Source organism: Mytilus californianus, unplaced genomic scaffold, assembly GCF_021869535.1.
Source record: "Mytilus californianus isolate M0D057914Y unplaced genomic scaffold, xbMytCali1.0.p SCAF_15, whole genome shotgun sequence".
NCBI lineage: Eukaryota > Metazoa > Mollusca > Bivalvia > Mytilida > Mytilidae > Mytilus > Mytilus californianus.
Genome location: NW_026262637.1, coordinates 22460437 through 22604615, shown reverse-complemented (window position 1 = coordinate 22604615; position 144179 = coordinate 22460437). Strand labels below are relative to the sequence as shown.

At 32.3% G+C, this 144179-nt stretch overlaps 2 protein-coding genes across 3 annotated transcripts; both read right to left on the bottom strand.

Annotated features, from left to right (window-relative positions):
* Positions 1-27214: 27214 nt before the first annotated feature.
* On the bottom strand, positions 27215-47792 carry LOC127725682 (basic phospholipase A2 4-like). Of its 2 annotated transcripts, XM_052232829.1 has the most exons (5): positions 47766-47792; positions 47383-47467; positions 43642-43804; positions 41807-41925; positions 27215-27793 (listed from the first exon to the last, which is right to left on the bottom strand). In XM_052232829.1, exons 2-5 carry the CDS (start codon positions 47456-47458, stop codon positions 27675-27677), a joined length of 477 nt encoding a protein of 158 aa, XP_052088789.1. In that variant the 5' UTR covers positions 47459-47467; positions 47766-47792; the 3' UTR covers positions 27215-27674. The 2 variants fall into 2 exon arrangements, with proteins under 2 accessions (XP_052088789.1, XP_052088790.1); XM_052232830.1 differs by lacking the exons at positions 47383-47467; positions 47766-47792 and adding an exon at positions 45698-45768.
* Positions 47793-54413: 6621 nt separating this feature from the next.
* Positions 54414-132263, bottom strand: LOC127725675 (cGMP-inhibited 3',5'-cyclic phosphodiesterase 3A-like). Its single transcript, XM_052232826.1, has 13 exons — positions 130503-132263; positions 112392-112652; positions 106998-107603; positions 96640-96912; positions 93851-93962; positions 89879-90007; positions 77963-78153; positions 69541-69744; positions 68068-68229; positions 65700-65880; positions 62414-62494; positions 61146-61297; positions 54414-60448 (listed from the first exon to the last, which is right to left on the bottom strand). Exons 1-13 carry the CDS (start codon positions 130569-130571, stop codon positions 60341-60343), a joined length of 2529 nt encoding a protein of 842 aa, XP_052088786.1. The 5' UTR covers positions 130572-132263; the 3' UTR covers positions 54414-60340.
* Positions 132264-144179: the final 11916 nt, after the last annotated feature.

The following is a 144179-nucleotide window of genomic DNA, read 5'->3' as shown; positions in this document are numbered from 1 at the left end:
TAGATAGACACATTGAAGTTAAACTGGAACTGTCCGAACTCGAAAAGTCTGATGGCTGCAGTAGCCAATTCAAATTTAAATTTGCAGACTTATCTTTGGAAAACTCCGTTAACTTACTTGACATATATTTCAATTATCAGTGATTATGATGAAGATTTGATCAGACCATTTAACATGCTTTTTCAGACCAGAAACTTCTGTAATACTAGCAAATTAAGTTATTTTATGACTGATATAAAAATAAAAAAGATACACGGATCAGCTAGCACAAAAAATATTTTTTTAAATATTTTACAAAACGTCACAGAAATATCTTAAAAAAATCATGATTTCGCCGAGGTTAATTGTATGGCTGTACGAATGTACATTTTTATTGAAATTTTTAATCGACATAATTAAGAAGATGTTTATTAATGTTCGTTGAAAACATCCGGACAATATATTATAAACGTTTTCATATATTTGTTTTCAATGTCACCAAAATGATTTACAGATATTATCAAAATAATCTAAAAAAAATTTTAGGCATGATCTAGCAACATTTCGGAAGAATGTGAACTAAATATATAAGTTATTTTATAGGTATGAAATATATCGTGATAAAATATTTTGCCAAAATTTATTTGTCCAGTGTATTAATTTTGTTCTAAAATAAGCGTCTCTTCTGGTGATGCCATTATTCAACCTGTCCAGTCACTAAAATGTGTTACAATTGATACTTCACGCAACACAAAACTTGTAACCAGAGAGGTTCAGCCTTTGAATTCTTTGCAGGGAAAATGCTGAAATGAAAAATAAACAAATAAACAAATAACAAAAAACATGGACACTGCTATAGGAATAATATACTTTTTGATGTTTTCTTACCAGTTATGAACACAAACATACACAATTAAAACAAACTGCCTTCCTCTTCAAAGAATTTCGGTAGACAAAACGTATAAAAATGTTTAAACAAAGGGCGAAATGATGTATCCAATACAAGTCTGTGCCCTCTGTTGATCAAATTCTTTGTAAAAAAAATACCAACATGTCTTCTGAATATATTGTCATAACATCTATTAAGTATTAGCAGTTGATATCTTTTAAACTTGAAGAGAGAAATACCATTTAAAATGTTATATTGGGACACAATGTAACTGGAGTTGTATGGTTATACAGGCGCAATAAAGACATTAGAAGATATAATTATTCTGTTGTTTTTGTTCCATCATTCCGTCATTTTTTGTGGGAATAAACATCCAAAGAAAACAGAAGTGTGCGATAAAAACAATTCTGCATTAAAATTCTATCCCATTTGGTTAGAATAGACATTTAAAGTAAACCTCACTATTAGGACATAATGTGGTGGAGTTTTAAATTTTTAAAATAGTTCATTCATATGGGGATAAAATCTATTAAGAAGATACAAATCAAGGAGCAAGACCAGGTCCATCGACTAAATGGAACATCATTTTTTTTATTGATTTTGTTTTGTCTTTTCGTCCGCTTGCAAATATTTCGTACCTATTCATGACGAGAATACATGATTATTTTCAATAAAAAGTAAAATAACAAAAATAACGAACTAAAGTCAACATTGTGTTGTAATCTTAATCACCATAAAAACCATTAACAATTTCAACCAAGTAAAACAAAATGGCATATAGACACTCTATAGACAGAAGTTATACTGCAAAGGGGATGACCAGGGTGAAGGATGAAAGGTGAGAATTTAGATTGTCATTTGAAACTGATGGTATGTTGGATCGGGCAGACATCTTGTCTTGTATTAGGTCACTTATAATTGATTCCTCAAAGTATTGTTGAAATAATTCCCTAACGTGCAAAGAACGACACTACACCTATATCAGGGATCGGATATAACGTTGCTATTCCGACTGGAAGTGTCTACGTATTTATACATCCCATTTTTCCATAGAATGTTTTTGATAGTTACTAAATTTAAATTTATCGAAATTGAGGGCCAATATTGACACTTCGTTAATCTACGTAGTTTGAAGCATAAGTCACCTTACCTTAACTGGTTTGGGCTTAAATATCTTTTATTCAAATATATTTTAGGGGTTGGGATAACATAAACGGTATCAATGGAAGGAAACAATTGACAATAAATCAGATGAGAAAATAAATATTATATGAAGGCTTAGATTTTGAAACTTGCAAATTCTATAATTAACATAATCAGCAGATGTAAGTCACAATAAAGGTGAACATATATAGAAAACTCCTTCAAAATACCAACTCTATAACAACAAACCCGAATAGAAGTTAATAAGCGCTCTTGCAAATGCCCCCTCGCCTCCTTTCCATGTGCTACAGAAACTGATACTGATCCCAGTTTCTCCGTCTAAGTGGTACGAACCAAACAAGGGTCGTCCGTTTGACTTTGCGGGATATATAAATACGCATCCACGTCAAGTTGAACGGGAACATATTCTCGTGTGTGTAAGTTATAGAAAGTGTTGCAACCAACTCTAAGAGGGTATGTAGATTGTTGTCGTTAAAAAAGAATCTGCCACCGTCCAAAAATAGCAGTCGATGAATTTTCCATCCTCATTTCGGTCGACCTACTTCGCAGAGCCTACTTGTCACACCAGATCTTTAAAAGAACACCATGATTATAGTAATATATCTAAAATAGACATTTTGATTTCAACCAATTGATAGCCGAGATGTTTCGTTGGTGTGTTTGTTACCAGTATAACAAAAAAAAAAGACTTCAAATTGGCAGTTAGATTCCCAATTCATTATACACTAAACGAATGTTACCCATATAGCCTATAAAAAAAAACCATTCAAAACGCAGAGCAGAGCAGAATAATTCAAAGGATAGTGTCGAAGACAAAGATGAACTAAAAATCGGAATCTGAAGTCTTAATAGGAATCCGAGATTTTCAGAAATATCGCCGGTCATAGTCCAAGCACCTTGTCTTACACCACTGTCAATAAGTACGGAGAGGTAGAAAAAGTGTTGAGGACAATGAAGTGAGGGTTTATGTAACTCCATTTCAGTCAGAGTTAATTCGCAGGCATGATCACAACTTTCACTGGAAGAAGGATGTGCATTCAATATAAACACATAACATTTATTTTACCTCTAATTTCAAATTACAAAGTGATGTCTATAAGTCATTCAAAAATACATTTCGTTTCTCCGTTGCATCGTTGTCAATATAATGGAATTTGATGCGACTGTCATACAAGTGAGAGGTTTAGCGCTATAAAACCAGGTTCAATTCACCATTTTCTACATAAGAAAATGCCTGTACCAAGTCAGGAATGTGACAGTTGTTGTCCATTCGTTTGATGTGTTTGTGGTTTTAATTTTGCCATTTGATTAGGGACTTTCCGTTTTGGATTTTCCTCGGAGTTCAGTATTTTTGTGATTTAACTTTTTGCATAAATAGCATTTAGATTAAATACAATTAACGGTGTTATCAGTAAAAGTAATTGATCATTAAATTACAGCAAAAAGAAAGGAGACAGTGCATGTAACAAAGATATTATGAAATCAATGCAAATTAGCGATTCGCGACGTTCCAACACGATTAAATCGAAATATAATTGAAATGTTCATAATATTAAAGTTCGAATTCCACTTCAGAAAATACTTGATCAACATTGATGTCGGAAGCAGTAGTCCAGGTAAATGTTAGAACAAGGTTTGGTGTTTTTGTTCAAACATCGCTAAAGTCTGTTCCTGTTTTAGTATTTTCTTCTTTTTTTTATAATTGATTTTCTTTATTGTAACAAATAGACTAGCACAACATGTATGAACAAAGGTATACAGAATGACATATTCACACAAAGGAAGTATTAAATAATTAAACAACAATTGAATATATGATGGTGCAACAATAGGTTGAAAATAAATAATTTTCTTATAACATTGGAATCTTATTTGTTCTTGCAATATCTATTATTGGTGTTTCAATCAAAATTCGACATTTATTATTTATTCTATAAAAGGGGCCCAGGGACTCCAGTTTTTGTTATATTCATCTACATAGAGGTTTTTAAATGAAATGTATTTTTCTAAGTTCAAGTGTTCCTTTAAATAGTTTTTTAAAGCATTTAAATTTGGCAAAACTTCTTGTAATTTTGTTCGGTAAATATAGTATTTTGAAAGCAGAATAATCTTATTTTTAACAAAATTCAATTTAACATTTTCGTAGATACCAAATAGAATAATCATTATATTCAAAGGCAGTTCAATATTTGTCATTTCAAAAATACAGATGTTTAGTGCATGCCAGAGACTGGCGACCATCGGACAGCTCCAAAAAACATGTTCTATGGTATCTTGTCCTTCTTTGCAAAATGTACATATGTTGCTACTATTTATTTTCATCTTGTAAAGTAGTGAATTAGTTCCTAAAATTCCTAAAATTTAGTATTTTCTTTATCCTCACTGATTATTCTCCCATTTTCTTCTATTTTCAGCAACTTGTTTCGGAATTTTGTGAATGGAACTCAAATGTTTGAAACGATATTCTTTACGTATAAATCTAGCATTACATCCACCATCTGTAGGAGGTCCATGTCTATTTAGGGAGCAACCATTTAACTTCAAAATTCAATACTATAAGGTATGGGGAAAATCTGGATTCAGAAGATTTGTTTTTTTCATCTGCTTGACCTCAATATTTTTTTTCATCAAATTGGGGATCCGAATATTTTTTTAGAAAACAAACCATAACCCCACCCCACCCCTTTGAAGTTAGATGGTCGTTCCCTTACAAGAACTCGTTACCATCTACAAATGTGCGAACTAACACGTATTCCAAAATTTTGCTGTTAAGCAGTATATTTATTATTAGATTTTAAAATATGCAAGATACTTATAATAAGATTTTTATAAATTTCAACATTTCTTTGTCATCTTTTTTAAATCTTATTAGTGATCACTTCTCAAATGTTAAATTTTTATCCTGGATATATATGTTTTATTGTATATACTTGTATAGATCTGTGCAATACTTTTATATTGTAAAGCGCTTAGGGTAATATTAATATTATATAATGCGCTATTAGAAATTTTTTAGAAACAGTTTTTATAAATAGTTTGTATCACATGGACATCTCTCATCTGGCAGTAAAAGCCGTGATAAGGAAAGGAGTCGAGATCATGCCTGCGAATTAACTCTGACCTAGATGCACGGAGTTACATAAACCCTAACTTCATATCCTGAACATTTTTTCTTCCTCTCCGTAGTTATTGACAGTGGTGTAAGACAAGGTGCTCAACTAGGACCAGCGATATTTTTGAAAATTTCAGATTCCTATGAAGACATAAATTCCGATGTTTTAATTCATCTTTCTCCTCGACAGTATCCTTTGATTTATTCTGCTCTGCTCTGCGTTTTGTATTTTTTTTTTTACTTTATGGGTAACATCATATATATGATTGGTGTGTAATGAATTACCTCTGATAACCCTGCTTTATTTTTCCACAACTTTGAGATCCTCTCCACTATTGACTGGCCACTATTCCACTGTAAAAACAATGCCTTAGTCAGAATTCAAGTTACACCACTGTGTTGACGTCATTCATTAACAGTGGTTTCTTTTTCTAGAATCAAGCCTCTTAAATTGGTCGCTGAAATTATGTGAAAAAAATGCCGGTATTGTGAATCGAACTTCCGCATTAAAGTATTTAGTGTTACTCGTATCAAACACATCAACGAAACATCTTGCCTATAAATTGGTTGAAATCATAATGCCTATTTTATATATATATATTAATATGATCATGGTGTTCCTTGTAAAGATCCGATGTAACAAGTATACTCTGCGAAGTGGTTCGACCGGGATGAAGATGGAAAATTTCTCGACTGCTAACGTGCCCACACGAGAAAATGGATTTAACGATCCCATTCCACTTGACGTGGCTGCGTATTTATATATTCCGTAAAGTCAAAAGGACGACCCTTGTTCGGATTTCGTATCCCTCATACGGAGAAACTGGGATCAGTTTCTATACCACATGGGAGGCGAGGGGAGTTTGCAAGAGCGCTTATTATCTTCTATTGGGTTTAGTTGTTATAGCATTGCTATTTTGAGGAATCTCTCTTATTATGTTCACCTTTTTAAAGACTCACATTTCCTGGTTATGTTAAATATAGAATTTGCAAGCTTCAAAATCTAAGTATCATAACCACACAGCCTTTCTTAATTCCTAATTAAATTGCAATGGATTCTTCATGTGTAAGATTTATTTTACTCATCTGATTTATTGTCAATTCTTTCCTCTCTGCCGTTTATGTTATCCCATCCACTGAAATTAACAAGACATTTAAAATTTTTCCTAAAAGATATTGAAGCAAAATTAGTTCAGGTAAGGTACTGCATGCTTCAAAGTGAGTATGTAAACAAAGGGTCAATATTGGCCCTCAAATTCGATGAAATTTATATTTAGTAGTTATAAACATTCTAAGGAAAAAATGGGATGTATAAATACACAGCCACTTCAAGTCAGAATAGGGAAAATAAAACCCACCCCTAGGTATAGTGTAGCTCTGCAAGTTAAGGAATCATTTCAACAATTACTTTGAGAATCCATAGGTAGCCTGTTGCAAGGCAAAATGTTTGTCCTATCCAACAAACCTTCAGTTTCAAGTGACAGTCGAAATTCCGACCTTTCATCCAGGTCGTACCTTTTTACAGTCTACCTATTGAAAATAAGCATTTATTATCGTCATGAATAGGCACAAAATATTTGAAAGCAGAGGAAATGACGAATAAAAATCAATAAATGACATTGTTTTGGTAACGGTTACCTCAACCGAACGAAACAACGAGCATACCCTTTTTTAGGATATATGGTTTTCGTTAACTTTTGCTCTTTTAAAGGATATTTTCTTAATGTAAGTATACATTAAATGATAAGATCACTTTATTTACCATTCCACAGAGATATATTTATGTTTCATTTAGTCGACGCACCTGAATTTGCTCCTTTTGAATTCATGCAACTTCCCAGTTTCCCCCTTGATTTATATCTAAATGGATATATTCCGAAATGAATGAGCTCTTTAAAAGAGGTAGAACTCTCCACATTGTGTCCAATTAGTGAGTGCCGCTTTTTAATGCTTTTTCTGTTGGCCAAATATTAAAGACTTTTAATGCAGAATTGTTTTTTTTAATTCACACTGTTTTGTTTTCTTTCAAGTTATTAATGAGCAATTGATGTTCATAACAAAAAATAGAAGGAATGATGGAAGAAAAACCACAGAATAATAATAACCTTTATCGGTCTTCCTTGTGCCTGTTTAACCATACGAATCCATCACACTGTCCAAATATGATGGCCCCCTAAATTGCTTATTCTTCATGGAACTACTGTTAAAATTCAAGATGGACGTATTTGAAAAGGAATTATTTTAGATACAAAGTTTTTGTAACGCAAATACACGGTGTATATTCAGAACGTTTGCTCCCCGATTAAATCCCCGGTAAAATTAACTTTCCAATTAAATTAACGATAACGCTATTTTCCGATATTTGGGTAAACAATGATACGTCTGTACCGGTACATTAGTCAATCGTTGTACCGATGCTGTCGGATTGCTCACTGGTTTCAGTTGAGCGTGTGCTTCTAATTTGCCATGATTCCAAAGAGAGCATTTTGGGTAAGGCTGGAAGTTGGTCCTCCGATCGCTTTACAAAATGTCTACCGGCTACTCTGATGAAGAAGCAGGAGTTAAGGATGGTTGATGCTTCGATCGGGTATTTTGTGGTGTTGTCATTTATATATCACGGAACAATTAAACGCAACATTCTAAACGATTGATCAAAATAGTCCTTACCTTTTGTATGAAGTAAAATAACAAAAATACCGAACTCCAAGGAAAATTCAAAACGGAAAGTCCTTTATCAAATGGCAAAATCAAAAGCTCAAACACATCATACGAATGGAAAACAACTGTCATATTCCTGACTTGGTACAGGCATTTCCTTATGTAGAAAATGGTTGATTAAACACGGTTTTATAGCTAGCTAAACCTCTCACTTGTATGACAGTCGCATAAAATTCCATTATATTGAAAATAATGTGTGAACAAAACAAAAAAACATACTAGTAATAGGTAAAAATGTCAAAAATAGGGGTACAGCAGTCAACATTGTGTTATAATCTTAATTACTATAAAAACAAACTAATATGTCAACAAAGGAAAACAAAATGGCATAGAGACAAAGCACATAAACAAAATTGAAAGACAAGAATACAAAAAATGAACATAGCACAATAACACAATGGCGGGATGTATAAGTACCGAACCACGCCAAAAGGATATTACCAAAAATTGACTAAACAGTAAAGGTTAATAATTTACAAAGCCAAATTAAAGAACACTATAACACGTAATTAAGATGATAAACAACGTCAGTACCTAGAATCTATACTTCAAGACCATCATGTATTATTTGTGAAGTTGATACGTAATATTTATCAACAAAGGTCTTGGTATCTTCCGATGATTTTTTTTTTTAGAAAAAGGACGAGACGTTCTTTGACATAAACCTCTTTCATCAGCTTTCTGCTCAGACACTGGTGACGTTTTATAAAGTCTGAGTAGCAGCTGCAAGCTCTTGAATACCGAATGAGTTGGAAAATGTATATTCCATATGCAGGTGAAGTTGGTATATTGCTAATAAGGTGGGGGAAATTGATAATTTCAAAATTAAAATCGTCTCGTTTGTCATAGATTCTGGTACTGAGATGACCGCGTATGTCAAATTCGAGGTATAAGTCTACAAATGAGGCGGAGGAAGCCAATTTCTAGATCTGGAGGATATATTAATGGAACTCAATCAGAAAAGTTTGGATTGTTAATGGAAAGAACATTATCAATATATCTGAATGTGAAATTAAATGATCTGGCTTCTTTGATGTTCTTGTTTTTTGACATGTGTCTGAAAGAACTCCGACTCATATGAAAATAAAAGGGGTCGGCAAGGAGAGGCGCACAGTTCGTTCCCATAGGAATGCCGACAATTTGTTGAAAAATCTACCTCCAAATTCAACAAACATGTTGTCAATAAGAAACTCCAGCATACTGATCACTTGTTCCTCTGAGTAGCATGTTTTACCTTTTTGTTCACTATTAACAAAATATGCCGTATGGTATCAAAAATAATAAATTTATAACGTATGCTACTATATTTATATTGAAAAGCATTGTGGATTATTTCTTTTAGACGATTTTTCAATTTCACATGGGGAATGGTGGCATACAGTGTTGAAAAAATCCAAAGTTTTGATAGAATTAATTTCAGAAAAAGATCGAGATTTAAAATTATCCAGAAGTTCTTTAGAGTTTTTTAGAAACTGTTTAAAAAAAAATGAATTAAATCAGTTATCAAATCATATATCGAATTTCCTTTCATTATACTGTTCCTTATATCCAAATGCCCGTTGACAAAATCATTAGATAGTTAAGTTTTTGTGTTGTTTGAGGAAAGATCGCTTCAGAAAACATCTTTGTTCAGATGGAACGATTTGCTTATCATCGGACCACAAGCAGACTATAAATTATATTTTTTGTGATTATTATTTAAAACCCTATGACACAGCGGACGTGACAAGTCGAATTTTAGAATTAACTGCAGCGTTTCATAACATAAAAATAATTAATACTTGTACTATATATTTTTCGAATCTCGGAATGGTCGTAGGCTACACAAGTTTCCTCTTCGTCCAGTTATTTTGATGTTTTTGTTGGATAGTATTTGTTATACCCTCTGTTGAGTTTCCATTTTTCTATGTACATGTAGTATAATTTAGTACAAATTATGATTATGTATGTCATACAAATTGTTTACTAGCAATCAATGTTTAATACCGTTAGACGATCTCTATTTAACTTGTGGATGAATTTGTATTTTCATAGACTTGTCCAGTATCTTTCTATTTTGTCAAACCCCAAGAGTTGACTAGGATATATAAAACAGTGTATTGTTATCTCTGGAAATCTCTCATCCGGTATAACGTTTCGTCTACAAAAGACTCATCATTGCCACTCGAAGCAAAAAAGTTAAAAAGGCCAAATCAAGTACGAAGTTGAAGAGTATTGAGGACCCATAATTCCTAAAAGTTTTGCTAATTTTAACTAAATAAAATACTTATTCAAAAACTGAAAATAAAAAAAAATTGGACGTCCGTTTAGCTTTGTGGGATGTACAAATACGCAGGGCGAATGCATTGTTCTAATCACATTACAGAACCATGAGGACTCCGTATTTCTATGCCTATTCAATATACCCTCATTTTCCAAACAATCCACCTTTGATCCTGGTCGACCGACCTTTTTTATTTATTGTTAATTTGTTCTCCTCCTGAACATGCATGAAATATTTGCCAATGAGCAAACAAAAATCAGTCAATCAATCTATTTTATAATTTATGCAAGTAAAAAAATAGAGCATATGTGGTCTTTCTGACATTCAAACAATCATTCTTCCAAGATTCATGCATAAACAATAGGACGATCATACCTTTCGTTTCAACTGACAGGCCAACAGAAATTCCTATTTGTCCGATTTTTTACCATGAATTTTAAGTACTATGTTCAGGTTATTTAATGAACGGAAAATAATTTCTGAAAAATAGGGACTCAAATCCTCCTCTCCTGCTGTAAATTCAGTACTGTTCAGACCACTCGCTTGCAGTAATTTCGGACACGTTTAGACTGTATATTAGTTGTTATATACCTGCACAGATCAACAACATACTGAATTGTCTGAAAATCTAATGAACAGTACTGAATTGACTGTTAGCGAATTGTCTGAAAATCTAATTAACAGTACTGAATTGACTGCTAGCGAGTTGTCTGAACAGTACTGAAATTACCACAGTCAATTTATCTGAAAATTGACTGAAAGATTGAACATGACTTAATCATTTTTGTTCAGTCCTTTCGGACCGTTTAAGACTGAAATTAGTTTACTAGGGGATTCCAGCCGCAAGGACGTCTGTTTGCATTTGCGGATATATATAGCCAAACATGTCCAGTCGGAATATTGACGTTAAATCAGATGTCTCATGTCGAGAAAGTGCTACTCTCTTTGCTCGTTAAGGAACCCTGTCAACAACAGTTTAAGGGTATGTAAGGCAAAATATGTGTCCCTATCCAACATGCCCTCATTTTACAGTGAAAGTCTTGATTCATCCTGGTCGACTCGCTTTGCAGAACCAGTGTATTAGATTCATTGTAGATATGTTCTCGTGGCGAGTATTCGTGAAATAATTGCCACTGGACACAAGGCAAAAATCTTTCAATCAACTAATTTTGAAGTTCTTAAAAGAAAAATGCTCAGCAAGCCTTGCTGGATAAAGACATTAATCAACGGAAAATTGTGATACAAATATTGATAATAAGCATCGAGTGTGCTATGACATTTCACCGATCCAGACGGTTCTATTATAAGAAGCATTCAGAACAAGAGTAATAAATATTTCTTGACATTCGTGAAAATGTTTTTCGGTCACGCGGTAAATAATTTTCGATACTTTTATTTTTGGATTACTAGTAATTATTCTATAATTATAAAGTTGCTTGCAATGAAATACCATGATTAACCAATCAAATGAAAACAGATAGTTTCTAATCTTAAAAATATCTAGTAAGTTCACTCCTCTGACGTCTTTGCTATCAAAACGTTGCATCCAAACAAAGAAAAAGGCGTAGAAAAGATATAGTTCCGAACTTTTCTATATGTTTCGATTTATGTAATAAGGAGAATGGCTATACAAAAGATTCAAATATCGAAAAAATATTAAACACATGACCGAACAACAATACGCGAATTATATGATTAAGTGTTGTTTGGTCACTTGTATATTTTTTCGATATTTGAATTCTTGTATAAGTTATTCTTAATGCAGGCATCACACTGTCCCGAAATTGACACCAGATGACCATACGAATATGGAATTTTGAATTTCGCGCGAAGATTGCCCCGAACTTGTTCAACAGCCAATCATCACCCGAAGCAAGTACGATGCCTACAGAAGGTCACACGATGGCAACCGAAACACACACACGAAGGCAACACAAAGACGTGAATTTTTAATAAGATATTTACCCACAGGACACGTGAAGGCCACATAATGGCTACACAACGAAGTATTGAGAATACTAGGTCACGAAGGCGTCACGAGACCTCCAGATGGCATAAAACCTTCGGTCAACCGTTGGAAACTTAGTTTAATTATTTTTTTTTGTCCTTTATCCTTACTTTACAAGTAATTTTCATTTTGATATTAAAGTAATTTTCAATCAAAATTTCAAGACAAAATTTATTACTCCATACACATTTTGCTTAAAGTTACAATGCAATGTGTGAAAATAATTTGTTCATGATCTCAATATTAGTGTCATTACTGTCACTGCTTTGTGGGAATAATTACAGGATCATCCTGCCCTGCCATGGCACCGACCCAACCTTTGTAGTAAAGTATTGACCCAGTTATTTTCTTATTTCCATCCCCTCCTGGGATCCAGTGCTCTGCTGTGCCTTTCATAGTAAACAAGAAGAATTACTTTGTCCTTTCTCCATCCCCCTGTGATGACATTCTGGTTCTGGTCCTCTTAGTCCATCAGATTGTTGTGAGTGACGCGATATCTGAGGCTGATGAGATTGTGAAGGGTCACATACGTTGTGATGATTTTCCTGCATGTATCTTGCCTCTGGTTCATGGTCCTCAGCAAAACTCGGAACTTGTGTGCCAGAATACCAAAGGCATTCTCCACTACACACCTGGCTCAGGAGAGTCTGTAGTTAAATATTCTCTCACTCTAAGTGCTCCATGTTTCTAATGGAAAACGGGTTCATGAGGGACTTGTTGATCCCAAAAGCATTGGCCCCTACAATGTAGTATGGGGCAGGAACGTCATTACCAGGTAGAGACTTTTCTACAGGGAGATTAAACATGTTGTTCGGACTTTCCAGGCTTTCCTTCAGTTCTAACTCATTGTATATACTGGCATCGTTGCTGGAACCATCGAGGCCGACATCAATCCAGAGAAACTTCTTCGACCAGGGCAATAAGAACAATGGAGAAGAAGTCCGTGTAGTTTCTGTACACAGAGCCAGTATTCAAAGGACAGGTGACCGCCACATGATTGCCATCCAGATCACCAAAGCAGTGTGTAAATTGTCATCTCTTCTCTGCTCAGTAATGGCGGTCCACACCTCAGTTATAGTAGGACACTGAATCACCTTAGCAGCAAACTGGGCTTTGATGGCATTGGAGAATCCATTGATGATATGTTATTCGTGTATGGAGAGACGTTCTATACCATGTATCCTTCTCTATTATGCCTTCTACCTTTTGCAGTACCTCATTGTAGAGGCCTCTGTGAAGTCTTGTGTAGTTGTAGAGTGCCTTCTCATCTTCTGTCATCAGCTCCTTTAGTAGAGTGCTAAAGTGGCTATAGCGATCTTTTAATTTGTTAGACATTCATTTCCTTACCCACATTGACAAGGGTTTCCTTCTTTGCCTTGGTTTGCCCCTGCCTAGGTAAATAAAAAGCAAAACAAGATAAGTTAATTGTCGAATGTTGGAAAGGCAAATAGCAAGAAATGACAAAGTTAAAAAAGACAACTTTTACCTGTAAGAGGAGGTGCTGGGCCTGTAAGAGTTGCGCATCATGTTCTCTGAGATGCATCAAATAAGCAATGCTGTTGCTTTCTTATTCCTGGTTGTCTCATCATCAATGTATGCCATTCTGCGTGAATTAAATTGCGATTGAAGCTTTGGGAGTTACACACTTCTCTGTTCTGTAGAGTTGCTCAGGACTGTTTGAGGAAGATGCTCTGAGGCTGACTTTTTATATGTCCACGTTACCATGACACATGTGAAAACATTGAGCTACACAAATTTGGCTGTCTTCGCCGATACCATGGTCCCATCTTAATGTCATTGTATCATAATACGATGGCTACATGACGGCATTGCGAGGGCTTACCGTAGTCGTGTTGCCTTCCTAAGACAGCCGGGAAGCTTCTTGTTTCCTTCGCATTGTCTTCGTGAGGCGAAAAATGCCCGGTCACACGAAGTAAATGACAAGATTTGACAAGATGCCCTCACGATGGCCTTACGAAGGACAAAAGGGACATACGATTTAAACACGAAAATGAACCTTCGCAAGGTCTTTTGGAAAAACTCAACCGGTGGTCAGAATTACTTAGAAACACATGTCTATGAAAAATATGCTGAAGACATATTGCCCAATCCATCTACAAAACAATTGTTATCCTGTTCAAGTTCAACAATCTGTTTGCTACATACATCGCTCAATTATTATAACGGATGGATTGCATATTTTCTTTCGGTATATCATCAGATATTAATGTTTTCGCTTTGTGCTCTTTGGCACTACGGTCTGTCGTGAAGGATTTAAACTTAAACAATATTATTGTTAGTTTCTGTCGTTTCTTGTATGTCATTTGAAAATTTTATTAGTACATGATACCTATGTAGCAGATTTTGTCACCAGTCGAAAACTCTAAACCCACAAAATGTCTACCCTTTTTTGTTGTAGTGTCTCTTTGCATCGTTATGTTGTCTAACGGAGCAAGCTCTTCCTTCACCTGATTCCTTGCCACCCACTATTCCTAACTCTGAAGTTGGCTTTGCTGCAGTAGATATGCTTGGTAGAGTCATCTGTTGATATGCTAATGTCAGCAAGAGACAGAAATGATTTTATGAGTGGTGCGATATGTTCTAAACAGATCTTTCGGCTACGAAAGCAGTAATACACCTGCCTTAATTTATCAGTAACGGTTTTACCTTATTTATTCTCCCTTAAATTTAGCTCCCTTTTTTCTTGGTTCACTTTTCTGTCTTTTCATGTGCCATGTCTATTTGACAGTCTAGTCTATATTTGACTTCAATTGCGATATAATCAGTTTCATAGCGTTGCACTGAGAGCTTTTATCGACAAGTACTGGTTTTCAAGATATGTTATTCTTGATAATATGTTTTGATTAATGTAGTTTCAAATCATTTATATATTTTCGCTGAGGTTTTACTTGCAGGTTACATTTTAAAACATTTATATGTCTTACTTTATTCTGTAATTGCTTAACCTTCATTGATAAATGCTGAATAGTTGCAGTACATTAATCACAGCACATACATTTCTTTTTTTTCGATGGATTTTTGTTAGAGATCACCACATCCCGGAATTCTCTTTTCTGCTCCTACTGTGTATAAAGCACTACGTCAATACAAAGCTTATCACGTACCGACTTTCTTTCTTTTTTTTGTCTGCTTGAGTACTGTATATAACTTATTAAATCTATCCTCAATTTCGTTGGGAAAATTTTTCTCGAATTCCAAATTAGTTCATTTTAAGACGGTAGGAGAATTTTATCACAAGCTCTAAGTCTCGCCTTGCAATAAATCTTGCAATGGTTGGGCTATGTCCACTTCTATCTTTCTTTGCAAATCTGTGGACATTCCCAAATTGAATCGGAGTTTGAGTCACGGCACTTGAGCATAGAATCGCCATCTCATTGATACCCAAAACACGTGAAGATAAAATTATTTTTCATTGATCGCCACTTTATTTCGGTCATATCCCCTTCCAAAGCGCACAACTTTTTGTCAAATTTTGGTTGTTCAACGCCTATCGATTTGATAGTGTTTTCTAGCGCATCTTTATGAGATTTGTGTCCGAATATTTATTGATAACGGTGTCAACGATCTGATCGATATCTTCTGCGTTTTAGGATGTTGTTCGTCTCTATATATCCTTTTAGTGTTTATAAGATAATTCGTTCGAAAAGATTTGCTACTACAATTGTTAAACTTGTTGATCTTAAGGCAGATGGTAAATTGTTGTTAGATTCTTTTAATTTCTTTGTATATTTTAAGTTTCCTCGTTTTCAAATTAGCGGTATGATTTCCTCGTCTTTCCAAGTTTTGTTGATTATTTTTAATAGCTTTGATTTTAATTTTTTCTCCGCCATTTATAAAAGGTTCTGTGTAGAAAAATCTGGACCTTGAGCTGAATCTTTTCATAATTTGATTGATTGTTGGTTGCTTAACGTTCAGTGCCAATATTTCGTGCATGTTCAGGACGATTTCGTAATTTGAAGATGAATTCCTATAACTTTTCTTCTTGATTTGAAAAGCAGGTATCTTCTGTGATGTTGTCATGCAACTTGCAAATGGGTGTATGTATTTTTTTTATTTCTTTTTGGTTAGTTTTTTCTTTAAGTTTTGCCATGTATTTCTAACAGACTTTGCATATCCAATTTGTTCGCATAATTTGTCTGGTCATTTAATTGAGCTTCTATTTTTATAAATCATTCTTTGCTTCCATAATTTTTTCAAAGTTTTCTGGTGTACTTTCGATTTTGAATTTTCTTTGAGACTTATAGAGTTTTGTTTTCATATCTCTGACCTGATGATTCCGTCTTGGCGGATGTTGTATAATTGATGACTTTCTTTAATTTTACTGCTAGAATATGTTTTTTTTTCTTGCAGCATCTCAATGTATATTCAGACTTGCTATGGTTTTCAATACTTGCATTTTCCGGAAATGAAAGTCTGCAAGTCTCTTTTGTTTCTTCTTCCCATGCAATACAGTTGCATTTCGAGGTATCCCAATGTTCTTTTTCAATTATGTTGTTTTCTCCCTGTTTAATTCCAGCATAATGATTGATGTCTATAAAGACTTCAATTTAATCTCCTTATACTCTTATGTATAAGTGATACATACATGTACGAAATGTATAATATAACGTCATAAAACAATCAATAAATCTATCACGTTATTTCTTTGTCTTGTAGCCTGTTCATCATTTACGGTGAAACCCGCTTCTGGCGTACAAAATATGAAGCCTGGTATCTATGATGATTTTATTTAAACAAATGAATTTACATGATGACATACCCTGTTCTTGTATTTCTTCGTGTTTCTTTTCTGTGATATTGTTTTAGCATTACAACTACCAATTCAAACAAGATTGTTAAATTGTTTTGTTCAACATGGGTGCCAAGTTTTTTTTTTCATAAGGTCTTGTTTATCTAGTAGGGGAGGTGTATGGTACCTAAAGATATAGGGAAAATATGGCAATAGGAAGACGGAACCTAAATAAAGTGGAAGTTATGAAAAATGCTTACCAAAATTACTGCAAAAATGCCAAACTAAAAGTGTTTTTTTTTTTTTTTTTTGAGACAGCCTCTTATATTTAACCGGAAGAAGAGGTAAATGCTTTTCTTAAACTTTATAGGTTCTAACGCTCTTGAAAATAAAAACTTACCTTTTCAAATTATTGTTTTATGCTCAAAAGGTATCAAGCATCCAATCGTGTGAAAAACAATAACGGGGACATTTACAATTGGTCTTTGTTATGTAAGCTAACTTAAATACATTTGGATGCCAGTTTTCTGTTTTAAATATTTGACATTGAGTGTTTTAACCTCATTCAAAATTTTAAGATTCTATCTTGAATAGTTTTTGAATACCAGTGAGATTAGTGGTTCAAAAATAGTCATTTTCAGACGTTATGCGATTGCATTTACAAACTTTACATTATTTTTATCTTTAAAATCTGTTATCATTTACAGATTATTAAATGGCGATTAAAATGATTCCAACATTACAAAAATCTGAGCTAATTTAAAAATTTAACATGCAGAATTGTAAAAGTAGTGCTTCGTTATACATTTTTCAATTGATTAAGTGTTGATCATTTATGGCCCTTAAAATAAAACTAATTGCAAGATTATTCATTAAATATGTATGTCAACATACTCGCATATAATAATACTAAAATAAAATACAGTTATATAAATGATATGATTCATAAAGAATATTTTTGAAATTTTCAAAGTAGAAAAAAATATTTTTCAAAAAAGTGTAGTGTCCGTAACCAGTTTATTATTCTCCTAGAAAGAATAGCTACAGTAAACAATAAGCTATTTTTCTTTATAGATTTGACACTTAACACTATTATAATAACAAATTTAGCACCTTCTTATTAGAATTTAGTCAGAATAACTGAAAATATGGCTACGCACACTACAAAAATGATGTAGTATCCGTAACCATGATATTATAAATATTTTTATTTCATCAAAATAGGTTTAATTTCTAGGATCTATGATGTCTACTTTGCTGCATCATCATTGTTTTTTGATTAAAAATTAGAATAAATTATGAAAACAGATAACTGTTAAATATATTTGAGCTGATAGTAATCCTTGACTTACTAATTTGAAACCAGAAAATCATATTGTAAAACCCCCATTTTGGTATCAGTTTGTCATAAACTCAAAAGATGAGTTCTTTTGTAATGTTAGGCTTAGAAAATTCATCTTCATGATTAATTTTATGGTTTTTATATCTTCAGATTATTTTTGTAGTGTCCGTAACCCAGGAATTTTTTATTTCTGAGTCCAAAAAAATTAATATATTTTTCATTTTTCAAAATATCTTGTTTTTTCTTCATCCAACTGATTTATACCATGTATACTAGCATGTAGATTTGTTAAAGATCTGCACTTGACATTAGTATAAGACATTTTATAACATACACTAAAAAGTTAATTTAATGAACTAAAGTATATTTGAAGGTAAAGTATGCTTTATTTTAGTTTTTATCTACAATTCTGGTAGTGTCTTATGATAGAAAAACAAAACATTTATTTCATGAAGTTCTGTAGAAATGACTACCCTTTAATCCACAAAAAGTATGTTACTTTTAGAAAATTGTTGGAAAAAGTAGCCAGTGTGTAGTGTCCGTAACCATCAATATTTCTTTTTTTCTGATTAACAAATGTAATTCTAAGGATTTTCTTTTCAGAAATATATTTTTTTTATCATTCCTTTAAGTGAATAGCACCTACTTTGTTTAGATATGTCTAAGGTTTTACTTCAGATTTGAAATGATAAACATGTCATGTATGTTTACATGTAAATAACTTTAATAACATATATTTATTTACAATCATTGGTCATTCTGTTGTTAAAAAATGTAAACAATAAAAAGAAAATACACAAACTTAATATTTTACCCATGAAAAGTTATTCATATTGAGTAAATTATAAACATAAGATCAATGTAGTGTCCGTAAATCAAATAACTTACTGAGTTTATTTTAGATACCATTTATGTAAGGAATACATTTTCTGCTGTGATTTATATTCCCATGAATAGAAGGTGAACTCTTAATGATTTTGATGGGCTACATGTATATAGTCTTTCATTTTAAAGAGATGTGCTGATCTTACAATAATCCTTTTTTACTTATTAAGAACGGGGGTATAATATTGCAGAATGCTAAAGTTAAACTTTATTCCTGTAATTTTTTTGGTTGATATTCTGTTAATAAATTGCATTCGAATTATAACTATGCAAAAAGACTTGGGATAGTTCATTAAAGACATAAATTTCTAGAGGTTAATTTTACAAGTAGTGTCCGTAACCAGCACTTACCTTACCTCATACAAAATAGAAAATAAAACACTTCTCATTGTTTTTTCCACTAACCAAATGAGTTTTACAAATAACAAGCATTACTTATTCAAGATCACAACTTTTTTTTTCTATTGTGTTGACCTTTTTTTTTTTTTACCTCAAGTGCAACCTTACTGTTCCCTTTATTGTTTTCCCCGAATGCATACGACAAAGCTTTGGCTTCTTTGTCTTTTTAATGTTCACGCCTGCGTATTTCCTCCATTTTAAATCGTTTTTTCATTATGCCAAAATCTAACTTGACGCAATTAGAAAATACATAATCACAATGTTAGTTACATACCAACTCATCATAGGTACCAGAATTAAAATTGTGTACGCCAGACGCGCGTTCCGTCTTCAAAAGACTCATCAGTGAAGCTGAAAGTTAAAAAGGCTAAATAAAGAACGAAGTTGAAGAGCATGTTAGAAGATTACAATCGAATCGATAGTCAAAATGGCCGATTTTTTCCTTGACAACATTACTGGGGCTTGCATTGTACATGTGCATCGATTGTTATTTAAACCTCAATTTTCGGGTACACTGGTCATACAGCAATCATCGTGATTAATTTTAACTTCGGTGGACCGGTATACTTTAAACTACACAGACAACTAAACTATTACGATTTTATTTTCGTTGCTTGTCAAGTAAAATCCTGCAAATAGCTTTAATACCTTTCCAACCCGTTCGTGTTGCTCAATCTATTTTTTTATACTGTTGTTTGTCTTTTGGTCTTTTTCTTTATTTGCCATGGCGTTGTCAGCTTATATTTTTGACTTATTATTTTGAACGTCCCTTGGGTATCTTTAGCCTCTCTTTTACACATACTACTATACTACAATCGTCCAACAGTTTTCACACAAAATATTCATTCAATCTTACTTCTTTTTCAAATTCTTTGCGCAATATTTGCTGACTGCATTTCGTGACTTATGTGATTTAAAAAAAAGTCAGACTGAATGAATACTTTGTTTAGCAAGCTGTCATCAGTAGATATATAAATATAAATCCAAATTCCAGAAACTGACTAACTGTCAACGGATTTATTTACGGTATAACCCAACATAACTGGAATCAACGAACACGGTGCTCGTGAATGGAAACAAAACCTTGATGTTAAAGAAAAATGATGTTGTATTTCAAGAACTCAAACAAATAAGTCTGTCAAATAGAGGCCTTGTGGCATGTATAGATACGCAGCCACGTCCGATTTGATTGTGGACGTTCATCAAATACATGTCTTGGAGTATGCAGTAATCAACGGTACCAATTTTACTGCACAACATGCGAATTTCGACAGTTAATGTCTCTTCAGTGGTGATAAATGCTAAAATATTTGACAATCCAAAACCTAACACAAACGTTGAAAGAACTGATCAAGCGATAAGGATTTAAAGTGTAGCAAGGCTCCTGGACCTAAACCCTGTGGCTACTTGGATGTGCGGGATGAATAATACACCGCCACGATCTTTTGGATAAATGAATATATACACAGCCATGCCCCATAAAGAACTATGACAGTCAATCGTCTATGTTCCAATAAAACAGTTTGAAGAGATTTCAACAAAATAAGCAGTTTTTTGGATGATATATTGGCTCTCAATAATGACGTCTTCAGTATGTATACTAAAGAAATTTATCCTGTTGAACTTACTTTAAATAAAGCTAATACTAACAATGACCACTGTCCTTTCCTCGATCTTGATATCTATATCATTAACGGGAAGCTTAATACAAAAATTTATGATAAAAGAGATGATTTTTCATTTCCTATCGTTAATTATCCATTTTTAGATGGTGACGTTCCCTTGTCACCATCTTATGGTGTTTATATATCTCAACTTGTACGATTCGCTCGTGTATGTAACAACGTATTAGATTTTAGCGAGAGAAATTTATGTATTACTGAAAAATTATTACACCAGGGTTTTCGATATCATAAACTAGTCAAAACATTTACTAAATTTTATCATCGGTATAAGGACATCATTCGTAAATATAACTCAACATGCAGATATCTTATACGTTCGGGTATTTCACATCCAATCTTTTATGGTAATATTCTTTACAAAGCACAAAAATGTCAGTATTCACCTCAAAAGCTAACAAAACCTTTAAACAGACTTACTAAGAAGGGATATAGTTACGATACTGTTGTCAGGTCATTAAAGATTGCATATTTTGGTTTAATTAATTCACTTATATGGTCTTTGCATCGGAATTAAACACATTTCTTCTAAAACCAGTTGTTGGCATGACACGGGTAATGTTCTTCTCATATAATTTATGACGGTATAATACTAAACCCCTAACAGGAGGGATTGTGCCTGATATTCATATGATGAAGACATAATCTTTTAATCAGTTAAATTGAGGTCTAGAGCTGGCATGTCAGTAACTGCTAGTAGTCTGTTGTTATTTATGTATTATTGTCATTTTGTTTATTTTCTTTTGTTTCCTATTCTGACATCGGACTCGGACTTCTCTTATACTAAGTTTTACTGTACGTACTGTTGTGCGTTTGTTTTTTCTACATTGGCTAGAGGTATAGGGGGAGGGTTGAGATCTCAAAAAACATGTTTAACCCCGCCGCAATTTTGCGCCTGTCCCAAGTCAGGAGCCTCTGGCCTTTGTTAGTCTTGTATCATTTTTAATTTTAGTTTCCTGTGTATAATTTGGAGTTTAGTATGACGTCCATTATCACTGAACTAGTATACATATTTGTTTAGGGGCCAGCTGAAGGACGCCTTCGGGTGCGGGAGTTCCTCGCTGCATTGAAGACCCATTGGTGGCCTTCGGCTGTTGTCTGCTCTATAGTCGGGTTGTTGTCTCTTTGACACATTCCCATTTCCATTCTCAATTTTAGTATAATTTTTTTTTTATATGCCGTGAAGGCTCTATATTTTTAATTCCCGTGTCTGTCGAATTAGTGCAACATTATGTTTCCTAAAACGACAAGTTCACCGTTATTACAAAATGATGAATGCACACATGTATGTACATTACATAATTAAATAATTGATTAATGGCCATGGCTGTTAAACACCTCATCAGCTCAAATTGCTATATCGCAGAGAGACATCATATAAATATTGATAATGATGATAAAAAAATGTTATTTACCAAGACAAAGAAAATCCAAACTTTGATGGATGTACTTATTTCAAGAAAACTCAAGATTCTGCAACAGTCTTGGTGAAAAGTATTAACGAAATAAATAACCTCAAAGTTTTACATTTCTCTTTACCTCGTCAAAATGATGATTTATTGAGAATAAAGATATATATAACAATGCTTACATCCTTATTTTATATAGATTACCTCTTAACATTATGCGTGTATACATAATGTCTGATTGTGTGTGTCTTTTTCCACTTAAAAATATCTTTAATTCTCTTACACAACCCCATACAAATTTAGCTTAAAAGTTTATAACAAAGATCCCCTATTTTTTCAAGTTAAAGTATGAAGCAAAGCTTACACGAGGATCTGGAGATATGACTCTTTCCTTTACAATCACCCTCATTGATGAAAATTTTGAAAAGGTCTATATTTTTGCCATTTTCCGGACCTAGACACCACTGTCTTATCTGATAAAATAATCTTTTCTGTTCTGTATTTAGGTGGTATAATTGTTGAATGTTTTGTCTGTTTAATTTTACAATCGTCTTTTCTTTTTGTGGCTGCTTTAAAACATTTTAAACTACTGCTCATGTCAAATACATTTCTTTAAGGTTTTTAATTTGAGTGGTTTTAACTGGTCGTCCATCATATGAGGTAAAACAGCTGTAGAGTTGAGTTATAATATAACTCAGGTTTTTATTCTTCGAAAATCTTGTATATGCTACAACGGCTGACTCTGTTCGAGAATGTTTTTTTGTAGTTATTTGTTTTTATAGTGATGAAGATTATATTAATGTTGACTGATGTACCCCAATTTTTGACATTTTTACCTTTTATGTCTGTTTGTTTTGCTCTCACATTGTTGTCAATATAGTGAAATTCTTTACGACTGTCATACAAGTGAGAGGTTTAGCTAGCTATAAAACCATTTTCTACATAAGGAAATGCCTATACCAAGTCAGGAATATGACAGTTGTTTTCCATTGAGCTTTTTTTTTTGCCATTTTATAAAGGACTTTCCGTTTTGAATTTCCCTTGGAGTTCGGTATTTTTGTTATGGTACTTTAGTAAAAGTATTCAACATCATTTTGCAGATTGTATACAAATTATGATGGGTGTTCATTTGTGTAGAAGTTGTTCGTGTTGCTCAGTCTTGGTTTTCTGTTGTGTTTTGTGTACTGTTTGTCTTTGTCTTTCTCTTTCTAGCTATGGCGTTGTCCTTTTATTTTCGACTTATGAGTTTGATTGTCCCTTTGGTATCCTCGCCTCTCTTGTCAAGGTGACAAAACACAGAACTCAGATGAAAACGATGCATAAAAGATAATATCAAACTGTAAACTGACTGGACTAAGCCTTGTATCTTTCACACGACGAATTCCTGCGTATACTGTCATCTTACTGATTGGTCTTTCTTTTTATAATAAAAAGTGGTCAGCTCAGTTTGACTTGATCATTACCTACAGGAAGGAACTGAACCTTTCTTAGTGACTCTTTCAGATGAAGACCACATGCCCTACGTGTAACCTCTTGCTCTTACTTCCCGCTGGCGGAAGTATGTCCCTCCTATTTTCTTCATGGCATCATCAGCATCACAATTACCTTCTGCTGATTCTTATCTGACATTTCCCGACTACTCTCGTTTCTCTTTCTGCTTTAGAAATATAGGATATGGTGTGCATAGCACATGCATAAGCATCAGTTAAGTACTGGAGATCCAATTTGTTTTCTGAAGGTGATCGTTGGAAATCAAACCTGCATTTAGTTCCTTTTTTGGCAAATGATTTGGAGTGATTCTTGCTGTGCTGCAGTACACTGCTAACTATTTCATGTAATTCGGGATAAACAGTATTACCAGGTAGATCGCAGGTAAAGTATCTGTCCTCAAAATCTTACACTGTTTTGTCGTCATGTGTGTCAAGTAATGGTGCATCTTTAATCCAAAAAAGACAATGGGCATGTGGAGAGCCGCGTTGTTGAAACTCAATGCGAGGAAATGGTCCTTAACATAACCAATAACATTTCTTTTGACCATAATTTCTTAAAGGAATGTGTTAAATCTGTAATCGGTTACAACAGCACTCATTACGGATTGTTCTAGAATACTTTTGATTTGTCAGACCAGTCAAGATCTTCCAATGACTACGTAGTTTTTCGTTGTTCCATTAGAAGAAATAAGAAGATGTCGTATGAGTACCAATGAGATAACTCTCCATCCAAGTCACAATGTGTAAAGAGTAAACAATTACAGGTCAAAGTACGACCTTCAACACAGAGCCTTGGCTCACACCGAACAGCAAGCTATAAAGGGCCCTAAAATGACTAGTGTAAAACTATTCAAACAGGAAAACCAACGGTCTAATCTATTTAAAACGAGAAACTAGAAACACTTATGCACAACATCAACAAACGACAACCACTGATCAACAGGCTCCTGACTTAGGACAGGTGCATAAAAATGCAGCGGGTTTAAACGTTTTAACAGGTACCAACCTTCATCCTAATCTGAAACAGTAGTGTAACATTACAACATAAAAACATCACACTATAAAATATCAATTGAAATGGCTTAACTCGATCAAAAAGACATATAAACAAAAACAAGTAAACATACACTGAACGAATAAATTTGATCTATGCCACAATATAAATTACTTGAAGTGTTTCTGTTCATCCTAAGGCAGCATCAGAGAAAGTTGCAATCCAAGTAGGAATTCCTAGTTGGCGTATACTATGCATTAACTTACGTAGCGTTGCCTTTATAGAGGTGACAATACAGTACCTCTGATTGGTGTCATAAATAAACTCATCAGAGATACCAGGCTCACCATTTGTACGTCAGACGCCGAAATCAAAATAGACCAAAAAAAAATTAAAAAGAGCGAAGTTTTGATAGCATTGAGGACCAAAAGTTCCAATGGTTTGCCAAATATCCCTGGTCAGCTGGTTTTTAACCGTTGACATACTTGCTGGTATGATGTTTCCTTTTGGGCAATGCTATTGAAATTTTTGATATAACCTGCTAAAGTTCATAGCAGATCCTTCATGAAATTGAACAGAGAATGACATTGCTTCGTTGCTTTTTTCGGGCAACATACTCTTAGGTGTATTTCCTTCTCCTGAAGCAACATATTTTTTTTTATCAAAATGCTGGTCTAAAATTTCCAGTCCCAAATCCAGAGATTGGAGTTATGTGTCTGAAGGTAAGCGTAAGTCTTTTAATGACTGCTCTTCTTACTTGTGAGAAGTATCTTTATCTTGTTCCTGTGCTAACATTTCAGTAACTTATGTCTCTTTGACAACGAAATCTGGAAAATCTGAAGGAATATGTTCTATCCATTTCTATTGAATAATTTATCATAGTTGTATGGTTTTTTACTGTAAATATTCCAAACCTTTTCATATGTTTTTGCTTCTAACAAAATCATACTGACTTTAGCCTCTATATTCCATTTTCCTCTTTTATTAACAGCTTCATTATCACATGTATGAAGAACATTGGTGGTCTTCTTAATGTCTGTTGGAATAGAAACACATGGTCCAATAAATCCTCGCTGATTTACCTTTGGTAGCTGTATAATTTTCATAAATGGTATTCTAACAGCGATGAGTTGTTTTTTTCAATTTATCTGGAATAGGTGGCAATAAAAGACCATTTACTTAAGCATTTTCGTGGCCCATGGCTGTTTTCTGCTCTTTGGTCGGGTTTTTGTCTCTTTGACACATTCCCCGTTTCCATTCCCTATTTCATTTCATCGACTGATTTTAGCATCATGTTAGATTTCATTGGAATATAATTCCATTACATGTATGGTTCACAAGAGTCCGTACTTTTGATTGGCTGACAACAATCACGAGACATTCCAAAATTATATTTCATTTATCAATAAAATGCAACATTCATGACTGCACGTGCTTCCCATGACAACGTCACAACAAAGCACTAGCATATTAATGTAGTTATATTAATTGAAAGCTTCTTTTATAACTTATATGGTTGAAAAAAGCGTTGATCGTGCACAAATTTTTAGTAGCTTTTCAGTAGCTTCAGCGCTTCATACAAAATATGCATCGGTTAACGCTTGTACACCCCAATAAAATTACAAAAAAAGAAGCATGCAATACTTAGATAATCAAACACATTCATTTCTGACCTTGATAAAAGCTGATTATGACATCGTTTCCTTTATTTATGAATCAATACGTTTGTCGGCTGGTGCAAATGAGGGAATTTATGCTGGATTTGCTGCGTGTTGTATGTTGTGTGCTCTTAGCTTAGTAAAGGCGTTGTCGAAACCAACTGTTGGTCCTAATAGTGGTCTAGATAAAGGACGAATGCCTGGTAAACAGTCGTATGGAAACCAGTTGTATTGGAACTTAAATAACTCAGGACAAACTAATTTGTATTCAGTTAATACATAGAGATAAAGTATGGACTAAGCCATATTAAATTTTCTGCAGAAGGCAAACTAGTTGATCATTTTCTAGTAAATCTATTTTTTCGGACTATTTGTACTTTCATGTCAAACCGACATTGGCATCATATTGGTGTTCTAAAGAAAATTGCTTACTACACAACTCAATATCAGAGAAGATTGCTACATCAAGAAATATAGTAGAAATATACCTTTTTAATGTTCAATTTTTTAATACTAGTAAAACAAATAGACAAAGCAACAGAATGCAACACCATCAGACTCGTTTGGCAACCCAGACAGACATAATTGGTCTAAGATGGGTTTATTTGTGCTAACATTTTTTTCTATTGGAAAGTTTATTCCAATTTATATATTTTAGATCTTCTATACTTTTTATTCCGATCTTCTAATGATTTTTCCCTACCGGCACAAATAAAATATAAACATTTGTCCGCCTGACTGAAATATAAATTTAAAAACAAAAGTAAAAGTAGTACTTTTCTAAAACAGACAGATTTGTTACTTGGAAATGCAACTGGATAAGATGTAACGCAAACGAAAGTGTTCTTTTGTTATGTATACACAAGTAATGATTCATTCGGTCTTTAGTTACACAAGGTATTGTACTGTAATGACACTATGTATGGTTGTCTTTAATTACACTTGGTACGGTCCATGTGGTAATATGTATTATGATACGGTGCCCTAGACAGACAATGAGCTAGGTTTATTTCACATTCACATACTGTACGTTCACAGGTAGGCTCTGCATCTGAAATAAATATACACAATGATTTCAACGAACGTAATCTATGTCTTACTGGTAAATTATTAAGTCAAGGATTTCGTTACCACAAATTACTTAAAATCTTTACTAAATTCTTTCATAGATACAGAGATCTAGTTTGCCTGTACCTGTAGAAAACTTATTACAAACGGGATAGCACATCCTAATTTTTACAGCGATGTTGTTTACCGAGCCCGTGAATTTAGATAAGATCCAGGTACACTTGTCGATCTTTTAGATAAAAAATTTCTAAAAGGAAACCAATTCCACACTGTTATTAGATCTTTTAAAATTGTTTTATCGGTATAAATATTGATTTTGTTATCAATAAATTAAAACCCAACTAAATATTTTACGCTCACCTGGCCCAAAGGGCCAAGTGAACTTTTCTCATCACTTGGCGTCCGTCGTCCGTCATCGTCCGTTTACTTTTACAAAAATCTTCTCCTCTGAAACTACTGGAGCAAATTTAACCAAACTTGGCCACAACCATTATTAGGGTATATAGTTTCAAAATTGTGTCCGATGACCCCGCTTGCCAACCAAGATGGCCGACATGGCTTAAAATAGAACATACGGGTAAAATGCAAGTTTTGTCTATTATTTTGAAAACCGTTATTAATAGAGAAGGGACAAAAATGTTCAGAATGTTGAGCTCTACCAATTGTTCATTGGCGTCGAAACTGTCAGGCGACTTCTTATAGGAGTTATTGCCCTTAAATGACAAATTTTACAGGTTTTTTTTCTTTTCATTTTTGCCCTTTATCTTGAAAACTATAACAGATAGAGAGAAACTTTAAGTTGCATAAATGATTAGCAAGACAAGATCTACAAAATACGTATGCATTGTCGAAATCGTCTGTCGATTCCTAATTAGAGTTATTGCCCTTTGATGACGATTTTTACCAATTTTTTGCGTTTTGCCTTATATCTTAAAAATATTAATAGACAGATAGAAACTTAAATAAGCAAAAGTGATCAGCAAGACAAGATCTACATTTTAGACAATATGGAGGAAATTTTCCGACGACTCCTTATTGGAGTTATTGCCCTTTAATGACGATTTTTACCATCTTTTTTGCGTTTTGCCTTATATGATAAAAATTATAATATATAAATAGAAACTTTATATAACAAAAATGATCAGCAAGGCAATTTCCACAAACAAGTCAAATTTTGCCGATATAGTTAGTAGACTGTCACTCTTCATAGGAGTGATTGTCTTTAAATGAGGATATTTTTTTAACCTCTTTTGTGTTTTGAGCAAAAATTAAAGAAGATAGAGAGAAACTAAGCAGACAAATGATCAGCAATAAAAGATCAACAAAAAAGAATTTTTGTCATTAGTTCTATTCTTGTCTACAATGTCGGAGAGATTCCATTGTTGATTATGCACATAGACCTAGGTGAGCGACCCAGGCTCTTTAGAGCATCTAGTTGTTATACACTTATGTACATTCACGGTCTTACAATCTGTCGATACCTATATGTTGACCTTGCACAAGGTCATGTTTTTTTTAATGACTGTTAATGACGTCTTTACACTAAATCCATTGGAAGTTGGATGTGTACTGATTTATATTTAAGTCTTAGATACATGATTTTTAATTAGTTGTTTTAGCTTTGAACTAGCTTTCAGTAACTTCGAGTACTCTCACATCTGTACTTTGTGTCTTTTATGTTTTTGATAACTGTTTTCATTTTTATTTTCTTTGTATCGATTTGATAAGCTAAGCCCTTTTCAATTGATGTTTATAGTTTGTTCTTGTGTTGTGCTATTACACCAGGTATGGGAAGGGTTGACGCGCCCACAAGCAATTTTTACCCCGCCACATTCTGAATGTGCCTTTCCCATTCAAGTCATGAACCAGTAATTCAGTGGTTTGTGTTTGTTGATATATATCATTTGTTTTTTGTTTATTACTTTGTACATAAATCCGGCTGTTAGTTTTCTAGTTGTCGTTGTTTTACATTTGTCATTTCGGGGCCTTTTATAGCTTGCTATGCGTTTTGTATGGGTTTTGCCTATCGTTGAAGGCCGTACGGTGACCTACTTCAAGAAAATAGACAATTATGTTTTTCACATTTATCAAGTACATTAAGTGAAAGGTTCAAAACATTTTATGTTTTCTATCTTCATGAGTGACTTTTAGAGAGTTCTGTAATACATTGAGGCTAAAGGTTTATGTTGATAAGACCAAAACGATGGTATGTTCAATAGGAACCATAGAGCCGATTTAAAGCTTTAAACAGGAGATAGTTCATGAATTTATTTATGTTCTTGGTATACAGTTAAGCAGTACCAGAAATGTTCGTTACGCAATCGGAAGGCATTAAAAGCAATGTATGGGGTTAAAAGAGGTTGCATGCATAATATATTTATTGAATGTTTAGTAGAATTGTTCAATAAGATGGTTTATATCATTTTTTTATACACAGAAGTATGGGGATTCAGCAAAAATAGATAGTATATCGAAATGTTCAGTTTCGATTTTGTAAATTGTTCGTCAAACTGTGATTTTTGGTGAACTTTATGAAATTACTATAATTTGTTAACTCATATTTTTTGGTTATGAAGTATGAAAATTAAATGAGCCTGAACAGTCTACGATAGTATATGGTGTTGTAACCTTAGTTGACGCCTTCCTGAGGAGTCTTGTGTTAATGAGTTGACGCCTCCCTGGAGAGTCTTGTGTAAATCACTGAGGAGTCTTGTGTAAATGAAACACATTGTGCACATACCCAATTTCTGTTTATTTTAAAATAAAATTTGAGTAATTAAAAAAGGATAATAATGAAATGAGGAACTATTACATGAACCACGCATATTAGCCATCCATTAAAACGAAATGAAAGATACGCATATCTATATCTTTACTTGTAAAATATGAAAACGAAGGAAATAGTGGTAGTTGTGGTTGACTTTAAGTAATAAGATGTATCCAAAGAGCATCTTTCTCCCAACTCTGTCCCAACTTGTAGATCACCGCTTTCATCTTTGATATGTCCGGAGTTGTGTATAAAACTTGGAAGATCACCGTTTTCATATTACATTACAAATATGTCTAAAGGTGCATTCACACGATACGATTTTCCATTCGATTTTCATTCGATTTTTACCTATGCACCTGCTTTCGACTAAAATCGTACCGTGTGAACACTAAAATCTGAAGTCGAATGTCAAGTCGAAACGTCGTTTTGAAATCGAAAGGTACGCTATTTCTATTCGACTTTTTAACTGGAATCGGATCGTGTGAACGCCAAATCGACTAAATTCATTAGTCGATTGAAAAAATCAAGCAAATAATTTTAATCGACAATATTCCGACTTTCACATCATTCTAAACGTGTTTATTTCGTAAAGGGAACAGTGTCATCTTTTGTTTATAAACCTTGCCACCGTTTCACAAAGCCTTCGTAAGTCTACGTTTCATCGTACGTCCATCGTAAATAAATCGTAGGTTTTACAGCCGTTTCACAAAGCCGTCGTAAGTTAAGATGATCGTAAATAATACGTAAATCCTGGCGTAACTAACTAGCTACTGCAATATTTAACTTTTAACTCATCTTATTTCCTTCCCGAGTTCCATCTAGTCAATGTACTAAATAGGCTTTCTATCACGTCCGCGTTCTGATATCTATTTATAATTATTTCACTTCAGGCACAGTGGTAATCGACAAAACGTTTAAAGGAGGATGTTTTATTCCCATTAAAAGAGTTCAAAATGAACTTATTAATACAATGCATATCATTATTTTTTACAAATAATACACAAAAAACAATATACATAGTTACAATAGTATATACACATTAAAACGCAACAGTTTTTAAAATTAAAACTACACTTGTAGATAATATTTTTGTATCACTTTTTTGGAAATAAAATTGTCACTTATCTACAGTAGAGAAAAATAAATAAAAACTACATATTGAATATAACCCCGTGGCCCGTCTGTATGCATGCAGATAGGTCTGCATAAATTAAATTAAATACAAAAGAAAACCGTAAACTGGTTGTGTATACACGTAAGACACCTCGGGTTTGGTGCCCCTGCCATAGTTAATTAATTCTATAAAGTATGCCATTATGTTGTTCTTCCAGATTGAAACAAACAATTAATTTCCCCATAGGCGACAATGATAGCCTTTTTCGAGATACAGACTTTAGAAAGTGTTTTTTTTTAAAGAAACCTTGCTAGAATTAAAGAAAAGTTATTAGGACAGTATTTTTGGGTCCAATTGCCTATCAATTTTGCACTTAAAAATACGTGTCTCATCCTAGTGTTTAAAAGACATCTCAGTTCCGTTTGGGCTAAGGAAAATAATTTATTTGGCCTTTGGTATAATGCAGAATCCACGAAGTCTCTAATAACAAAAAATAACGGCCGCACATATCAACCAATCAGGATTAGCTATACTCTTAATTCGGAATACCATGTTGCGCCCATAAAATCTAATGGTTTATTGTAACCTCCAAGCTTTAACAAAAGGCAGTTAACTTACCTAATGCAGCTTGAATGAAAAAATGAGCTCGTCAAACTATCTATAATTTTCTATATATTTAAAAAAACAAGAGGCTCTCAAGGGCCTGAATCGCTCACCTGTTATTCTTTTGCTTAAATCTTTCGTCTATGATTATTTTTGCTTTTCAATATTCAATATATTAATGAGTGGCTTAAAAATACAATTTAAATGTTCATTGTATCTGTCATATTTTCTTCAAAAGCAAATAAATGCATTTTATCTATATGTTCCATTTTAGCCATAGTGTCTATGTTTCTTGACGTACAAGGAAATAAAATACAAAATTTATACTAGATTTATTTGAGAAGATTTTTAAAGTTAAAGAACATAACCAACTTGTGTAAAATTGTCCTTAAAGGGCAATAACTCCTTAAGGGGTCAATTGACAATTTTGGTCATATAAAACTTTTTTGTAGATCTTACTTTGCTGAACATTTTTGATGTTTACAGTTTATCTCTATCTTCAATAATATTCAAGATAATAACCCAAAACTGCAAAATTTCCTTAAAATAACCAATTAAGTGGCAGCAACCCAACAATGTGTTGTTCGGTTTGTCTGAAAATTTCAGGGCTGATAGATCTTGACCTTTTGAACATTTTTACCCCCATGTCAGATTTGCTCTAAATGCTTTAGTTTCTGAGATATAAGCCAAAAACTGCATTTGACTCCTATGTTCTATTTTTAGCCATGGTGGCCATGTTTGTTGATGGATCAAAAATTCGGATACAATTCATAAACTAGAATCCTAAAAGAACATTTATTTAAAGTTAAAAAAAATTAGGCACAATAGTTTCAGAGAGAAAGAATTTTAAATGTTAGCAAACTTGATGAACAAATTGTGTAAAATTGTCTTTAAGGGGCTATAACTCCTTAAGGGGTCAATTGACAATTTTGGTCATTTAATAACTTTTTTGTAGATCTTACTTTGCTGAACATTATTTCCTTACCCCATGTCAGATTTGCTCTAAAAGCTTTAGTTTTTGAGATATAAGCCAAAAACTGCATTTGACCCCTATGTTCTATTTTTAGCCATGGCGGCCATGTTTGTCGATGGATCAAAACTTCGGATGCAATGTATAAACTAAGATACCCTAAGGAACATTTAGTTAAAGTTTGAAGGTATTTGGCCCAGTAGTTTCAGAGGAGAAGATTTTTTAAATAGTATTCGACGACAGACGACGCTGAGGACGACGACAGACGACGGACGACGACGGACGCCAAGTGATGGCATAAGCTCACATGGGGCCCTTCGGGCCCCGATGAGCTAAAAAATTTGTGGACAGGCATGCCCCAATAATGTGTATTAACATCTTACAGAATGTTAAAGCTGTACCTGGCATTTTAATAAAATTTAACAAAAATCAAAATCCTATGGACATGCACACATATATGTTTTAATATAACGATTATCGAATACATTTATAAAACGTCTAGCCGAGGTATTTTCTTTGATATAAGAATACACTAGATGATTCCCGCGAAATCGCGGTAAATTGGGTAAGTGTTGAAACAAAGAGTGTGGACACAGTAATAAGGTAGACACAATAAGGATTTGGATACGGCATTTAATTCTATTTTTTAAAAGAGATGAAAATGAGGAACTTTATGCCAAAGATCCCATTATCTCGGTTGGAAAATAAAAATATTAAATACCATAAGAAAAGTGTAGCAAAGTGTAATTTTCAGTAGTATTTTACCCTTTTAACTCAATAACAGTATGAGCTATGTAAAATCCGTTGACATTTCCAAAAGGGATCAAAATGAATAACACAATGGAAAAAATTCCATCTAAATCGGATGAAAAATAAATCTATACCACTTCCAGTGGCGGATCCAGAAATTTTCATAAGAAGGGCCATTGACTACCTAAGAGGGACCCGCTCCAGTCATGTATGCTTCAGTGATTCCCTATATAATTAACCAAATTTTTCCCACAAAAAGGGGGAGCGGGCCCCCTGCCCCCACCCCCTAAATTCGCCTCTGGCTTCATCAGGAATCAACCCCTCTTGTATCTCAGAAACCATTGACGATCCTCTAAATCAGAAAATTAGGTCAAACTTTCTTAGATCTTGGAATAGTCGTGCCATTTAAAAAAATGTAAACTTCTGCATTTCGGGGTAAAACTTAATTAGATCCGGGAATTTGTGAACTGAGAGTATTGCTAGGGATCATTATAATACTGAAAAATCGAATTGACATTTTTAAGGAAAACAAATCATGCTAGCTATTCCTAGTCCGATAATGTTTTGACGTGTGGCGACCTTGAATCTTGGCAAATTTTTTCAGGGATTGAAAAGTCCCATATCCCTTTATTTATTCTAAATTTTCTAATTATGGTATTGCACAAGCTGGACTATATCATGGATTCGAAGACCTTTAACGTTATTTTATAAAAAGGTATTATTTTCCTATATTCATGCCACACTTAAACTCTACTTTAGTTCGCACATGTATATAAAATTTAAAATAAGTTTGAAAAAAAATCACAAATAATTATAAATACTTGTGAACATTATAAATAAGAATATGTGGTTTAAGTGCTAAAGAGACAACATCCAAGTCACAGCGAATTTAAGCTAACAATTATAGGTCAAAGTACGGCCTCCGACACGGAGCCTTTTTTAGCTCACACAAAACAGCAACTATAAAGGGTCCCAAAATGACCAGTGTACAACAATTCAAACAGTAAAACTAACGGTCTAATCTATAATTTACAAAACGAGAAACAAGAAACATCTATGAAACTCACAAACAAACGACATTCACTGACCAACAGGCTCCTGACTTTGGACAGATGCATATAATATAGCATGTTTGAACGTTTTAACAGGCGCCAACCTTCGCCTTTACCTAAAAAGTAGTATATGTATGACATTTCAACACAAAAAGAAACACTATAAAATATTAATTGAACATAGTGGCTTAACTCTATCAAAAAGACGTGAATTACACAAAAACATGTGCCTATACATACAAGACGTACATGTAGTAATAAATCAAGACGCATGAAGCAACTGTTATCTGTTTAGAGAGTTCCATTCTTTAATAGTATTGAATTCTCTATTAGATCTATATTTTAATAAAAGTTTCAATTCTTGAATATTGAAAACGGGTTTATCTACTTGCATTAATATTGATGTAAAAATATCCGGTTCGTTTTTTTTTCTAGATATGAGAAAAAAACCAACTCTGTTACACTTAAACAATTCAGTGAAAAATTAAAAGTGTCACATGGTGCCTCCTTATGTCGTCTGAATTGCAATGTACGTATTTGTTCTGTAATTTATATATTCGTCATCCGTAATAATTATTTAAATGTTTATTTGGCATGCCATACTCGACAGAAGTGCGGACGTAAAAGAAATCATTCTTCACCAAAAACTTCAACGGATATTACATTTCACGCACGGAGGTTACATTTCGACTATTTCGTCTTTTATAAAACATAATACGTGTATCTGAAGAGAGAAGTTGTATTAGAATTAAATGTTGACACCGATATCAATCTGTTGGGTGTAAAATTCATTTTCAAAATTGGTGTTTGTTTAAAAAACAGAGTCTGAGATTACATGCTGAACAAATTTTGCATTTTTCACCTTTGTTTCAAGACTGATATAATTTGGAATAAATGACCATTGATATAAACAAAATGATTCAAGGTAACCTTATAACTCATACCACACTCTATATTGTGCTAAATATTTTGTCAAGCTTGGGTCTTTTATCCGTTCACGGAAATTACAGGTTTACGAAGAAAGCGTTATTACGGCCAGTACGCTCACTATGGTAGTGCAATATGTACTAAACTTAATAAAAATAAAGAAACATAAAATCTCATATAAAAGTATAAAAAGCTACATTTATGAAAAACTGGGCTGGATGGAATCATATTTTGCAGGAATAGTCATTGGAAACGGGTTTTGACATTCATTAGACTTCAAATGACAATTTTTATTTAGCTTTTTTTTTTCAGTTGTCAAATTTTTTTAGTTTAAATTTTTTGATTAAATTCTTTTCTTGGCTTCTGTGAATCAGATGAGCGATCACAGGCTCCTTGGAGCCTCTGGTAAACATTCATTAACCAATCACCAATCAATAATTCAATAATATTTGTTTAAATTTTGATAATATAATTGCCGATTACATGCCGTATAGATAATTTCGGAAGTTGCTGCGTTTAGAAAAATAAAAGCACTTGTTCAAATCTGCTCAAAATCGAATGGAAAATCGTATCGTGTGAACAGAACGCTGTACGATTTACCTTTGCGACGGTATCAAGTCGGATGGAAAATCGAACATTAAATCGTATCGTGTAAACGCACCTTAAGACAATAGTGCGAAAAGGAGACTTCATGTTATTATTAAGATCTCTGTTTGGCAACTTAAATTTGATAACATGAATGATGTTCACAAGATATTAACCTGTCCGATATGAGTAATTATATATTTGAATTTTGTCTTAATATTTGCTTTAGGCCTTAAAACTTCTTGCATTTAAGGAATGACTGTAATATTTTTTCTGTCTATGAAGAAATAACATCAAAAATGTGGTGCACACTGAATAACCCGCGTAGCGGTTTATTTGAAAGTGTGCACCACATTTTTTATGTTATTTCGAATAGACAGAAAAAATATTACAGTCATTTCTTATAATTTAATTCTAAATTCCATTTTAAACCGGAGTAAACCATGAAAAAACGTTGATGACGTCACGGTCACATGAAAAAAATATGTCTATGAGCTGATAAACAAAACAACGTCAGCCAATCAGAAGACGCGTTACATCCAAAATTAAATTATTAAGGGATAAACGGGTTTTGCGTATTTGTGATATATTCTCATGAATGTAAAGATAGGGAACAGCATTGTGCGGCCAAAAGATATTTTGTCATAACATGTATTATGCAAAGATGTTGTTGTGAGAAAAAGCAAACACTACAACCCCCCTTAACCCTCTTACTGCGGGAAGGACATATGTGTCCTCTCCTGGCTTACTGCGGGAAGGACATATATGTCCTTATGTATGCGAAATACGGTTGTTTTTCAAGATTTCATGGCATGTGCTAAAACTATACCCCCTCCATCCTTTATTCCATAGAATATAAAAATTGGAAAGATATCTTTGTTTTTTTTTACTCTTCTTTTACTTAAAACGTCATTATAACGTCATAAATCATATGACGTCATAAGACGTCGCAATCGAGTTGACGGCAAAATAGAGCTAAAAAATTTAGCAATGAGCGATTTGGAATCCGAAGAATCCATGGAATATGAATCAGAAATGTCCGAAATTGGTACAGATTCAGATAGCAATTTAGAGAATGAAACGTTTAATCATGGTCCATGGTTTCCGGTATTAAACACTGAAGAGTTTTATATGCCAGACATGCAGCAATTTCGGCCGGGGAAATCGTTTAGGACCAGTTGATATTCGGCCAGATGACAAACCACATGAAATATTCTTATCCATGGTGACTGACCGAGAAAATGTAGAGAACAATGTGGTGGATGTTCTTGTACAAGAAACAAACCGATATGCTGAACATCGGATATCAATGGGAAATTTGAAACCACGATCAAGGCTTCAAATGTGGCGCCCAGTATGCAATGAAGAGATGAAAGCTTTCATCGGGCTCTTGCTGTTAATGGGCATAATCCAGAAGCCAACAATAGCTTCGTATTGGGAAACTCAGGATAAGTTGTGGTTGAGAAGAACTCCTTCCTTCCGTTCTGTTATGGCAAGGGACAGATTTTTGGCAATTCTATCTAATCTACATGCAAGTAATAACCAGACAGCACTACCAAGGGATCATCCACAATATGATCCAATGCACAAAATTAGACCAGTTATTGATGTTTGCAACACAGCATTTAGGAAGAGTTACAGGTACAACATTACAGGTACAACATTACAGGTACAACATTTTTACAGGGTCATAATTTTGCGAGATTTTATATTAAAATGACCCTCTTTTTTAATGACATCCTATATTAAAATGCATTTACGTTTGCTAACTGTATATTGATTTGAAGTATGATCTACATATCATATATAAATATGCCATGATTGAAAATCTTACATTTATAATGGTCAATTATTATATTAGATTAAATCAATGCATTTGAAAGTTCACCTTTCAAACAAGTTCCCAAATGAAACCTGGATGTAAATTCATATATTAAAAAACTTAAGGGTATCTGTATATTTATGAATTATGAGTGATGTATAGATTTAGTGCTTATATATAAGCATCGGTCATATTTTAAATATTGTTTATAAGTATAGGTCATTCTTTCTTAAATATTAATATAACTATAGGTACTGAATTTCAGTGAATGTTATATTAAAATGGGTACGTTTTTTGAGGCAAAAATGGCACACCCCTACAAAAAAAAATCGAAGTAACCCTCCCCCCCCCCCCCTCTCGTATTTCATCCGATGAAAAAATACGCTTTAAAACTTCCAGTGGCAAATATTGCATGCATATCCGGACAAAAGTCGATTGCTAAAGATTAACATAAACAAAAAAAAGTAAATAAACATGTTAAATAAATACACAAACAAATAGATACACATTAGCTACTTGTAATTGTTATTAATCCGTGTTTTCAAGATAGATGTACTTCCAAACGGAAGAGTTAATTTGGATACAAAAAGGTTATTTTCATCCGAAGTGTACTTTACTAAATGACATATGCAATGGCATTGAGGTCGATCCATTCTCTCTATTCGCAGTCAGACAACAGTTCCTTTTTGTATCGCTTTTCCAAGCACGTCAAATAAATCTATATTTTTACAAATATGTTAAGATATTATTCTCTTTTCTTTGTTGTTTTATAAAATTTTCAATTAATTCGACCATGACATGTAACTTTATTGAACTGTGTAATTGTAAATATTAAAAAAAACTCAATTAAAAAAAATAGTAATTTTCATTAGAAATATTTTCTCCGTCAGGCTAGGAAGAGATATTTGTGTAGATGAACGAATAGTAGGATTTAAAGGTAGACATAATATCGTCCACTACATTTCAAAGAAAAAATCTCATCAGTGGGGAGCCAAGGTATGGGTTCTTAGTGAGTCTGATACTGGATATACCGAGCACGTACAGTTGTACTATGAAAGGCGTAACCGTCTGCAGCCATATCCTCATGGAGTTGGCTATTCAGTTGTAACAGAGTTAATAGAGCCACACTATAATAAATTTCATCATGTAACAACAGACAGTCTCTTTACCAGTCCAAAACTCACTCACGACCTACTTGGCAATGGCACTTACTCCACCGGAACAGTCATTGCCGGCAGAAAGGGAATGCCGTTGAGTTTCAAAACCTTAAAAACCCCTAAAGGAACTGTCAAGGCTAAGAAACAGGGAAATATACTAGCAATTCATTGGTCTGATCGTCGACAGGTGCGATTTCTTACATCGTCTGATCATTGCAGGTTTGTTATTTTCATATAAGCTATGTTCAGATAAGCTGCCTAAGGACCTTTATAATAAATATATGATTTAAGATTTTTTTAATTTTTGTAATTTGATGTATAGAGTTTTCAGATCCTAGTAATGATGATGATAATAGTGATAAAAACAACAACAACAATAACAACAATAACAATAAAAATGATGATGATGATGATGATGATGATTGATTTGTTTCTGTTGTAGCAAATATAGTTTAACTTTGTAATTTGAAAGTAAAGTTATATTCTATCATGATTATTTTTATTGCAAGGTTGGAAACTGCTTCAAATTCTAAGGGAAAGGAAAAGGTCGCTCCGGGAGTTGTGCACACTTACAATGAAAACATGGGGGGAGTAGATTTAGGAGATCAACTAATATCAGTTTATGATCCAGACATACGTTCAGTGAAACTATGGAAAAAGATTCTTGTTAATCTTTTATTGACTGCATGTGGTTAGTATTTTAGTAATTAGAATACTATTTTTTGATAATCAAAGGTACCATCAAACAAGAAAAAAAGGAATGGGAATTATTTGTCGTTCATATATATACGTATACAAAGTGATTCGGATAATCAATATTCAATGAATGTACGTCTACCTACTGCGTCTGTCCGAAATTCCGAATGATCCTTCCGGTAGAAAACCAACGTCCGTCTTATTAGCAAACATTTCAACATACATATGCTATTATATCCGTATTTATTATCATTAAAGAAGTATCTTAATTAGCTGAATTTAGGATGTCAAAAATATAACGTACACTGATGTATAAGATTTTTACGCATAAAAATTTGTCAACTAAAATACATATAATGTACAAAGTACAAAATTGTTTTTGCGTATAAAGACTAAATATCACTACACGGCAGTCACACAATAACGTAATTGCTGAAACGAATTTGGACGTGATTTCACAATTAACTCTAAATTATGCAATTAATATTTCCAAATAATTTTTGATTCAAAAACTATTATTTAACTATTTTATTCCGTTCCTGCTTACAGTGAATGCATATATTTGCCACAAGAGATCATTCCTCTTGGGGAAAAAGTCAACCCATCTCCAGTTCCAACAGGACATTGTGACCGGCTTAGTTGGGGAATATAAAATTCAGAGTCGAGTTTTTGGTAGGAATGGACAAGAAATGGGTCATAGAGCAACATCAGAGCATTTCATGTATGAAATCCCTCGAGGAAAGAGGAGGAAATGTGTTTCCTGTCACAATAGGAAGGTTCGAACTTGGTGCAAACAGTGCAGAGAAGGTCTCTGTCTTGGAAAGTGTTTCAAAGATTATCACAAACACAAGCAACGTGAACACGAAGAGTAAAATAAAATTGTGGAATTCTTTTAACAGTGTTTAGTGTGCAGTATTACTATATGTTTACGTAACGATGGGTTACGATTTGTGAAGTGAACTGTCATTGAACCAAATTAAAAATTGGAAAAATGTATGATTTTTTTCTGTCGACCAAATAAAGATACACGTATACACATTTACTGTAATTTGATACGAAAAAAGACAGCTACACGCACCCTTCTCAAAATCATGACATAAGAAAGATCAGTTGTATAGGTCTCAAATAATTTATTTAACGCTTTCGTAAGTGAACAGAATAACTGGAAGAATAATCTTGTGGTTGCATTACGTTTCGGAAAAAAATTATGTTTTTCTTCTTAGCACTGCAAAGTGCTTGACGTTATTTAATTGAAAAGCGCCAAACTTGCTGTAGACGTGACGTTTTTACCTTGTGACGTTATATGATGTCATATTAGGAACGTTACTTTTCAAAAAAAATAACGTGCTTACTGTATATCTAGTTATGTCCCTAATTATTCATTTTAGAATACAAGATTTTACAACAATTCACTGAACATGTTATTTGGTACTGAAATTGTGCCGTTTCTGGACAGTGTTTTGTAAAATCGGCCCGCACTAAGAGGGTTAAACAATACAAAACAACATGAGTGATGAGCGTTGAATCTAAAACTAGTAAAATGTATATACCTGTACAGCGACACTGCCTCGTGTTATCATCACATGTATATCCAATCGAAACTATCTGTGGAAACAGATAACAAATGTCTTCGGCCCTTCCGTAGCAATTGTCATGTTTTCGGCAACATCTACAAAAATTTAATTTTCTTTATATTCGTATAATTTTATATGAACATTAATACTTAAACAAAACCATAGGAAAATGTTACATGTATGGACATTTTTACTTGATACGTTTGTTTTACTGACTTTATTGTTGCTGCGTGGTGAAAATTTCCATAAAATACAAACGTCTGTACAGTTCTATTGGGGGTGGGTGGGGGGTAAATGAAGTGTGTGGTCCACTCAATGGCATGGAAGGCAACTTTTATTAAATATTGTAGACATTTTGTAAAAGTTTGCACTAAGAAGCAATCAAAAATTGTATCTGAAATCACACAAAACTTTACTTTTGTTAGAATTCTGTTTTACTTTGGAATGCCATTCGCGTGATTTTTTTATGTTTTGTGTTTTTTTATGTTTTGTGTCTCCTTGGCGTATACCAACATATCAGTTTTTCCATATTCAGTTTTTAATCAATTATGTCACTGATATCAAAATTGCGTTCCTAATTTTATTGAATATTCATAATACTATTTTCAAAACAATGAGGTACATACTAGTACACGAGAATATGAAACTGTGAATTTTAGTAAAGATTCAAGGCCTATTTGAAAATGAACTAGCTGATGAAATAAACACAAGGCAAATAGTCCCGACCTCTTTGAATCTTGTGGGTGCCACTGCTGGTGGATAGTCCAGTCACCAGCCTAGTAGTCAGCACTTTTGTGTTGACATCAAATTTTTATGATGAGATCATATTCTGTGAATGTACTAAGGTTTGTCTACCGCCACCCCCCCCCCCCCCCCCCTCCCCCCCCCCCCCCCAATCCCCACCCCACATATGCATTTATTGCCTTAGCCGTATTTGAATTCGGCACAATTTATCGAAATTTTTGATTTTCAGTACACTTCAACTTCGTATTAGATTTGGCCTTCCAACTGTTTTGATTCAAACACCAACGATGAGTCTTCTTGACGAAACGCGCTTCAAATACACCAAATTTTAAGCATTGTATCTTTGATGGATATTATTTGCTCTAAATTATACTATGATACTTTAAGCAATCAACAATCAATCAACCAACCCATGCATTACATTGAAAATTCAATAGAACTTTATGGCGTCAGTAACTTCAACATGAAGATTTTAAACACAATCACCATCGTGCAGGTTATTAGCAAAACTTATTCAGTAAAAACAGAAATCTTGCTGTAAAGAATGCATATTGATAACCCCTTAAGCAATTTGATATACAATTAAATTTTTGGTGGTTATCACTGGTTAATCGATATTTATGCAAGTTTTGCTGTAAATATCGCATGAAGTATTTCTAGCGTTCGCGAGGGCTCGGTGGCCGAGTGGTCTAAGTAATCGAACTACTGTATCACTAGCCTGTCAACACTGTGGTTGTCATGTCGTAATTCGAATCCTGCACGTGGCAGGTGCGTTCGACTCCAATCTTTATTGACTTGGATTGTCAGTTTTCTTACCGAAGGTCCATGGTTCGCACCGGGCACTCCGGCTTCCTCCACTAATAAAAATTGACCGCCATGGAATAGCACACTAGGGCTGGAAATGGCGTTAAACACCAATCAATCAATCAATTAACAAATCAATCTGGCATTCGCATTCAATTCGGTCATATATAATTATACTTGTTAATATCCGATCCATTCTTTGTTATGATCACTTATTCATTGTAAACACTTAACCTTTTCAAATGTAAAGTTACAGTACTTACATATCAGCATAATCCCTTGGTTTGCCAACAGCTTGTCCATAACCACAATAGCAACCATAGTCGTTATAATCAGTACATGTCCTGTTTGTATAATAGTTGATCAGAGTACATAGCTGGAAGATGGTTCTCTTCTGGCGAACAGACCGTGATTCAACATGTGTGACTAAAATTGACAATTTCAATATTATTAAATCTATGTTAAGGGGTATAACTCTTATTGATTGGTGCCATATGTAGATCAGGATCTGCTTACCTTTCCGGGGCACCTTCAGGAGATCATCCCCGCGGTGTTTGGTGGGTCCGTGTTGCTCAGTCTTAAGTTTTCTATGTTTTGTTTTGTTTTGTAGACTTGTTTGTCTTTTGGTCGTTTTTCATTTTTGCCATGGCATGCATCCAGGTCGTTTTCGACTTATGAGTTCGACTACTCCTTTGGTATCTTCCACTTCTCTAAGAGATCTCTTGTACGTTCCATGCAAAAATAATGTACACTTTTAAAATCAATTTAATCCTGTACCACAAAAATGTTTAAAATACATCGATGAAACGGCCTATTAGAGGTCGTCGACCATTTGATATTCTGGGGTGGGAGGATTGATTTCGCATTGACTTTTCATTTTCATCTGTTGCTACAAATGTATGCATGCTTATTTTTGTTTGCCGTGCGATAATTTATTTGCACTTGTACAAGATTGGTTCCTGCATTTGCTGTTGCAGTATATGTCAAATTAAGTTAATAAGAAGTTTGAGGGACATTGGCCATCTGTCAAGTTAAGTTAATATGAAGTTTGATGGACATTGGACATCTGTCCAGTTAAGTTAATATAAAGTTTGAGGGACATAAGACATCTATCAGGTTAAATAAATATGAAGTTTGATGGACATTGGACATCTGTCAAGGTAGTCTGGTGTGATCTCTTCTGTCCGAAAAAATTTATATTGTTCATTTTATAAAGTGAAAATATGTAGTCAGGGACATGGGACAGTGGTGTAACAGTACAACATAAGAATAAATTATAAAAATCAGTTGAAAAAGGCTTAACTCATCAGAACGATGCAAAGCAGAAAAACTTCTAACAATAACACAGACCGGACGTGGCAGGGTATTTATACATCCCCACACAATAAAAAAGACACAAAGTACAGATCTGAGAGTACTCGCAGTTACTGACAGCTAATTCAAAGCTAATATGAACTAATTAAAATAATCATGCATCTAATTTAAAAATAAGGTATGATTGCCAATGAGACAACTATCCAAGTGGATGTAAGCAATTATAGGCAACCGTAAAGAATGATAAGTATTGAAGGTTGCCTTCTGTAAAATATATCTTGACTATACATTTAAGTTTAAAATAAGCTGGATTTATCCGTCTATCTGAATCAGAGTTCAATTTGATAACAGTGATTAATATAGTTATCAGTATATTCAAAACGAAAACCTTTCTAAACATGGAATAAAGATAAAGATGAAAGAAATGATGCATTAACGAACATTGAATCCAATATAAAATTTTATTTTAGGTAATTGTAGAACTCGGCTAGAACGGCTACCTATATCAACATTTACATAGAAGTGTTATCATTTATTCAAAGGGTTTTTGCAATTAAACCAGAAAAAGACGAGATAGTACAGCGATTCATATTGCCATACAAAAATATAAAAAGTAAAATAACAAAAATACCGAACTCCAAGGAAAATTCAAAACGGAAAGTCCCTTATCAAATGGCGAAATCAAAAGCTCAAACACAACAACCGAATGGAAAACAACTGTCATATTCCTGACTTGGTACAAGCAGTGATAAGGTATCAATTTGATGACATAAAATTAGAAACAATTAAGAATTCATTCCAAATTCCTAACTATGAAAGTTTTACTGCATCTAGCAAATTTGAGATAATGACACGTTTCCTGTGTTATCAAAACCAATTGCTCTTTTTAGAACAAGGGTAAAGATACAATAACTATTTATTACTTCTATGTAAATAAGATGTAGTCGTCTCATATCTTAGAAGCAGACGCCACTCAGATATGAGAATACTGCATTTAATACTTACGCCAAGATGTCATTAAATGTATTAACCATACTTTCATGGTGCATGTAAATAAGATACACACAATCAGACTAACACCCTCATCTTATACATACAATATGATCATGCATGCAAGATATGAACATTATTTATCAGTAAAATTCAGGGTTCATACGAAATACTGACACAGATTTCATGAAGAAAGGTCAATAAACTTTGTTTCTTTTAATTTAATGATTACCGTCCAAAAACTGTTACAATTATATTACTGCACCCTTGACTATTTCTGTCTTTTTATTTGCAAAACAGCTGCCTCCATCCCTTTTCCCTATTGTGGTTTTATCTTGAAAAAGGATTAAATGTTGGCCTTTACCGTTAAACTTCTTATGTATAGAAATTCTTTCAATATAAAATAATTCATGCTGTTGACCTTTTTCTTTATTTTTATTCTATTACTTAGTACCATAAGAAATATCAGAGATGTTGCAAATTTTCTTCAAGCCATATATAAGTCAGCTGTGAAGACTAGACTACAGCTTCATAATGATGACTTCGTATTTATTATTAACATTCCGTACATTTGGGCAATCCTTTCAACAGTCTAGGCATAAAAAAATACACAAATAACATAAAGATAAAAGACACAACTAACATAAAGACAAAAGACACAACTAACATAAAGACAAAAGACACAACCAACTAACATAAAGATAAAAGACACAACTAACATAAAGACAAAAGACACAACTAACATAAAGACAAAAGACACAACTAACATAAAGACAAAAGACAAAAGACACATAACATAAAGACAAAAGACAAAACTAACATAAAGACAAAAGACAAAACTAACATAAAGACAAAAGACACAACTAACATAAAGACAAAAGACACAACTAACATAAAGACAAAAGACACAACTAACATAAAGACAAAAGACAAAACTAACATAAAGACAAAAGACACAACTAACATAAAGACAAAAGACACAACTAACATAAAGACAAAAGACACATAACATAAAGACAAAAGACACAACTAACATAAAGACAAAAGACAAAACTAACATAGAGACAAAAGACACAACTAACATAAAGACAAAAGACAAAATTAACATAAAGACAAAAGACACAACTAACATAAAGACAAAAGACACATAACATAAAGACAAAAGACACAACTAACATACAGACAAAAGACAAAACTAACATAAAGACAAAAGACACAACTAACATAAAGACAAAAGACACAACTAACATAAAGACAAAAGAAACAACTAACATAAAGACGAAAGACAAAAAAGAACAAATCGAAGAGTACTTGCAGTTACTGAAAGCTAGTTTAAAGCCAATAACAAATGATAATAAATCATGTTTTTCAGGACTAGTACTTAAGCATCAATCAGTGCACACATCCAACGGATTTAGTGTGCAGACGTCATAAACAGTCCAAAAAAGGCATAACCTTGTGCAATGCCAAAATATAGGTACATAATAAAACCATAAGTTTTAATAACTGTATATCAATACTTTCATATTTAGTTATGATTTGTTATATATTTAAATAAAAAATCAATGTAAGTACCGATAAAAACAATATTCAAGGATTTTACTACAGTATTAAATTGATACCCTTTTAAAATAAATTTATCAAATGTGAAAGGATAGTAATTGGCAGATCGGGTATGTGTTCGAGATTATGAAACTTACCAAGGTTGCTACATACAATTATTACAAATAAAAGAGATGCTGACGATATAGTTATCATTTTTCCACTAATCCTCATCTTTTCTGTCTGAAAAAAAATAATGAAATGTGATATTTGTGAAAAATGATAGATTAAAAAAGTATGCAATAAGAAAATGTTCAATTAGCTGTTATCTGTCTTCTTTTATTTATTTTCCTTTCGTATAAATAATAAATCGAGATGATACATTTCTTTTTCTTCTCTAAGACCTTTCATTGATAAATAACTACCAACAAACAACGACGACTTGACTCCCACCTCAATTATAATCAAATCAAATCATATTCACAAGTATTTAATATTAAAAAAAAAGAAGAAATTGACATCAAAATGAACAAAACCTTACCACAGTTTATCGCCTCACACATATATGAATGAAAATAAGAAAATAAAGACCACCGCTATCTCGCTGGACTTTGCTCAACCCTGTAGACGTCTGAGTGTTTGATAGTCAATAACTCAAATCAAACACAATTGATCAATACACAAACAAACAAACAAACAAACAAATAGATAAATATAAATAAACAATATTTGTGAAAATGTCATTCTCAGTAGGAAGATCGGCAAATATTTTGATTAATAGAACTGAATATATTCTGGAGACGGATGACAATAACAGAAAGAAATAGTTGGATTTTTTAAAATATTTTCAGTGATTTGTTGGATGCACATTTTATTTTTTGCACGTAAAGTGCATTTTGACATTTTGTATCAGAACAAGCACACGCATTAAGCTTTGGTTTTTTTTCTTCTGTTAATTTCAAAATTAAGGATTAAAATTTAAATTACTTTTAACTCATTAAAAAGGGGAATACACAGGAGGTTCGGATTGTATTATTTCACTTTGAATCACTTTGAAAAGATCGACACTGACGAAGGCCATCTACTTCAACTTCGTATTTATCTTTTATCGGAATCGCTGCACAATTATTTTGACTTTTTATATATATTTTTTTGCTGATTGTAGTATCGTTGGTCCTAGGCGATCTGATACATGTGAAGTTTTCTTGTTGGTTATAATTCTTATTTGAAGACTCTTTTATTAAAAAGTTGATTGTCCCACCTGGTATTTTCTGCTCTTTTGACTAACATTTCATCTCTACCATAGTTACACGTGTATATAGATAGTAGAACGTACAAAGACCTTACATACAAACTAATGAATCCTAATAAACCTAACGTGACTGAAGGAAAGGATATCGGGGTAGTAAATAAGACAGATGTCATTCTAAAACCACAAAGGCAGAAAGGTGAATAAAATATTTCATACTTCTCTGAGAAAGCCAACTCGCTCTTTGCATTGCTGAGAAAGACTTTAAAGATAAGTAAACTCAGAAACATTCACTTTTTTAACCGTTTGATTGAACGTCACTGACGAGTCTTTTGTACACGAATATGGGGTATAAAATTTTAATCCTGGTATCTATGATTTTATTTGCCTTATTTTTGTACCAAACGTCAGTGAGAACCACAACTTGGCAATTTTTGTATGGGAATCATACAAAAAAAAAAAAACGTATAGACATGACTATACTATGGAAACAACATCTGCCCCATTTTGTAGAAAAAGTTTATGATGGCTCAGAGGGAATCATATGCATTAAACTAAATGTAAAGACATTACAATTCTGTAAATCTTTGTATGCCATGCAGAGGGTTAACACAGGCAAATGAACACTTCGAAGAATGTCTAGACCAGCTTCACAAAATAATAGTCAAATACTTTGATACATGTACCCCTGTCCTGTGTGGAGACTGGAATTGTGATCTGATGAAAACCACAAATAAATCAGCATCGATTAGAAGTTAACGTTTAATTAAAGCAACCCTATTAACGTTCATTCATCCGAATAGAAATGAAACATGAACAATTGATGATACCTTTGTACATGACAGTCTGGCTGACAAAGTCTACAACACTATAAGACTGGATATGTTATGTACATGACAGTCTGGCTGACAAAGTCTACAACACTATAAGACAGGATATGTTATGTACATGACAGTCTGGCTGACAAAGTCTACAACACTATACGACAGGATATGTTATGTACATGACAGTCTGGCTAACAAAGTCTACAACACCAAAAGACAGGATATGTTATGTACATGACAGTCTGGCTGACAAAGTCTACAACACTATAAGCCTGGATATGTTATCAAACAACACATATCCACCGTTAACGTAAAAAGAAATAGAAATTGTAACCAAGAAAGGACAAGACTAGACTTTAACATCAAATAGAATAAAATGGAAAAAAGATTTTTACAACAATATCAGGAATGTTTCAGAATCAAAAGCCTCGAGAAAAGTCTACTTGAATACATTAACGATTCAACTGCTATAACCAAACTAATTGGTGCCAAATTAGAGCTCAAAACAGCATAGTACCATCAACCAAAATATCAACACAACGATCCAAAATAAACATGTGTACGGATTGATAATTTAGTCTTAGATGCATGATTTTTTTTATTAGTTGTTAGTGGCTTTGAACTAGCTGTCAGTAACTGCGAGTACTCTCAGATCTGTACTTAGTGTCTTTTTGTTGTTTGGATGTACAACTACCCGGCCACGTCCACTTGTATTTGTAGTATTTGTATTTTTATCCATCTGATGAGTTAAGCCTCTTTCAACTGATTTTTATAGTTTGTTCTTATGTTGTACTGTTACACCACTGTCCCAGGTTAGGGGGAGGGTTGGGATCCCGCTAACATGTTTAACCCCGCCACATTCTGCATGTGCCTGTCCCAAGTCAGGAGCCTGTAATTCAGTGGTTGTCGTCTGTTTATGTGTTACATGTTTGTTATTCGTTCATTTTTTGTACATAAATTAGGCCGTTAGTTTTCTCGTTTGAATTGTTTTACATTGTCATTTCGGGGCCCTTTATAGCTGACTGTGCGGTATGGGCTTTGCTCATTGTTGAAGGCCGTACGGTGACCTATAGTTGTTAATTTCTGTGTCATTTGGTCTCTTGTGGAGAGTTGTCTCATTGGCAATCATACCACATCTTCTTTTTTATATATATTGTGAATGATGACACAGAATTTTCATTGAAAATTAACAAATCATCACTTGATAAAAACCAACAGTTTGTGTGAAACAATGCAAGAACGAAAACGAACTAAAAAGCATTTGCGCAAAGCCAGAAGACAAGAAATTGCATGGCAACGAGATGGGTCGCTACATAGAATGAAAGCTAAACAAGGAGACAACAAAATATTTCATAAGCTTGTAAATGCACAAAGGAAAACTTAAAGCAACTGCTATAAACAGATTTTAAGATAGAAGAGGCAAAACATATTCTACAAAGGCAGAAATACTCAAAGGTTGAAACGAACATTTCAGCAAGCTCGCAACACCTGAGTCTAATAACCGAAATTCTGACTATAACAACAAAGAATTCGATATAGACACTAGTGAAGAAAGCTGTAATCAAAATGCTGTACCCCTAGTTTTTATATCAGAAGAGATTGACAAAGCCATTAATCAGTTGAATATCGTCAAGGCAACTGATATTTACCGATGAACACATAAGGTATGGTGGATAAATAACATCTGTTCTTCTGCAACCGTAATATATTGCATAATATAAATTCGTTTACGGTTTAATTCGACAGGAATTCAACTAGGCAAAAATTTAGCGTTAATTTTGTTCCGAAAAAAAGAAGAGATAATATCATGGTTTATTCATAACAAAATATTCCTGCACACACTTGAAATAACCAAAAGAATGAAACAGCGGGGTATAATCAACAAAGCAGGCAAGAATTGTTAAAGAAATCTAACAATACTGTAATAATCTGCCAGACTCTTTCACAGCAAAATAAAAAATCAATACAAACAAAAACATGTATAACTATAAGGTACATCAAGTTATAAGTTATTTCCCGAATATGGTAAAGATGGACTGCAGAACAATTTATATAAACAAAGAAAATTAAAGTAGCACTCAAGAGAAGTTGTCTCAAGAATAAATAAGCCTTAACCTTTAATATAAGTGCTAATCTGTAGACACAGTTTAGTATGCACGACAGCCTTTCGCTGTCTCGAATTCAGATCCTTCATCAAAGAAAGGAGAGTGGGCATTGATAGGACTTTCCAATACTATCTCTGTTAGGTTATTGGTTACTTAACTTTCAGTGGCAAATATTCCATGCATATTAGAGACAGATATTTAAGTTCCTTGCCCTGTAAGATACTAATTCTAAATTGTTAATGCGATTCATGATATTGTTCACACTTTTCAATGCATCCTATGTATGCCTGATCTTTATGGGAATTTAATATACCAAAGGTTTACTTCAAACTGAACCTCACATGCATTCTCTTAATTATCTTGCAAGAGTCAGTTCTATTTCAGTTTTATCACGAATATCATTGGCTAAGACCTAAGTTGCTCAAGATTGAACAAAACGTTTATTACTACAGAACAATTAATCTTACTTCACTTTACTCATTACGTCTTGACAAATACGAAATATAAGTTGATAAACAACCTGAGACAAAATGACATCTGTATACAAGCAACTAAAGATACATGTACGGTCTTCAACAATGAATTAAACCTATTCTGTATCGTAAGTTATAAACACATACACCTATTTGCAAACGTTTTGTTCAATGTTTCAATGTATAGGTACCACATAAAAATGTTTAGGGGATAATTTATTGTGTTTAACAACGACATTTTGTGCCACTATCTTATTAAAAAAGATTTTTTTTTCTGGTGAAATTATTCCAGTTTCGAATCTATGTATTTTTTAAAATCCATTGTGTACCATGACATCAACATTCAACAACCACAACATAATTCAGTGTACAAATTATTGCCATCATAAATTTGATGACGTCTTTCTATGTCTTACGTCACCACATTTCGATAAAGGCCATAGATTTGAGACAAAAATGGCCATAGATTTGAATTAATAAAGGACATAGATTTGAGACAATACAGGACATAGATTTGAGACAATAAAGGACATAAATTTGGAACGTCTATGACGCAATATTGAAATGGACATAGATTTGCGGAAAGGACATAGATTTGAGGCTTACATATATGTACTATGTTTAACCTATTTTTAAAGCAGAATCATACACCATGCACAACAAATATTTAATAAACCATTTTCTTGACAAGTATGGTTATTTAAATACACATCATTTTGTAAACTTTGATGTGGGAGTATAACATATCATTAATAAGTTGCATGTAATTGCCTGGATTGAAATCTAAAGAATGTTCACGTCTACTGCACTATGTTGTTTTTACTACCAGTGATAAACCATGGAAGAAGGGTTTTGATTGCATAACTGCAATCTTTACCCCAAAAAACCAACTGAATAAAGCTGACTAACCTTATCAATATTGACTTTAATATCTAACAATTGCGTAAATACCTGGTATCTTTGGATTAAATTGAATTTGTTAGTTGCAAGAAAACTTTGTTATAAGAGAGATAACTATTGAGAAATCAATGATTTATAATGTAATGTATGATTTATAGTGTAATGTATGATTTAAAGGGCAATGTATGATTTATAGTGTATTGTATGATTTATAGTGTATTTATAGTGTAATGTATGATTTATAGTGTAATGTATGATTTATAGTGTATTTATGGTGTAATGTATGATTTATAGTGTAATGTATGATTTATAATATAATGTAATTGTTGACATCATTCATTGTAATTGCTGAATTCTCTTCATTTCTATAATTTCATGTAGTTAAATGTTTTTTGTATTTTTATGATTGTTTTTCAGTAATGTTTTATTCTATATATTTGCATGAAGGATTTCAACAAATATTCCATGCACATTAAGAATCTTTCTTATTATATCAGCTTATTTTCCTAAATTCAATGTGTTCTTGTTCATACCAACAAAATCTTTCTCTCTTATAATAGAGGTGGAACATCTAAACTAGAGTAGAGGTGTGGCATTGTCGTACTTTACCAGTAATAATCATCGGGTTTGTTTTCCTACATGAACACAACTATGATAAATATAAGCAAAACCATCCTTCTCACCTATGATAAATATAAGCAAAACCATCCTTCTCACCTATGATAAATATCAACAAAACCATCCTTTTCACCAATGATAAATATCAACAAAACCATCCTTCTCACGTATGATTAATATCAACAAAACCATCCTTCTCACCCATGATAAATATCAACAAAACCATCCTTCTCACCTGTGATAAATATCAACAAAACCATCCTTCTCACCTATGATAAGTATCAACAAAACCATCCTTCTCAACTATGATAAATATAAGCAAAACTATCCATCTCATCTATGATAAATATCAACAAAACCATCCTTCTCACCTATGATAAATATAAGCAAAACTATCCTTCTCATCTATGATAAATATCAACAAAACCATCCTTCTCACCTATGATAAATATCAACAAAACCATCCTTCTCACCTATGATAAATATCAACAAAACCATCCTTCTCACCTATGATAAATATCAACAAAACCATCCTTCTCATCTATGATAAATATCAACAAAACCATCCTTCTCACCTATGATAAATATCAACAAAACCATCCTTCTCACCTATGATAAATATCAACAAAACCATCCTTCTCACCTATGATAAATATAAGCAAAACTATCCTTCTCATCTATGATAATTGTCAACAAAACCATCCTTCTCATCTATGATAAATATCAACAAAACTATCCTTCTCATCTATGATAAATATCAACAAAACCATCCTTCTCACCTATGATAATTGTCAACAAAACCTTCCTTCTCATCTATGATAAATATCAACAAAACCATCCTTCTCACCTGTGATAAATATAAGCAAAACTATCCTTCTCATCTATGATAAATATCAACAAAACTATCCTTCTCACCTATGATAAATATCAACAAAACTACCATGGAGAACTTTCTAACATATCCAGAAATGTTTTGGCCTTGTTTATATTGTTGGCATAAACTAAAAATAATAAATACAATGAACTTGTATCACTTTTATTGACTGACTCAATAATTATCTTCTCTCTAGATTAAAATCAAACTTTTAATTGAACATTTAAATTCTAATATTTCAACAAAGATTTTGGATATCATAAATATTTGGATAGAAGACTATATACAAATATCACAATAGGTCTTGATATAGCTATACAAATAGGTGTCTCTTTAAAATGCTAGCATTGATAGAGCTTTACAAATAGGGGTCTCTTTTGGATGCTAGCATTGATAGATCTTTACAAATAGGTGTATCTCTATGATGGTAACATTGATAGAGCTTTACAAATAGGTGTCTATCTATGATGCTAGCATTGATAGAGCTATACAAATAGGTGTCTCTCTATGATGCTAGCATTGTTTATGTGTTGAAATTTAGTTCTGAGATGTGAATATACAATGCTTTTACCACAGAAACAAGTACATTAGCATTAATAAAATTTCAAATATATGTAAATGTAAGTTTTTCAACTGATTTCGGAAAGCATTCAGATACATTACCATAGGCGGATCCAGGGGGCCCTGGGGTGCCCGGGCCCCCCCTTTCGTGGGAAAAATTTGGTTGATTATATAGAGAATCACTGAAGCATGACTAGAGCGGGCCCCCCCCTTAGGTCAGTCAGTGGGCCCCCCCCTTATGAAAAGTTCTGGATCGCCACTGATTACGTACTATACATTCATTTGTATTTGCAGGTGCCAATTTTTGTGGATTAAGAAAAAATGATATTTTCATGGGTACTTAATTTCATGGGTACTTGATTTGATGGTTTTGACCAATGCTGATTCCATTCTTGCCAGAGATGATGTTTAGAGATTGTAGTCTACTATCTTACTAGACAGCTCACTCACCAATTAAAATCTATGAATGGATGCTAATGTACATTGTAATTCTATGTTTTATGGAGGTAAAATTAGTATCAGATAACTAACACCTTCAAGACACCTGTCTGACGGCCATGATCAAGTTACAGGAAAGGTCACTATGCAAGCCTATCTATATATACAAAGATGTTGCGTGGGAGATCATGACAACTTAGCAACAAATACGAAAATAACTATACACAACAAATACATGATAATAAGTTGTCATGGAGACATGATAAATCCTGACCAATCAAATTTCATATATTAGGAATTCAAATTACACTTCACTCTGGGACACAATATAGTAATACATATTGTATAAGTCCCTGATTACTTTTATAAATAGAATTTCTTAAACAAGATTTTACAAAAATAAAAACATATTGATATCATAAAAATACAGTAGAATAGTATATAAAGTCTGCTTAATCTGATCTCATGATAGTAACTTCATAGTGTGATAGAAGTCTGATAATGCAACAAAAAAGGCAGAAAGAATCAAACATCTCTTATATTGCTTATTAAACCATCTCTGAGTATTCGCAACAGACAATACCCCATCATAACGTTGAATTCTTTTTAAAACAGCAATCTCAGAAAACCTTTATTAAAAGTATCCTAGTTTACCTGTTAATATATGGATATTTTTTTTAAATCTTATTTGGTGTTGGATGGATATGTGTCTTATATGCATACCACATCTCCTTATCTTTATACTGCTTTTATGTTGTATAATGTTTCACCTTGTACTAGGCATAGACAGAATCTTTTAAATGAATCACTTGTACTAGGCCTATTCAAAATCTTGGAAGAAAATTACCATGTAATAGGTCTAGCAAAAATCTTTAAAATACCTACACTTACCAATAGGTGCAGATCAAGCATATCATAAAATAAAATGTAAGCATTATAACTTACATGAATTAAACACCTTGTTGACTTGTAGTTTGTTACTTCTTAGACATAAGCACTTAAATTTCTCGTCTTTACTTTAGAGACGAAGGAGTATATATATATATATATATATGTATATATCTGTGTTCTTATTTGTCACAGAAGAGGTAGAAATCTGCAAAGGAAATGGGTTTCTGCTCTATTTTACGAGTATATAAAAGTCAAAATAAGCACAATTTTTAGCCTGGTACCACTGCTTTATACATAGTAAACTGGATTCAGAAAAAAGTAAAGTTAATCAGTCAGTATGATTCGCTTTTATTTACACGTAACCTTTAGTAGGCATTTATCTGTATTCATTCTTTCTTACTTTTCTGTTATTGTTTAAAAAAAAAACAAAAACTGAAGAATCAGAACAAACAATTATGCAACTATAAATAAAAGATCTTCAATTATATACCCTGCATCAAAATAAAATCAGATCTGGCTATGATATACAAAAACAAAAACAAGCAAGCTGATGCATTACCTGAGAAAAAATAAATTTTTGATTAAAATGAGGTATTAACGGGCTAATTAAAACTATAACATACAAGATTTTTAGATACTTTCTTAAAATCAATGGAAAAACATGAAAATGTAGTGAATTTGTTCAGATTAAAATATCAACAGTTCTGATGGAGAACATACTATACAGTTCGTCAATAAATAATCAGCTAAACTGTGAGCAAATGATGCTTGTTCCCCAACTGATTGTAAAATAAAGGGAACTAACTTGTATATCAGTAAATATTTCAAATGTAAATGGAAAAATGGTACATGTATTGTATGAAATCTCAAAACTGTCCATTTTTTTTATGGTTTCATAAATCTGAAAAGACAAAGGTGAAATAATCTAAAAACAAAAACTAACTTGTATCAACCCTAAAACTGTGTAAACATTTCAACAGATTCAGTGAAAGTAAACAATTTCATCAAATAATAAGTGGAGAAAAACACATTTTTCATTGACACCATTAATCAACTCGGAAACTGTAAAAAATGTATTGCGCTGATCGGTACTGTTATTTCAATACTTCGATGATTTGAAAATGTTTGGATATTCAATTAAAGCAAAACCAAGTTGTCTTAAGAAGTGGTTGTGTAAATATGAGTGAATGTTAAGATAAGAATGAGTGGACAAAGGATTACCATTATACAAGCATATAAAAGATACAATCTTTTAAATTTGTTTTTGATATGAAAATAAAGTTTAATTTTAAAATCCAAGCCTGACACTCCTTAAAAACCTGTATATTTCTAATGTTTGTGGTTAACTGTGTTATTTCAATTTGTTTGAACTACAGAATAAGCATGGCAATAATCAAGCTAAAGCAATGATACTAAAGATTGAATTTGAGTGTAAATGCTGTGTTTTACTTATCTGAAACATATAGACATGCTTATAACAAGGAGTGAAACATAAATGGTCCCCCTCCTGACAAAATAATTATCGAATATTCATAAAAACATATACATAATACAGGACTATATATCTCTTGAACTGTTAAAAATTTTAAACAATTCTCTTTTACAATTTACAATAATCAGGGTCACATTGACCTTAAAACTAACATCAATATGTACAAATATATACAATATAAATAAATTATACATCTTCTGTCATAATGTTTACATATAAAATGGATTTTGAGGTTATAATTAAACGAGTATTGTCAGCAGTTGTATAATGGCAGAAATCATATGTGCATTATTATTTATAATTCTTAGTGCTTTTACTAACAAGAATTATCGCTATTTTGTGTAATTTTTTTGTGTGATAAATTTGAATATCATGCTACTTGTTTGAGATAGAACTTATTGCTAGAAACTAAGGGTACATGTGCCGTTGTCAATGTAAACATCAACAACATCATAGGCAAAATAGAGATAAACAGATTTTCAATGGTCTTACAAACTGTAAGATGTTTCTTGGCAACATCTCATCTCAGGACTTTCACCCTTCGATGAGATAGTAGCCGAGAAACACCCTCTCATTTGAAAAACCATCAATAATTTATAAGTATATGACTAAACAAGATGAGATAATAAAAGACTTCCCATTAGGTTAGCCTTAAGGTTAAAAGTGAGGTCAACTTAGATAACTTAGTTTTGGAAAATATTGCCTTATGTTAGAAGTTCTGAAAAGGGAAATGTTTCTTTTAATAGCATGGGCATCAGTCTTAACATCATAGATATAAAAAAAAATTGAAATTTATAGTTTCCATTGAATAGAAGGACACTGGAAAAATGAGGCAATCTAAAGAATCAGATGTGGTGACTCTACCATTACTGTCCATCCCTATATTTTAAAGAAATGGAACTTGTCTTATTCAAAACTTCAAAACAATTTTTATTTATGAAAAGATCCATTACAAAATTATAAATCTAAATATCTCAATCCTATAACACAATATTTTCTATATAAGTCAATTAAAAATTGAATTAAGGATGGGCTTTTCTATGATAAGAAGGTTAAGTTTGTAAAAATTAGTCAATCAGTACAGTCATGTCAAATGTTTTCACTTGTAACTACTGTCTGCTATTTGTTGAATCACTGTGTTAACTACGCATACATTTAAATAAAAACACCAACTTCTTTGCTAAATATTAATAAAAGAAGATTTGAGTTTTATTACTCAATTAGTGGGCAACCAAAAAATACCATCTAGAACAATTTCCATATTCTTTGACATTAAAGATTTTGAAAAGTGTCCATCAAAAAGAAAAATATTTCAACATAGTATACAAAAGTATACATAACAAAACAACAAATTATTCAATACTTTCTTCACAGATGAAGTTGGTTTAGAACAATTTAATACACAAATTAAAAAACACTTTAATGGACTTTGCATTGGGTGCTCTGACTAAAAGTGGGTTAAAACAAAGAGTATACTAGCACCAAATTTCAGCATTTAGATTCATATGATTTAAACTTTCTACCCAGAACAGCTTCATGTTATAAAATAAGTTATGATTTATTATCCATAATTGACATAAAAAATGCCACTCAATTTTTTCCTGATTTTGTTTATTGTTCACTAACAGCAGCATGATAGTTAAACAAATGATCCACGCTTCTTAAATAAGATATTGTATCTTAGACAATTCATATGCCAGTAATGTTATGTGGTGAGTTTTCAATTATAACTTCTATAAGGGGGAGGGGGATAAAATATTTTATTTTTCAAACTAGGAAAATTTCATGTTTCCTGTAAGTTAATTTATTTCAATATATATCCCAGGACACCAGTCAGGAGTGTCTCTTACCTAAGAGTGATTGAAGATCTGAATGTTCCGGAACTTTATAGTAGAATAAATGTTCCCAAGAAACTGCTCCAGGCAGAAAAAACACAAATTTGGAATCAATTGTATATATAATATGAGCAAGATTTGTCTCCCATTTAACAGTTATAAACAGAAAATTAGTCAATTAAATGCAAAATATGGCAAAAATATGAAAAATGAACAACTGAGACTAGCTCTTAGTTTTTTGTCACATCTAGAAACCTTTCTTCTTTCTCAACAAATCATAACAAACATAAGAAACGTCTCTTCTAATAAAACAACAGATTTATAGTTCCCATAAAAGATGTGCAGTCAATCACAACAGACAACATCTATTGACCATCTGAACAGACTTTTACATCTCTAACACATATCTGTACTGGAATCTCATAAAAATATATACATTACTTGAACCAACATACATACAATAAATTTATGTAATGAATGTTTCTGCACAAAAACTAGTTTCTTGAAATGGATATGTTGTCCGTTACACCACAACTCATGGTGGTGCTCCTAAGAAAGGAGGCTTATACAGAGAATACAAACATATATGCTTATGACCCGTGAAAATATTATTTCCTACATGTTATAAAATTTCCTTTAATCTGGAAATTCTTCCTTAATGTTTCATCTTATGCTCTATTCTATTTGTCGTCTGCTTGCGTAATTGACAGACATGGCAGAAATAACGATACAAATTCAGATTCAGCAGAGATCAAGCTGAGTCAACACTTCTATTAAATATGTGTATACATCTAATTGGTAAAGTTTTTATCTCAAATTAGTCCTAATTTCCTTTGGTATATTTTTGAGTATTTTGTCATTTCTCATCCTTTTTTTGTCGTGTTGGAGTACTTGGAGCACTGGGAGAACTGTTGGCAGAATGGGGAGATTCTGTCTCTTCTTTTATTGGTTCCATTTCACTCTCCTGGAGAAAAAAATCAAAAATATTAAAAATGTGTGGTTCATTTAATAACTTTAGATGAAATGTGGGTGATTTTAAAATGCAATAATCAATGGAATAAAATCAGAAAGCACTTTAAGGAATAACACAACAGAATGATGCAAAAGTTTTCCTATCCTAAGTTCAATTTTGAAGGGGAAATTATTTTGCAGCATTTTGACCTCAGATTCCATACAAAATATCCAACAGCTAAACCAAAAGTTGTAGTTCAGATTGTTCAGAGCTGTTTTCCTAACTTTTTCAATGTCCAACTGTGTGTATTTTTATTATTCATATTTCGTTCTCATGAACATGTTGCTCTATGTAAAGCACAAGATTTGTTTTATTCATTCCAAAATTCACTTGGCACATAACATTCATCAGGTTTTACAGAGATGTTCAAAGAAAATACTTTTAAATTTTCGAATTCAATAAAATATCTAAAATCTCAATTATATCTAAAGGTATGAACATAAGCAGCTATAGAGCATCTGAATTATATTCAAAGACATGCAGATGACTAAAGAGACATAAAATTGATAGTGTAGCCAAAAACATTTTCTACTGTCCTGTTTACAGTAAAACTAAAATTAATTATTTTTTTATTGTAGTTGTTGGATTACTGCCTCTATTCGTTTGTATTTCATAAAACTAAAAATACATATACAAATTTTTAACATACCTGTTTTTCTGACTTTATTTCAGATGCAGACTTTTGTAGTTCTTCTTCTTTTATCCTAGCTACCCAGAATTCATGATTCTCTTTCATATTCTTTGTCAATAAACAATTTACTTTTCTTGGTTTTCTTTTAATTTTTGGGTGGTTTATGGCTTCTGAAAAATGACAAACATCTATTATTTGCCAATGTAATGTTGATAGCAATTATTACTTTAAATAGCTAGTACTATGTTTTCAACTCATTCCTTGGTGCTGCCTATCCACATGTCTTGTCAACATCAAAATATTTAGTAAAATTTAGTAGAGATGTCAATTACTGCTAGGGGAAAATAACCGAAGATAATAACCTGCTAACGTAAATCTGATATGCATCAGGTTGGGTAACAGGTAATAGACAAGAGCTTTGCTAAGGAAGGCAATTTGTGCAAGGAGAAAAGGTAATGATTAAAACGTTACATATAAGGATATTTTTGGTACAAAATTTTGAAGAAAATCATTTAGGTAATATTGAAATGAACAGTCATCATTAGTCTACATAGGTACCTACTAAAATGGTAGTTTGCAAATACTGCATAACAACCTTTATGAACAATTAGACTGTATATCAAAACAATAAAACAAATAATGTAAGTTTTTGTGGGAATATTTACCTGTTTTTGTGAGAATTTTGCCTTTACTTGTGTGAATATTTACCTGTTTTAGTGAGAATTTTGCCTTTACTTGTGTGAATATTTACCTGTTTTTGTGAGAATTTTGCCTTTACTTGTGTGAATATTTACCTGTGTCTGTGAGAATATTTGCCTGTTTTTGTGAGAATATTTGCCTTTACTTGTGTATTTACCTGTTTTTGTGGGAATATTTACCTGTTTTTGTGGGAATATTTATCTGTTTCTGTGGGAATATTTACCTGTTTTTGTGGGAATATTTACGTTTTTGTGGGTATATTTACCTGTTTTTGTTGGAATATTTACCTGTTTTTGTGGGAATATTCACCTGTTTCGGGGGAATATTTACATTTTTGTGGGAATATTTACCTGTTTTGGAAGGGATATTTACCTGTTTTGGGGGGAATATTAACCTGTTTTTGTGGGAATATTTACGTGTTTTTGTGGAATATTTACGTGTTTTTGTGGAATATTTACCTGTTTTTGTGGAATATTTACGTGTTTTTGTGGAATATTTACCTGTTTTTGTGGAATATTTACCTGTTTTTTGGGGAAAATTCACCTGCTTTTGGGGGAATATTTACCAGTTTTTTGGGGAATATTTACCTGTTTCATGATCTGTCTCATTCTCATCTTCTGTATCTTTACATGTAATGTCACATATCTCTGTATCTGAGTGTCCCGAAACTAAAATAAACAAAACCAAGAGATGTTTCTTCTTCTTTACATATAAATAACAATTAATAATGATAATAATCAAAGTGCTTGAGAGCACTAAAGGTAAAGATTGCATTCATTTTGAATTGGGAATATACAATCAAACATGGCATTGTATTAAGCCTTAAGAATTGGTTCAACTAAAATTATGAACAAAGGAAGATTACTCCAAATTTAAGTATTACTTTAACAATGACATCACTAATATACAATTTATGTAATTTTCATAACAAGTATGGTTATACATGTACCCATTATTTTGTAACTTGAATATATGAATATAGTAATCTTTGTAAATTTCCTGAAATGTTCAATAATGAGATGTATAGAATCTTGTACTCAATGTACTATATTTTGTTAATCTAAAAAAAAGTGATAAAAGTTGGGAAATACCTATCAAGCAAACCACATAAAGGTTTCATGCAATCTTTACCCCCAAAACTAGCAATTCAATTAGCTGTCAAATTGTTGCATGAATCAAGTAATTCTTACACTCATAAATCTGATTTGTATATTTCAAATTCAGTAGACCACAATATAAGTATTACACCTCACTATCTGACATAAATACAATAGCATTACAAGTAGGATAGTGATTACCCTAGTATATGACTCTTCAATAAAATATCTTTTCAGAAAAAATCAAGTGTTTAAACTAAATGTGTCAGGATGAGGAGAATGCCTTCACCTGCAGAAGGACAGATATGAAAAGTATGAAACAAATTGGATACTCAATTGGTAAATCTCCACCATAAAATATTTACAGAAGTCTGCCTTTTATATTATGATTTCTACTGCCTAAAACATATAACCAACTTGCCTATAATTGCTCACCTCCACTTCATTTGAACTTAGGTGGATAATTGTCTCATTGGCAATCATACTACATCTCCTTATTTTTATATAATGTGTATTTTCCGGATTGAGGGATTCAAATGAAGATTTTGTCAGTTTTTAGCAAAAAGAAAGTAATTTAGCACATTCTTAATCAAAAAGCACTTCTGATTTATCATTTTTATGCAAACTGTCACATGTCTCTATCATATAGTTAACAAACTGTCACGTCTCTAGCATATAGTTCAGTGTTCCAGCTTGAATCTCAGGGCAGAAGGGTGCTAGTTGTCTGAAAGGGCACTTTAGCGTTATAACCCAGAATTCAAGGGCACTGTTGGACAGTGTATAAATTACCTTGAATATTGATAGGCTCAGCTTGAGAACATTAGTTGTATTTAAACCATATTCAGAAATTAATATGTTCTTCATGTTGGTTCCATTAAGAATTTTTTTTTTATCAAATTATCATACCATGAAACAAAGCATATCATTTTGATGTTAATCTAAACAAACTTGTACATTTGGTAAGGAAAATAATCATCAGAAATTTCAATGTTTTATAACTTATACCAGTCTATAAAAATAAACAAGTAGTTTTGAAAGATGGAGTTATACATGCAAAATTGAATGCTTAATGTAATTAAATTATCAACATTTAAATTGCTTGTTCAAACATATAGTATATATGTAATTTAGAGTTATTTATTATCATTTGAATTGTTACAAAAAAGTATTTTCAAGTGCACACCAAAGTGCTCCTCAGTAAGGAGTTTTATAAATATAACAGGTTAGACAGGAGATGATCATATTATATTGATGCAATAATATATTGCAGAAGGTATAAACAGTTACTTTTTTCTCCATCATTGTTAAAAATAAATTTGTTGAGTGCTCCTATGTCAGGAGGATTATAAAATACAAGAGGTAAAACAGGAAGTGAATCTTGTTATGTTCAAAGTACAAATTTCTTTGATTCTTCTTTAAATTTCATACTCATGGATTATGAAACAAAACATTTTTTACCAATTAAGTCAAAACTATGTATGCCTATAAAATTGTTTAAGATTTTATTTTTTATGTTATGCCTACTGAAATAAATTTGTTCAGGTATACATGCTGTACATAAACATTACAAATGGATAACATGTGGACATTTCATTCTGTATTAAATATCTAGTATTTGTTCAATTATCTTAAATCCATTAATTAGCAGTAAACAATCATTAACAAAGGTGGTAAAACTGCCAAAGCATTAGGTATTTAACTTAATCCCATTGTCAGTTAATTAGTGTTACACAATCAGGTAACAATTTTACCGGAAACGACGGTAGGCATGAAATTTGGAAATTTTATTTTTTTGAAAAGGCAGAGGGGTGCATTCTTTTACTTTGGAGGGCAAAAGGGCGGGGGTAAGGGCACCAAGGGCGGGCCACCCTTCTATTTAGGGCAGACGGGAACACTGTAGTTACCAAACTGTCACATGTCTCTATCATATAGTTAACAAACTGTCACATGTCTCTAGCAAATAGTTACCAAACTGTCACATGTCTTAACATATAGTTAACAAACTGTCACATGTCTTAACATATAGTTAACAAACTGTCACGTCTTTAGCATATAGTTACCAAATTGTCACATGTCTCTAGCATATAGTTACCAAACTGTCACATGTCTCTAGGATATAGTTAACAAACTGTCACATGTCTACAGAATATAGTTAACAAACTGTCACATGTCTCTAGCATATAGTTACCAAACTGTCACATGTCTCTAGGATATAGTTAACAAACTGTCACATGTCTCCAGAATATAGTTAACAAACTCACATGTCTCTAGCATATAGTTACCAAACTGTCACATGTCTTTAGCATATAGTTACCAAACTGTCACATGTCTCTAGCATATAGTTACCAAACTCACATGTCTCTATCATATAGCTACCAAACTGTCACATGTCTATAGCATATAGTTACCAAACTGTCACATGTCTTAGCATATAGTTAAAAAAACTGTCACATGTCTAAGCATATAGTTAACAAACTGTCACATGTCTCTATCATATAGTTACCAAACTGTCACATGTCTCTAGCATATAGTTACCAAACTGTCACATGTCTCTAGGATATAGTTAACAAACTGTCACATGTCTACAGCATATAGTTAACAAACTGTCACATGTCTCTAGCATATAGTTACCAAACTGTCACATGTCTTTAGCATATAGTTACCAAACTGTCATATGTCTCTAGCATATAGTTACCAAACTGTCATATGTCTCTAGCATATAGTTACCAAACTGTCACATGTCTCTAGCTCTCTAGCATATAGTTACCAAACTTACCATCCCCATCACTGTCTGGTTCATCCACCCATGTCCCTGGCAACAGACCAGCTGTTACTAAGGCATTACACAATGGCGCCACCAAATGATTTATGAAAGTTTCCTGTAACTTAGCTAGCTGAGGAATCTTTCTATCCATATATGGAGAAATTGGCATCCCCAACCTGGCTTCTTCATCTCCCTGTAATATAATAAACAGTTTTGTATATGACAAAGCCCAAATTAGTGAAATACTGAAAACTAGGGGTGGATGAATTTTTTTTAAATTTTAATAATAAATTGAATAGAAGTAAGTTTTTGCATTAAATTTGGATAATTATACTGTATTTTAAATATTTGTCGGTCTTTACCAACCCTGCAATACCTCCTTGGGTAGTAAAGGTCATTAAACACCACTCTAGTAGTAGTCTTGTCTTTCCAAACAATCCTTACATGTTCATGAAAACTAAATCTGCTACATTCAAATACAATATAGTTACTCTTGTATTGTCATACACCAAAAGACATTACATAAGGTTTACATCCCACTAATGACAATATAATGAGAACAAATGAATTCTAAAGCTAGTTATTGATATCTACAGCTTTCCCCTAAGTATTATACATCGGAAAGACAATTTTCCCCCACAAAATGTCAAAGTCATATCATGGAAACCAGATATATAGTTCTTTTTTATATGTTGCAATGAAGCTATCTAAAAGGGGACGATATAATTTTTTTTCTGATGAGTTGTGTAATTAATGGTTACTATTCCTCGCCATTAAAACACTTCCTTAAAGGTCTGAAGAACTAATTTCAGCCTGTCAGTGAAATGAATCAACAGACTTCTCAGCATAGTGGTTTGGTTTTAATTTATAATGTTATTTACGACTTGATTCATTTTCCACAGTTATTATGTTGTTACTCAGGAAGTAATTATACTATTTCATATTCAATCAAGATTATAGCTTTTCATTTTGTGTCTATTTATTTTCTCAAACTGTAAAGCACTTTGTATGACACATTTTAAACTCTCATTTCATTACTAACTTTACAGACAAAGCAAAATATTTGCTGTATAGATTATCAAACAAATAAAAACTAAATTATTCCATTTTTCCTCTCTCTCAAAAAGTAAACATTAAATCTGAGGTAACAAGAGAAGGACTGTCACTAAAGAAATGTCATGTAATTGATTTGATTTGATTTTTGGTGTTTTAAGCACCGCTTCTGGGCTATTTCGCGGTGGCCAGTTTTTATTGGTGGAGGAAGCCGGAGTGCTGGAGAAAACCACCGACCTTCGATAGGAAAACTGACAATCCTAGTCAATAAAGATTGGAGTAAAGTGCACCCGCACGAGCAGGGTTCGAACTCACAACCTGAGTGTTGACTGGCTAGTGATTACAGTAGTAACTACTTAGACCACTCGGCCACCGAGGCCCCTTGAAATGTCATGTAAAGGAGGTCATGGTTCACTGAGCATGTATTACAATTCAAAACTTGAAAAATCAAGAAAACGTTCCAGTCCATAGGACACCATGCCCTGCTTGCTCTATCAAATTTAATTTTCAGTAAACTGTGAAAACATGTAAAAATAATGATGTGCATAATGATGTGTACTAAGTTTCAAGAGTTTCAAGATGATGTGACCATGAACTGATAGTAAACTACCTTAAGCAAACACTTTAATTACATGATGGGTGTCACAAGTGGAGCAGGATCTGCTTACCCTTCCAGAGCACCTGATATCACTCCAGTTTTTGGTGGGGTTCATGTTCCTCAGTGTTTTCTATGTTGTGTTTTACACTTGTTTGTCTATTTGTTGTCTTTGGTTTTAAGTCATGGTATATTCAGTTTATCTTGAATTATAAGTTTTGAATATCCCCATGGTAACTTCCACATCTTTTTTAATCTAAGAATGAGCTCATTTCACACTTACAGATTCTGTGTTCAGTGAACCATGAAATAGAGGGTCGAAACCATAATTTGGCATATAATTTTAAATCTTCTCATTAGAATGAATATGTGTACTTAGTTTCAAGTTAATGTGTCCAAAACTTTAAACTTCCTTAACCAAAAACTTTAACATGAGAATGTACTCATTTAACACTATCACATTTCCATGTTCAGTGAACCATGAAGTTAAAACAGTAATTTGGTAAACAATTTTAAAAGTTCACATCATAATGAACATGTTTACTGAATTTCAAGTTGATGTGACCACAACTTCATGGTAAACTACTGTAACCAAAATCTGAAACCTGATACAGGACAGACTAACAGACAAAATTATGAAAGGACACACAATCCTGAAAACATAATCCCTTCTACTATTGTAGGTGGGACATTAAAAGATTATTCAAATTAAGGTTTATACTGATTACAGACCTGTTCATAGAATTCCTCTGATATTCTGGTTGTCCAATCATGGTGAAGTTTCCAAGTTTTAGCAGGACCATTTATATCTGCTATTTTAATCACCATTTGCATGGCCAGCAGACGATCGGTTTCCACTGTCCAATTAATGCCTGGTGCCTCATCATCATTGGCCTGTAAGATATGTCAGAAACTCTTACCATGGACACATATTAGTTCAAATTTTTATAACAGCAAAATTACCACTGCTGGTAGATGTTTTGTTCCAAGGGTTTCACAAGCCAAGAGGTCAATACTCGGATGCTGACATAAAGTACCATTGATATCCTCATTTTTAGCAAAGTTACTGTTCATAAATTGTCAAAAATTGTTAAAAACATTTAGGCTTTTCAACCCAGACAGATGGCCATAGCCAAATTTGGCAAAACTTTTGGAATTTTTGTTTAAATGGTTTTGTTTTGGCCTTCCAATTGTACTGATTTGTGTGCCACGGAAGAGTCTTATAGACTAAATTGCGTCTGGAGTACTGAGTCTTATAGACTAAACATGCCTCTGGAGTAATGAGTCTTATAGACTAAACATGTCTCTGGAGTACTAAATCATATGACTGGTATATTTGATTACTTTTTGTACAAGCAATTGAACAAAAATACATTTAACTAAAAACATAAGATATTTATCATAGCAGAAGAAGATTCTACATTTTTACTTTGACCAGTTTGGCGTGAATCTAGGTCACAAATATGACCTACATACAACTTTTGGACTACCCTGCCCCTGGATCTTTATTTCATTTTTGGTTTTAATGAAATGCATACATTAGTTTTTACTTTCTAACATTGGTTGTTTAAAAAGCTCAAGATCAAACACAATTAGTTGTCTTCCAGTATTAAATAATTAATGAGTTTGAGTGAAATATGTTCTTGTTTCTTTTGAAACAGAAATCTGAATTTTCTTTCATCCAGATATTACGAAATAGATGAAAAAGGCCATTACAAATGTATGACAGCTATCTCCTGCTCTTTGAAATTGACAGTTATTTCAGTATACAATACTATAGACCAAGATTATAAAATCTTTCCTCTCTCATCATCCTAATTGTTTTCAATAGATAGGTAAAAGAAATAGTTTTCCACATAGCTAGTTAGTTAAAGGTGAAACAAAACTTATAATTTGGACCATCCAAGTCTTTTTTGACTCACAGGGGCTGATCCAGTATTTTTTGAAAGAAGGGCATAAATGCAGATATGTGGATATATATTCCGCCGAGTGAAACAAAATTTTGGACGATATTAGGCTTAAATAAATATATTTTTTTACATCAAAGGGGGTGGGGGGTAGCCCTCCCCTGAATCCACCACTGACTCATCAATATATCAAATTCAATAATTTATTCAAAGGAAAGAGTGATATATAAATCTATTCTCAACATGTTAAATACTTACACACTAGCATATACACATTTCTTACACTATATGTAATTACCTTTGCATTAAATTCTGCTAAAATCTCAAAATGTCGTTTTAAATCTGTGGCCAGGATTAGTTCTATTACAAGGAATCGGAATCTTTTAAATTCTGCAGGTTCTAATGCGGACAGGAAGAGAAATTTAGGATCACTTAATAGAAGCCTCCATGCTGCAGCGGCATGATGATTTTCTAATACTGACCGATCGTTGTACATGACAGCCTAAAAAGAAAAAAAATTATTATAAAAGTAAATAAAATGCTCCGCAGGGCGCAGCTTGATACGACCGCAGAGGTCGAACCCTGAACAGTTGGGGCAAGTATGGACACAACATTCAAGCTTGATACAGCTCTGAATTTGGATTGTGATTAAATATTTGACACAGCATAGGTTTCTGACACAGAATGAATGTGGTCTAAGAACTTAAAAATTTTAAATTGGACATTCACCTATTATGGTCCAATATCCAAAATCTAAATACATGGTTAGATTCAGCATATCAAAGAACCCCAAGAATTCAATTTTTGATGAAATCAAACAAAGTTTAATTTTGGACCCTTTTGACCTCAATGTGGACAAAGTTGATAACGGGGCCCAAAAATCAAAAATCTAAATACATGGTCAGATTCAGCATATCATAGAACCCCATATATTCAATTTTTGTTGAAATCAAACAAATTTAATTTTGGACCCTGATTTGGACCAACTTGAAAACTGGGCCCATAATCAAAAATCTAAATACATGTTTAGATTCAGCATATCAAAGAACCCTAAAAATTCAATTTTTGTTAAAATCAAACTAAGTTTAATTTTGGACCCTTTGGACCTTAATGTAGACCAATTTGAAAATGGAACCAAAAATAAAGAATCTTAATACAAGGTTAGATTCGGCATATCAAAGAACCCCAATAATTCAATTTTTGATGAAATCAAACAAAGTTAAATTTTGGACCCTTTGGACCTCAATGTGGAACAATTTAAAAACGGGGCCCAAAATCCAAAAACTTAATACACGGTTAGATTCAGCATATTAAAGAACCCCAAGAATTCAAGAATAAAACCCCATTGAAATTGATCAAGAAATAAGCAATTTATACGAAGTATCTTCTTTTTCACAATACTGTGCAATTGAATATTTCTTGCTATTGCGCAATACTGTACAATTGACAATTTCTTGCTATTGCGCAATATTGTGCTATTGGATATTTCTTGCTATTGCGCAATACTGTGCAATTGAAGATTTCTTGCTATTGTGCAATACTGTGCAATTGAAGATTTCTTGCTATTGTGCAATACTGTGCAATTGAAAATTTCTTGCTATTGCACAATACTTATTATTTAATAATTTACACATCCTGTTTGGTGTGTATCTCCTACCATATCATTATTATTTGCTTTTAAATATAAATCAGAAATAACCAACTTAAAATGGAAAATTTTAAAAGAAAAAAAAAAGGAAAAAAAGAAAAAAAAAAGAAAAAAAAATATCCCCCCCCCCCCAAATTTTTTGAACCCCCTTATGATTCATCACCCCCAAACTCAATCCCAGCCCTCCCTTTGTGGTATGGTACCTTGCAGTACAATTTCAGAGAGATCCATACACTTGAACACAAGTTATTGTCTGGAAACTAGAAAAATGCTTATTTTTGGCCCCTTTTTGGCCCCCAATTCCTAAACGTTTCAGGCCATTACCCCCAAACTCAATTCCAGCTTTCCCTTTGTGGTATGGAACCTTGTAGTACAATTTCAGAAATATCTAAACACTTACACACAAGTTATTGTCATGAAACTAGAAAAATGCTTGTTTTTTGCCCCTTTTTTGGCCCTTAATTCCTAAAATTTGAGGCAATTACCCCCAAAATCAATTACAGCCTTCCCTTTGTGATATGGAACCTTGTGGTACAATGTCAGAGAGATCCATACACTTACACACAAGTTATTGTCTGGAAGTTACAAAAATGCTTATTTATGGCCCCTTTTGGCCCCTAATTCCTTAACTGTTGGTACCATAACCCCCAAAATCAATCCCAACCTTCCTTTCGTGGTATTGAACCTTATGGTAAAATTTCATGGAGATCCATTCACTTAAACTAAAGTTAGAGTGCAAAAACCAATGTGTCTTCGGACGACGCCAGACGACGACGACGACGCCAACGTCATACCAATATACGACCAAAAATTTTTTAATTTTTGCGGTCGTATAAAAATTATATCTTGATATTTCAAACTTGTATTATTTTATTGAATATGCCTTATGATAAAACAAACCCCAGGAATCTGTTTCTAAATCATGGAGGGATACAAGCAGAACTTTTTGAAAGAATAATTCCCTCATATTTCTATGCAGAATGTGCAGAGTAAAAAATAGAAATATAATTCAGATAGTGACTTGCCTCTCAAGAAATAAAGGCACAACAATTCTTTTTTACTATTTAAAAAATCATTTCTTTTAAATTCTAGAAGGAGGGGGGGGGGGGGGGGGGTTTATATATATATATGGAGACTGCGACATTCCTAAACTTAGAAAACACATAAATCAGAGGGCTAGTATTAGCTCAATAAAAGAAGGTAAGAAATTTTCATCAGTTACTTGAAGTATGATAGAATATGTTATCACTCTTCTTTTCTCTGCAACTTTTTTGTGCGCCAGTCCGAAGCCAGGATACTTCTTTATTTGTGTCTTTCCATTTAATTTTGACCAACATTTAAAAAAAAATTCAATATGGGCCCTCTTAAGCTCTGTAGTATGGGTGATCACTACCACAGTGACTGACATTATTCTTTAAATAACTTTGTAGAGTGCTTCGAAATTTAAGCTTGTGTAACACGAAACTCAAACAAATTTGTTTGGGGTCTAAATCAGACAGAGTCCCGATAAAGGTCCGACAAGGTCATTCTCCAACATTGAAGACAGACAAAAAATTTTTGTTGATCTTTTTAGTTTTTTTCTTTATCTACTATAGTTTTTGCCCAAAACACAAAAATGGGTTAAAATCATCTTTCAAGGACAGTAATGCTTATCAGAAGTCATTTTTACTGTCTGCAGTTTCTCTCGATCTTCTATGGTAATTGCCCAAAACACAATAAAATGTTAAAATCAAAATTCACCATTTAAGGGCAATAACCTCTATAAGGAGCAAAACAAATCTCATCACAAACCCGAGGTGAACTTATTTGTGCTGGAAGAGTCAGCAGTACCAGCTTCACTAGTGACATACTGCAACACAATGATACACACTGCTAGATACAACATCATTGATACCAACCACAGACAACACAAATTTTTACAACACAATGATACACACTGCTAGCTAGAACATCATTGATACCAACCACAGACAACACAAACTTGTACAAAACAATGATACACACTGCTAGCTAGAACATCATTGATACCAACCACAGACAACACAAACTTGTACAAAACAATGATACACACTGCTAGCTAGAACATCATTGATACCAACCACAGACTACACAAACTTGTACAAAACAATGATACACACTGCTAGCTAGAACATCATTGGTACCAACCACAGACAACACAAACTTGTACAAAACAATGATACACACTGCTAGCTAGAACATCATTGATACCAACCACAGACAACACAAACTTGTACATTGTATTTACTAAGAAGGTTATCTTCCAATTGAATGATTGTTGGTTGCCTAACATCAAGTGACAAATATTTCATGCATGTTCAGGACGAAACTGTTAATGATATAGCTATACTGTTTTAAAGTGTACTGTTTAAAATGTGGTAAACAGTTGTAAAAATACATACATCCTGCTGCAGAAAATATTAGCAGTTTTTATTTACACTGGTAAAATAGACAAAAACTAGAACCACTAAAGGGTATCATATCAAAAAAGTTTATCAAGTTCTTTTTTGCCATAAAATATAATGTTGTTAATTAACGATAAACAGGTTAATATCATGCAATATTCTTTACTTAAGGCATCTGGAATATGACGAACATTTCTATTTTTAGTCAAATCGGCATCAGTTTAGTTCATTAAGGTAGTTCAGACCCGTTATGCCTGTAAATATTTCCTGTTTTTTTGCTTTTCTTTTCCTACATATCAGTTCCTAATTATTAGAAATCAATGTTTTTCTACTAAAATTGGTCAAGGCATCTATCTAAATCTTTCTGACATCAGATCACCTGCAGTGATTTTGATTACAATATGGGAATACTTAATATGTTTATCAATAACTGCTGAAAAAAGGACTTTGTTGTTTACAAATCATATAAATTTCTAAAAATAAGCAGAATTTAAATACTTCTGTACAGTCCAAAGTGGGAGAGTATCGATTCAACATCACAAAGAAAAGCTAAAATATCAAAAAGACTAAGACAAGACCATAAAATATGAACATCAGCACACAATTAATTTAGCATGTTATCTGAAGACAACAACGTCATGAGATGTAAACCTTGGTATATATAAAATGTTGAGAGTTAACAGGTGCTATGAAAGGACATTCATATTCAACTCTACACCAGTCCTAACTGTGGCAACAAGAACTAAATTAACAATATACTATATGTATGAATAAAAGACTGATTGATAGATTAATTGGTGTTTAACAGCACTTTCAGAACTATGGCGATTTCATGGCACTCAATTTTTATTGGAGGAGAGTGCCCAGAGAGAACCACCGACCTTAAGCAGGAAACTGACAATCCTAGACAATAAAGATTTGAATCTACTGTGCACCTAACATGTGCAAGGTTTGAACTCACAACCTCAGAGTTGACAGGCTAGTAAAACAGTAGTTCAACTACTTAGACCACTTGGCAACCAAGGCCCTGTATAAATAAAAGGAGGTGTGGTAAACATCAATGAGACATCAACCTAACAACAAACATAAATATGTGTTTACAAGTGGGATGTGAGAATGGAATATATTTTGGACTTACATTTCGAGTTATCTTTCAGATGCTTTACTCTATAATGGTCAACGGAACCATTCAAAGAACTATTGTTTTAGAGTTTAAAAAAATGCTTGAAATTTCTATGCATAATCTTGTGTATCCAAAAACTAAAAGATATGAATACCCAATGTTACCTTTTTAACAATTCAATTTAATATTTGTTTGCCATTAAATGCTAGACTTAAGGTTTAGGACAAGGTGTGAGATTTTTAGCCACACAATGAAGGAGTACTTGACATCGTTTAATCTTTTAACATCAGCTAAAATACCTTATTTATCAAACTTACCAAAAAAAAAATCTACTTGATAGATAAAGTACAAGATAAAAAAAATACGGCAAATATGACTGTGTTAAGAATATATTATTTTCTATATTTATTCTTCCCATATAAAATAAAGACTTTCTATGCATTATATCTAATAACTAGCTTCCCTGTGTGGCACAATTCATATTATTGTTGACAATCAGCTGGGTCCACGATAATGTTTCTTCACATAATTATATAATTATCAATAAACCAACATTTCAAAATTGACATCAATATCTATTACATTATTTAAGGGAGTTTGCCTTTACGATAAATTTACGATTATTTGGCAAAATTTGAATCCGCAAACCTTATATTAAAACAACTTACAAAAGAAAAAATATAGAAGGACATTATAGGACTTAAGTTTTTTAGGTAAATTGGAATGTTAATTACCTAGGTTCTTAAACACTCAATTATCAAAGTTTAAGTGAGGGCACATTTAATGTTTATATTAAATATATCATCTAAAACTATACCTGGCTCTAGTTTAAGTTTGGCAACAATGAATAGTGTTGAGTACTCTAATTGTTGAATCTTACATAAATCCTGACAGGGTCATGCAAACTTCTCTATTTATTGTTATTCAGAGTCTTGAGAACAATGAATAAAATTAAGAACTTTTAAATTTGACACATAATAGATTGAATATAACTGACTGATAAACTTTATTTTTGAAATATGCATTTGTTTATATTAACTGAGTTATACATTCTATAGTACCCATTACAAACGAGCTGATTTTCTAGAGCAGTTCTAACTCTGTCATTACAAATGAGCTGATTTTCTAGAGCAGTTCTAACTTTGTCATTACAAATGAGCTGATTTTCTAGAGCAGTTCTTACTCTGTCATTACAAATGAGCTGATTTTCTAGAGCAGTTCTTACTCTGTCATAGATCTCACTATATTGACCATGGTCCACCATAACTTATCAATGCTATAATTTTTAGGAAGGAGACCCCAAACACACATATTTTTTTTGGCCTTACTGTTTGTTGTGTTCTTACTTTTGTGGTGTACTTATAGGGTAAAAACTTCTACGTTGTGTTCCTACTTTTGTGGTGTACTTATAGGGTAAAAACTTCTACGTTGTGTTCCTACTTTTGTGGTGTACTTATAGGGTAAAAACTTCTACGTTGTGTTCCTACTTTTGTGGTGTACTTATAGAGTAAAAACTTCTATGTTGTGTTCTTACTTTTGTGGTGTACTTATAGGGTAAAAACTTCTACGTTGTGTGCCTACTTTTGTGGTGTACTTATAGGGTAAAAACTTCTACGTTGTGTTCTTACTTTTGTGGTGTACTTATAGGGTAAAAACTTCTACGTTGTGTTCCTACTTTTGTGGTGTACTTATAGGGTAAAAACTTCTATGTTGTGTTCCTACTTTTGTGGTGTACTTATAGGGTAAAAACTTCTATGTTGTGTTCCTACTTTTGTGGTGTACTTATAGGGTAAAAACTTCTATGTTGTGTTCCTACTTTTGTGGTGTACTTATAGGGTAAAAACTTCTATGTTGTGTTCCTACTTTTGTGGTGTACTTATAGGGTAAAAACTTCTATGTTGTGTTCTTACTTTTGTGGTGTACTTATAGGGTAAAAACTTCTATGTTGTGTTCTTACTTTTGTGGTGTACTTATAGGGTAAAAACTTCTACGTTGTGTTCCTACTTTTGTGGTGTACTTATAGAGTAAAAACTTCTACGTTGTGTTCTTACTTTTGTGGTGTACTTATAGAGTAAAAACTTCTACGTTGTGTTCCTACTTTTGTGGTGTACTTATAGAGTAAAAACTTCTATGTTGTGTTCCTACTTTTGTGGTGTACTTATAGAGTAAAAACTTCTATGTTGTGTTCTTACTTTTGTGGTGTACTTATAGGGTAAAAACTTCTACGTTGTGTTCCTACTTTTGTGGTGTACTTACAGGGTAAAAACTTCTATGTTGTGTTCCTACTTTTGTGGTGTACTTATAGGGTAAAAACTTCTACGTTGTGTGCCTACTTTTGTGGTGTACTTATAGGGTAAAAACTTCTATGTTGTGTTCCTACTTTTGTGGTGTACTTATAGGGTAAAAACTTCTATGTTGTGTTCCTACTTTTGTGGTGTACTTATAGGGTAAAAACTTCTACGTTGTGTTCCTACTTTTGTGGTGTACTTATAGGGTAAAAACTTCTATGTTGTGTTCTTACTTTTGTGGTGTACTTATAGGGTAAAAACTTCTATGTTGTGTTCTTACTTTTGTGGTGTACTTATAGGGTAAAAACTTCTATGTTGTGTTCCTACTTTTGTGGTGTACTTATAGAGTAAAAACTTCTATGTTGTGTTCTTACTTTTGTGGTGTACTTATAGAGTAAAAACTTCTATGTTGTGTTCCTACTTTTGTGGTGTACTTATAGAGTAAAAACTTCTATGTGGTGTACTTATAGGGTAAAAACTTCTATGTTGTGTTCCTACTATTGTGGTGTACTGTTCCTACTTTTGTGGTGTACTTATAGGGTAAAAACTTCTATGTTGTGTTCTTACTTTTGTGGTGTACTTATAGGGTAAAAACTTCTATGTTGTGTTCTTACTTTTGTGGTGTACTTATAGGGTAAAAACTTCTATGTTGTGTTCCTACTTTTGTGGTGTACTGTTCCTACTTTTGTGGTGTACTTATAGGGTAAAAACTTCTATGTTGTGTTCCTACTTTTGTGGTGTACTTATAGGGTAAAAACTTCTATGTTGTGTTCCTACTTTTGTGGTGTACTTATTGTGTAAAAACGTCTATGCTGTGTTCCTACTTTTGTGGTGTACTTATAGGGTAAAAACTTCTATGTTGTGTTCCTACTTTTGTGGTGTACTTATAGGGTAAAAACTTCTACAACTAGTTTAAGAAGGAGAATGACTGAAAACAACACTACACAAGCTTTATGGTCAACATCACAAATTTTTTCACCCATACAATATATCTATGTCTTTTTAACTGACAAGAATCATGTCTTCATGTCCTAAATCTTAATCTAATAGTTGCATGTTTATCTGTTTGGACATGGACTTGCTTTGGACAAATTCTTGATTTGCTTGCAATGCAATTGGCTGATTTACAGGAAATTTCTATGAAACTGTTGAGAAACATCTGTAAAGGGGAAATATATCCAAAGTCTCCAGGAATGAGGAAACACTCTTTTTTTTAGAATCATATTACAGCTGTTTACCTGTGGTGCACTTGTTGCTACCAGGAAGGCATTGGTACGTCCAGGATGATCATAATCATGCATGGCAGCGGCAGTATATAAAGCCATTAACTCCAAAGCGGGAAAATTTCCACCCATAATTCCATAGCTGTCATCTGCAGCAAAACTGTTCGCTCGATGTGTTAGGTTTGATCTGTATAAAAGTTCTGATTCTGAAATGAAAATTATTAAAATATGATATTATGCCATTTTCATATTAAACCAGAAATTGGTATTAACATGTTTCTACAGCTGAGTTCTTACTCTCCAATTTACCTTCTAATGGATTAATTAGTTGATTGAATTCCATTGATAAATATTTTGTGTATTCACCATGAGAACAAGTTAAAAATACATCACTTTGTAGAAGCTTAGAGGTAGGTGAAAACAAAGAAAAAGATACTGTGATTATGCAATTTCTAGTGCAACTGAAAACAAGGGAAATGAATGAAAATAACACTTTATGAATTTTATGGGTAGGAAGTGCTGTTACTGGATTAGCCTTCATTAGGAATGCTCAAATCCGTATATTTTATGGGTAGGAAGTGCTTTTACTGGATTAGCCTTCATTAGGAATGCTCAAATCCGTATATTTGAAAGTCTAGGATGTATAAGAACCAAAACAGATGAAGAGTATATGACCAAAAAGGACCAAAATTTTTTTTTAAAAATAGCCAAATCCATCTTTGGTCATTAACATTGCCCTGAATGGAGTTGAAACCTTAGTTTCTTCATAATTTATAAATTTATAAACGGACAAATTTAGTAAGGTTAGTAATATATAATTTTTTTAAATGATCTGAGTACTATAGTACTGACTACTGAGTTTATGATATAATATGTTAAACAATTGTGGTTTGTAAATTCTTAATCGATTCCTCTTGAACTTTAAGAAGTGCCATCATTTCATTTTTTGTCAATTGACGTCAGTCTTAGGTTTCTTCATGCATGAACAGCATTCAAACACGAAATATTATATAATACTACAATATAACATTCAAAATGTGAGAACAAGAAACATCTGTTGCTAATGGGGAAATAATAAGTTTTAAAAAAAGAGGAAGTTCGTCTATTGGTCTTTTGTGTTTAGGTGCAATAAAAGTGCAGTAAAGTCAAAATTTCTGTAAATTACACAACACATTTTTTGGCTAAAATACCGTAGAAAATGCACTGCAAACTCTGTCAATATCAACTTATATAAGTGAAATTGTAATCAATAATGTGTGGTTTTTAATTCATCAATTTTTTAATAACACAGGCCCAATTACATACTGAATGAATGAAACCTGAATCTTAACACTTTCAATATTACAATATTCAAGTAATCAATATCATATAGTACAAATAAGCCAATGAACAGTATGACTCATATCTAAATGAGTTTCTAAATCATTCAAAACGTGAGAACCGATACATGTATGAGTACCCATATAAGACTGTTCTGCTTTGGTCTAGTGTTAAGATTACAATGCAGTCTGTTGTATAATAGTTGTTGTCAGTAACTAAGGTCAAAATTTTTCTGGCTTTTTCTTGGCAGACATTTTCAAAAGCATTTTGTTTGCTACAATTGCTACTATTTTCAATTGTAATTAGTATGTGGATAAAATGAAATGTGGATGTAATTGCCTACCAGACAGCAATTTACCAATACAACTTCATCAACAATAGACATATAGAGAACACATAAAGTCTTTTTAATAACCAACACCACTAATTCTATACACATGATACAAATTGCAAAATAATATGAATCACAGAATAAATTTAACCTTGTTAAACCTATTTTTTTGTTTGATTATATTTGTACTTTTATTTACTGACAACTACGAAAATTTCTGCAGACGACAACAACAGATGTTCATTTTCTAAGAACAAATTTAACTCAATATAACGACTTTCTATCCTCTATAGCAGGACAACAGTACAAAACAGGTTCCTTAACTGACACAATGTATCGTCGCTGTCAACGTAATCAGTGTTCTCGACAAACTTCAGCCTATCTATCTGATTTGTATTGAATAGGAAGCCATTTCGTCTTACTTTAGACAGTACAAAATAATTTGGTGAGGTTGACAAAGATTGCTTGGTTAAACATTGTTGATTAATTCAGACACTTGGGGTTTCATCCAGGGATTCCAATTTCTCACTTCAAAAAGTTTAAGAACATTACCAATTTCCTGAAAATCCAATTTCTTCTTGATCAAATATGTTCATTATTAGCAAGCTTTACACAAGATATGTGCATTTCTTTACCAACAGATGCAAAAAAAAAAATCATTTTTAATAAAAAAAAATCTTAAATTGTCAGTTGTTTTTAGACAATTTTGTGAGATTTCAGGTAGAAATTATATTCAATGTGGACTGGGTTAAGGAGTACAAGAAAAAAATGCTTAGTGTCAAAAGATGAATATCAAAAACTGACATTATTCAAGTTTTGAAAGTAGAAAAACTGCAACACCGGAAGTATAGAGTTTTGACCAATTCATTGATACAATAATTAATTTTAACCTCCAGGATGCCCTCCACAACAATGACATCTACCATCATTTCTTTCTTTTTGTACTTTTGTATGTTAATAAGAGTTTGTCCTAGAGTCATATCGTTTGAGCCTTTGACATATATTAAAATAATCAACAAGATTGACAATATAAGCCCTAAGAATTTCTAATCAACCAGAAAAAGATTTTTCTTCTTGGAAAATATTTGTCATAGTAATCAAATGATTCACACAGCATTAACAAACCAATATTCTGAGTGAATGGAAAAGTTTTATGGACGTAATATGATATCTTGTTAATTTGCTTTTTAATTTAACACAATATCTCATATCTTAATTTTGGGTTTACCACTGAAACTTATTACTATCTATAAATAATATGTGTTAAGTCTCCCAGTAGGCTGAATGTGGTTTAGAAATATGGTTATATGGGCTTTACCTGTCTATAAGTAAGATATATGCTCAGAGTTCAACTGTTTGGCTGCCCTCTATGAATAAATAAACAGCCACCTCCATTGAATATAGACATGAAATCTGGTGCTAAGGTTGGAAGATTGCCACATTCTCAACATGTAAAATGTTAACTGACTATCTTAGGGGTCCACAGGTGACCTATACCTGGGTTAAATATTTGCTTCTACCCAATACCCTTAAATTTTGTCTTTTTCATGTGAGAAAGTGTAAGTGTTGGTTAAGGTAGAGGTGTACTACCAAAAGTTCTGGTAAGTCTTAGAGATTATCCAGTATATGACACATGACTATTGCTGTTTAACAATAGATTACGAGATAAGGTGTTAGTATTGGTGTCAAGGTAGGTGTTACTACACAATTATTTCTTGAAAAATCAGTGATATTTACCATATGGCATGTTGATGTGGAGGTCAATTCTGGTATTACTACCAAGACTGAATTTTAACATTTACCATGTGAGGTAAAAGTGTTATTGTCACACTAAATAAAAGCAAGAAGAAATACAGACATTTACCATGTGAGATGTAAGTGTAAATGTTACTACCAAGAAGAAATATTGACATTTACCATGTGAGATGTAATTATAGGTGTTACTACCAAGAAGAAATATTGACATTTACCATGTGAGGTGTAAGTGTAGGTGTTACTACCAAGAGGAAATACAGATATTTACCATGTGAGGTGTAAGTGTAGGTGTTACTACCAAGTGGAAATACAGATATTTACCATGTGAGGTGTAAGCGTAGGTGTTACTACCAAGAGGAAATACAGATATTTACCATGTGAGGTGTAAGTGTAGGTGTTACTACCAAAAAGAAATACAGATATTAACCATGTGAGGTGTAAGTGTAGGTGTTACTACCAAGAATAAATACTGATATTTACCATGTGAGGTGTAAGTGTAGGTGTTACTACCAAGAGGAAATACAGATATTTACCATGTGAGGTGTAAGTGTAGGTGTTACTACCAAGTGGAAATACAGATATTTACCATGTGAGGTGTAAGTGTAGGTGTTACTACCAAGTGGAAATACAGATATTTACCATGTGAGGTGTAAGCGTAGGTGTTACTACCAAGAGGAAATACAGATATTTACCATGTGAGGTGTAAGCGTAGGTGTTACTACCAAAAAGAAATACAGATATTTACCATGTGAGGTGTAATTGTAGGTGTTACTACCAAGAATAAATACTGATATTTACCATGTGAGGTGTAAGTGTAGGTGTTACTACCAAGAGGAAATACAGATATTTACCATGTGAGGTGTAAGTGTAGGTGTTACTACCAAGAGGAAATACAGATATTTACCATGTGAGGTGTAATTGTAGGTGTTACTACCAAGTGGAAATACAGATATTTACCATGTGAGGTGTAAGTGTACGTGTTACTACCAAGTGGAATTACAGATATTTACCATGTGAGGTGTAAGTGTAGGTGTTACTACCAAGTGGAAATACAGATATTTACCATGTGAGGTGTAAGTGTAGGTGTTACTACCAAGAAGACATTTACCATGTGAGGTGTAAGTGTAGGTGTTACTACCAAGTGGAAATACAGATATTTACCATGTGAGGTGTAAGTGTAGGTGTTACTACCAAGAGGAAATACAGATATTTACCATGTGAGGTGTAAGTGTAGGTGTTACTACCAAGTGGAAATACAGATATTTACCATGTGAGGTGTAAGTGTAGGTGTTACTACCAAGTGGAAATACAGACATTTACCATGTGAGGTGTAAGTGTTGGCGTTACTATCAAGAATAAATACTGATATTTACAATGTGAGATGTAATTATAGGTGCTACTACCAAAAAGAAAAACTGACATTTACCATGTGAGGTGTAAGTGTAGGCGTTACTACCAAGAAGAAATACTGACATTTGCCATGTGAGGTGTAAGCGTAGGTGTTACTACCAAAAAGAAATACAGATATTTACCATGTGAGGTGTAATTGTAGGTGTTACTACCAAGAATAAATACTGATATTTACCATGTGAGGTGTAAGTGTAGGTGTTACTACCAAGAGGAAATACAGATATTTACCATGTGAGGTGTAAGTGTAGGTGTTACTACCAAGAGGAAATACAGATATTTACCATGTGAGGTGTAATTGTAGGTGTTACTACCAAGTGGAAATACAGATATTTACCATGTGAGGTGTAAGTGTACGTGTTACTACCAAGTGGAATTACAGATATTTACCATGTGAGGTGTAAGTGTAGGTGTTACTACCAAGTGGAAATACAGATATTTACCATGTGAGGTGTAAGTGTAGGTGTTACTACCAAGAAGACATTTACCATGTGAGGTGTAAGTGTAGGTGTTACTACCAAGTGGAAATACAGATATTTACCATGTGAGGTGTAAGTGTAGGTGTTACTACCAAGAGGAAATACAGATATTTACCATGTGAGGTGTAAGTGTAGGTGTTACTACCAAGTGGAAATACAGATATTTACCATGTGAGGTGTAAGTGTAGGTGTTACTACCAAGTGGAAATACAGACATTTACCATGTGAGGTGTAAGTGTTGGCGTTACTATCAAGAATAAATACTGATATTTACAATGTGAGATGTAATTATAGGTGCTACTACCAAAAAGAAAAACTGACATTTACCATGTGAAGTGTAAGTGTAGGTATTACTACCAAGAAGAAATACTGACATTTACCATTTTACCATGTGAGGTGTAAGTGTAGGTGTTTCTACCAAGAAGAAATACTGACATTTGCCATGTGAGGTGTAAGCGTAGGTGTTACTTCTAAGAAGAAACACTGACATTTATCATTTGATGTTATAGTGTTACTACTAAGAAGAAATAATGTCAATTATCATGCGAGGTGTTAGTGTTGGTTTTAATTATGACATCATAATTCATCAGATTTTAGGACATGATGGTTGTTTTCAGTAAAAATAACTTTCTTTTTTTGTAAGAAAGTGTAGGTGTTAATGGTTCAATGTTTCTCTGAATTTATTGCATAACTTAAATAAAGATTTGCTTTTTATATTATAAAGTGTTCTATTCTGCAAAATTATTTTTTGTCTATAGTCCATAAAATCCAGTTTAACCTGAGACAGTGTTCTTTCTTCCATATATCCCAATTCCACTGAAATTCCAACAATTTTTTCTTAACCAATGAATATGCATACTGAAAAACACTTATGTCTATTCAAAATAACCTCAAATTACTATAAGAAAGGCAGACTTTTTATTTGCATGCATGACGTCAAACTTAAAATTCTGCAATCCATTTGAAGAGATAGTATCTTAAAAGAACTTATTAAGACTTGCATCATTCATCTATATAAAAAGCAATTTCTAAATAGAGTACAAGGAAAATCCGTAAATTTGTTCTAACACTTGAAGATCTTAAAATAAAACTTGTTATTTCTTTCAACAGCTGAGACGCACATTTCAAACAATTCAATCATTTTCAAGTGATGAAAAACAATGTTAAATTGACAATAGACAATAATATATTACAGCTAAGCCATTATTGCATGTAAGATATTATTTGATGAAGCAGAGTCTTTACTAATTGACTGCCTAAAGGAGAAAATTGTTAAGTCTTGTGGTGCTGCTTACTATCCAAGCACTTAACACAATTTCTAACATCCTTTTATAGATTATCCTTTTCTAGGCTTTATGGTATTGCAATATGAATATAGAGGTATATTTTGCCATGTACTTGTCACAAACATATCAATAGCATATCACAATACCTTCCAAAACCTATTCCAAAAACTGAACCTCTAAAAATTCATTCATTCATAGTTAATAAGAAAGTGAAACATGAACAGCGACCCAAACTAATATAGATGTCACATCAACATCTTTGGGAAAGACCTCTTGCTCATATCATAGATGTCACATCAACATCTTTGGGAAAGACCTCTTGCTCATATCATAGATGTCACATCAACATCTTTGGGAAAGACCTCTTGGTCATATCTAAGTATTGATGTGAAGATTCAAAACCTGACAATTTTGGTAGCATTTGCCTTTTTTATTCCTCAACATCACTTACATATAGGAACCAACAGAAATTATGCCAAATGAGAAAATTGACTAGGTTATGTAGTCTTATATTCCAAGGATTAACTAATTAACTCTTGTTTTGCTTAATGTCCAGTGACAAATAGTTCATGCATGATGAGGGTGATGTATCTGTAAGACATCCAATCAATCAATCAATCAATATAACAATTTGTGACTTTTCAATTGTAAAGGCCAAAAGGTGAGCTTATAACATCATCTTAATAGAATGTCTCTTGGACACAGTGATATTTTTCAAACTTCTGTTTGAATAATAAACTAATTGTACAAATATTGTGTTTTTCCAAGCTTTAAAATGATTTCTAAACATCAAAAGCCTGGTTTGACAAGAAGTAACCCAATTATGACAAATTTTCCTTTAATCCAAAACTGCCAACCAATAATTGGATGCTAAATATTCTACTCGTGCAAAAAATTGCAGCTCTACCATCATTTAATGCACAGTTTCAATTTAGAAATGCACAGTTTCAAATAAATAGCTAAATATTTCCTTGACATTATTGTTTTCATCGAATTCTGCGTCAAAATTAAACATCTTCAAACAGTCATTAGGGACATCAAGCCATTAAGGCAAGTGCCAGAATTAAATTACACATGACACAACGGGATCCTGGATGTTAACCCATTTTGATCTCAATAGGCCTCAGTTTTATAAGATCAAGACTGTAAATGCTACCTATGATAGCAAAGATATGAACAGGCCGATTGATTTTTCTGCCAACTGCACATGTAATGGTTTTTGACAAGTATTCTAGGAAGATTCCCAAGCTAATGCTAGATTACACATTTAATACAGCATCATGGAAAACAAACATAATCAATACACTAATTAAAACAGCAATGTTTCACACTAAATATAAAGACATTTTTTATTTTATTGCCAATTCTAATCCATAGAAATTCCTTGTAATTATTTCATAATGTTTCTAGTTATATAAGGTAATTTACTCTCATTTTCAACAACAATATTTAAAGAGAGGATTGAAACAGCTTTCAAACATGTACTTTTAACCAAATGAAGGCATGTATTCTGGGAAAACATGTTTCAATTAATGAAAGTAGTGACCTTTAAACTCTTTACAAAGTTTACTAATGTGATATTAAAGGTCAAGTGCTGTGGATTTATTCATTTTCTTGGATTGAGGAAGAAACATATTTTCATGTATTTTTAATTTTGTGGTTTTGCCAAAGTCTGCCTATAATCCTATAAAAAATATTTGTACAATGTTGAACATTCAAAACTGTGGTTTACCTGTACCAATGAAATTGGTATCCTACGAGTACTGATAAATACACAGTCATCTAAATAAAATAAATTAAATAGAAGAATAATTAGTAAGTCCTTCTCTAAAAGTGACCACCTTTAAACATAAATACTCTGAGAAAGACCAACTAAATATATAGATTTAACTTGTTTTGTTGTAATTGGCTGTTGCTTGTGAATTCTGGAGAGAGAAAAAAACACCACTGGATAGACCTTAAATAAGCCAAGAAAGGAACTTTTGCACTCGATTTTACACTTCAACATTTATCAGAAAGAACAGTTTACGAAGAGATAATCAAAGCATCGTCAATGTTGTGATCCAGCCATATTCATAGCTAGTCTGATATTCTTTCTGACCATACTTTTTTCAATATTTTTTCTCTTTTCATTTCTAATCTTACTGAAAAATTCCTTTGTTATTGTCCAAAGGTAGGGAATTTTGCAATATTAATATAGATATTGATATTTTAATTTACACTCTGGAAAGGGAAATCGTCATAGTAATATATATATATTTGTATATGCCATTAATAATAACTGGCTTAATAATTTCCAGAAAGAGACCTTGGAAACGCACTTTCTCAACAACAAAAATTTTTAAAATAATAACTATTTTTTATCTAAATTGGTGTTCATTCTTCATTAAGAAAAAATACATTTCCTGTATTCAAATTTAAATTTACAAATACTTAATGCTGAGATATTTCCAATTACTGTTAAATAGCAATATAATGGGATATAAATGTAGAACAAACAAATAAATTTTATTGCAGAAAATGCTCAGGTAAGAGTTATGCAATTTTATTTATTGTTTCAACCAAATTTCTGATAATTGTAACTAATTCATTAGATCTTGATTATTGACTTATGTCAGATGATAATGACACTAATTTTACAAGTGAAATAAAATTTGCTTACATTTTAATACATATTTTTTTTCATTTTTGTCTTTTCTTTGGAAAAAAAAACCACATCTGATTAATTTCAGCTAGCTAGTAAAATTAACAGAATATTTTAATGTAGTGTAATTCAAAATAAATAATACAATTGTAGGTTTACTATTGAGGTCAAGTATGTGTGTATTCAGATAGGTGTGTAATGAATTGTGCTTATTTAATTATGTAACAGGTCATGAGATATTAACTGTGGTGAATTAAGACTAGGGTTGTTTCCAATTAATACTTACACCTTTGAGTGTAATTATTTGATAATCATGACAGTTGATGATCATACTGACTCTTACTTGCCAACGGAAAGAATTGGAGTAATACCATTTCAAAAAAGAGTGGGAATCAACTTAGATATATTAATACACATGTTGACCTACATTTTATTGAACAATAATTTACACAAGCATAAGATACTAATATTATACTTTCAAAATTCTTATCAACTGATTCAATTGATGTACAAATACTTTTTGAAATTAATACATAAATAGTAAATCATTATTAATTTTGATTTACAAAGGAACTATATGCAAGTGTATATCTAAAATAAAAGGGTTGTTCGACCAATCTTTTCTTAATTTAAGGGCAAATAATATGTCAAAAGTTGGCAGTTGATGACTAAAATAATGTAGAAAGTTTCTGCAAGTCAAAAAAACACATAATTAGTTTCATGATATGTCTTCAACTTAGTATTCTGCACCATCTCCAAAAACAGAGTGATCACATAGATCCAGCATGGCTGAATCAAAAACTGTAGACTATTGACGTACCTGATTCACTAGAGGACCGGTTTCTGTTAAACATATCACTGTAATGGACTATAATTGAAAAAGGAGACAAGAGTGCACACGCTGAAATGTCTCGCCTGCTTTACTGACCATTGATTTAATGCTGAAAGTCTTAAAGGTAAAGGTTTTACTAAAAGTATCACATAAAATTAACATTCTTAAAGATCTGTGAGAATGAGATCAAGGTCAGATAAATCCTGTCAGACAGACATATATACCTTACAATTTTTTTAAACACCAAATATAGTTGACCTATTGCTTATGGTAATTAATTGAAAAACAGACCAAAACACATAAAAACTTAACATTGACCAATGAACCATGCAAATGGGGTCAAGGTCAGATAATACCTCCCAGACAGACATGTACACCTTACAATCATTCCATACATCAAATATAGTTGACCTATTGCTTATAATACTTGAAAAACAGACCAAAACACAAAAACTTAACATTGACCTATGACCCATGAAAATGAGGTCAAGGTCAGATGAAACCTGCCAGACTGACATGTGCCCATTACAATCATTCCATACACCACATATAGTTGACCTACTACTTATAGTATTTGAGAAACGGACCTAATTGCATAACTTTAACCTTAATCACTGATCCATGAAATGAGGTCAAGGTCAGGTGAATCCAGGCATGGGGCGAATTACATTGCAATGTAATGCATTATATTACAATTACTTTGACCAAACCATGCATTATATTACAATTACATGCATTTATCAAAGTAATGCATTATATTACAATTACTTTTGCAAAGTAATGCCTTGAATTACACATTACATTTGAAAATTTTATTAAGTGAATAGAAAAATTACAGTTTGAAAGACAACTAGAAGTCACAAAAGATTCTAGCATATGCAGTAACTGTTCCATGAATTGAATATAAGTATAAATGTAAAAAGTCTATTTAATTCAGCTTTTACAATTTTAATTATTTTAACTTAATGTTGACTTTACTTTTATAAATACACTTTTTGTTGTTTTTTTAATTTTAAACGAAATATTTAATTACTGTGAATTACTTCCCTAATTATAAAATAAACATAGACCTTAATTAATGAACAATTGTCTAAATGGTGAAAATATTGATTGTAAAACAAACTAGTTAGTGTTTTATAACAAAGTTTAATTATCTTTTATTTAAGCAAGACAAGATATTCTTTGATCTTATGACAACAATACAGTTATGCTTTTCAAATATCAATCTTTTTATGCTGGGAAATGTATGAAATAAGATGAAAAAAAGAGTATAATCTAATGATTAACATATTCTTAGTTAATCAAGAAATCTTAAATTTGGTTTAGTTAAAACTCCAACAATATCATGTTAAAGATGTAGTAGTATGTGAAAAAAGTAATGACATGTAATGCCATGTAATGCATGAAATTACACAACTTTTTGCTAAAGTAATGCATTATATTACAATTACATGTAATGCACAAATTGCTGCATTACACATTACATGCAATTACTTGGAAAAATGTAATGCATTACCATGCATTACAATTACAAATTTGCATTACCCCATGCCTGGGTGAATCCTGTCTGGCGGACATGTAGACGTTGCAAGGAACCCATATACCAAATATAGTTATTCTATTACTCATAATAAGTGAGAAATTCACATGACAAAAAAACAATAATTTTTTTTCAAGCAGTCACTGAATCGTGAAAATGAGGTCAAGGACAATGGACATATGTCAGACAGAAACTTCGTAACAAGGTATCTGCATACAAGATATGAATCATCCAGGTCTTCTACCTTCTGAAATATAAAGCTTTATACAAATAGTTTACGCCACCGCTGCCAGATGGTTATACCAGAGACTTTAAAAACTGTAGACTATTGACATACCTGATTCACTAGAGGACCCGTTTCTGTTAAACATATCACTGTTATGTACTTGAGTAAATCCAGGGATAGGTTGTGTAGTGAGGTAGTACACTCCATGTAATACATCAGTAGCATGCACTCTATTATGATCTGAAAGCAAGAGAAAAATCATATGTTATAGGTAATATGATTAAGTCTCAAATGATACAGACACACATTTTTTGACTTGAAATATAGTGAATCTTAGATGTTTACAGGACAAATGGAGACATCAAACTCTGTTATTGAGATTTCAATTATATAAAAGTAACACTGATTAAGTCTGATTAGAGGCTGACAGGAATAATAAAAGATTTAAAACTCACGATTAAATGCCACATAGAGTTCTTTACCATTACAGAAACATAATTTGGCATAATCTAAAAATGTCATAATAGACAGACAGACGCACAGACCAAGAAACATAATGTCCTCCACTATCAAGGGCAGATCATAAAACAAAAACATAATGCCTTTCTTCTATTGATGGCAGCACATAAAAATCAAAGAACCACCTTTCTATAAACATAGAAAAGTTTTACCAACAAAATCAATGATCATTTGTATCTTGACAAACAATACCCTGGCAATACTAAACTGTTGCCTTTTAGGCAGTAAATTTCTATCAACTTTTTTACAAATGTAACAGTATCTATCAATAAAAAAACTACTAGAGTTTTATCACCATCATCTTAATATTTCAAACTTCTTGTATTACATGTCTTAAAATTTATACTCGATAAACTACACTTATTGTATTTTTTCATTTGTATCAATTTTCCATTTGTGTAAACTTGGAAATAAATAAGTAGTGTAGTGTGGTGTTCAAAAGTTCCCTTTACCAATAGATTCTATTGGTGACTTTTTTAACTTTATTTGTGAACAGAAAAAAAAAATTAAATTTGTTTTTGGTTCTTTGTGTCATTGGGTTGCTGTCTCATTGATGTATACCCCACATCTCCTTTAACAAATGATGAAGAAAAAATAATTGGCAGCATAGCATCTGCAAAGGTAGGGGTTGAGGCCTTGACAGTCACATGCCCCACTCGCACTATCATTTTCTATGTTCTGTGGACCGTGAAATTGGGGTCAAAACTCTAATTTGGCATTAAAATAAGAAAGATCATATCATAGGGAACATGAGTACTATGTTTCAAGTTGATTGGACTTCAACTTCATCAAAAAACTACCTTGACCAAAAACTTTAACCTGAAGTGGGACGGACAGACGGACGCACAAACCAGAAAACATAATGCCCCTACTACAATCGTAGGTGGGGCATAAAAACACTAGCATGTTTGCATTATCAACTTTATTAATGAATAAAACTTTTCAACAGCAGCATCTTCTATGTTTCTGTTGGTACAATATAAGTGAGAACGGTAGAACACAGCAACAATTTACATATAAATAAAACCAGATGTGGGAAAGAAGTCATGTTAAATATCAAACAGAAGACGAAATCAGAGCTCATTGATTTACATCAGAGACTATATATTTCAAAATATAAATCAGCCTTAAAGTCTCTTGAATGTTTCTTTCCAGTTTACTCCAGTCACTTATACTTCTTCAATCAGTTGAATGCAGGAAATAGTGTTAAACAATAACAAACAAATAATCAACTTATAACCAATGAAAATCAAAGTAGCCCTGACCACCATGTATACTCTATAACCAATGAAAATCAAAGTAGCCCTGACCATCATGTATACTCTATAACCAATGAAAATCAAAGTATGTATATTCTAGTCCTCCTTCTAATAAATTGACATTTCATGTCACTGTTTGATAAATCATCTAAAATCATGCAAATGTTGATAACTATAATTTCCCTTTTAAATCAATCAAAGCCTGGGTCACTACAGAATATTCTCATTGCAATAACCATTAGTGGGGATGTTAAGTATACTGCCAGGATTAATTCCAAGGACATTGGTTTCTAGAAGGTCAACAGTTCATTAAATCATTTGTTTATTCAAACTTTGAAATCTGGTGTACTTTTATTGTTGAATCAAGAAATAACTAGATGTGATTACTGTCCTCATGGGTAATATTGGATTTATACTGAACTTTTATTTTCCATGGACAAGAACTACAAGTTTTCATGCCAACTTTCTCCACCTATAAAACTGGCTGCTATTATATAGCCAAGGTCAATGAAACTTGAAAATTTTTAGACAAACTGCGGTCTTATATGCATTTATTACTATTTCCAGTATTTTGTACTCATGGTTAATACTTTAGATTGGAAAACAACAAGAAATGAGCTGTCAAAATGACAGCAAATTGGGTTTTATTTTTTGAAAGGCGCTTTTAGGCTTTTTTGACCTGCCACGGTCTGTGCTTATTTTCCAATCTATCAAGGACCATAAATCCTGAAGGCTAAAAGGGAAGATCATCAATTTGAAATATACCTCCATTTTGTCATCAGTAACAACATATAAAAATTTGAAAAGCATTGGTTGAGCAGTTTATAGATTATTACACAGACACGTTATAACTGGTAATTTTAAAATCTATAAAGGACCATAACTCCTGAACGGTATTTGTGAAAATTGTCAATATTGAAATCGACCTCTATTTTTGTCAAGCCTGAGACTTTTGTCGCAAAAGCGAGACATAGCGATCCTACATTCCGTCGGCGGCGTCCACAAATATTCACTCTGTGGTTAAAAGTTTTTCAAATTTTAATAACTTTCTTAAACTATCCTGGATTTCTACCAAACTTGGACAGAAGCTTGTTTATGATCATAAGATAGTATCCAGAAGTAAATTTTGTAAAAAAAAAATCCTGTTTATACGTATTTTACTCATAAATGGACTTAGTTTTCATGCCAGTTAACATTACATTCACTCTGTGGTTAAAGTTTTCAAAATTTTAATAACTTTCTTAAACTATCCTGGATTTGTACCAAACTTGGACAGAAGCTTGTTTATGATCAAAAGCTAGTATCTAGAAGGATATTAAACCAAGAATATTAAAATTTGTATCTATTAACCAACATAAAATTAAAAAGTATTCCATATCTATAAATGTGATGTCCCTTTCATCTTTCTGTAAAAGAGTAAACAAATTTCGTTTTATTCATCCTAAATAATAACATTTAAACTTAATTAAATTTAAAGTGCAAATCTGTGATGTAAAATTTTTACTAGAGATTCAAATAGAAATTTTAATGAAAACTGGCAAAGAAAACCTTAATTCCCCAAAATAAAATTCTGTGAAGTTTCCTGAACAATATTTAGATAGCTTTTGGGCTTTTTTGTTAAATATCAAATCCAAGTGTATCATTAGAATCTGTTGCACTATAGTATAATTATCAATTTATTTTAATTTTTTATGTTGTTAACTAAGAGCATTCAGAAAATAATCAGCTACATGATTACATTTACACTTTCAGGGAAACCGTTCCATCAAATTTATCTGCTGAATCCAGACATTTTTTAAACTCTTAGCAATAATGAATGTGACAAATAAAACATGAAATGTACAGGTAACTGACATTTAGAAACAAGATTTTTAATTGGTCTTTTAAGTAGTATCCCATGTTCAAGTTTCTGTCAAATATCTGAATTTACACCAACCTTAACACTTTCAGTTAAGTTGTTCTAATACTTACTAACCATTAAGTTCTTCTAACAATATCATTAATATTCTTTCCTTTAAACAATGTTCTGGAGTACATTAATGCATCAACTATATATATATATATAACCTGTGGTTTAAAAGTTTGCAAGTTTTTTTTTCAGAATCTTGTTTTCTTCATTTGTAGTATGGAATCCCCTATTCTAATCACCATGACAGCGGTTCATAAAAAAAATCTATGGTACACAACATAATATAATGACCCTAAATGCTATGAAAAGTAAAAGATCAAAGAAAAAAGATGTCACGTGTGGCTACGTGGTTAATATCTGTGGGTATAACAGTAAATGTCCTGTTACCATACTTACATGGCTTTGATCTGTAACCTTTTTCTAAAGAATGGAAGTAATGTAAAAACTGTGGCAAAGGTATCCGGAATGTTTCAAACAACCCTACTTCCATAAATAACTTATAACCAACCTGTAATAAAATGTAAACATTGTTATTATTTTATCAATATGTATATATAGTTTTTGATCACAAGATGTTGTAAGGTACCGTAGATGGATTGATTGATTGTTGCTTAATTAATGTCCAGTAGCAATAATTCATTCACACTTCAGACGACTGTAAGGTAAATGTTGTAAGGTAGATTGATTTATTGTTGCTTAATTAATGTCCTGTAGCAAATATTTCAAGCATACTTTGGACGATTGTAAGGTAGATGTCCAATTCACATTTTCTTACAAATTTTCCTTTTCATCTAAATATGTAAGATCAATATTGCAATTTACATATGTACAATTTACATTATCAAAAAATATAAAAGATAATTCAACAATTTGACGAAAAGAAATTCTGAGTATGAAAATATAAAATGACTGGAAAAGTCTGAACATGAATGTTCTATAATTGTCTTATGTCAATAAATTGGTTAAGCCAGTTATGTCAATGGATATTTAATGTCAGCTTTCCTCTCCAATTACTAATATTCTCTACCATTAATCTGTTCATATTTCTCTGACATCTGATGCTAGCTGCCCTTACAAGAAGATGGACTTGACGTAAGGTTACTATAGCAATGAATGTCTTGTGACCTTTGTTTTAGAAGAAAGAAAAGTTACCTTATGTGATAATAGTACAATCACATCCTTAAGACATAAAAAGATTTGCTTCTTTGCAAGTTCTTTGTTTTGTTTTATTTTTTAAATGAATAAGATTGAAATAGTGTACAACTTTCTAGTGGAAAATTTCCATCATTTTTTTATATTATATAAAAAATAATGAGATATGGTATGCTTGCCAATGAGACAACTATCCACCAAAGTAAAAATGAAGTGGATGTTAGCAATTATAGGCAACTGTACGGCTTTCGACAATGAGAATAAAGAGCTGCGCAATGAGTGCATGATACGCCCGTCGATTTTTCAAAGAATAAAGTTCCATAACTCCTCAATGTCATATCAGAAATTTATAAAAAAAACTAAAGGGAGGTCATTTAAATACATATAAACCAGTCACCAAATTTTCATCAAAACTGCTCAAAGAACTTTTGAGTTATTGTCCAAAAACTGGAAAATCCCCCTTTTTTAAAGAATGAAACCCCATAACTCAGAAACGTAAAATCTTAAATTTATAAAAAAATCAAAAGGGAGCTCACATCAATAGATATAAACAATTTACCAAAGTTTCATGAAAACTGCTCAAAACATTTTTGATTTATTGTCCGAAAACGGGAAAATCCCCCTTTTTTAGTGAATAAAACCCCATAACTCGGAAACGTAAAATCCAAAATTTATGAAAATTAAAAGGAAGCTCATGTCAATAGATATAAACAATTCACAAAAGTTTCATGCAAATTGGTTAAAGTGTTTTTGAGTTATTGTCCAACATATCGACTCGGACGGACGGACTGACAAAAATATGAAACAATTCAATTGAGAAAACTAGAGGCCTAATATGTGTATTCCAAGGAAAGACATTGACGAGAGTGTTCCCTTAAATCATCTGTAGGCCACCTAATATATGGTTAAATATCTAAGCGTTGATGTCATCCCAGCACAATTAATGGGGTTATACACTATATAATAACCAAAGGTTGCATGCAAAAAATTGTTAACAAGTAATATAATCTGTTAGTCCGTCTTTTTAGCTACAATATCAACTTTAGCAAAAAAGAGAAATATTTTCTAATTTTAATAATAATAATTGCCAATTTCTTAAATCAAGTAGTACAAAGTCTTTTGTGCACTCTTGTTCAATAAATATCATCAAATCTTTGTCATTTAATTTGGTGATGGAGGTTGATAAACAGAAATATTTATTGAATTAAGAGTTGTGTCATTCATCAGTTTAACTGAACATAAGAAGATTTCTTCTGATCAAATTCAATTTTATTTGACTTAATCCATTAATCTATTAAGATGGAAAAGGATAGTTAGGCAGAAAATCAACACGAAGGAGGGTAAGTCGTTTCATTGAAAATAGTGACGTACGAAAGGTAAACACAATTCAACATCTTTAATGGCTGCTATTAGGTATATCGTATTTTCAGAGATTCTAAAACTTAATATTTCTATATATACTTTACTTTGTTGAGCTATTTTTAACCAGGTTTAGAATTTCAATATGTTTAAAATTATGTTGAAATTATTTTGAAATGGAAGGAAATACATAAAATTTTCAAAGTAAATCAGAGTGACGTCAGGGTAGTGTGCTGGTGTTCATAAATTGGAGCTCAAGGTCAGAATAGTGTGTTCAAGGTTGTGGATATATCCTCTAACTAATGTTACCTTTATGTAAATATCATGATCATTGTTCTGTTCAAGTTCATTCAATATATATCAAAATAAGAAAATGCAGTATGATTGCCAATGAAACATTTATCCACCAGAGACAAAAGGACAAGGATGAAAAACAACTATAGGGCACTGTATTTTAACATGTTATTATGTTATTTATGACTTAAAATGACCTGCTGGACTTGAACATCCATCCATATAGACTTCATATGTTTATTTACACAGCTTATTGTTATATTAAGTCAAGTTCTTAAATTACTTTTGTTGTTTTTGAATGGTGATATTTTTACATATGGTATACAGATATGTTTTCATTCCCCCCCCCTTAAAAAAAACCTCCTTAAAATGATACTCACCTTACTTAACAGTGTATCAGGATATAATTTGGCTAAATCAAAGATAGCAAAATCCCAATCATTTAGATTTTGAATTGATAAAATTTCACAAGATTCAAGTCTAGTTACATCCCAGGGTAATTCAACATTATTGTCTAATTTGTCTAATTTGTCTGAATCTAATTTAATAGCTTTGCATTTCTCAGAAATGTCTGTTTCGGTCTCATCTTCATTGTCAGCATCTTCAGCGGATATATCTGAACATTTCTGTGTCAATAAAGATTCTTTTATCACCTGAAAATAGAAATACACTTCATAATATATATATATATATATGTATTCAGTAAACATTAATTGATGTTGTGTATTCAGTAAACATTAATAGATGCTGTGTATTCAGTAAACATTAATTGATGCTGTGTATTCAGTAAACATTAATAGATGTTGTGTATTCAGTAAACATTAATAGATGTTGTGTATTCAGTAAACATTAATAGATGTTGTGTATTCAGTAAACATTTATAGATGTTGTGTATTCAGTAAACATTAATAGATGTTGTGTATTCAGTAAACATTAGTAGATGTTATGTATTCAGTACAGTTAATATAGGTCTAACCAATAAATAAGGGAATTCTATTCAGATATTGTGTTATATTGAGCTATTTTGTAGGGATAGATGCAGTTAAAATTTATAAAATAAAGTATTGATTAATTTGGGGTGCAGGGTAATCTTTGAACCATGTTTGTAAATGTTAAATTATGTCTCCCAACAAATTGCATCATAATATATTGACAACTTTTAAAGAATTGCATTCCAAATGTATTTAATTAACAATGGGAAAGCATAATTTATTTAATAGGCAGTTTTAGAGTTACATATTGTCTTGTTCAATTTTATATTCCTGAAGTTACAGTAGTTACATGTAGTAAACATAAACCATTATTTGTATATGAAAATACATCAGGATTTTCTTGAAAACCTCAAATAACTAAGAGTTATCCCCCCCCCCCCCCCCCTAAAAAATTTTGTATCTTTATTATCAATATTTTGTAGTTGGAATAAAAGAATATCTTTTCTTTATTACTTCTTTTCTTTGCTTTTCTTAATAGTTAAAGATCAAAGCATAACAAACTGACTGAAGTCATTGTAAAGGGATTTGATACCACAGACAAGAGACTATGATTTCTCCTTGATGTATATATCAATTTACCTTTATTTGTGGCAATTTATGTAAATTAAAATGAAAAACATGGCATAAATGTTTTCCCAATGTCATTTATTGTATTCAATGGAATCAGAATGTATAATAGTTCCAGAAAAGAGCATTCATTCTTAGTTTATTCAGACAGGATCATCGTAAATAAAACTTTTATACACAACAAATCATGTGACTGCAAAACAATATGCAACACATCTTATTTATATGTAAATTAAACGCAACACTGATTTAGATTTACTGTCAAAGAGAGACTTTATTATTGGAACATTGCCTTCTTTGTTTTTCAATGGTTTCATTTCGTATGTCGCCAATTTGATTTGATTGTCGTTTCTGAGACAATCAATATCTATACTATGAGAATTTATGTGACCAGAATCCTCCAGTGTCAAACACCAGAGTTTCACAAATCTACAAATTTCAAAGGCAGTAGGTTTACATGTTTGTGGGTATGTAAAACTGGTTTAACCCCACAACATTTTGTGCATAGATAGCAAGTCAGGCTATCTGGACCATGTTTGTATGTCTGGTTGTTTTTTCTTCAGAAGAGTCGGTTGTTGGGGGTTGACGTGATCTGTTGTACTGTGTACATTTTTTGGCAAACTTTTTATCCCTTTTTATATATTAACAGATTATAACATATAAATTGGTAGATACTGGTGTGGTCTATCAAACTGTCAGATATATTTGGTAATTTCTGTTATTTAATCCTTTCATTTAAAACATTTAATCTCAAATACTCTCTGTACTTCACCTATCTTGTTTACTAAGAGTTTTCTACAGTTTGCTGTAGTATTTACTTCCCCTATCTTGTTTACTAAGAGTTTTCTACAGTTTGTTGTAGTATTTACTTCACCTATTTTGTTTACTAAGAGTTTTCTACAGTTTGCTGTAGTATTTACTTCCCCTATCTTGTTTACTAAGAGTTTTCTACAGTTTGCTGTAGTATTTACTTCCCCTATCTTGTTTACTAAGAGTTTTCTACAGTTTGCTGTAGTATTTACTTCCCCTATCTTGTTTACTAAGAGTTTTCTACAGTTTGCTGTAGTATTTACTTCCCCTATCTTGTTTACTAAGAGTTTTCTACAGTTTGCTGTAGTATTTACTTCCCCTATCTTGTTTACTAAGAGTTTTCTACAGTTTGTTGTAGTATTTACTTCACCTATCTTGTTTACTAAGAGTTTTCTACAGTTTGCTGTAGTATTTACTTCCCCTATCTTGTTTACTAAGAGTTTTCTACAGTTTGCTGTAGTATTTACTTCCCCTATCTTGTTTACTAAGAGTTTTCTACAGTTTGCTGTAGTATTTACTTCCCCTATCTTGTTTACTAAGAGTTTTCTACAGTTTGCTGTAGTATTTACAACATCATTTTACTTTTTTCAAATTTCATTTCACCCCTGAAATTCATGATTTTAAGATTTCAGATATATTTTATCATTACCACTTTTTTATATCATTTTTATCATATAACAAACATCATTTAATCCTTAAATGTTTTGTAGCACTTAGTCCATACAAGAGGTTTATTGGGACTTTTTGTCAAAGTTTCTAGTTTTATTAACAGTGGCAGTCATATCTACATGCAGATGGACCCATCAACCAAAGGTCTTACAAAGGACAGTACATCAATTATCTAACCAAAGTTTGGAGCTATGTTGTCTTTTAAATGATTTTTCATTGAGTTTTTTCATCAATTTTATTTTTTAGATAGTTGTAAAAGCCTGAAGCATCAAGTCATCAACCAAAGTGATTAAATATGATCTGCATGCATTATTCAAAGTCTGTCAGCAACTGGTACCTTATTGCTGCCTACATCCTTGTCCTTCGCTCTTTGACATTCATACCACATATTTTTTCATTTTTATGTTAAAAGATTATATTTTTTTAAATTTCTTAATTTTTCCTGTTTTTGTAAAAATGATTCTTGTTATATAGCTTTTTCATTGAATAATTTTTGTTAATATTTTTATTTTTGTAATAAAATGCTCCGCTGGGCGCAGCTTGATACGACCGCAGAGGTCGAACCCTGAACAGTCGGGGCAAGTATGGACACAACATTCAAGCTTGATACAGCTCTGAATTTGGATTTTGATTAAATATTTGACACAGCATAGGTTTCTGACACAGAATGAATGTGGTCTAAGAACTTAAAAAATTTTAATTTACCTATTATGGTCGAATATCCAAAATCTAAATACATACACGGTTAGATTCAGCATAGAACCTCAAGAATTCAATTTTTGTTAAAATCAAACTAAGTTTAATTTTGGACCCTTTGGACCTTGATGTAGACCAATTTGAAAAAGGGACCAAAAATTAAGAATCTAAATACACGGTTAGATTCAGCATATCAAAGAACCCCAATATTTCAATTTATGATGAATTCAAACCATATCATTATTATTTCCTTTTATATATTAATAAAAAATAACCAACTTATAATGGAAAATTTTAAAGAAAAAAAAAAGGAAAAAAAAGGGGGGAAAAAAAAATCCCTCCCCCAATTTTTTTAACCCCCTTATGATTCATCACCCCAAAACTCAATAACAGCCTTCCCTTTGAAGTATGGTACCTTGCAGTACAATTTCAGAGAGATCCATACACTTGAACACAAGTTATTGTCTGGAAACTGTAAAAATGCTTGTTTTTGGCCCCTTTTTGGCCCCAAATTCCTAAACGTTTAGGGCAATTACCCCCAAACTCAAACCCAGCTTTCCCTTTGTGATATGGAACCTTGTAGTACAATTTCATAAAAGTTCCATACACTTACACACAAGTTATTGTCCTGATACTAGAAAATTGCTTGTTTTTTGCCCCTTTTTGGCCCCTAATTCCTAAAATTTTGAGGCAATTACCCCCAAAATCAATCCCAGCCTTCCCTTTGAGGTATGGTACCTTACAGTACAATTTCAGAGAGATCCATACATTTGAACACAATTAATTGTCTGGAAACTAGAAATATGCTTATTTTTGGCCCCTTATTCCTAAACGTTTAGGGCAATTACCCCCAAACTCAAACCATGCTTTTCCTTTTTGATATGGAACCTTGTAGTAAAATTTCATAAAGATCCATACACTTACACACAAGTTATTGTCCTTAAACTAGAAAAATGTTTGTTTTTTGCCTCTTTTTGGCCCCTTATTCCTAAAATTTTGAGGCAATTACCCCCAAAATCAATCCCAGCCTTCCCTTTATGGTATGGTACCTTGTAGTACAATTTCAGAGAGATCCATACACTTGAACACAAGTTATTGTCTGGAAACTAGAAAAAAGCTTATTTTTTGCCCCTTATTCCTAAACGTTTTGGGCAATTACCCCCAAACTCAATTCCAGCTTTCCCTTTGTGATATGGAACCTTGTAGTACAATTTCAGAAAGATCCATACACTTACATACAAGTTATTGTCATGAAACTAGAAAAAAGCTTGTTTATTGCCCCTTTTTTGGCCGCCTAATTCCTAAAATTTTGAGGCAATTACCCCCAAAATCAATCCCAGCATCCCCTTTGTGATATGGAACCTTGTGGTCCAATGTCAGAGAGATCCCTACACTAACACACAAGTTATTGTCTGGAAGTTACAAAAATGCTTATTTTTGGCTCCTTTTTGGCCCCTAATTCCTTAACTGTTGGTTCCATAACCCCCAAAATCAATCCGAATCTTCCTTTTGTGGTATTGAAGCTTATGGTAAAATTTCATTGAGATCCATTCACTTAAACTAAAGTTATTGTGCTAAAAAACCAATGTGTCTTCGGACGACAACGACGCCAACGTCATACCAATATACGACCGCAAAAATTTGTTTGTGGTTGTGATAAAATGACTCTTGCTATATAGCTATTTCATTGAATAATTTTTGTTATATTTTTAGTATCAGTAGTGGCTAACGTTTGAAGGCAGAAGAGGTCATCAAACATAAGTCTCTTATGTAACAAGCTCATCCTTTACAAATCTGTTACCTTATGCCTGGTTAAGTATGTTAGATTAACTCACGACTTCAAGTTATATTTTATTTTTCATTGGTAATTTGCACATTTATAGATTTCAAAAGTGAAGTCTATTTCTAAATTTTCCATCAAAATACAATTAATCATATTCTATTGCAAAGAATTCAGTTTTTCCTTTTAAATGGAAGTCTTAGTGAGAAATTATAGAAATTTGGAAAGAAATCAAATTTTCCAAGCAACCAATTTTCTTTCGAAATATCATTGTACTTTTGGATTGTTTTCAAACAAACTGAAAATTTCATAAACTAGCTGTTATATATATATATATATATATATATATATATATATTAGTCATTTATCAGTAACCATTTCTGTAAAATTATGAAAGGTCAATGATTCTTTGGACATTAACATGAAGAACAATCCTATAACTTCAATTTCATCTTAAAAGTAAACTTAAAATAGAGAGCAGAAATGTTCATGCAGGTGGAAATCGTTTTTAATGTTTAACACAATATCAGCAACAGACATCCAATCAAGTTTAGTGTTCTTAGTCTTGGTCCTATCAAATTAAATATTCAGTTTGAATGATTTAGATACACAAATTCCCTTAAATTTTGAATGAATTAGATTAAGATAATTTTTAAAGACTTACAAACAGAAAATTTTGTAAATTTTATAAATTTTACCCCAATGTTCTCATTTTATATGTTGGCATAGAAATAAAGTTTTGGAGTACAGATCCTCAAAGGATGTCTATGATCAAGTTTTGTCTCACTTAACCAAATGGTTGAGAATATTTCAAGAAGTTTAAACTCAGAGGGGTGTAGACGCCAAGAGATTTCAATAATTCACAATGGCACTTTGGTCCGAAATCAGTAATTATAACGCAAGTCAAAAACAGGTCCTGAGAAACTGAGAACAGACAACAGATCTTAGTTATATTTTTAATAACTGTGTTTTTTTGTTTTAATTTTGAATCCCCTATTTATATGTAATTGCTGGTCAAACATTAGGTCTAATAGTTTAATTAAAGCTGAATGTTAAAAATAGTGTGCAAAATAAGTCACCAAAAACGGAATTCTATACGTTTTTCTTTTAATTAACTTATTTGCTCCCTAAAAATAATTTCTCCATCATGCTTTATTAACAATCCCTACAGCCATTTTATACAGAATTCCAAATGTAGCTGCTTATCACCTAGCAACCAAATGAAATGTCAAACATTTTCTTTACAGATCTTGAGGGCAGACAAAAGAAAACTCTGAAATGTTAATAACTCATCATCTTTGTTGCTTCGTTCTAATGAACTCCTGTAATTGAGGACACAATATGACAAGCCATCAGGAATCCAGTTGTTTTAAACAAAAGTTTTCCCATGTAAAATCTGAAGTCATTATACAGATGTTTTTCGCTATTAAGGCTACTGAACTTACTGACAAGGGCAAAAATTCAAAAAAACATATGCAGAATTAAAATCTAGAAATGTTTAAAATAGCTTCTTTTGTATTAACCTATCAAAACTAGTGCATGGCTAGTTGAAACATTTTAAATTAAGTTATTCCTTTCCTATATGTATATGTCAGATTGTAGTAGATATGGACATCCATTTTATGTTGATAATGATGTTCCTGGTTGATGGACAATTTCATTAACAATAGATCAATAGATCTTTTGGAATAAGTTGATGGTTTCAGTTATAGTGTGGTGTGTGTATCAATCAATCAATCAAAAATATTATCCTATAATTTTCAAAATCTCAAGTTTGCCCTTAATGATTACGTTAATTGCATTAGTAGTTAAAATGTCCATAAAATGTGTTTAGGTAGGCATGAAAATTAAGTGAAGGTAGGGCGTCAGGAAACACAACTATATTTATTGTAAACCAATTTTGAACTGAAACAGTTATTTTGATCTGAACAGCTCCTAAAAGACACTGAACAATAAATTTTTAAGTTCTGTTCAGTCTTTCAGTTTAGGATCCAGTTAAGGCCTGGGTACGGGATTTTCTCGCTGTGTTGAAGACCCATTGGTGGCCTTGTATTGTTTTTTGCTCTTTGGTTGGGTTGTCTCTTTGACGCATTCCTAGTTTCCATTCTCAATTTTATCTCAGATAATTTTCAGAATTATCCAATGCAGTAAATTTCGGTCAAAAACGCTTTCAACCTTGTGGAGCTTGTGTTGTATAGTTTAAAAAAAATGCAAAATCAAAATAAAAAATTTTCTTATCTTACTGTTTAAACAATTTGCCTGCAGTCAATTAAGATCTGTTCAAAATGTTTAGTAGCTGTAATTTACCTGTACAAAATAAGATCATACTGTATTGTCTGAAAAGGTACTGAACAATACTGAATTGACTGAAAGCAACAAGACTTAACGTTTTTAGTTTTAGACTTTCAGATGATGTTAGATCAAAATAAATTGCTTCGCCAAGTGCAGCTGGATACGATCGCAGAGGTCCAACCCAGAACAGTTGGGGCAAAAATGGACACAATAAATCGGGCTTGATACAGGTCTGAATTTGGATTGTAATTCAATGTTTGACACATAATAGGTTTCTGACACAGAAAAGTATAGTCAAAGAACTTAGAATTGGTTATATGATTTGAATTTATATTCAATTTTTTGCTTTTGTGCAATACACTATTCTGTTGCGAATTGACCTCCTCCCCCACTTTTTTTTCAAAAAAAAATAAATTTGAAGGATTTTCTTTTTGATTTCTGAAATCTTGAGGAAAAAAATTGTCCCCCCCACCAAAATTTTTTTTTACCCCCTCCCCCTCTGCCTTTTTTTCCCCAAAAAAATTCTTTCCCTCAGTCATGGTCATAATTTCAATTCAAATTTCCAATGGAGTTTGCAACCATAATAACCCATTTAAATACATCATAAAAGTCTTAAAATAGAAAATGACATACATAATCATAGCTAAATTTAATTTACCTTAATCAGCATTTTTTAAATTTTCTAAAAATGAATTGACAGCTAATTACCTCAAGACAATACAAAAATTCTTTATACATAATTTAAAAGCAGTGTAAGGGAGGTAATTCAAAGTTGTGTTTGAATTACCTCCCTTACATTGTAATTTGTAATTAAGTAATTGTCCATTAACCAGGACACCCTTGTTTTTTCTCACTTTTTTGCCTCTAATTCCTAAACGGTTTGAGCCTTAACCCATCAAAGCCAATCCTAACCATCCCTTTGTGGTATGGAAACTTGTGGTATAATTTCAGAGAGATCCATACACTTTTCCACAAGTTATTGTCATGAAACTAGAAAAATGCTTATTTGGGCCCCTTTTTGGCCCCTAATTCCTTAACTGTTGGGACCATAACCCCCAAAATCAATCCCAAACTTCATTTTGTGGTTATAAACCTTATGTTCAAATTTCATAGATTTCTATTTATTAATACTAAAGTTATTGTCCCGAAACCAAATGTCTTCGGACGACGATGACAACGTGATACCAATATTCGACTGCAAAATTTTTTGCGGTCGTATAATTACTATTTAGGACTAAAATTGATTTACTGTTGATTTGTTTTGCCTTAGCTAAGATTCACTGTTACATTTGAAATGACTCAAAAGAATATGCTATGTAAAAAGAAAGTAGTAAATGAAGGATACATGTTTTTTTTAAAGACATTTAATTCTTTTTGAAAAAATACCATATTAGGAGATTATAATGTCATTTACCTTCTAATGACATCAGTAATTTACTTTATGCAGTATAAATGTATATTTCCTTTTCCTGGTCAATGGTCTGAATTTTTTTTTATCAGATTAAAATTTATTGGGTTAAATAAACAGGAAATACTACTAATTGCTGATTAAGATTCTACTTAGTACTTTGTCTCAATGGCAGCAATTTTCATATTGATTGAGGTCATCAATAATAACCATTAAAGGGGGGGTTTATAAATGCAAAAAGTTTCTTCACTATGAATGTTCTGTTTGGTCATTGTCTCACTGAAAAATACCACTCCTCCTTTTATTTATATGCATGCATGCATAGTGAAGTGATATAAACGAATATTTTTTTTGCATACAAACCTATAATGTAATGGATATACAGTAAATTCAGAAATTATTGCGAGGTTTTTATCAATGTGAATAATGCGTCTGGGTGAATATTTTTCATTCTGATATCTGATACATATAGATGTAGATATCAGATACATATAGATGTAGATATCTGATACATATAGATGTAGATATCTGATACATATAGATGTAGATATCTGATACATATAGATGTAGATATCTGATACATATAGATGTATGTAGATTTTCCTGACATCGCAATAATTAATCACTCATTTTTGTCCAGTCTTCAAAAATTGAAATAATGCATGCAGTAATTTCTGAATTTACAGTAACATATATTTAGCTTATGGAATAGCAGAATATTTGGTATATTTTCTGAACTCAATATGAGTATAATGAATGTATCAAATTCTGATATAAATATGAATAAAAAAAATCTGATGCATCAGAAAAAAATCATTGCACACAATATCTAAAAATTGCCATGAGAAAACTAAGCCATACATTGAACATCTATTGGTAAAATGCAAAGCTTTATATAAAACACTACAACACTGAGGAGGATGGATCATTAGATACTGTCTTATCATTATATGGCTGTGTGCAGCAATAAATAATCTTGAAGGTGGGCACCAAATTTCAAAAAAAAATTGTGATTAAAATATAAGTAGGAGGTGATAATAAAAAATTATAAAATTAGACATAAGTATGGATTCCTCAATTTTGACGAAAGAAAAATGTTACCATAGGGATGTGAATGAAATTTTCCTATTGCATCAGGAACAGTACAGCTAATGTGAGTTGTATATTCCATCTCTGTCTAAAGTAACGTGTATTACATAAAATAGATATGATCAGTTTTCAGCCAGGTGTCTAAGGTCAGAAATTTTTTCTCAAAAGTTTGCAAAAATATAGATGAAATTTTTCTTTTTTTTTAAACTATTTTTCTATCTGACAGCCGTTCCATCAATAACCCTTAAATCTAAGATGGCCTCACAGGAAAATCACCTCTATCCGAGAAAGGTACGCAATACTGAAACTGTTAGGTCTCAAGAGATGGTTTTCCTGTACTTACTAATCCCATCAATAGACATGTGGAATTCAAAATTCAAAACTCACTCTAGCTGTACTGACAAAATTATAAAAAGATTTCTACCACTAACTTACCCTTTGTTTTTGTACTAAAGTAGAATCCTCATGGATACTAGTACTAAATAGAGACTTATTAGGAGGTGACCCTATTACAAAATCTTCATTAGTCACAACATTATCGCTATGGTCACTACTGCTCGGAGAGTCATTGCTCTCATAGTCAGAAGTTATATTTGCACGTGTCCTAACAGACGTATGCTGCATGTCTTTCATAAAATTTGATCCGTCCCCCTCGTCCTGGGAATCAGCATCAGTTTTACAAAGCAAACTTGAATGCTTAGAACTTACATTGCTGTCTTGACTCACAGAGGGCGCCATACTTTTCCTTGCCAATTTTTTACTATGAATAGATCCACTAGGAGTAGGTGTGGTAGCTAATGAAAAAGAACGAGATTTTGGAATTGTCAACACTACAGTGGGTGAGCTAGGTGAAGGACTATTACTACGACTGCCTCCAGGGCTAGCTCCTGGTGATACATCTCTATGGTGACGAAAACTAGAACTTCTTATACGACAGGGCTCCAGTTCCAAAGTTGGCATTCCTGTTGCTGATGTAGTAGTTGTCCATGTACTGGTTGACATTCGTCTAATTAAGCTTGGTGGCAAACTTTTGCGTATTTTCTGGAAAACAAAGCAAAATTATTATAAATCTGAAAAAAGAATAGCAGAGTCATCAAAGTATAAACTATACCATTTGACAATTAAATTTTTTTTTCACCTATTTACATTAACATACCATCTCCATATCTTCTCATGCTTTCCAAAATGACGGATTTTTTGTCAAATGAAAAGAAAATGAAGGAGCAGCTAAAATAGATACAATGACCAAATAATAACAGAAATGAATCTAATATCAATACATCAAGGTAAGTCTTATTATCACTTTATTGTATTTGTCACCAAGATTTTGGTTTTTTGTTAGAGTAAATAAATTTCAATAAAATGTAGGAAGTGTAATATGTAGGGTCAATGCCTTAATCCTGAATGTCAGGATTGATCCTTGCTTGTTTGTCCAAACTTCAATGATTAATGTAGGTGGAATAAGAGTTTGAGTTATATTAATTAACAGTTGTTTTGTGTTTTTGTATCATTTAACCATACGTTTATGTGTAAAGCGAATTATACGATAACGTCTTTTGTTTTATAAAGTCAATCATATCATTGCTTTGTTATTCCTTATCTGACATTTGATCAGACAAACCAACACTTAACATCTATTGAAGAAAACATTGACCTGTAAATATAAACAAAAGGAGATGTCGGGTAAAGGCCAATGAAACAGCAACCCAACCACAAAAATAACTAAAACATGTCTTTTGAATTGGTGTGGCTTTGGATTGCTGTTTCATTGACACAAACATCAATATTTCTTTTTATATTCATATGGAAAATTCTGTAAAAACATATTTCATTTTTCAGAACTTCAACTGAGAAGTAAAAGGCTTGAACAGGACAGATTGCAAAGAAAAGTTCGTAAGGGTTCCGCGGAACCCAGTGTCTCGCCTACTCTTTCTGTTGTCTATGTTTTCAGTGTGATAGGGGAATGCACATAATAGATTTACAGTTAATGAAATAAAACGTTTGAAATGTATGAAAAAAGTTATGCTTATAAAAAATGAATACAGTATGCAATCAAACAAAAGTCACAGGCTCAACAAAAATGGGGAAAAAATTATTAAAAATTTTCCTCTAGATACTATCTTTTGATTGTAAGAAGCTTCTGTCCAAGTTTGGTAAAAAACCAGGATGGTTTATGAATCTAATAAATGTTTAAAAAACTTTAAATGCAGACTGTATGTAATGTTAACTGGAAGAAAAACTAAGTCCATTTATAAGTAATATACGGAAAAACAGGAAATAAATTTTTACGAAATATCCTTCTAGATACTAGCTTTTGATCATAAACAAGCTTCTGACCAAGTTTAGTAGAAATACAGGATAGTTTAAGAAAGTTATTTAAATTTTAAAAACTTTAAACACAGAGTGAATGTAATGTTAACTGGCAGAAAAACTAAGTCCATTTATAAGTAAAATACGGATAAACAGGATTTTTTTTTTACAAAATTTACTTCTGGATACTATCTCATGGTCATAAACAAGCTTCTGTCCAAGTTTGGTAGAAATCCAGGATAGTTTAAGAAAGTTATTAAAATTTCAATAAACTGTTATCACAGAGATATGTCTTGCCTTTTTGTAATTTTGATAACGCAAATGCTGAAATTAAAATAGCAATACTTTAACATGTAATGCATCACTGGTAAATTATTAAGTCAGGGATTTTGTTACCATAAATTACGTAAAACTTTTGCTAAGTTCTTTCATAGATACAAAGATTTGATTAGTAAATTTGGCTGTACTTGTAGAAAACTGATTAAAAACGGTATTTCACATCCTAAATTTTACGGTAATATTGTACTTAAAGCGCGGAAATCACTATGTGATCCGTATAAACTCATCGAACCTTTAAACCAACTTATTAGTAAAGGTTATCTTACCAATGTTGTAATTAGATCTTTGAATATAGTTTACATTGGCACTGATATCGATTTTGTCATCAGCAAATTAAAACATAACTAAATTTGTATTCTTTTCAAACGGGATGTTTAAAGACACATCCACGTTCGTTTTGATCTATAAAGAGGTTAAACTCCTAACTATCCTACTGTTTGTCGATACATTTATTTTTGGCATTGCACTAGTCATGTCTTCTTTGACTGTCCATGACGTTAAAATACTAAATCCCTGGGATGTGTTTTAGTTGATTTTAGTCTCTGATGCATGATTTTTTATTATTAATTGTTTTGGCTTTTAACTAGCTGTCAGTAACTGCGAGTACTCTCAAATCGTACTTTCTTGTTTATTTGACCTGTTGATACTAATTGTATTGCATTTTTGTTATTTAATGTTATTCAGGGTTATGTCTGGTCTGTATACCAGCTTTGATAAGTGTTTGGTATTACTATAAATTTTCACTTCGTACTATGAACATCAAAATTATTTATTTTGTAAAAATATTTCCTTTCTCTATTGGAACTGTACACGTATACCTAACAACAAAATTATTTTCATTTACCTGTGTTTAAAGTTATTGCAAATGGCTGATATTTTTGTTCGAGCATATTGTTTTTCTTTATTTGTTTAACATTTCATACCGATATAACATGTTACTTTTATTATTCTTTCCTTAGTTTATTTATTTTGTATTTACATAGTATCATAGGTCAAATTTATTTGTTCAGTGTATGTTCAATGGTGTTAATATGTCCTTTTATTGAGTTAAGCTATTTCAGTTGATATTTTATAGTGTGTCTTTCTATGTTGTGATGTTACACTATTGTTTCAGAAAAAGGGTGGAGGTTTGGTACCATTAAAACGTTTAAACTCGCTGTATTTGTTTGCACCTGTCCTAAGTCAGGATGTGGTTCATCAAGTGTTTCTCGTTTCTCGTTTTTTATATAGATTAGACCGTTGGTTTTCCTGTTTGAATGGTTTTACACTAGTAATTTTTGGGGCCATTCATAGCTTACTGTTCGGTGTGAGCCAAGGCTCCGTGTTGAAGACAGTACTGTGACCTATAATGGTTTACTTTAATAAATTTTGACTTGGATGGAGAGTTGTCTCATTGGCACTCATACCACATCTTCTTATATCAAGCTATGCAAATATTCAAAGTGGATGAACCATGACTGAAGGTACATGGCTAAACAATCTCCATGGAATGAGATGTGCCAATGCTAATACAACTGCATACCAAATACCATTGACTTATTATAAGTCGTTCCCTTTAAACAAACCTAAACACAAACATTAACTTGTAAACTATGCAAAAGTTTCAAAGTCAATGAACCATGATCAGGGGTGGGACTATATAATCTCCATGGAAACGATACTTGCAAATGCCAATAAATTTGCATACCAAATATCATTGACTTAACATTAGCAGTTCATCTTAAACTGATCTAATCACAAACTTATACATGTAAACTAAGCAAAAGTTTCAAAGTAAATAGACCAAGACTGAGGGGGCGGGGCCAAATATTCTCCATGGAAATGAGATGTGCTAATGCTTATACAACAGAACACCAATTAACATTGGCCTACCACTAATGGTTCCCCTTGAACTGACCTAATCACAAACTAATACATGTAAACTTAGCAAAATTTTCAAAGTCTATAGACCATGACTAAGGGGGCGGAGCCAAATAATCTCCATGGAAATGAGATATGCCAATGCTTATACAACTGCATACCAAATATCATTGACCTACCACTAGTGGTTCCCCATAAGTTGACCTAATCACAAACTAATACATGTAAACTATGAAAAGTTTCAAAGTCAATAGACCTTGACTGAGGGGGCGGGGCCAAATAATCTCCATGGTAATGAGATGTGCCAATGCTAATACAACTGCATAACAAATATCATTGACCTACCACTAGTGGTTCACCATGAACTAGACCTAATCACAAACTAATACATTGTTGACGCCGCCGTTGCCGTAGCCAGAAATAGCATACCTATGTCTCTCTTTTTGACTCCGTCAAGGCGAGACAAAAACTTTAACCACAGAGAGAATATTTGCATCGCCACCGCCGACGGAATGTAGTATCGCTATGTCTCACTTTTGCAACAAAAGTCACAGGCTCGACAAAAATGTCAGACAAATGAAACATCTTAAGTATGATGTATGCTCTCTCCTGTCTTCCTATTCTCTTGCTGTCTATCCAAAGCCTTCAGTCATTTGTATTGCTGCCTAGTTTAAGCTTCAACTCAGCCATGGATTACTGTCTACTGGTAATTTAACCTAAATTCAGCCATTCAATAACTGCCTTAATTTACCCTAACTTCAGTCAGCTCAGTTTGAGTCCAATTAAGTTATGTATGTAATTACTTTATATAATATACCATTATTATACCTACCTTTGATAGTGTAGAGGGCCTCTTTCCAGCATAGGGACTTTCTTCTGTATCGGCCTCATAATGTGCTTTAAGAGTATATTACCCATTATTAAACCTACCTTTGGTAGTGTAAAGGACCTCTCTCCAGTATAAGGACTCTCTTCCGTATCAGACCCATAATGAGATTACTTTATGTGATACCATTATTAAACCTACCTTTGGTAGTGTAGAGAGGACCTCTCTCCAGTATAAGGACTCTCTTCTGTATCAGACCCATAATGAGATTACTTTATGTGATACCATTATTAAACCTACCTTTGGTAGTGTAGAGGACCTCTCTCCAGTATAAGGACTCTCTTCTGTATCAGACCCATAATGAGATTACTTTATGTGATACCATTATTAAACCTACCTTTGGTAGTGTAGAGGGCCTCTCTCCAGTATAAGGACTTTCTTCTGTATCAGACCCATAATGAGATTACTTTATGTGATACCATTATTATACCTACCTTTGGTAGTGTAGAGGGCCTCTCTCCAGTATAAGGACTCTCTTCTGTATCAGACCCATAATGAGATGATTCTGTCAGAGACACCAATGGACTGACACGTGGTTTATGGAACGATGAATGATTTTCTGGAGGTTTCAGTAAATTACTGATTGTTCTTAGCCTGCCGACAACATGTGATGGTAAGGTTGTGTCGGCCAACATGTCTGTAATCAACCCATGAGCTTCTCCAAGTAATGCTGATTCAAAACTTGCTGAAGAGCTCTGAAAATAGAAAAGATAAAAACTACTTAGACTTGTTTTAAAATTAAATTGGGTGATTTGGGGATAACCTGTCTGTCATTTGGTAATGAAACATTCAATTTACCAATGCCCTGACTTATAAAATTTTGTTCAAACACTTTTTTATTCATGGTATTTTTCAACATCAAAACCAATGGTTTAATTTCTACCATGAATAAAAAAAAAGGAAACCAATGATTTTCTCATATATATTTGATGGATTTAAGGAAAACATACAGTATTTAAAATCATGATATTCAATTAGGTCAAGTATCTTAGATAATATAGTATAACAAATCACATACGGTACATGTATAGAAATTCTAGTCAATTTGCATTTTCAAGTAGTTTAGAGAAAATCCCAAGCTTTTAAAAAAGCTGTATTATGAATTTTGTTCTAACCTTATGTTCTATATAGTGATCTATTGGTCAATAACGAATACAATTATATTTTATTACACTTTTTTTCTGATTTAAGGTTTCAAGGTAAAATAACTGACAATATCTAATAATAAAGATATTGAACCTTGTACCATATTGACTTATAACTTAAAACATGATTAATTTGATTAATTTTGATGCACAGCCTTAGCTCTATATGTAAAAAATGTATAATTTGCACATTACAAGTAATGAGTTTTCAAAATTTGCATATCTGTATTCAAAAACAAATTTCCATTGTTACAAAATCATTTCCTGTTTCATTACAATTCAAATGAAATTTTCATTAAAACATCACACTAAATACAAGTGATAATAACACCTCAATCTTAGTGACTGATGAAATTACATCATTCTGATTAAAACAGGCCAAGTCAAATATATTACTCTAGTTACCAACATAACATGGGCTAATGATATACCGCAAAGACATTTTTTGCTGTTTCAAAATTTATCCCGGTATCAGGGTTGTGTTCAGACTCAGTGTACACCTGGCACATGCCCCATAAAATAAGATAAAAAAATTTTTTTGCATAATAAAAAGCAAATAAAATTTTAGACATTGTTTGAGTCTCACCTCCACTAATCTTAAATCCTGGATCCATGTTGCAAATGTTAATTGTTACTAATAACAGTTAGTCATTAAATTATTGGTCTATTTCTATGTCTTACTGACAATTCGTTCTTCAGAACTGTTATCAGCATAAACTGGTCAAAATTAGTTGAACTACTTTTATCTTGATGGAAAACTTTCCAAGCAAAAAGGCACAACTGTTATGAAACTGTTTGATAGACTTGGAAGCAATTGGCAATTAAATAATTCACACCATAAATAAATTGAAAACTATCAATCTTTCTTTGTTATAGTTGTTTGCAGCATGGGTTTGTACTGAAATATTCTGTGTTTAATTATCAAAGCTCAAAGGTACAGTAAAGCTAGATCACAAATCAAAACTTTTGCTATGATGGATACCTTTGTTTATTTCACATAAATCATATTCATACTAATTAAAACTAGCAACTAAAATAAAAAAAGGAAAAAATAAATACAAATATAAATAATTCAGATAACAGACATCAGTATGAATGAATCTTTATCAATCTTTGCTGATTATCTTTTACAAAATCTTGAGAGTATTACAAATTTAAAAGAGATGTACTGGGCATGACTCAATGAGGCAGCAACCTACTGGCACAAAAACTCAAAAGACATCTAGATCTATACAAGTTTCAAATCAGTAGGAAACGGAACATCATCAACACAACACATCTAAATAAGAGATAAACAATGACACTAACTGACAAGGTTCCCAACAATGGAAAGGCCATGTAAAAATATGGTTGGGTGTGACAAGATTGTAAGTACTCAGCCCTATGTTTATCAGGGGAACAGCTACACACTGGTGAAAATGTTCTGTTATAACAGTCAGCTATACACTGGTGAAAATGTTCTGTTATAACAGTCAGCTATACACTGGTGAACATGTTCTGTAATAACACTGGTGAACATGTTCTGTAATAACAGTCAGCTATACACTGGTGAACATGTTCTGTAATAACAGTCAGCTATACACTGGTGAACATGTTCTGTTATAACAGTCAGCTATACACTGGTGAACATGTTCTGTTATAACAGTCAGCTATACACTGGTGAACATGTTCTGTTATAACAGTCAGCTATACACTGGTGAACATGTTCTGTTATAACAGTCAGCTATACACTGGTGAACATGGTCTGTTATAACAGTCAGCTATACACTGGTGAACATGTTCTGTTATAACAGTCAGCTATACACTGGTGAACATGTTCTGTTATAACAGTCAGCTATACACTGGTGAACATGGTCTGTTATAACAGTCAGCTATACACTGGTGAACATGTTCTGTTATAACAGTCAGCAAAGCTCTTAATCATTGAGTAAGTAACCAGTATGTTACAACAACAAAATCTGCCAAATTAAGGATTTTCATTCAGACTTATGTTTGCTGTTTTTGTGCACCATTTCTTTTAATTCACATTAGAGAAATTTTTAACTTGAGGTTAACCGGGTATATATATAATAATTTATACATAATTACTCTAAATATCAGCACAACAATGTTAAATCTGCAAATTTGCGGAAGCAAATTTTTGTTCTTCCCTCGCCGGGATTCGAACTCATGCTATTGGGATATCAAACAACACCGCCTGCACTGTGTTCAGCGCTCTAGACCACTCGGCCACCTAGACTGAACTAATAATTCAGCTTTCAGTGGCCTTATTACATTTTTGTATATATATCCTTGCTTAAATTGTGTTGTTGGGTTTCTACTGAACAAAAACAAATGTCAATTTAAATTCTGGGGTTTCCCTAAAACCCAAATCAGTTTTAATTTTTGGTTTATCTCGCATTCCATTCCAGTCATAATTAATCACAAGGAATTTTGGAAACTAGCTGATAGATTATACTGAATTTTCAAAGAACTTCATTTACATCTAACATTAGCAACAAGCATTAAGACACCATCTCTTTATATAATATAAAAATATGTAGTTTTTTTCCTTTTCCCTTTTGAAAGACAGAGCTAAAATATTCCAATATTTGGCAACATTTTGATATGAACTTGTCTGAGGTGAGGAGCCTAATCAATGGTTATCTTGGCTTATATCTTAAGATTTTGTTTCCTTTAAACAAACTTGATGTTGATGGCAAATCTTTGGTAATCTCCACTGAATTTATTAACACAATGTCTCCACTGGGAAAAAATTAGAACTTGATCTATGATATACCTTATACATTGACAATTGCTGAAGGCCATATGGTGGTTTTATAGTGTTGTTTGATTGCTGCCTTATAGATGTTTTATCCTTTTATTTATTGTTGAAGTTATCAAGCTCCTAAGTTACGCTTTGTTGTTTGTTGGTGTTATTTGTTTTTCCTTTATTGTTTCTTTATAGTGTGTTCTTGTGTTGTGCTGATTCACCACTGTCCCAGGTTAGGGGGAGGGTTTGGTGCTATCTAACTAGTTTAACCCCGCCACATTCTGTATGTACCTGTCCCAAGTCAGGAGCCTGTAATTCAGTGGTTGTCGTTTGTTGCTGTGTATCATATTTGTGTTTCGTTCATTATTTTGTACATAAATTAGGCCGTTAGTTTTCTCGTTTGAATTGTTTAACATTTGTCATTTCGGGGCCTTTTATAGCTGACTATGCGGTATGGGTTTTGCTCATTGTTGAAAGCTGTACGGTGACCTATAGTTATTAATTTCTGTGTCATTTGGTCTTTTGTGGAGAGTTGTCTCATTGACAATCATACCACATCTTCCTATTTTTATATGAAAAGTAAAAATGAAAACTGAAAGGTAAAAATTTAAGTCAATTTAGTGATATAAGTTCCAAGAATATTAAGAGTTCTAAATTTTGCACTGCATCAGTATCAACAAATTTTGAAGATGGTAATCAACAATTAAAATAAACTGCTTCGCTGAGCGCAGCTGGATACGCCCGCAGAGGTCCAACCCTGAACAGTTGGGGCAAAAATGGACACAATATTCAAGTTTGATACAGGTCTGAATTTGGATTGTAATTAAATATTTGATATATTATAGGTTTCTGAATAAATGTAGTAAAAGAACTTCAAATTGGTTATATGAAAGATTTTTTGCTGTTGTGCAATACACTGTGCTGTTGCGTAATACTTAGTAAATCTGTTGTCAGACTATAAACAAATAAAATCTTATAACTCGGAAACATAAAAACAAAAATTTATAAAAATCAAAAGGGAGCTTACAAAAATAGATTTACCAAAGTTTCATAAAAATGCTGAAAACTGGAAAATCCCCCTTTTTGTAATGAATAAAACCCCATAATTCGGAAACGTATAGTCTTGAAATTTATAAAAATCAAAAGGGAGCTCACGTCAATAGATATGAACAATTCACAAAAGTTTCTTGCAAATTGGTGAAATTTTTTTTGAGTTATTGTCCGAAAACTGGAATATCCCCCCTTTTTTAATGAATAAAACCCCATAACTCGGAAACGGTAAATCCTAAATTTATAAAAAACGAAAGGGAGCTCACATCAATAGATATGAACATTTCACAAAAGTTTCATGCAAATTGGTGAAATTGTTTTTGAGTTATTGTCGGAAAACTGGAAAATCCCCCCTTTTTTAATGAACAAAACCCCAAAACTCGGAAACGGTAAATCCTAAATTTTTTTTTAAATCGAAAGGGAGCTCACATCAATAGATATGATCAATTCACAAAAGTTTCATGCAAATTGGTGAAATTGTTTTTGAGTTATTGTCCGAAAACTAGAAAATCACCCCTTTTTTAATGAATAAAACCCCAAAACTCGGAAATGGTAAATCTGAAATTTATAAAAAACGAAAGGGAGCTCACGTCAATAGATATAAACAATTCACCAAAGTTTCATGCATATTGATTAAAGCGTTTTTGAATTAATGTCCGACATGTTGACAACGGACGGACGGACAGACGGACGGACAGACGGACGGACAGACGGACGGTCAACGGTATACCATAATACGTCCCATAAACGGGGGTATAAAAATCTGAATTAAGACTTTTAAAATTCAACAACGTCATTCAAATTTTTCCACTAGTTGACATTAATGTCATCTGGAAGAAGTACGTAATTTAATATGTAACCTCCCACATCAGCCATTGAAATTATATCAACTAACAAATCACTACATTAGTTGTATTTATATATTGGGAATAGAAAGGACAAATTTGTGAGAAAATAATCAAATTTCTTAAATATTCAATATCAATACATGGTCCTTTTGTACCTGATATCATCATTTGTAAACTGATCATTTGTCACCTAACATATTCAATAAATAATATTTCAACATAAATTTACATAATTCATCAATTAAAAAAAAAGACCTTGTTCATAATCATTGTGAATTCTCAACCCAGTATCAATATACAAAAATCTTGCCAAGATTTTATAATACAAAGAGCCAAGATTTTATAATACAAAGAAAGTATTGAAAAAAAGCGAGAAATTTCTGAACCTTAATTAACATAAATACCCACATCGCTCATCTCTGTTACATCCTGACGCAGCAAATTTCCTCGATGCTTTTTCAGCATTTTCTTGAATAAATCTTTTGACATGGTCTTTATTTGTACCGCTCATTAAAAACAACTATATTCTTAACAAAATATAACAACAAAAGCCAGAAAGCATAAAAATTTTCCACTACAGAGTTAAAAGAATATAAATGGCTATGTTTTGGAATTGATGGGAAGATTATGCCGTAAGCTATTTATTTGAGATCTGTCATTCTAGATCTACATATAAAACTATCATTCGTGGGCACACCAGTAAAGTATGTGAATAGAGAGCTAATAAAGGAAATGTTGTTTCCCAAAGAGTGACAACCACAACATTTTTCTTATAGAACATCAGAAATAAATGATAGCAAAATCTGTACATGTCAACTGCCAACAGAGATAACTAAATAATTGCATGGCTTAGAAAAAAGAAAAAGAAACTTTTTTCCTTTTACAGAAAACAGAACTTAATGATCCTGGGATCATTACTGATAAAGGAAATATTAATTAACCATTAAGCTACAAGTTCAGTATTCTCATGAAAATTATATTACGTAACTTTTGCCATGTAAAACTATAACTAATATTTATTTTTTGCAATCTCCCTCTTATAATCGTTAAATTACTGACTTTGAATTCCTTCTCATTGTAAATGTGTCACGATTTCTGCTTAATTCATTGAATAGAGTATATATTGCTCGGTGAGTCGCAATGACGTAATAATCTGTTCAAATTTTAACTTTAAAGTCAGGCTCAATGCAACAACTTGTTAAATCTCTAGGGTGTAAATGCATAAATCAATTATAACAATAGATGTAAAACAATAGGGTTAAAGTTTGTAGTGATGACGTACGTGCACATCAAGACACTAGGTAACGATTGGCTAGAGGGAAATCCTCGGCTTACCCAACTGATCAGATAGACCCCCTAATTAATTAGAACTAAATCTCAGATTACTACAGACTTTACAGCCCAGTAAGCCTTTAATCTTTTCCATAAACATTGAACTGGTTCATAGATTTATCTTTACTTTAATGAAGAAAATGGATATCTTCAAAGATAAATACAAGAAGGAGTTGATGTCATAGAGGTTTTTCGTGAGTTACAATGTGACAATGTGGACAAACTTTATAGATCTTAAAAAATGTATATACCTACTTTTGAAGTCTTCAATTAACCCTTTCCATAACCTTTAACATAGTCATCATTTTAAGCAGGAGCCTTTAAATGAATGAAAGTATTCATTTCATATCTAAATTGATTTTTAAATTTTTTAAATGTTTAAAATTTAAGAAAATTAAAAGAAAAAGGTAATATGTTTGGAAATTATGAAATCACTCATACAAAATTTGTAAGTACATCTTCCATGACCTCTTAAGATTATAATATATGTACGAATATTTTACATTGATAACATTTATTATTATTTCAAGGCAATAATGAATTTCACAAAGCATGTTATGTGCGAAATACTGAAGATATTCAACACTTGAGATCAGCACCAATTGCTTTGTATTATTCCCTTTTTCCTTTTAACTAACTCATATAGAAATTTACCAAAATCCAACAGTTTTCACAAGAATCAAACTCCACAGCATACATTTTTTTCTTCAAATTTCTTCAAACAATGGTATTTCAACCATGACTTTTTTACCATTCCACAAAATTATACTGATAAGTACGTGTCTACAACAGGATACGTATATGACCCTCTCATATTTTCTCAATACACTGAGGAAGCGACAATTCAGTCATTTTAAGGAAATTATTTCTTTCGTCATAGGATATACTTATTAAATTTCTCAAAATAAATTTCTTTTGACCTAAATAAGGGACTTTACTAATTAAAATGTTATTTCTTTAATCAAAATTAAATACAAAACATCCATGAAATGAAATGAATGTTTTAAGTGTTTACATAAACAACTTTGGACTACAATTTGAATTACTTTTTTCAATAAAATACCTTTTCCACGAGTCAAATTAAAAAAGGTATCTTTTAAGCAATTTCCAACAGATGTAGCATTAAATCCAGTAGACAGTAACTAACATGATTTTAATGATAATCTTGTAAACTAGCTATGTCTTTGGTTGTCTCCTGACAGTGTGTGTGTGTGTGCCACGACAAGTAGAGAAAGACATGGGTTTGGTCCTCAGTCAAACCAAAGACTTTAAAATTGGCACTTGCTGCTGTTCACCTTCCCAAAGCACTAAGAGCAGAGGCTGGTAAAATTGGAGTCAGAATAATCTACCTTCATATTCTAACAAAGATTAACTTCAAGGCAACAGCAGATTTTCCCCTAAATGTGTTTTTCTACCAATAATTCAATGGTGTCATGGATTCTGCAGTCAGAGGAAGAAACAGAGGTTGATAAAATGTTGAGAAATACTCAGAATGTGTCCAGCTAAAATAAAAGATAGGTCAAACAATCATGTTTTGCAATAAAAAAAAGTTATTCAAATCGAATTTAAAATTCAATGATTTTCTGAAAGTTACATTTAAATAAGTCCATCAGCTAGATGGATTGTGGATTCAAAGGACGGATGGATGAATTTGAAAAATTGGACCGAAGAAATGTCACAAATGAATGAACAAACATATGATTTACCCAGTAACTACATGTTGCCCTTTTGAACAAATACTCACTGAACATACTTTTTTTCAAAAGTGTTGTCCAAAACTTTCAAATATCTCAAGAATGAATTTATAATGAATATTTTCAAGATGATAAACTTTCAATTTCAAACCAATACAAGAGAATGCATCTTCCATTGAGTTACAAATTCAAAATTCCGAATCCATTTGACTTACAAAATCTAACTTAAAACATTATAAGTAATACAAATAAGCTAGTTTTAACAGTACATTGTCTATAAACAAATATCTGTTTATGTTAGCTTTTAAGTAAATAAGAAATCAATTCACCAGAGATTTATAAATTCAGCTTTTAAGGAAAAATAAGTAATTTCTGTAATTGGTGGGTTTTTTTCTGAGTGTGTATGGATACTTTACAAGTTCCCATAAAAAATGGATTCATGCCTTGAGCCAATATATTTTTTTTTAAATGCTCTTGAGATGTCTACTTACCTCACTAAAACATCTTCTGATTCTCTGTCTTTCGCTATACGTTTTTAATTCATTAGTTCTTAATTTGTCTTTTTTTAAGTTGACAGCCATATTGTACTTGTTTAAATCCCTTATAATCCAATCATATAAAACATGTAACTTTGTAAGAAATAGAGTCGTGGAACTGAGACTCTTGTCATTTCTTCCAGCATTACAAATGTCAGCTCCCCTTTCATACAACAGGTGTCACTGCAGATAAATCGTTGCAACATCAAAATGATGGGAATCTAGCCATATTTCACAATCACTTGTTGTACACTACTTAGTGGTATTGATCAGTGTTAGAAATTGACCTGTATCTCACAAAACCCAAGAATACAAACAAAATAAAAAATCAGCAAAAAAATCAATTACTTATATCCTTCACTACCGATAAATTGTTAACCGCTCGTCTTGGTGAATAGACGTGCACTGATGACATTCAACATTGAAAAGATGTCACAAGAATTCATCAAATGCTACTCAAAAGAAAATCAAAAATTGATCTTAACTAGTCACAGAGGACGTAATGTCAATATTTGTTTTCTATCGTTAATTTATCAGGAAACAAACTCGGAGCTGACACAATTCAATTTAGACTGTCTCTTTCTTCATAAAAAGTCCTCCTTTTCCATTTCAAGTAGATTTGTAAGTAAGTATTAAGTTTGAATAAGCATTTTTACTTTTTATTTGAGGTCATATACAATTAAGTTTACCATTAAGATTTTTATAAAGCCTCAAGAGGTACAATATAAATCTATACAAGTGCTATAAAATCTCTCTAAAAATTATTTTTGCACAAATGCCGCAATGTTAAATCCATGATCTTACTTTATAGTGTGATTTTACTTAACCAGTTGAGTCAGATCCTGTGGAATATCATTTTCTCTCCATATAAGAAATAGAGGCAAAATCTTTACGATTGTTATATTCAATACATTTTTAGCAATCATTATAAGCATACATATACTTTTTCATTCTTGTAAGTAGAAATTACACAATTTTTGTCAAGACATTTACTTCTATTTCTCAAATTATTTACAACTTGAAACAAAGGGTAGTAAAAGTCCGCTGTATAGTGGCACACCACTCTGATAATATCATATGACTACATGCACACACACACAGAGCAAATCAAAGAAATTTAAAGGCATTCATTATTCAACAATCTTCAGCAAAGTAAAACACCAAATTTCCTAGAAATTTTGTATGCAAATTTTGCTCTGTTTTAATTATCTTTCAGTTCCAACAAGAATTTTTTCTATATTCCACAAGATCTGATAGATTATTTGGTTACAATAAAAACCATTGTTTTCAAGATTACATTTTCACCAAAAATGTCTTTTCAAAATAGCATTTCTCTTTTAAAAAAAAAAGATTAATTCTTTAAAACCATATCTTTTCATTTTTAGAGATTTTTTTTTTCTTCAAGTTTGGGATTAATTTGCTTATGACTGAAGAAGTATTGTAATCAACGACTTCAGGTTAAGGGATAGATTTTTTTTTATGATTTTCTTATAGTTTCAGGTTATATATCATATGCTACACACTACTCTCTAACTGTTTAGGGTATCACTAGCCAGTCAACACTGAGTTGTGAGTTCGAATCCCGCATGGGGCAGAAGCACTCGACCCTAATCTTAATTGACTAGGATTGTCAGTTTTCCTACCAAAGGTCGTGGTTCTCTTCCAGCACTCCAGCTTCCTCCACCAATAAAAATTGACCGCCACAAAATAGCACAATAGTGTTGAAAGCGGCGTTAAATACCAACCAATCAATCAATCTAATTGTTTAGGACATTTCATATGTATATACTTTAATAGATTATTATCATATTAATTATACACAGCTTTTCCTTAAAATCACAGAAACAAGACCAGAATTTAAATACAAACATGTTTTGTTTAAATAACAAATCAATAATAAATATTTTGACCTTTTCAAAAAGGTCTTTTTGACAATAAATTATTCAAAGTCTTAAAAAAAAAAAAACAATGAAATTTCTAAAATAAAATATGAGTTACCTCCCTTTATACACAGAGTTATCATACCTATGAGTATGAGGTTTTTCCCGTTTGCTATTTGTGGACTTATATAATGATGGGAATTAGTATAACTAATTCTGCAACGGAACTTTTTAAATACTATTTATAAAGTTTGATGTAATGTGCATAGGACACACAAAAGTTTTGGTGGTTTAATGGGTGGGGTTTTATGGTTTGGTATTTAGATGTATTAGTATGGAAGATGTTCGCAGTAACGTCGAATTGAAGTTAGTCAAATTAGAATATATTCAGTTGTACTACAATTATTACATGTATTTATATGTTTTTTGAATGGTAGAAATCTGTTCAATTAATCAAAATAAAAATTGTATCGCAAGAGAAAATAATATGCTACTGCAAGCAACTAATCCTATTTCTGTGCTTGTCTTGTTTATAGCCAATTGAATTTACAGTAGAAATACTTTAAATTCGGACGAGCAGGGCGAGGAGAATTTAATATAGCTGATTTACAAACCAAGCCTCTTTTGGGGACTACTGGTACTCAAATAGTCTTAGAAATTTTTGGGCATTTTACCAGTATAAATAGTTGGATAGAAAGTGGTCAATTCAAATGCTCAGGAAAACTCATTGTATAGGAAGGGGTTAAGTACACAATTTCAGTATAAACTTAAACTCTAAGGAATTTGAGGCATATAAATGCTGGAAAATGCTCCACAACCCTAAATTTTGTCCTTATAAACAAAAGTAGTGCATGTTAACATCTATTCCAGTAAATGATTTTTTTACTTCATGGTAAAAATGACAGTTTTTGGCATTAAAAAAGTTCTCTGGGAAATTGCCAAGTCTAATTTACACTGGTGAAACCTTATAATCTATCCCTGAAATTTCTGTTATGTCTTAAAATTAAACAAATGTTAAAAATTAATTGGAGTTTTGTTATAATAAAGGACTCTGCAAAGAATTTCCTAAATTTAACAGGCATTTTAATAGCTTCATTCCAGTATTATTTTCAACATATTTTATTTTATCATTCTATCTTTATTTTTATTTTTCCAGAATCCTTTAATCAAATTTCTAAACTATCTCAGAATAATACATCTATATGTATTATTGTTTGCAATTATTAAATATTATTCTTTGGGGAAGAATTTATGGCATCAAATTCACAAATGTTGCCGTGCCATTATCCAAATAATTAAAAATTTAACAATTTATTCTGAATAATTCAAATTTACAAATTGTTGCATGGATTCTATTTGATTTCTTATCAATAACCAGCCAATGATTACCAATAAATGGATGAATACAAACTATGAGATATGTAAATTAATTAAATTTCAGAAAAATTTCCCTACTTAAAATTTCTAAACAGAAAGCAAAATTGAATGATTGAAAATGTACTGAATACCTATTGTTATGTAAATATTATTATTCTAGGTTCAGAATGACAAACATAATTGTATTTAAAACATACATTCTTAAAGATGAAGGGAAAAGAAAGACAACTTTTAAAAAAAATTTAAAACAGATAAATTTGATTAGCCTGTAAGATAATCCATTTTTTTAAAAGTTTATTTCACATAGAAAACAGACAAATTATCCTCATTATAAGTTCAATGTTGTATCATACTTTTTTCTATAAATACGTCACTTTTGAACAATCTAAAAAAAATTAAATCATTTAGAACATAACTGTTAGAAAGGACATAATATTTCAAATGACTATACAAAAATACTCTGTTACCTTTTAAATGTACTTAAAACATCAATGGTTTTTCATGAGAATGCTCTATCTGATGTAAATGGACCTACTTAGAAAAAAATGTATTGATCATAAGGACAATGTTGCTGATGACAGAAGAGTAACAAAAATGTCCTCCTTTGTGAAATTTGCCACATGCAAGACAAAAAGAAAAGATATTTATACTTAATTGAACTTTCTTGCATAATCTCAATTGCTTCATAATTCTTGTATCACAGCTTTGCATGCATGTGCCATTAGAGCAGAAATTATCAGCAATGTTACAATGTAAGAACAACATGTATCAAGCAAACTATTGGGAGGGTAAAATGTCTAAAATGACAAAAATTGACCAGAAATAGTACCATAAATTTTGCAGAAACAGACTAATAATTGATACATAAATAGGATACCAGGACACCGATTATAATGGACACTATCTGTTTAAATGTACTTTTTTCTCAAATGAAAGATAAAGGCTTTTGCCCTGTAATGTGTTTAAAAAGCCTAATACTATAAAGTATTGTGAACTTTTTTATTCTGATGATTGCAGTTTAATTGTTAAACTTGCAAAATTTTGTAAAATTGTTCTGTCTGTTATAAATCAGATTTGCCTTCCACTGCAAGTTTCGTAAAACATGTACTTTACACCATTGCATATGTAACCATCTCATTCCATTCATTTCACTGTTTTGTATATATTTTATTGTTATTACTTTTTATATTCACATACCTCTGATGGGGTCTAGAGAAATAAAAGTTTGAAGTTTGACAGCACGAAAGTTCTCACCGACAACGGTCAACCAACACCCAACTTCTCCAGAAAAATATAGAAACAAAGTCAAAGACACCTATCAATGACAACACGTTTTTAGATCATGCATCCTTTAAAGACAAACCAGCATACCTTTTTTGTACTTATATATGATATTATCCATTTAATAAAAATAATCTGCTATATTATGTTACTGAATATGCCCGTTAAAGCTTTTACTTTATAATTTTGCTGTTTACACCATGCTGTCATTATAAGTAATTGGATATCCTGCAATATCATGCTTGTCCTAAACTAAGGGAAAACTTCTGAAAGACACACTTCTAAACTATTGAAAGCAATCATTTTGTGTTAACTATAATGATCATGGTGTAAATTAAATATACCACTATTAGACTAAAGCCCTTGGGAGTATATCTAGTACTTCATGTTTTGATATGATACTTAGTATGACAAGGTCAACCTTAGTGTGACAAGTTCAAACAAAAATTTTCACATCTAGAAGTGTTGACTTATTTCCTCTTTTTTAGTTTAGTTTTTAGTATTTATCTATATCAAATGTTTTTTTATTTAAAGTCTCAGGAAAAGATTAGTTTTTTGCTCAGAAATTCCCAGTATAAATCAGAATAAGTCAGAATGAATCAGAACTAAGTATTCAGTATAAACCAGATCTTGTCAGAATGAATCAGAACTTTCTACTATAAATCACAAGTTGTCAGAATGAATCAAAACTATCCAATATAAATCAGAAGTTGTCAGAATGAATCAAAACTATCAAATATAAATCAGAAGTTGTCAGAATGAATCAGAACTATCAAATATAAATCAGAAGTTGTCAGAATGAATCAAAACTATCCAATATAAATCAGAAGTTGTCAGAAAATATCAGAACTTACCACTAGAAATCAGAAGTTGTCAAAATGAATCAGAACTTATTTAGTATAAATCAGAACTTATTTAGTATAAATAGGAACTTGTCAAAATGTATCAGAACTTACCAGTATATTTCAGAATTTGTCAGAATGAATCAGTACTTTAATTTAGTATCAATCAGAACTTGTCAGAATGAATCAGAACTTTCTACTACACATCCGAACTTGACAAACTGAATCAGAACTAACCAATATAAATCAGGAATCGTCAGAGTGAATCAGAACTTAGCTAGTATAAATCAGAAATGTCAGAATGAATCAAAACCCACCAGTATTAATCAGAACTTGTCAGAATGAATCGGAACTTATTTAGTATAAATCAGAATATATTAATAACAAGTGAAACTGCGAGCTTAACTGCTCACTGATGATAACCCCATCGCAAGTGGATAATTTTAATAGTGTAAAAATATATAAGTGTTCGGTAAACAGGAAGTTGTTGAGTGATGAATCGGAAAAACATCACACGGTTTAGCTGACTTATATAAACCCTGAAACCAAATTTCAGAAATCCTTATGATGTAGTTCCTGAGAAAAATGTGACGAAAAATATTCATGGGACAGACCGACGGACGGACGGATGGACGGACAGGCAGAGGTAAAACAGTATACCCCCACTTTTTTAAAGCGGGGATATAATAAATCAAAACTTTTCAGAATAAGAACTTACCAGAATAAATCAGAACTTGTCAAAATGAATCAGAACTTGTCTGAATGAATCAGAACTTGTTTAGTATAAATCAGAAAGTGTCAAAATAAATCAGAACTTTCTACTACAAATCAGAACTTGTCAAAATGAATCAGAACTAACCAATATAAATCAGAAAGTGTCAAAATAAATCAGAATTTTCTACTACAAATCAGAACTTGTCTAAATAAATCAGAACTTTCTACTACAAATTAGAACTTGTCAAAATGAATCAGAACTAACCAATATAAATCAGAAAGTGTCAAAATAAATCAGAACATCTTTAGTATAAGTCAGAACTTGTTTGAATGAATCAGAACTTGTTTAGTATCAATCAGAACTTGTCAAATTGAATCAGAACTTATTTAGTATAAATCAGAAATGTCAGAATGAATCAGAACAAACCAGTACAAGAGTGCACATGCTGAAATGTCTCGCCTTCTTTACTAATCATTGATATTATGTTGATAGTCCTAAATATAAAGCTTTACTACAACTATCACATACACTTAACATGATCCAAGAAAATGAGGTCAAGGTCATATAAACCAAACAAGAAATACATGTACACCTTACAATCATTCAATACACTAAATATAGTTGACCTATTGTTTATAGTTTCTAAGATACAGACTTAACCAAGAAAACTAAACATTGACCAATGAACCAAGAAAATGAGGTCAAGGTCAGATGAACAATGCCAGGCAGACATGTATTACAGCTTGCAATCCTTCCATACAACAAATATAGTTGACCTATTGCTTATAGTATTAGAAAAACAGACCAAAACACAAAAACTTAACACTGAGCAATGAACCGTGAAAATGAGGTCAAGGTAAAAAAAACCTGCAAGACTGACAGGTACATCATAAGATATTTCCATACACCAAATATAGATGACCTATTGCATAAAGTATTAGAAAAAAAGACCAAAACTCAAAAACTTAACTTTGACCACTGAACCATGAAAATGAGGTCAAGGTCAGAAGACACCTGCCCGCTAGACATGTACACCTTACAATCATTCCATACACCAAATATAGTAGACCTATGGCATACAGTATAGGTAAAACAGACCAAAACACAAAAACTTAACTATAACCACTGAACACTGAAAATGAGGTCAAGGTCAGATGACACCTGCCAGTTGGACATGTACACCTTACAGTCCTTCCATACACCGAATATACTAGACCTATTGCTTATAGTATCTGAGATATGGACTTGACCACCAAAACTTAACCTTGTTCATTGATCCATGAAATGAGGTCGAGGTCAAGTGAAAACTGTGTGACGGGCATGAGGACCTTGCAAGGTACGCACATACCAAATATAGTTGAACTATTGCATATAGTATTAGAAAAAAAGACCAAAACTCAAAAACTTAACTTTGACCACTGAACCATGAAAATGAGGTCAAAGTCAGATGACACCTGCCCGCTAGACATGTACACCTTACAATCATTCCATACACCAAATATAATAGACCTATGGCATACAGTATAAGAAAAACAGACCAAAACACAAAAACTTAACTATAACCACTGAACCATGAAAATGAGGTCAAGGTCAGATGACACCTGCCAGTTGGACATGTACACCTTACAGTCCTTCCATACACTGAATATACTAGACCTATTGCTTATAGTATCTGAGATATGGACTTGACCACCAAAACTTAACCTTGTTCACTGATCCATGAAATAAGGTCGAGGTCAAGTGAAAACTGTCTGACGGGCATGAGGACCTTGCAAGGTACGCACATACCAAATATAGTTATCCTATTACTTATAATAAGAGAGAATCTAACATTACAAAAAATCTTAACTTTTTTTTCAAGTAGTCACTGAACCATGAAAATGAGGTCAAGGACATTGGACATGTGACTGACGGAAACTTCGTAACATGAGGCATCCATATACAAAGTATGAAGCATCCAGACCTTCCACCTTCTAAAATATAAAGCTTTTAAGAAGTTAGCTAACGCCGCCGCCGCCGTAGCCGCCGCCGCCGCCGCCGCCGGATCACTATCCCTATGTCGAGCTTTCTGCGACAAAAGTCGCAGGCTCGACAATAAATCAGAACTTGTCAAAATGAATCAGAACTAACCAATATAAATCAGAAAGTGTCAAAATAAATCAGAATTTTCTACTACAAATCAGAACTTGTCTAAATAAATCAGAACTTTCTACTACAAATTAGAACTTGTCAAAATGAATCAGAACTAACCAATATAAATCAGAAAGTGTCAAAATAAATCAGAACATCTTTAGTATAAGTCAGAACTTGTTTGAATGAATCAGAACTTGTTTAGTATCAATCAGAACTTGTCAAATTGAATCAGAACTTATTTAGTATAAATCAGAAATGTCAGAATGAATCAGAACAAACCAGTATAAATCAGAACTTGTCAAAATGAATCAGAACTAACCAATATAAATCAGAAAGTGTCAAAATAAATCAGAATTTTCTACTACAAATCAGAACTTGTCTAAATAAATCAGAACTTTCTACTACAAATTAGAACTTGTCAAAATGAATCAGAACTAACCAATATAAATCAGAACTTGTCAAAATGAATCAGAACTAACCAATATTAATCAGGACTTGTCAGTATAAATCAGAACTTATTTAGTATAAATCAGAAATGTCAGAATGAATCAGAACCAACCAGTATAAATCAGAACTTGTCAAAATGAATCAGAACTAACCAATATTAATCAGGACTTGTCAGTATAAATCAGAACTTATTTAGTATAAATCAGAAATGTCAGAATGAATCAGAACCAACCAGTATAAATCAGAACTTGTCAAAATGAATCAGAACTAACCAATATTAATCAGGACTTGTCAGTATAAATCAGAACTTATTTAGTATAAATCAGAAATGTCAGAATGAATCAGAACCAACCAGTATAAATCAGAATCTTGTCAAAATGAATCAGAACTTATTAAATATAAATAAGAAATTGTCAAAATGATCAGAACTTATCAGTTTAATTCAGAACTTGACAGAATGAATCAGAACTTATCACTATAATTCAGAACTTATCACTATAGTTCAGAACTTACCAGCAAAAATTCATACTCCTCTTCATCTCCAATGTCACACTGCACTGCCCTATCACGATGGAACATCATAGTCCAGTGAAACCAAACACTTTACAAGTCCTCCCTTTTTTAAAGTAATTTATAATATCACCACTTCCTATCAGTTTCAATGAACTCACACAATATGGTTAAATAATAACTGTAACTGATCATCCAAAATTTCAATCTTCTTAAAACTTGTGTAAATATTTGTTTAGCAGGTACGTGAAAGGTATATGCAAACAGCAAACCATCTCTAAAATGTTAATTTTGGCTAATTCCAATAAACTACATGAAATTCTCATTTCAGGTCACAAGTATTTGTTTTACTTATAGCCCAATATTTGTAAACTTTTGTAAATTTGCATATTAGGTTTTAAGTGATTTTGCAATAACTGTCCAAAATCAATTGCTATAATCACATGAAAAATATGACCAAAACATTTACCCATCAGTTGTCACTTAAAAATGGCAAATTGATATTAAACCGTTTACTAATGTCAATTAACAAGATAGATGACATGATTTTCTAATTAAGTTTTCCAGGTGATACTACAATTGTCCAAACAAAAACACATACTCAAGTATAGTAGTTCTAGAGCAAAGGTACTCTGAGTACCTGATGTGGTTTCCATTGATTAAAACACATTATGAAGAAAGATTGGTTATTCTGCATTGCTTGATTGTTACCTACAATTACTGGTATATGATATTAACTATTGGACCAAATGGTCCACTGGGACTGTGTCCTACTGATACACAATAATCACATCAATATTGGTCCATTGATTTTTCTCACTGTCACAATCACTTTCTATCTAGATGATGTACAAGTTTCAATTTTTCATATGAAATTCTGCAGATATGTCTGAATTATTCATTTTAATGTGTTGAAACTTTATCATACAACATTCGGAACACAATTAAATTTCAACATAGATTTCTCTAGTGTTCTGTGGCCTTCATTTCGTTCATCAATATACGTTTAAAGTCCATATAGGTCAAATTGATTTTTCCTTTTCTTTTCTCCTAGTTTTGAAAGTTTAAAAGTAAGATCCAAATTGAAATCATTCCAGTTTGCAATGTTAGAATTTTCTATCTTTCCTCGACTGCATTATGTCGTGTTCCCTAGTAAATGAATTAAATCCTGTCTCTCCATCAGATCTAAGGCATATATTTTCTCAATATTTTACAATTAAATTACGACTCAATTCAATTGACATAATTTGATTTTCACAAAAAAAAAATGTTCACCTCCAGAAAAATGAACTGATATTTTCCAAGCGCTTACTTAATAGATAAAAATCGATCTCTGAGATATTAATATGCAATATTAGCAAGTTTTTCACATCTGTGTGCTAAAAATTCCAAACTTTCACAAGATCAGCCAACAACATCACTTTAAAAAATCCCAAGTTAATACTACAGTTATTTAAAAACTCTTATTTGCATATGAAGAGCTTATCTTGTGCTGCTTTTTATTTCTAAGACGAAACAGTTTACATTGTAGACTCCAGTTTTATTACGAACAATAATTACAAGTACAAATTTCCACTACTCAAGAAATTTATTCTATTATCCCAAATGTTTATACCATTTGTTATAATGAACTCCAGTTTATCCAATGGTCGATGAAGCTACCATTTTCATTACATGTTTATAAAATGAAAGATGGACAAATTCCAAATTTTTTCTACCAGAGTAACTCAGTATGTATACACAATAAGAATGGGAGGAAGGCTTAAATAAGGGGTATCTTTTGTTCACGACATTAAACTCTTGACTAAATTTCAATAAAAACAATTTCTATACTTCCAATTAAAATTATAATTGGAAAAAACTTGACTGCATTAAAATATGAAATCGTAATGAAACCGTTTAAATTTCCAACACAAAACTCTTTACGACTATAGAAAGAAAACTAAAACTTCCAAAGGGGTAAAATAGATCGATTGTATACAAGTCTCTTGTATAATAAGTACAAAAGAATCGACCATGTGAAGAAAAAAAACATTGAGTAAGGTTACAATACTATAAAAGATATTTAGAAGCCAGTTAGTATTGGTACATGGTATAATCAAGATACACATTAAAGAATAACAACAAGTCGGATAATTGGTCAATTTATGATCAAACCCATAGATATAGTTGTTAATTTAGTAAACTTATTGATATGAGGAAGATTTCGTCCTATAAAACCATGATATAAAAACAAAGAATAAACACAATCTCAACATCTACCAGACTTTTATCTCTTATGTGAACTTCTTTTTCAACTTGCAGGAATTGTAAACCTGCACTGACCTCTTAGAGAGGGCATGAAACTAAAGACTAAACAGTTATCTACTTTCTATATGAACCGTTATCAATATAGGTTGATAGTTAATCTTTTTCCCCCTAAAAAAAACATTGTATGTACAATGTTATATTATGTGTTACAAAATAATATAGGCACAGAAGATTAGGGTTCTAGCAAAAAAAAAACTAATCTCAATGACAAGGAATCCACATTTACCTTTATGAATAGAGATAAAAATTAATGTTTGATAGGGTCACACCAAAATAATATGTGTTTAGGGTTTCCTCCTTAAGAAGAATAGGGTAGGTACATGTGGGTAAGAATTTTTTTCTTATTTTGCTAAATTTTTTTACACAAGTATGATGGAGACCAAGACTTGTCATTTGAAATAATTAGTTCCTTTATAATATTAGATTAAAATGGTAGAAATATTCTGGAACATTATTTTCACTGGAATAAATATTTACAATACTGACAAAATAAAGGGTTAGAATATTTGTTCAAATAGGAACAGAAATTATTAACTATGCACTGTTTATAACAGTTTCCAGTGGAACTTCTATTAGGTATAGGTTGACAGATACATTAACAAAAATGCCAATAAAAGCTTTAGGGATTGTACTTTGAAGCCTAGAAAAATAAGGAAGGTAGGGAAATTGATAATATAAGTAATTTTCATTTTGGTCTAGGCATTTCTCTTCCCCCTCCCCTTTTTCATTGAATGTATCAGTTTATGATTTAAAGTGGGTCCATAGTCTACTATCAAATACATGTACATACATTTGGAATCAAAATATACAGAAGCACAGGGTACCAGTGCACTCTCTTTAACATCTGTTTATTCCACTTTATGGACACTGGGACTGTTATTGGATAAGAAGTGAAAAACACCCATCTCCCAAGCAACAGACCATACTCTATTCACTAATGTATATTTGCATTAATGAACTTGTGTTCAACCAGAAATATGAACGGGGAAGCATATGTTTATATGGGAATATTATTTATAATCACAGCATGACAACATGAGAGTTGTTGTAAATATTCTATTGTACCAGATGTCCCTATATCTCCTTTTGGTCAATGTCCCTTAAGTTCTTCACCATTTCTCTCTTAACATGTATACAACTTGAATAAAAGGTGATGTGGGGTAAACATCATAGAAACAGCAGCCCAAAAGTCATCTAGAGGTAAACACAAAGACAGGTGTCTATAAAATAAAACCATTTTAGCTCTATAAATAGCCATCTTTAGTATAAACAAGAACTAACTGTCAGGTTTTTTTTTTCTTCTTTTTCCTTTCTTTTTTGGTGTGTGGGGAAGGGTTGGGTTGCACTGTCATGGACTAGAAGTTCCTTTATATTTGGTTCCAAAAGGAAATAAATGGGGAATGTGTCCATGGGACACAGATGATGCCCCCGCTTGCATATTACGTTATATAGGGACATAACTCAAGAACGGTAAAAGTCACACTACCCAAATTCGTACTTGATCTGAGTTTTGTGGTAATAAGCATTGTGTATAAGTTTCATAACATTTAGTTGAGGCAAATTTAAGTTAGAGAACTGAAACAAAAAAATCTGCAATTTTTCCATTTGTAAAGGGGCATAACTCTAGAACAGTACAAGTGAAACCACCAAAATTCAAACTTGATCTGTGTTTTGTAGTAATAAGCATTGTGTATAAGTTTCATAATATTTGGTTGAGGCAAACTTAAGTTAGAGAACGGAAATGAAAAATTCAGCAATTTTTCCCATTTGTAAATGATGCCCCTGCTTGCATATAACGTTATATAGGGACATAACTCAAGAACTGTAAAAGTGACATCACCCAAATTCAAACTTGATCTGTGTTTTGTGGCAATAAGCTTTGTGTATAAGTTTCATAACATTTGGTTGAGGGAAACTTAAGTTAGAGAACGGAAACAAAAAAATCAGCAATTTTTCCATTTGTAAAGGGGCATAACTCTAGAACGGTAAAAGTGACGCCACCCAAATTCAAAATTGATCTGTGTTTTGTGGTAATAAGCATTGTGTATAAGTTTCATAACATTTGGTTGAGGCAAACTAAAGTTACAGAACGGAAACCAATTTCGGGACGTACGTACAGACGGACGTACAGACGGACAAGGGTAAAACTAAATGCCCCATCCGCTACGGCGGGGGGGAATATAAATATTCTAGAATATTTTCACAGGGAGAAATATTACAGTATTTATTCCTGATGGAATAAACCCTTTAGGGTATATTTGTTTCTGATGGGATAAAGGGTATATTATATTTGTTTCTGATGGGATATAGGGTATATAATATTCGTTACAGATGGAATAAAGGGTATACAATATTTGTTCCAGTAGAAACAGATAATATAGTATTGTTTATAACAAACTTTCCAGTGAAACTTCTGTTAGAAGATACAAATATACCATGACAATACAAACCTTTTGTGCTTAAAGTACTTATAATAACTTTCCCTTGATGTAAGTGTTACTGCTGAAGATTGAGCTAAAACTAACAAAAAGTCAATGTAATGAATGAAAAATCTCAAGCACAAGAAAGATGATGCCAGACAATATGTGATAGGATAACATAATGCAAGACATGATGTGAAAGGATGACACAATGACAAACTTCATGTGATAGGACACTATGCCAGATTAGATGTGATAGGACAACACAATTAAAGAATTGATGATATGAATCCCACAATGCCTAACTAGATGTGATAGGATAATACAATGCCAGGCTACATGTGATAGGATGACACAATGTCAGACTAGATATGATAGGATAACACAATGTCATACTACCTTGTAGATGTGATAGGATGACACAATGCCACATCTGGTGTGACAGGAACTACATTTGATAGAATGACACAATGTCACACTACATGTGATATAATGACACAATGTCATTACTACATTGTAGACGTAAATTAAGATGACACAATGCCACACTTGGTGTGACAGGAAGACACAATGCAACACTTGATGTGACAAGAACTACATTTGACAAGGATGACACAATGCCACACTACATGTGATAGGATGACACTATGTCATACTAGATGGATGACACTATGTCATACTAGATGTGATATGATGATACAATGCCAGACTAGATGTAACAGGATACCACAAATGTCACTTCTTGCTGCAAAATTTGAAGGGCTGCTATTAAAATTGTGTCCTCTGGAAAGAAATGCAAATTTGATCTGCATCTGAATTTAAAAATCTACTCGTTATATACAGGCATTACTTGAAAAAGCCCAGACAAGTGTTCAATGATTTAGTTATGACATAAGGAAGGACATGATTCCTAATCCCGGGGACACCTCATGGTGAAGAGGGTGCATTAAAAGTCAACCCTGGATTTTTAATCCTGATTTCTCAATTACATTTTAAGCAAAGAGCCATAACACTTCAAACTTTCAAGAAGAAAGATATCAAAATATTTACATTGTTTTAAAATTCCACTAAATGTATACTTTTATTGCTGTAGAAGATTTTGAGTTCCTCGTTTATTACATACTTATCTCTCTAATTGTTTGTTTATTTGAAACCTAAGAGTAGTTAATGTTGTTCCTCCAATAAACTTTTAAGTTCTACTGTCAAAAGTTAAATTTAAACTTTTTTTGTTTTTGGAAATAGGTTTTCTGACATTAGCAAGGCTTTGTTATTAGACATCAAACTTTTAAGTCATGGTATCCTACATTTGTAAGAGTTCATACACATTGAAACAGACAGTTAGTAGGTACCTAAATATTCACCATTGACCTTCACCTTTGTTCAAAATCACACTAAATTATTTCCATAATGAAATGTGAAGGTTGTAAAAATTTAAGATTTATCCCTAAACTAATGAGCAATATTTAGATGGGCGAGACTAATAAGTGGACCAGGAGAAGCTTACCCTTCTGGAACACCTAATTTCAATCCCAGATTTTAATGGAGTTTAATTCAATCTTTAGTTTTTTGTTGACTTTTGTCTTTCCATCCTTTTTTTTTGGCCATTTTATACCCCAAATAAAAAGTGGTATTTCACAGTAATTCATTTTTTAAGGAAACAGGTAAAAGGATCGTCCTTTAATTTTTCTTTTGGTTTACGTAACACTTACTTATTCTATAACCCTATTCTATTGATTTAAACCTTATATTGACCTTTACATATCTCTATATATTTTGTGCCAAACGGTTGCTGTCTCATTGACAATTATAACCTTAATCTTCTTTTAGTTACACTATAATTATACATTAACAGTGTCTTATTTATAATCATATTCTGCAGTTTGAGAAGTGTCCTGCTGAAATATATGTCAATATATCAAATTTTGGCCTCAAGATTGACCAACATCCAAACACTGAACAATTCATAATGGGTTTCTCTTGATTTTTTTTTCTGTCGATTTTTTTTCACCATAGAAATTTCATCTGCCAATGTGACAAGATGTGAAAGTGGAGTACAAATATGTACATATATACATGTATATCATTGACGTATACTCATATATATACCATTGACGTATACTCCTATATACACCATTGACATTAATGACTAAAAATTTTTGTTGTATTTAATTATGGTAATAGCATAAGCCTTCTATACAATAGCTTGCCTAAGGAAAGACGGCTCCCTCGTGTGTGACCATTGACGTCAATCGCTAATTATAATATATTATTTTCTTTCAGGTGATCTACTACTACTGACATAGTTTACTTTTATAAAATATCTCTTACTCAACAACACTTCCTCAAATTTAAAAATTCTTATCTTCAACTTAATAGCTCAAAGCATTGCTTAACTTAAAAATGAAAGGCTACATAATTGAGTCAAATTCGATCTTTGAAAGTAATCAAATTTAATGTGGAAACTCTTTATGACAAAATTACTTTATTTCTATGCAAATATCTCAAATTCAAAGTGATATACATCAACTTATATCATATCTGTATTTATATTTATATCTGCATTTTAATTTTTGGAAATTGATGTGATGTAATGACATTTAATTCTACTTCAAAATTCATTAAAACCGTAGCAACAATCAGGCCCGTTTGATAATTTAATTCATCAGTATGGAATGATTTCTCTCCAACATTTATTCTAGTCTTCTAAAAGCAGACTATAAATGTACTAAAGAAACTATCTCACAAGCAAAATTAAGATGCTTATAATATATAAAAGAATATCTGTGATAACCTGGAAATAAAGTAACTATAGGTTTGGTCATGTGCATGTATTTATAAATTTAAACAAATGGACAGATGGCAGGCCATGGTTGAAAGCACATCCAACCATGGTTTGACCATGGTTATCAATGGTTTGCGATGGTAACCATGGTCAACCATGGTTGCATTTTGACAGGCCAGGCCACAGACAGACTGGGAAATATTATGCCCCTCTATTATCATAGGTAGGGCATAATTTTTTTTATCTATTTTACAAGCATAGTAACTTTTGTCTTGAATTAATTTATCTTATTCCAAAGTCAACCTTCTTTATCAACTTAAGTACTAACAGCTTTGCAGACAAATTCAACACTTTCAATATTAGGAGCTCCATCCTTTCCAATCTAGAGAAAGATGAATTATAGCATGATTTCTGACAATTTTCACTTTAATTTGTCAGTTTATGTGGATTGGAAAATTTGAAATCTGCCCACTGGATACACCAATGTACACAGTGACAAGCAACATTTGTTTTAATGTCCAAGGTCTGGTTTCTTTTTTTTGAAAACCAGGACTTGCTCTTTTTGATGCAACTACAAACTGTAACATCATCATTTCCATAGAATGTTAATAATTTGTCCAATTTACATTTATCAGCAATCATTTAGAATATAACATCTAATTTCTTTATAATTTAAATTTCAGTGATTACGTCATCAAGAATATTTGATTAAATATTTAACTCGGCCGGTAGCACCTATTATTATCAACCTTTCAATTTACATACAAATCGATACGTAACAGTATAGCGTATCTTTTATTTGTTGTAAGAGGCACTGTATACTAAACGGGTAAAACTTGATTAATATGAAAACGGGCCTAAAGGAGCCATTTAAAAGCTTTATAGAATTAATTATTCAATGCAATGCTACACCGCATGAAGTGGATTGGCATTTAGCAAAGTTATCTTCTATGTAATATGCCGGCAGAAAAAATCTAAATGTCAAGAGTGTTCCTTTTATGGTAGACAATGACACAACATGGAACAAGGCAACATCTGTACTATATATCTATTCTGTTTACTCAGATCACTTCCACTCAATTACAACGTGCAGTATAAATCAGTGAGGATCTTATGAGTTAATGGAAATTAAATGTTCATATACTAGTTATTTCTGTTACACAGCTGCTTAATTCTAGAAAAATATACCATCATTTATCATATCAATAATTCATAAAACTTAAGTTATCTAATCTCTTTTTTCTCCTTCATTAAATCTTTGGATTTCTTACTCCTTTTAACTTTACTAAAAACTTTTTTTTTACACTTAGGTTTGGTCCTCTCAATTGCATGTACAAATGATTAAAAGGGTCAGAGACAGCAAACAAGTGACAAAAATAAACAAAGAACATCTATAGGGCAACATACAGTCTTTAATTAATAACAGATAGGTGTCTATACTCTATACAGTATGTCAAGCTGGTAATCAGAACTTAGCCATGACTTCCTGCATTCTAGGTAATCAAATTACTACCACCATCCAATCAAGGGAGAAAATACTTTTTAGCAATAATTTTAGTGACCTTGACATTCAAGTAAGAGATGCCAACCTTTATAGCAATAATGCTTTACAACATCAATCTTGACACTCAATACATTGTGTTCATCTAGTGGTAATGAACTGTATAACAAGAGTAAACATTATTGTAAAACAAAAGGAATACTGACCTTGACATTCAAGTAAGAGATGGCAACCTTTTTTGCAATACACCTGATCATAACCATATAACTGACAAGGTAACATAATTAAACTCTCAAGTGGACTAATTTTTCCAACAGACTGGTGGATATATAACTGTTCACTATAGGGCAACTACATCTATGCCATGAACCTAATTAGCCAGATTATCAAAAAGGATGACAAAATTCTTGTTTTGAAATTATTGCCAAAAGATGAAAAAATTTGGTTTGAAGTGATTAAATGTTGTCTGGCAATTCAATTAACACTGTAAATAAGTACTTTAACACAACTAGTCATTACTGAAGAGTACACAGGTGAACGGTATTCATCTGTATCGTTAAAAAGCATTTCCTTCATCTAGAAATTAGAAGATGATGCAAACGTTCTGATAATCCTCTCCTGTTACCAGCATGACAAGTAATCCCAATTAGATCTTATTATGCCATTAACCACTTGTCAGCTGGCAAGAATCTAAGCTGGACAATTATTTATTTTTCTAACAAAATTACATTAAATAGATCAATAGATCATTAAACTTCTGTTTTATTTAACCTTAGACTCTAGTTTAATGTACAGGAATGTATTGAATGTTTGTGGCTGAGTCAGCTTATATATACATTGTGCATATGTAGCCATGTGGACACCCTGAGGGAAAGTATGGTGTTACTGCCGTCTGGGAGGAGTCCAGAAGCACTCCTCATCACTATATTTCTAATCCTCTGTCCAGCCATTTTGGTGTAAATTACATGAATTTGACTAAACTTAGTGCAATTATAAGAGACAAGGTGTACAAAATTCATGCATGTTACATGATATAAAATGTAGCCATATTTGCAACATACTAAATATATATACAAGTTAAATTATAACCAAGTGTTATTGCCATAAAACAATTGGTAACCAAACATATTGTAGATGAAAGTAGCTGTGGCCTTTTTGCAACGACTATTTTTGAGAATTGGAAATTAAACCATTCAAAGAAAGACAATCCTATCTGTAACACTGAATTAATTCCACTGTAATCTGTCCAGTTCAGTCATTCTCCGATTTACTTAACAATCTAATTTCACTCTAAAAGAATTCTTACTGACTGTTGACAGGGCTAATAGCAACCAAATCAAGTGGAAAAAGCAGTTCAAAAATATCCCATAAATCAGAAAGATTCTGTAATAGTTCTTGGCTTAAAGTCAGTTTATAAATAAAGCCAATAAAATTCCTTTTTATTTTCATTTCATTATGTAAAGGTTAATTGCCTTATGACAAAAACATTCAACGCCCTACATTTCCTTCAAGAAATGTAATACTGACCTTGAATCACAAATCCTACATTTCCTTCAATCACAAATCCTACATTTCCTTCACCAAATGTAATATTGACCTTGAATCACAAATCCTACATTTCCTTCAATCACAAATCCTACATTTCCTTCACCAAATGTAATATTGACCTTGAATCACAAATCCTCATTTCCTTCACCAAATGTAATATTGACCTTGAATCACAAATCCTACATTTCCTTCACCAAATGTAATATTGACCTTGAATCACAAATCCTACATTTCCTTCACCAAATGTAATATTGACCTGATTATGGATCAAAATATCAAAAACATCATTAAATCTGGAATACAACTGTTGGCACACTATGAATAATGGGGGCACTGACATTATATTTGTAATTAATATTACTTACAATTGTAACCTATAAAGCTTTTAGTTTTAGCTAGCAGAATGAATTATAAAATTGAGAATGGAAATGGGGAATGTGTCAAAGAGACAACAACCCGACCATAGAACAGACAACAGCAGTACATAGTACATCTAAATTGAGAGATAAATATTTCTCGTTAGTATAATAATAAAATGCTCCGCAGGGCGCAGCTTGATACGACCGCAGAGGTCGAACCCTGAACAGTTGGGGGAAGTATGGACACAACATTCAAGCTTGATACAGCTTTGGATTTGGATTGTGATTAAATATTTGACACAGCATAGGTTTCTAACACAGATTGAATGTGGTCTAAGAACTTAAAAATTTTAAATTGGACATTCACCTATTATGGTCCAATATCCAAAATCTAAATACATGGTTAGATTCAGCATATCAAAGAACCCCAAGAATTCAATTTTTGATGAAATCAAACAAAGTTTAATTTTGGACCCTTTTGACCTCAATGTGGACAAAGTTGATAACGGGGCCCAAAAATCAAAAATCTAAATACATGGTTAGATTCAGCATATCAAAGAACCCCATATATTCAATTTTTGTTGAAATCAAACAAAGTTTAATTTTGGACCCCGATTTGGACCAACTTGAAAACTGGGCCCATAATCAAAAATCTAAATACATGTTTAGATTCAGCATATCAAAGAACCCTAAGAATTCAATTTTTGTTAAAATCAAACTAAGTTTAATTTTGGACCCCGATTTGGACCAACTTGAAAACTGGGCCCATAATCAAAAATCTAAATACATGTTTAGATTCAGCATATCAAAGAACCCTAAGAATTCAATTTTTGTTAAAATCAAACTAAGTTTAATTTTGGACCCTTTGGACCTTAATGTAGACCAATTTGAAAACGGAACCAAAATTTAAGAATCTAAATACACAGTTAGATTCGGCATATCAAAGAACCCCAATAATTCAATTTTTGATGAAATCAAACAAAGTTTAATTTTGGACCCTTTGGACCTCAATGTGGACCAATTTAAAAACAGGGCCCAAAATCCAAAAACTAAATACACGGTTAGATTCAGCATATTAAAGAACCCCATGAAATCAAGAATAAAACCCCATTGAAATTGGTCAAGAAATAAGCAATTTATAGGAAGTATCTTCTTTTGCACAATCCTGTGCTATTAAATATTTCTTGCTATTGCGCAATACTGTACAATTGACAATTTCTTGCTATTGCGCAATATTGTGCTATTGGATATTTCTTGCTATTGCGCAATACTGTGCAATTGAAGATTTCTTGCTATTGCGCAATACTGTACAATTGACAATTTCTTGCTATTGCGCAATATTGTGCTATTGGATATTTCTTGCTATTGCGCAATACTGTGCAATTGAAGATTTCTTGCTATTGCGCAATACTGTGCAATTGAAGATTTCTTGCTATTGTGCAATACTGTGCAATTGAAAATTTCTTGCTATTGCACAATACTTATTATATAATAATTTACACATCCTGTTTGGTGTGTATCTCCTACCATATCATTATTATTTGATTTTAAATATAAATCAGAAATAACCAACTTAAAATGGAAAATTTTAAAAGAAACAAAAAAGGAAAAAAAGAAAAAAAAGGAAAAAAAAATAAATCCCCCCCCAAAATTTTTTGAACCCCCATTATGATTCATCACCCCCAAACTCAATCCCAGCCTTCCCTTTGTGGTATGGTACCTTGCAGTACAATTTCAGAGAGATCCATACACTTGAACACAAGTTATTGTCTGGAAACTAGAAAAAAATGTGTTTTTTGGCCCCTTTTTGGCCCCAAATTCCTAAACATTTAGGGCAATTACCCCCAAACTCAAACCCAGCTTTCCCTTTGTGATATGGAACCTTGTAGTACAATTTCAGAAAGATCCATACACTTACACACAAGTTATTGTCATGAAACTAGAAAAATGCTTGTTTTTTGCCCCTTTTTTGGCCCCTAATTCCTAAAATTTGGAGGCAATTACCCCCAAAATCAATCCCAGCATTCCTTTAGTGATATGGAACCTTGTGGTACAATGTCAGAGAGATCCATACAATTACACACAAGTTATGTCTGGAAGTTACAAAAATGCTTATTTTTGGCCCCTTTTTGGCCCCTAATTCCTTTACTGTTATTACCATAACCCCCAAAATCAATCCCAACCTTCCTTTTGCGGTATTGAACCTTGTGGTAAAATTTCATAAAGATCCATTCACTTAAACTAAAGTTAGAGTGCGAAAACCAATGTGTCTTCGGACGACGCCGGACGACGACGACGACGACGACGACGACGACGACGCCAACGTCATACCAATATACGACCACAAAAATTTTTTTGCGGTCGTATAAAAACTGACTTGAGACTTGTACAGACTAATTTCAATTCTCCTATGTAGAGCATTAGGGTAAGGTTTACCAGACATATTGATCAAGTAAAAAATGTGATAAACATCTCATATACATGACAAATTATCTGTGTCAAAAATAGGATTTTACATATGGTTCATATTAGTTTTACAACAAGTCTATAACAACTAGTTACAGTAAACTTAACACTGACCCAAGACCGACAAGAATGCTAAGTCACATGTCAATGCTAAGTCACATGTCAAGAAGCTCTTTAACCTCCATACAATTTGAAGTGAGCTAAATAAATGTACATGTGCATATAGACAGCAACTGGACACAAGTCCTTCACTATTCAATACTTTCTCCATTATTAATATACAAATTTGTTCAT

Excerpts from the sequence above, each read along its gene's own strand:
- LOC127725682 (XM_052232829.1), bottom strand. The coding sequence starts at position 47,458 with ATGAGGATTAGTGGAAAAATGATAACTATATCGTCAGCATCTCTTTTA. Across the intron at positions 41,926-43,641 it reads CCAAGGGATTATGCTGATAT|ATGTTGCCGAAAACATGACA; the intron begins GTAAGTACTGTA and ends AAATTTTTGTAG. Across the intron at positions 27,794-41,806 it reads GAGGCAGTGTCGCTGTACAG|ATGCAGAGCCTACCTGTGAA; the intron begins GTATATACATTT and ends TATTTATTTCAG.
- LOC127725675 (XM_052232826.1), bottom strand. The coding sequence starts at position 130,571 with ATGATGTTCCATCGTGATAGGGCAGTGCAGTGTGACATTGGAGATGAA. Across the intron at positions 62,495-65,699 it reads ACCAGACAGTGATGGGGATG|TTTCGGGACACTCAGATACA; the intron begins GTAAGTTTGGTA and ends TGTTTATTTTAG. Across the intron at positions 60,449-61,145 it reads AAATAAAGTCAGAAAAACAG|GAGAGTGAAATGGAACCAAT; the intron begins GTATGTTAAAAA and ends TTTTTTCTCCAG.